We start from the raw sequence: 144179 nt of genomic DNA, 5'->3' as shown, positions 1-144179 counted from the left end.
GTATAAGTGTGGATTCTTAACCCCTGGACTCCTAGGGAAGTACCCAGTTAATCTTCTTAAGTCACGTTTTTCCTCACCTGTAACCGGGGATAATAGTAATAGTTCTTACAGCAGAAATCTTAGCACAGTGACTGGCACAGAGTAAGTGGCACTCCAAGTTCCTGTCCTTATATATGACTCAGCAGAACTTTTCTAAAACAAAATCTGAAAGACTTTGAGCTCCTTAAGCAACCACCAGAAAGCACCTTACAAAACAAAGACGCCAGTGTATTTATTATTTTTATAAAACACCTAAATGGGAGAAAAGTCTCATAAATCATGAGTTGCTGTTTTCCTCGGCCTCTATACAATAGTCATATTCTTTTATGAAACACTGGACCATATTAAACTGCTCGGGTCTCTGAAATTTGTAAATCTGTACAAATTTCACTTTGGAAACAGCCCTTTATGTGTACTGTCACTTAAATCACAAATTATGGTTGGTAAAAAAGATTTTAATTCACATAAATTCACTGGTAAAATCCTCACACCAAGAGGATTTGCACACCCACAGTGAGGCCACTGGAAGTTATTCCAGGTGGTTACATCTTCTTAGGGTGATGAAGTATTAGGACTGAGTGGAAGGTGAGTGTTAGTTGCTCAGTCGTGTCTGAATCTTTGTGACCCCAAGGACTGTAGCCCATCAAGCTCCTCTGTCCATGGAATTCTCCAGGCAAGAATACTGGAGTGGATTGCCATTCCCTTCTCCAGGGTGGAAGGTAAGAAGAGAAGAGTAGTTCAGTTCAGTTCAGTTCAGTCACTCAGTCATGTCTGACTCTTTGCAACCCCATGGACTGCAGCACACCAGGCTCCTCTGTCCATCACCAATTCCTAGAGTTTACTCAAACTCATGTCCATTGAGTCTGTGATGCCATCCAACCATCTCAGCCTCGTGTCGTCCCCTTCTCCTCCCACCTTCAATCTTTCCCAGCATCAGGGTCTTTTCAAATGAGTCAGTTCTTCACATCAAGTGGCCAAAGTACTGGAGTTTCAGCTTCAGCATCAGCCCTTCCAATGAATATTCAGGATTGATTTCCTCTAGGATGGACCGGTTTGATCTCCTTGCAGTCCAAGGGACTCTCAAGAGTCTTCTCCAATACCACAGTTCAAAAGCATCAATTCCTCGGTGCTCAGCTTTCTTTATAGTCCAGATCTCACATCCAGACATGACTACTCGAAAAACCATAGCCTTGACTAGATGGACCTTTGTTGGCAAAGTAATGTCTCTGCTTTTTAATATGCTGTCTAGGTTGGTCATAACTTTTCTTCCAAGGAGTAAGAATCCTTTAATTTAGTTTAGTTGGGTTTCTTCAAAAGCAGACCCAAGGGATTTCCCTGTGGTCCAGTGATTAGGAATCCACCTTGCAATACAGGGGACACGGGTTTGATCCCTAGTCAGGAACTAAGATCCCACATGCCACAGAGCAACTAAGCCCATGTGCCACAATTAGAGAGTCTCCAAGGTGCAACCAAAGACCCCAAGTAATGCAACAAGGATCCCGCAGGCCAGACCTAAGGCAGTCAAATAAATAAATATTCAAACAAGCAAACAAAGCAGATCCTGGGCAAGGACTTGAGTGCATGTAGTTTATCTGGGAGGTGGTTTACTCAAGGATCTCCAGAGAAATGTATCAATAGGAAATTACGTATAATGAGGAACTGGTTCCCACCATTGTGGAGTCTGAGAATTCCCATGATCCTGTCTCCTTCCTGGAGACCAGGAAGGCCAGTGGTGTGATTCAGGAGACATAGGCAGGAGAGGATGAGACAGTGTCCAAGCTCAACAGTGAGGCAGGAAAAAAAAGGGGGGTGGCACATTTCTTCTGCATTTTGTTCTCTCCAGGCCCTCTCTGGATTGGATGATGCCCACCCACTCTAGGAAAGGCAGCCTACTGAGTCTATCTGTTCAAATGCTAATCCTCTCTGGAACCACCCTCACAGATCACCCAGAAGTAATGTTTAATCTGGGTACCACATGGCCAGTCAAGCTGACATATAAAATTAACCATCACGGGAGATGACCACAGGAAACACAAGGAAGGGAGTCAGGAAGTGAGAGAGAGAAGGAGAATAGTATTAATGAGCAGGCTAAGGAAGACCCTCTAAGAAACCTTGGAGAACACATCTTCAGAGAGGGAAGCTGGGGTATTGATTCACCAGCTCCCAGCCTCCTTTTGTTGAGACTTACCCCAGAGTTGTTGAATCCTTGACACTCACAGTTTGCCGTACAAGTGGGTTGACCAAGCTCATGGGGTGCTGAAGAAGGCCTCTGAGAAGAAAAGCAGGGAGATAAAGATGCCTGAGGTGGGAAGTTCACAGTATACACAGGACCTGTCCAATGCGGCTGCAGGTGAACTCATGGATTGAGGGAACATGGGGTCGGATACCCAGAGTTCCTGCTACAAATGCCTTGAAAACCTATCATGACTTCAGGACCCAGAGAAATGTAATATCTCATGAACCCAACTTTTACTCATTATAGGAAGCAAAATATCACTCTAACGTTGTCACTTCTAAAATTTTATTCCATGAAACAATGCTTCAGAAGTATGCTCTAAGAAGGCCATTATGAATAGTCATTTTTCCTCTTGCAAAGAACAATTTCTTAATCCTGTTCTCCTTAGCCACATGACAAAAAAACCATTGTAACTTCAGCAGATAATACACCCCGAGTCAATATCAGATGTGTCATAAATTAATACCAGCACCAGTACAACATTTCGGTCACCATATCTGTTACAGAAAAATCTAAATGTGTTAACATCATCCAATAACTCTGCCCTCAAGTTTTCCAGGCCATTTAATTATTAAATTCCTCTTTGGAAAGGGATCTCTATTGTAAGCAATTCAGACTTTGGTGGATGGCAGGGTTTTTTCTGAGGTCACCAGAGCTTTTAATCGCTGCCTAAAGTGCATCCCGTGTTGATTAAGATACCCCAGATTAACTAGATTTAGCCCAGGCAATCACACTCCATTCAGTAGGGCTCATCTCTGGTGAGTCGTGGACATTAATGACAGTTGCAAGAGCTCAAATATTATATAATCTCTAATTACATTCTGTGCAATTAGTGGCAGCTCATCAGTGTGAATCACTAATGGCTGATCACCCTGTTCTCTGTGGGAAGGGAGAGATGGACTGCCTCGTTTCCTGATTGTATTAGCATAGACACAGACGCTGTTAATGAACGTGGGTGACGGTGAAGAGGCACCACTTCTGCGCTGTGATGGACAAAGGCACGACGAGGGCTTGATGGCCATCGACACTTCATACTGAACCTCAAAGCTGCATGTTTGTGGTTTGTCACTGTGACTCATTCACTCCCCACCTTCCAAATGGAAAAGACACACAACATTCTGGCCAAACAGCTGATAAAACACTTGCAAACAAAGCCAGCTAAAGAAACACACACACACACACACACACACACACACACTTGCGTGTTTATTTTTCTTTTTTTTTTTAAAGACTCTTTTTACATGGACCACTTTTAAAGGCTTTTATTGAATTTGTCACAACACTGCTTCTGTTTTATGTTCTGGTTTTGTGGCCACCCGCAAGGCATGTGAGATCTTAGTTCCCCTACCATGGATCAAACCTGCACCCCTTGCCTTGAAAGGCAAAGTCTTAAGTCTAAACCACTGGACCTCCAGAGATCCAAGCTCCGAGGATCATTCAGGCATGAAGCCTGTGACACAGTGGGAAGAGCACCTCTGAAATGGTGATGCACTGCTCTGATTTTTTTTAACCCTGTCTATGTCAGGCGTTATTAGCTGCTCGAGCCCCCATAACAAAATAGCACAGCCCGGGTTGCTTCAACAGCAGAGTTTTCTTCTCTCATATTTCTGGAATCTGGAAGTCCAAGATCAGTCTGTCTGTAGGGGTAGTTTTTCTGAAGCCCATCTCCCTTGTTAACAGAAAACACCTTCTCACCGAGTCCTCACACGGCCTTTCCTCTGTGTGCATGCTGGTCTCAGGTCTCTCCTTGTGCCCACATTTATTCGCTTATAAGGACACAGGTCATGCTGGATTAGGGCCCACTTTAGTGACCTCACTGTAACATCATTACCTCTTTAAAGGCCCTGCCTCCATGTACAATCAGATGCTGAGTTGCTGCGGAGTAAGGGTTTCAACACAGGAATGCAGGGGCACACAATTCAGCCAATGAAGCCATTATGTGCATGAACTAAGTCTATGCTAACCCAAGGAATTCTTGCTGGAAGATGGGCACCAGGCTCGGATTGCCTGAACCCTACATTGGAAGGCAAGTCTTAACGACTGGACCTCCAGAGATTCAAACTCTGAGGGTCTGTGGGACATTCAAGCATAAAGCCTGTGACAAAGTAGGAAGGGCACCTCTGAAATGGTGATACACTTCTCTGATTTTTTAACCCTCTCTGTGTTGGCCTTAGGTGAGAGGCTAACCCTTAATGAGAGCTGTCCTGTCCAGAACAGCTGCCCATGGTCATGTGATTGCTCAGTGCTTGAAATAGGGCTAATGTCACTGAGGAACTGAATTCTTCATTTCATTTTAAATCATTTGTCTTCAAACTGAAGTGTAAAACATGTTTTCCTGTGAAATGCAATTTTATAGTTTTGATAGATATCCATTTTACTTTAACTATTTTGGGGGAACACAAGAAAATAGGACTTATTGGTGGTCGTGAGTAAGGAGGCTGGCGCCAAGGCTCTTGTGAGCAAAAGACCAACCATCCGTCCAGGGGAACATTATTAGGGATGTATTTGGCCCCACAGCCATCCAGGGTAAGCTGCTTTTCTGCCACCATATCTTCATTTTTTAATTTAATTTTATTTTATTTTTAAACTTTACATAATTGTATTAGTTTTGCCAAATGCCACCATATCTTCAAATTCATCTGCTTTAAACTTAGTAAATACCCACTCCTTGGAGATGTGGGTTTTCTGGAGGCCAGGCCCCCCTATTGAGGGCTTCAATCACATGCTCTTTGTTCTGCAGCTTGGACATTATGACTTGACCAATGTGGACCCTGGCCACTGTGCCCTGGGGCTTTCCAAAAGCACCACACATATCTGTCTGGAGCTAGACTGGGGGCAGCATGCCAGTCATGAATGTCCACTGGAAAGGGCTGTCTCCAAGGTCCCTTAGGGCAACCCATACAGGCAACAGGCTGAATACATTGTCAAGGAGGTTGCTTTCTGTAGCCATCGCACACCAGGCTCCTACGGGGAAGAGAGCACAGTCGGTTTAATTGCCTGCAAATTACTTAAACTATTAAAAATGGTGTGTCTCAATTATGATGCCCAATCAATAAGGAAAATACACTGACATTCAAAAGTTAGAATGAAAAACATGTACACTATCTCATTAATAATTTTTATGTTGATTATGTTTGAAATGAACATTTTCAATATGTTGGATTAAATGAAATACATGATTAAAATTAATTTACCTGTTTCAGAAACAGGTATAGATACAGAGAACAAACAGATCATTGCCAGAGGGGAAAGGTTGGGAGAACAAAGAAATAGGTGAGGGAGATTAAGAGCTACAAACTTTCAGCTGCAAAATAAATGAATCATGGGGGTGACCTGTCCAGTGTGGGGAATACAGTCAATAAATAGGTAATGTCTTTACATTGACATATTGTAACTAGTTTTACCCTGGTGATCATTTTGAAATTTATCAGTTCAGTTCAGTTCAGTCGCTCAGTCGTGTCTGACTCTTTGTGACCCCATGAATCGCAGCACGCCAGGCCTCCCTGTCCATCACCAACTCCCAGAGTTCACCCAGACTCACGTCCATCGAGTCAGTGATGCCATCCAGCCATCTCATCCTCTGTCGTCCCCTTCTCCTCCTGCCCCTAATCCCTCCCAGCATCAGAGTCTTTTCCAATGAGTCAGCTCTTCGCATGAGGTGGCCAAAGTACTGAAGTTTCAACTTTAGTATCATTCCTTCCAAAGAAATCCCAGGGCTGATCTTCAGAATGGACTGGTGGGATCTCCTTGCAGTCCAAGGGACTCTCAGGAGTCTTCTCCAACACCACAGTTCAAAAGCATCAATTCTTCGGCACTCAGCCTTCTTCACAGTCCAACTCTCACATCCATACATGACCACAGGAAAAATCACAGCCTTGACTAGATGAACCTTTGTTAGCAAAGTAATGTCTCTGCTTTTGAATATGCTATCTAGGTTAGTCATAACTTTCCTTCCAAGGAGTAAGCGTCTTTTAATTTCATGGCTGCAGTCACCATCTGCAGTGATTTTGGAGCCCAGAAAAAATAAAGTCTGACATTGTTTCCACTGTTTCCCCATCTATTTGCCATGAAGTGGTGGGACCGGATGCCATGATCTTCATTTTCTGAATGTTGAGCTTTAAGCCAACTTTTTCACTCTCCATTTTCACTTTCATCAAGAGGCTTTTTAGTTCCTCTTCACTTTCTGCCCTAAGGGTGGTGTCATCTGTATATCTGAGGTTATTGATATTTCTCCCGGCAATCTTGATTCCAGCTTGTGCTTCTTCCAGTTCAGCGTTTCTCATGATGTACTCTGCATATAAATTAAATAAGCACTTGAAATGTATAGAAATATCAAATCCCTGTCTTGTGTAATGGGAACTAACAGCGTTGAAGGTCAACTATACTTCAGAAACAAACAGAATAAGAGATCAGATTTGTGGTCAGTGAAGGTGGGTATAGGGTGGCGAATCAGAAGAAAGGGGTCAAAAGTTACAAATTTCCAGTTATAAGATAAATGAGTTTTAGGGATATAATGTACAATATGACACATATAATTAACACTGCTCTATGCCATATATGAAAGTTGTTCAGAGAATAAAACCTGAGAGTTCTCATCACAAGGAAAAGTATTTTTTTCTATTTCCTTAATTTTCTATGCATGTGAGACAATGGATGTTTATTAAACTCATTGCAATAATAATTTCATGATGTATGTAAGTCTAATCATTATGCTATACACCTTAAACTATTCAGATATATGTATATATGTATGTATTTACATATATGTCAGTTATACTTCAATAAAACTGGAAGAAAAAGTTTAAATTAAAACTTTAAAAATTAATTTTACCTGTTTCTTTTCTACTTTTTATAATGTGGGCACAAGAAAATCTTAAATTATGTGTCTGGTTTGCACTATATTTCTATCAGGCAGGTTAAAATTTTCATCCTCCAAAATCTCATTGCTCACCAAAGACAAGACACTGGGTAAACAAAAAGATTAATTCCTTCTTCCAAAATTATTAAAGTTCCAGGTCCCTTGTGTCTTCTTTTACTAAGATTAAGATAAGCAAAACCAATCATTTCTTCCTGTATAATATATTATTAAATCACCCATTACTAGACATATTTGTAAGTTCTTTCAATAGTATTTTCAACATTAAAATCCTATTAAATCGTACCTACATTTAGGAGTCAGGAATACTTTTCTTCATAATGAAAAGATGCTTCCTTGTGAGGTCGTCCTGCTCTCCTGGCGCCTCTGGCTTTTTCCCAGGACATCTTGACCTCATTTGTCCCCCGATTGCTCTCACTCTTTTTTTCTCTCCTCCTCCCTCAGTTACCTGGAAATTCTTGGATAAGACATCTGATATTCTTTCTTTATTTCTGCCTAACATGAGCTGAAAACTTAGTCTCATTTCTTCATCTGAAGTATGGGAGAGACACACTGCATCTCACAGCATTAAAAGTTAAAGAACTACAAGCTAAAAATTCAAACAAAATAAATGTTTGATAGGAGGTCAACATAACTGGGTTGGTTGTCTCTAACCCATTTTAAGCAACATAATTACCAAATGTCAAAAACAACTAAAAAGTTCTAGGCAGAACTTCTGGACATCTGACTCCATGGTTCAATTTCTTCTTACTCCAATCACTGCATGCCTCACACCCAATAAAAACCGTCTAAAATTTGCTAAATGATCACAGAATCCATCCAATGTCACATCCTCATCCTGAAATACAGGACAAGGGGTAATAAAAGAGATGGGTTTTGCTTTATCTTTTTTTTCTTCTTGGCATCAATCTGCCTTTAGAAATAATGAAATCATTTGTTGGAAGGATGTCCACTTTGAAGATCACTTGCTACCGAACTGTCTTGGTCATTTACATAGATCTCAAAGAGGATTTAAAGAGTTTCTCACCCTTGTTACTCAGATAAAAGGAAGAAGCAGGTGCTGAATTTGGTTTTGTGTGTGTGTGTGGTTTAATATTTGATGAAGCTTCCATTTCATGGACACAAGGGTTGCCATGTGAGTTTTATTTTTCGTCTTTTAATTGAAGTGATGCAGATTGAATCAAAGATAAAAATACATTCAGATACAAAAGGGAGAAAATATTTACACCCAGAAAAGTAACATACAAGTGTCTGGCCTCATGTACCTCAAGAAACATTTTTTCACGTATGTAGGAAAAGCAATGCATAGCATAGTGGCTTAAATTAAAAAGCACAAGGGAAAGAAAAATTGGTAAAGACAATCAGCAGAAAAATACAAAAAATCAACCTACCAAAACTGAGGAGGGGAAAATAGGAAAGGATATACATGAATCAAATCCTCATATGACATAGAAGTTCAGTAGAAAATGTAGGAAGATTAAGAAATCAAGAACTCTGGGAGGCCAAGTTAATTAGTTATGAAGGCAATTACTCAGTTCAGTTCAGTTGCTCAGTCATGTCCGACTCTTTGAGACCCCATGAATTGTAGCATACCAGGCCTCCCTTTCCATCACCAACTCCCAGAGTTCACTCAAACTCAGGTCCATCGAGTCGGTAATGCCATCCAGCCATCTCATCCTCTGTCGTCTCCTTGTCCTCCTGCCCCCAATCCCTCCCAGCATCAGAGTCTTTTCCAATGAGTCAACTCTTTGCATGAGGTGGCCAAAGTATTGGAGTTTCAGCTTTAGCATCAGTCCTTCCAAAGAACACCCAGGGCTGATCTCCTTCAGAATGGACTGGTTGGATCTCCTTGCAGTCTAAGGGACTCTCAAGAGTCTTCTCCAACACCACAGTTCAAAAGCAGACGGCAATTACTAGAAGACAGAAAATTGTTTTAAAATCTTTGACCTATTGGTTATTCAAGAGTATGTTGTTTAGTATCCACATATTTGAGAATTTTACAGTTTTCCTCCTGTTCTTGATCTCTAATTTCATGCCATTGTGATCAGAAAAGATACTCGGTATCTTTTTAATCTTAAACTTGCTGAAACTTCTTTTGTAATCTAACATATAATCTATCCTAGAGAATGTCCCATGTGCACATAAAAGGAATATGGGCAAAACTAACAGTCCATGCTGTAGGATACAAGTGTGTTACCTTTGGGAAGGTATTGATTGAAGGGAACAGCAAGAATACTCTATGAGTGACGTGTACGATATCATGGGCTTCCTAGGTGGCTCAGTGGTAAAGAACTGCCTGCTAATGCAGGAGATGTAGGTTCAGTCCTTGGGTTGGGAAGATCCCCTGGAGAAGGGAATGGCAACCCACTCTAGTATTCTTGTCTGAAGAATTCCATGGACAGAGGAGCCTGTTGGGCTACAGTCCATGGGGTTGCAAAGAGTCCGACACAGCTGAGTGACTAAACCACCACCACCGGCACGTACATCATAGCCTATGTCTCATTCTTCAACTTGCTGTTTTCACTTAAGAAATGTTTGATACATCTCCCCTTCTTTCTTTTTAAAAAAATATGTATTTATTTGGCTGTGTCCCAGTCTTAGGTGGGGCACCCAGGATCTTCAGTCTCTGTTGAGGCACATGGGATCTTTTAGCTGTGGCATATGGGAACTAGTTCCCTGACCAAGGATCAATCCTGGGCCCTCTGCATTGGGAGTGTAGGATCTCAGCTGCTGGACCACCAGGGAGGTCCCTCCCCTTCTTTCTTATCAGTGCAGACATATGAATCTTCTTCCTTATAATCTTCTGCATAGCCATCCATGGCACAGATGGTCTACAGTTCAGTTAGACATTCTTCTTTTGACTGTTCAGTTTCTGTTGTATTTTATGTTTGAAGTCTTTTGGTTTGGGGTTTTCTTGGTATTGTTGTTTGGCTATTACAAATAGTGCTTCAGTGACCATTTTCAGACAGATCTCATTACGCATGTGTGAGTGCTAAGTTACTTCAGCCATGTCCGACTCTTTGCGACCCTGTGGACTTTAGCCTGCCAGGCTCCTCTGCCTACAGGATTCTCCAGGCAAGAACACTGGAGGGGGTTGCTGTGCCCTCCTCCAGGGGACCTTCTTGCCCCAGGTATTGAACCCACATCTCTCATATCTCCTGCTTGGGCAGGCAGGGTCTTTACCACTTAGAGCCACCTGCGGAGCCCAGGTTTGGACAGCAAGGAGATCAAACCAGTCAGTCTTAAGGTCTCTTTATACATTTGTGCAAGTATTTCTCTAGCATGCATTCCAAGAAGAAGGATTCTTATTGCCAGATTGCCCTCCAGAAACACGGTCCCAGTTACCTGCTAGGTAGTTTCTGAAGGTGCCAACACCCTCCTGTTGTAGTATTCAGTTGTACTTCCCCAATCACTAGTAAGGTGAGCATGTTTTCACACCTCATTTCCTAGGTCATCATATCTCACATTTTTGTGCTGGGACAGCACCGTATGTGAACCATTTCATTTTAGTCTCACAACCCATTCATGGTGCGCTAATAAGAAAAGTTCACTATTTCTTCCCAAGTGACAAGATGAGGAAACTGAGACTTAAAGAAGTTCAGTAACTAGCTTGAATTCACATGGCTCCTAAGTGTTTGTGGCAACAAAGTCTTCCTTCAGTCATTACATGATCTCTGTTCACTTCTTCCCAAGTAAGAGGACTCCAGCTATGGAGGGAGCAGTGAAATGTCAGCTTCAAAACTGCACCATCCAACCTTCTTTGTAGGTAGAAATAGCCTGGTGAAAGTTCTTACCAAAGAGCTACAAACGCAAGTCGGGGGTGGAACTGCCTCCGTAAAGCTCCTTGGAAGGACATACTGATCCGGCTCTTTGCCTGGCCCTCTTCCTTTCCTCCTCCTTCAGATGAGAGGGCTGCATCTGTGCAGTCATAATGTGAGCATGAGGCATCCTGGAGAAGGAAATGACATTCTAAAATAGGTGATGTAGGAAGACAAAATGAACCTGGGACATTGATAGCATCACTGAGCCCATTTTCTTCCACCCTAGACTACCCACTTCTGCAGTTCCCGTTCCATGAGCAAAAGATGTCCCATTGCTTTTCTGCAGTTACTGAGACCTTGATGGAGCCAGGATTTGAACCAAAGCCAAACCTATGTTCTTGATCCTCGAACAATGTTGAATCACTCCTTATCCACTCGAAAGGGATGCTCTTGCTGTAGTAGCCACCACCAGTGACCAGAAAAGACTGAAAAAATCTTGCCCTTGTTCTTCTTCCTCGGAGCAATCAGAGTTGCCCATCCTGCTTCCAAGTCACAATTTCAGTCTCATAGCACCAACCGAAGATGTGGCGCTTGTGAGGATAGAAGCAGAAATAGCCTAACACTGCATCACCTTCTTTATTGAGAATACCTACACAGGGGAGCACAGATTTCTAGAAAAGAATGAAGCAAGTGTTTGAAATGGAAAGTTCCAATTCTGGCTTCACTAGTGGATTTGCTATGTGACCTTAGAAAAATCACATCATTTCTCTCTTCCCTTTTCTTACATGTTAATAAAATGGACTTTAGTGCCATAGGCTTGTGTTAAGAGTCCAGTGAAGAAGTACACATAAAAGCTTTTCAAAAAAATGCTTCTCTGGACACAGAAATAACTGTATAAATATTGGATTCCCAGCACATGTGTGCACCAAGCACAGACAGCTTTGCAGTTATCATCATTGCATAGTAGTAACCCCAATTTTCTCCCTCTCTTTTAGCCATTATGCCAAGGGAGACCCCATGAGACACAGACATAATGACAGAATGGGGGTGACATTGTCACAATGAGGGGTGGGTGTGCCTGCATGCATGTGCGCATGTGTGTGTCTGTGTGTGTTGAAGATTTATCCTTTTTCTTGTTTCATACATTTCATGCAAAGGATTGCTGAATATTCATTGATCTATCCCGGATCCACAAGTACGCTATTAGAAATGCATTGCTTATCTATATTTTTGAAATGCTGAAGTAATTCAGTGTTGATCCTTTGCAAGATAGGTTTGCTACCTTTAAACTGAAGTGACAATAACACCCCAGCCGCCTTCAGTTTCTCTTGAGCTGTGCTGATATCCTTGATGCTGCTAACAAACCAGGGACTGCTTGCGAGAATCCTGCATGTCACCATTAAATTGAAAAAGGCCCGAAATCGCGAATTCTCACTTCTGGTGGTGGAGAGAAACGAGAAAAGGGCAAAGCGATGGTTATTCATGAATCACTCAGGCCTGCCATGATAAATACCACTGGCCTTGTTCTCCTCTCCTGCAGGCTCGTAATTTTCTCCTGAAGGTGTTTCACCTGCACAGGAAGAATTGGGCTGCGGTGGCAGGGCTGGGGGGAGGCATGTCTAATAAACACAGTTTTTAAAGCATCTTAAACCACAGAAGTCTGTGTGTAGGTTACGAACCCTTCTTCTCACAAACAGCCACAACTACTCAGGGTCCAGATTATCTCAGCAGACTGGGGACGAGGACGCCAGCACAGTATGTCACGTTTGGTCCAAGCCTCTGTGACAATCTAGTCATGTTAAAAGAAGGTGAAACAAACACTGGACGAAAGAACTTCTTTTAAATACTACATATGAGCAGGTCCAGATTTGAGCTTCTGTGGCAACATTAAGTACACAGAATCACTCTCCAAGCAGAGATTCTGCCTTTCAGGTGGGAAATGTTCATGTCATTTCCGCATAAAAGGCTAGCATAGTATGTTATTTGGAAAGAAATACATCAGAGCAGAAATAACCAGGAAAAGTGTGGTTTCTGAGTGTTTTATGGCAGACTTCCGAGCATCCTTTCATTGTTTGAACAGGGAGGTGCCGTTTCGCCAGCGTTGACAGGCGATGTGATGTGACATGTTGGCAAACAATTTGACTGTTTTCCTCTCTCTCCTTATGAATGATATTTATAGACTAAGGCTTGCATTTGGTTCCGCTTTCCGACACAGTTATCTTCCTGGGCGTGGATTAAATGTAGATCTGGGTGTTGAAAGACATTTACATAAGTGCTATTTGTGAACCGGGGAGGCCAGCTCTTCTATTATCGCCAGAACATTTAAATCTTAATGACTGGCATTGTTGTCTAAAAGACGGTGTTTTTCCTGCTGAGAAACTGCATTAGATTCAAGAAACGGAGCTCATTTCCATTCGCTCAGCAGTCTCTCTAGAAATGACATGCAGTGCTTGAAACTGTTTATTTCCAAATTCAGGCCTCCCTCGCATCACTCATCAGCTTCAATTACCAGTTTTCCGGAGCTGAGCCGTCAGGCAGTCTGACACCGGGGTCCGGCCTAATTCCCACCTTCTCCAGAGTCAAGAGCATAATGTGCGGATGAAAAGGTGCAAAATAGCCTGGACGTCATTAGCATGCAGGGCCCGGCTGTTCATTTGCTGGCTGCGAATGGAAGTTCTGACACTCGGAGCCGCTGCAAAATGAGAAAAGTCCTCTTCAGGGGAGCCGAGGTCCTCGGCGGTGAGGAAAGGTCATCAAAAAGACAGCCACTGCCCCTGCTCCCTGCTCTCCAGGACTGCTTATTGATTCCAGGGACACCTCATTACACGCCGGATCAACATATTATTGCCATGTTCTGGGACTGAATTGTTTACAAGTGTCTTTATCAGCGGCAAAGGCCGGCCCGGCGATGCGTGACTACACTCATTTGGCTGTGACCCGCCAATTATGTGTTATCCGATACGCTGGGGGTATCTTGATCTTTGCCCGGGTCTTCTCCTGGCATCAACACAGTCCCATTTACTACTTCTTTCTAACCACTCTTTGGGAAAGTAGCCATTAGCCTGTCAGTGTATAACAGTGAGTGTATGTGTGTGCATGCGCGCTCTGCTATAGGAAACCTGAGCATCATTTCTCCAATGGTTGCTATGCATGAGGTTCATAATCAACTGGGAGAAATTCTCTCTTCCTCTCTCTCTCTTTCTAATACACACACACACACATGCACACACACACCTTTTTCTTACGGAGTGGAGGATAGCCCACACGATTTGCAATCAGTATGCACGACAGAGAGCGATGCGGTTTGTTACTAAGCTCCCTCTGCTTCCATCCAGGCCCTATGAGAGAGCTGTCATATTTTCTTTGGGCACAACCTCTGCACATTGCCACTGTCATCTTTCATTACAGACATTTCTATGGCTCCATAAACGAAAGAGGGGAATAGCAACTCGATTAAAAACTCAGTAAGAAGACCATGCAACCTCCCTCCTCCCCCCAAACTAGAGATGGATTCCTCATTTGGAACAGGGGGATGCAGTGATGCAAACTTAATTTCCATTTTCCTAGATGGCTTATCCCTTATCCTCGATGCTTTGTTGTTGTTTAGTCGCTCAGTTGTGTCTGACTCTCTGTGACCCAGTGGACTGTAGCCCACCAGGCTCTTCTGTCCATGGGATTTCCCAGGCAAGAAAACTGGAGTGGGTTGCCATTTCCTTCTCCAGAGGATTTTCCCGACCCAGGGATTGAACCCACATCTCCTATATTAGCAGGCAGATTCTTTACCACTGAGCCACCTGGGAAACCCGAATATTGCTGAGGGAAGATTTAATGACTGCCACAAACATTTGGACCATCTCAAGCAAATACTAATGTGAGCAGAGAGGCCATTTCGTTTCCATCTCCATCCATTCCATCAGGAATGGCTCCTTAATGAGATTTCCAGTCTGGGGAATATAGTGAAGAAAATGCCAAGAAATGTGCCTTCACATTTCCTGGAAGAAGATATGCTTGTCAAGGGGCACAGATGACAATGAGGGAAATGAAACTCAAGCATCCAAGTGCCTTCAGAAAGGTGACATCTCTAAATTCACTGCTTTCCAGCCTTTTCTCAGATGTGTGTGGTGTTTTTGCTGCTGTCGTTGTTTTGTTTCATTTAATACTTATTTATTTGGCTGTGTCAGGTCTTGGATGAGGCATGCAGGATTTTCGTTGAGTAATACAAGATCGTTCATTGCCAGGTCCAAGTTTAGTTGCTCTGCAGCATGTGGGATCTTAGTTGCCTCACCAGGGATGGAACCCATGTCCCCTGCATTGCAAGGTGGATTCTTCATCACTGGACCACCAGGGAAGTCCAGGGTATTTGTTTTTTTTTAATTTATTTTCTACAGACATGTCCCCCCCTCCCCTTTCAAATCTGTGGACAGGAGTTTGGTAAAGCTACCAAGTTCTCTTTATTCTTTCTGAAACTGCTGGGTCCAGGCTTCCTGACAAATGACTAACTGAAAAGGCTGAACAAAGCCCCTTGTTCAGAGTGCTTTAGTTCAGTTAAAGAGTCAGTGGAGAGATGTTTGCTCCACCAAGTGTTTAAGGACACTGCAAACTCTAGTGACATCAACCAACAAATAGCCTATGGAAGAGAAGATGATGGGAAAGATTATTCTGGATTTATTTTTGGAAACATGATTGTATGTGGAAGAATTTGGTCAAAGTATAAAGACAGAACAAACAGGACTGTTTACCAAGGTTCCCATCTGAAGGGGCTTCCCTAGTGGCTCAGACGGTAAAGCATCTGCCTGGAAGGCAGGAGACCCAGGTTCAATCCCTGGGTCAGGAAGTTCCCCTGGAGAAGGAAATGGCAACCCACTCCAGTACTGTTGCCAGAAAAATCCCATGGACAGAGGAGCCTCGTAGGCTATAGTCCATGGGGTCGCAAAGAGTCAGACACCGCTGAGCAACTTCACTTTCACATTCCCATCTGAAGAGCAAATCTCAATGTGGCTGGGATTCAGAGAATGTCAGAAAAGGATGGCTCTTAATAACCAGGGTTATCCACCAGGAAAGGGTTTCTTTGCTCACTTAGAAGAGGTTGTAACAGTGAAGCAGTGTGAGTGACCAGTCAATGCGCGACTGGGAGTTAAATGTTCTAGACAGGTGGAACAGCTCCATCCAGGGGCTTCTACTAATTTTCATAACCAGCTCATTTCTTATTTCCACCATAAAAATAATTCCTTTCTGTTATGGCTTTAACCCCTCATCCTCTCTGTGAATCCCCCAAATGGGCATCAAAATATTCCCTTCAATTAACAGGATGACCAGAAATCCTAGATCCTTTGAATTTCTCCCCCATCTTTAGGAATCACACATGCCTACACATTAACCATTTTCTGATCGTTAACAGAAAATGCAGACACAGGCTGCCAGCACATGTGGCATGGTGAATGATGAGATGGTAAATAACACAAAAAAAACCTTGCTTTAAAAGTCATTTATTAACTATAGCTTTGAGCCAGGGAAAGTTCTAGAAACTTAACATACACTTACTTATTACTCACAACAACCCTGTGACTTGGGTGTGGCTATTCCCATTTTCCCAGATGAGGAAACCTTTTCCCACATTTCAAGTTTCCAAATGTCCCAAGGTCACCAGGCTAGTGACAGAGGCAGAACTGAAACTTAGGTGTGACCCAAGTCCATGCTGTACTGCTCTGCCTGTCCCAGAGCCAGTGTCCACGACAAAGTCACCAGGCCCATGAAAGTACATTTTCTGCGTGTCCTCCAACATCAACACACAAAAAACTACTAGGCATGATAATGTGCAGACACATCTGATATCCTTAGCCATGAGGTGGGCTGCAGCAAGCCTTCTTTAATTGACAGAACAGAGAAAGTTTTGATCCAAAAAGGCAATTCAGAGCATTTATTAAAAAGTGACTTGGGGTTGCATATAGGAGCAAACATGAGAGTCTCATCAATTTTTAGCCCTGGTGCCCACCCACCCCGGTGGTCTGCTGACCTTCCATTAGTGGTTCTACTAAAGGCCCAACTAACACACAACGTTTATCTCACTTACTGCAGACACCCTGAGTCAGTTTTCCCACAGGCTTCCCCTGCCTTTGGAAACCTAGTGACTAAGGGTCCAGTCACATCGTAGAAGACTGGATCCCAGAAATGGAGGGGCTGTCCACATAGCCAGGTTCACAGGTTCTGGGATCTTCCTCCCACTCATATTCCCATTTTTCTCAGTTGTCCATGAGACCACTAGCCACTTTTGAATGCCCAGAAAGATGAATTATTCAGAATGTCTCCCGCACACCTGGCCTGGCTGATATGAGCAAGGTGACTTGTCTGCAGGAAGCTCCCTCCCTCTTTTCTCCTTTTTTCAGCATCAGTGGCCTCCAATCTTCCAACACATTCATGCTGCTGCCCCAGCTTCTTCTGCAACAGAAAAATAAACACTGATTTTATCAGATATTTTTCACTAAGACATCAGAGATTCAAATTTTCATCCCACTTCCCACTATTTCCCATCCATCTTCAACAGGTCATACTTGTATTTTTACAAGAGGACAATACTTCCCTGGTGGCTCAGTGGTAAAGAATCCGCCTGCAAAGCAGGAGATGCAGGCTCGATTCCTGGATCGAGAAGATCCCCTGGAGAAAGAAATGGCAACACACTCCAATATCTTGCCTGGGAAATCCCACAAACAGAGGAACCTGGCGGGTTACAATCTGTGAGTTAACAAAGAGTTGGACACAACTTAGTAACTAAATGACAACAGCAATGCTTGGGGCTTCCCTGGTGGTCCAGTGGCTCAGACTCCACATTCCCAATGCAGGAGGCCTGGGTTCCCTCCCTGGTCAGGGAACTAGATCCCACGAGCCACAACTGGAAGACCCCTCATGCCTCAGTGAAGATCAAAGATCCTGCGTGCGCCAACTAAGACCCGGTACAGCCCAATAAGGATAATTTTTTTTTTAATGAGTGGGGTGTGGAGGGGTGGGAATCTTGACACAGGAAATATTGCCTCCCAGGGAGGGAAGTCTTCTAGGTACCTTCCACATGATCCCATCCAGTTACAGACCTGGTGATTTCTGCCTGCAGTCTGTGTCACCAAAACCTCCTGTAAGCTGGGAGGAATTCAGAATGATTAGGTTTTCAGAATAAGCAGCTGAAGACTCTAGATTAATCGACTAGAAATGAGCGCTAATGATCAAGTACACATCACTGCCTTCATCCAGCCCCTACTTCTCCGTCCTCCCTTTGTCTTTGTACAAATGCACATTGAAAGCCCATTGTGTGCTTCCAACACTATAAAGTTGGGACTTTATACTGGAACTCTAACCTGATTTCTCTGTCCTCAAAGAGCCCACGATAAATAGTGACAAAGTCTCACAAGACAGTAAACAATTAAGGACAAAATAAAAAGTGTGTCTAACAAGAGGTGCCTTTAGTTGTTCAGAGAGGGCTGGGAGACCCGGGTGGACTAGCGTGATGGGAAAGGCTTCCTCCGTGAGGCAGGACAGGAGTCTGACTTGGGGATCTGAGTAAGTAGAAGAGGGAGCAGGGCAGGGTAGACCATATCCAGTTGCGGCCAGGTCAGTTCCTCCCACTCCCTAGAGGAGAAGCCTATCTCCCACCTTCTTGAATCTGGACATACCATGTGAACTGCTTTAACCAACAGAATGAGACGGGAGTAACATCTGTAGACCTGCAGTGCACAGGTCTTTCAAGGAGCAGCTTGCATCTCCTCCCCTGGGAGCCCAGCTGCCTGCTGTGGGCAAGTCCAGGCAGAGCTACTGAACAATTTGGGACCATATGAAGAGAGTCCTGGAAGATAGAGGACACCTGGGTCATTCCACGGGAATAAGCCCAGCTGGCATTTCATGGAGACGTGCCCAGCAAGCCCTGCCTGAATTCTTGACTCACAAAGTTGTGAAAAAAAAAAAATTGCTGTTGTGTTAAGCCCCTAAGTTTGGGGTGGTTGGTTAAGCAGCAATAAATAATGGATACAGGGACTTCTGTATCCATTCTGTATTTACTATTGGTGGTTCAGTGGTTAAGACTCCTTGCTTTCAATGCAGGAGGCGTGGGTTTGATCCCTGATCAGAGAATGAAGATTCTGCATGCCCGTGCAGTGCGGCCAAGAAAATTATTTTAATAAATAACTAACAGATAAAGTTTGGTAAAAGGGAAGGACACAGTGCTGAGCTGTTTTCCATATATGAAGACAGCACAAATAAAATGAGAATGAATGCACAGTGTTTGGGGGGCACCCTAAATTGAGTAAACCAATCTGGCTAAAGCAGCCATTTCAGATTAGCAATTAGGAGAACGCAGATCCAGAAACTGGGCCTGGGTAACTTTAATGTGGGAGGAGGATCTTCTAGGCCCTTCATCAATGCCCTCTGTAACAGATGCTGTCGATGCCCCATCAGCAGACCCCTGCCCTTATGCTTCATTGTGCTCCAGCTCAACATTCAGCCACCAGTACAGGCATTTCATTACTTGTGTGTCTTTTTGTTGTTTGGCCCCTGAACCCCACCTGCCTGTGCAACAGGCCAGAAATGCTGGGGAAAAGAGACCCTGTGTGATGAATGACTGATGGGAGTTGATACATACATACATCTCAGCTCAGGTGGACTCACTCTAAGGCAGGTATTCTACACTGGGTCCCAGAGTTCCCTTGGTAGAATTAAATCTCAGTTGCCCACAGTGGTAGCTTGGTTTATAATATACTCTAAGGGTTGTCTTTCCTTCCCTGTCATTCAACCCTGCTTCCTACTAGTATTTCCTGAGATCATCTCCCAGTAAACTGCTTGCCTTTGGAGAAACCCAAATGAAGATACTCTCATTTTACAGTTAGGAAAAATAAAGCCAGGATGCAGATTCCTCTGAGTGAGTGCTATAACAAAGTGAACCAAAATATGCAGTTTTTCAAACAAAATAGAAATTTATTTCTTTCCAAGTAATGGTCCAGGGTGAGAGAGCTCACTCTGCTCTACAAAGTCATCTTATAAACCCAGGCCATTGGCGGAGCTTGGTCACTCTCGATATGTAGCTTCCATTAGCATCATTCCCAGCCAGCCGGACAGAACAGGAAGGTGCAAGTATGAGAGGATGACTATGCCCATCACTTCCGCTTGCCTTCCATTGGTGAGAACTTAGTCACATGGGCCAAGTGCAGCTGCAAGGGAGGCTGGGAAATGTAGTCCAGATGAGCAGCCATATGCCCAGCAAGAAAAGAATAAATTTGCGGTTTGTGGCACACAGGAATCTCTGACATGAGGGTATTGGGTGATTGCCCAAGTGCCTGAAGCTAGTTAGTGGACAACTAGAACTACAAGCCTCTGCCCTCCATTTTTTTTTTCCCTTCTGCCCCCACACTGATTCCAGCCCTTACTGTGGCTGGTCTCAAATGTTATGCTTAAGAGTCTGACATGCTGCAGGGTCCACCTCCCCGTGTCACAGAGTCAGTAAAGCAGAATAAGCTTTTGGAACCCCTCTCAAGTTCAGTCCACATTAGATTGAACTTTCAAGACAAGTCAAATGGCATAGGGCCCACAGTCTCTACTGCCTGTGACCCTCTCTTCTAAGCAGAGACAACCAGCCTCACTGTTAGTCCATGCTGGCCCTTAGTACAAGTTTTTTAAAATTAATTTTTATTGGAGTATAGTTGATTTAAATGTTGTGTTAGTTTCAGGTGTGCAGCAAAGTGAATCAGTTATGCATATGCAAATATCTACTCTTCTTTAGATTATTTCCCATAGAGATCATTACAGAGCACTGAGTCGAGTCCCCTGTGCTATACAGTAGATTGCTCTTCATTATCTATTTTATATATAGTAGTGTGTATATGTCAATCCCAATCTCCCAATTTACCCGCCCCAAATTTCTAAAAGTAATAACAATGGTCCTCCCTCTTCCTCAAGGAAATTGACTGCCTGCCATTCAGCATAACAGTGTCTTTAAAATCCATATAAGTCTGAAATGGCAGTGATGTGAAGAGCACCCCTGGAGTTAGGTGAGGTTTTTCAAACTGTCAGTTGTATCACAAGTCCAGGCTAGGGAGAAAAAAGAAAGAACCGTGGGGCTGGCTGACATCTGTGATGATCAGGGACATTTTACAGTCATCACTGAAGAACTCAGACTTGTTCTTGGTTTGCCATTATCCACACACAAGCTAAGTGGTGAAACTCTTTCCTCTTAAGCATAGTATCAGCTCATTGCAGCCCACCCAGCATCAACACCTAGCACTGGTCATTGAAATACTAAAACAAGAAAAATGAGAGCAGACAGGACTAAGTGAATGCTGTTCACATTTTTTACATGCTAACCTGTATATTTTGAAATTCAGTTTTTCACTAGATTTGGATCATATATGTAAAAATTGTCTCTTTTTTTAAGGGCAGTGGAAGCAAATGACTTGAAAGAATTTGTTTGATGGCTCCACACTGTTCTTATCCCTCAAATTTAAAAAGTAATCTTTTTATCCTTGATAGAGATAGCACTGAGTTTTTAAATCAGTAATCTGCCCCTTAGTCATTCTTTAACTTCTCTTAAGAACATATATATATATATATATATATATATATATATATAACAGTTAGGTTGGAAATAACCAGGGTGCATGTTGTTTAAGTTATTGACTGTCACCTGTTACTGTACATCCAATATTTTCAGTACAAGAATACATGGGTGCAGTTACCTTTGCATTGAACTCTACAAAGTCAGGTGGTACTCTGGATTTTTTCCCCCTAAATTTCCCATGATGCTCAGCAAAAGCCCCTCCAAATGCAAACCCCAGTCTCATTTGTGTTGAAAGTATGTGTCTAATCACCAAGAAGCCAAGCATTTATCAGGATAATCCTTCCAAACTCATCAACTTTAATGGTATACAGACGGCTTTTCTGGAGAGGGCTCATTAGTTAAAAAAAAAAAAAAAATTCTCAAAATGTCAGTGTTCTGTGGCTTTACTTAGAGAGTTTAAAACATAATCAGAGTTCCCTGCCTTCCTCTTTAATAGCCAGTTTCTGCCTATATACTGCTTTGAAAAATAGTCAAACAAATGTAAAAAAGATAAATATCAGGCATAAACGAACTACTGCCAAAGGGGATAGGTTGGATGCATAAAAATGAGTAACATCAGAGCTACAGATTAAGAAACTGAATATGTTGGTGTTTAAAATTAGAATGGTTCCCCAAAGAATTGATAATGTTCCATTTAAGAAAAGAAATGTTTTCAAATCACCCCGCTGACTAGAGAAGTCTGAATCAAAGTCAGAAATTAATAAAAAAGATGCAGACAGAGACCCCCTAGTCATAAATAACAGAGCCGATTTGTATGCTTATAAAAAGCCTGCAAGGCCTGGCGGTGTCTATAGTTCTAAGGGGGAAAAAATTAATGAAATGCAAGAAGAAAACGGTAAAAGAAGAAATGAAGGTACTTGGTAGTAATGCTATTGTATTCTTGTGACACAATGACTTGTTTTCTTGGAAAGTAATTCCTTCATTGAGCCCAGGCAAGCACTGTATTCATTGTAAAGTTGTATATTTAGACCTATAATCTGGAGGGCTTGCCTGTGTTTAAAGCTCAGTGCTACCCCAGGGTCATTAGAGTACAAGGACAAAGCTCTATCATATTACTGCTTTGACACCAACTCAGAACTTTAGGGTAGTTTTCAGTGGCTTCAAGTACTTATATGGTCAGCAATGCAGGAAATAGAAAGTAGAATACTGAATGGGTGCGGTGTATACATCAAACGTGTAGGAATGTATAGACAGAGATAAGGACCCTGGCCGAACACCCTGTTACAGTGAAGTCAGCGCAGAACAATTCCAGGATATAGACAGACATGGAGTAAATTGAGCTGCAATGCACAGCTTGCAAAAATTAGAGTTGTCTGGGTCCCATTCAAGATCAAAGGGTTCCTTTCCAGACCCTATATCAGGAACAGGGCTCTGTGATGGGTGGCAGAAAGATAAAGGGACATAATCACAGCCGTGAAATCTTTAGTGTAGAGACAGGGGAAGCGGAGACAATGTGTCAGTTCAGGTCTGTTTCAATAAGATGGCATCATTCTGCAAGTGTTCTTTTTGTTGTTGTTTGTTTTTTAATTATGGGCCAACTCAGTGTTTTGGCTGACATGCTTGTGCTTTGTGGAAGACTGGTTGGTGGGTGGGGTGGGATTGGATGTGGATGAAGGTAGGAAGAAGACAGTGTGGTCAGGAGGAGAAATGGAAAGAAGTCAGGTAAGGACTTTGTCCAGTAGAATCAACTCACTCCTGCTGTGATAACTCAATTTGTGGCTTATGTATTTTATTTTTGGAATAAATAATATGCATAGATAAGGAGACCATTGAAAGGTACAAGAAGCAATATGGTGAAAACTTGTCCCCTTCCCACCCACCTTCCTGGTTCCCCACTATGACTCTCCCCTGCCTTGTAAATATTTCCATGTACAAATCCAATTGCTCAGTTTCAATCCCAATATTAAAGGAAAACAGTCTCCACCACAACAGCCTCCTCTCCCCCCAGTCCAACACTCACATCCTCCCTTCACTCTATCCACCTTCCCAGGACGTCTATCCATCTGAGGGTCTTTAATACACGACCTACGGGCACCCTGACAACCCAGGCGTTTTTATTTATTTTTTTTTTTTAAGGGGCAGGGTTATTACTTAATGATAATGACTTATTTTACACATTGTCCTCTGCTGATGTTTGAAAGATAAGACATTTGTCTGGGCAGACGCCTGAAGCCCTCGGAGAACGCAGGGAGACTCTGCCAAAACGTTTCCAAACAATAGTCACTGGACTGCCAGATAATTCAGAAACTATTTGTATGAGCTGTTTATCAAATTATTAACCGCACAGATGTTGTTTGGCTGAAGACCAGCTGAATCCCCTCTCTGGCAGCCGCGGAGACAAAGGTCTCCAGGAATAATTGGAGATGTGCATGGAATATTAAATTAATTTACTGCTCTTAATTCTTATGCAAATTCTGACCTCCGATGGCGCCTATCAATTACCCTGCGCGCAGTGAAAGCGAAGGCGACAGTTTCTTTTCTTCTCTTTGCTTTTTTTTTTTAAGAACTCGAAAAAAGGAAATATTTGCAATAAGCAGGCGGTAGGAGCACCGCGTAACTGGAATTATTTAATTGAATCTCCAAGTTTTCAGGGTTGTCCGTAGAGAATAAAATCTCAGGACTCGGAGGAGAGGGACGGGAGGGATGCGAAGGGCGCAGGAATTTGTGGGTTTGGCTGCACACCTGCGAATGGCGGGAAACACGGCCATGGGTAGAGACGGGTGCTGGCAGATGAAACACGCGCCTGCAGCCGGACGCAGACCTTAGCGATTCTGCGGTTTCAGCGCTGGTGCGCGATTCCGCGTGACCCCCACGCACTTGGCAAACCCGGGTCAGACATGGAAGCGCCTTTACGTCGGTGGACCGGGGGCTGCAAGGTCTCCATCTGAGCTCCGGCTTCCTTTTACTTATCTTGTAAAGGTTTTAACCTGTGTCTAACCCCCAACCAAAAAATAAACAGACAAGCAAAACCAACCAACTAACCAAAAGCAAACAAAATCAGATTTTATTCTTTGCTTGAAAAACCAAACCACCACGCGAAGCGCGCCCGTCCAACTCCTACTGAAATCCCGGGTGGGCCGAAACGCATTTAATTGTCTCCTGCGTGGAGAAGTGAGCTTACTTTTCTCTCTGAACTAAGCAAACGCCCAGGCTTTGTTTGCGCTTGCGGCTTCAGCTCTGTGCGGCTTCTCCGCCCCAGTGGTGGGTTGTAAACCTGGGGTCTCTGAGTCTTTCATCATCTTTCTAATAAGGAAAAGCAAATCGGGCGCATAATGTCATCGGCCCCGGCTCGACCTCGCCAGGACCTCGGCGGCCCGACGATGTCTCCAGCGGCCCCCGGGCGCAGTCACGACGCGCCGCCTTTCAGCTCCTCGCGGCCCCCACAAAAGCCAGACAACAATATCAATTAATCATGCAGCCGGCAAACAAGGAGATTTATCCCGCGACAAACAGCCCCACCGAGAGCCGCTGAATGGGCGTGATTAGCATGTGAAAAGACGAGCAAAACTCCGCGGTTCAACAGCTAAAGAGCAATTTGATGGGGCTGGGATGGGGAAATTACTTGATTAGCGTCCGTCGGAGGAGAGCACGGTGACAGCCCCTCGGCCCGGAATCCGAAAGGGAACAAAACGCGCTGGTAAACTCGGCGACGTGGAGGGATAGCACGCGAGGGAGGGGAGCGCGGGGCCCCGCACTGCGGCCGTGAACCGGGCCGGGGCGGGTAGGGCTAGCGAGGGGATGACCCGCAAGCCGCGGCCAGCGCCCGAGGCCGGAGCCGAAGCGAGCCACGCGACGACGGGGGTCTCATCAACCTTACCCCGGGCCCCCAAGCCGGCACAGGGTGGACTCCAGTAATCCCCACCCGGGGCTGGATGTCAACCGCGCTGCCTTGCTCGGGTCAGAAAGAGGTGCGCGCGGAGGGAAAGGCCCACCCACGCGGTCCCGGGGTCCCCTGGTCCCGGGAGTACCCTGCGGGGGCCTCAGGGACACAGCCCGCCGGGCAGCAGCCTCCGCCAACTCTAGGGCTCCGGCCCCGGGTCCGAGTGGCGCAGACCGTTCTGCGACCGTTCCCCGCGAGGCTCTGAGGTTCCATTCCCGCGGACAGCGAAGATGGGAGCCAGCCAAGACCTGTTTCCCGGCTGTTATGAATTTCATCACCTTGTTCCTGTTTACTCGAAAAGCTGTCTCGTTTGAGCAATTTCCCCCCCCCCCGCCCCCCGAGAAAAGGGTTCCTTGGCTGCATTCCTTCAGGGAGGAGGTGGGGAGCTGGGGCAGAGTGCCGCCCGCAGTGAGGACGCGAGGGCTCGGGGGAGGGACCTGAATGCAGCAGATCCGGGGGCTCTTCCTGGGCTCGGGTGGGCAGCCCCGTGCCTGCCTTGGATCCGCACATGCAGGGCCAGAGCTGGCGGCGTGGGAAGCAGCTTCTGCGCGGCCTCCTCCCAGGCCCCGAGTGCTGGTCGGGAGGCGCACGGCCCAATCGCGGCCCGGGATCTGGGCTGGGTACACTCGGGGCTTTGGGGAGGCGCTTTTATTTTCTGGGGAGATGGGTGGCTGGGTCACGCGCTAAGGAGCAGGGAGACTCAGGGTTCGCAGGACGAGGACCAGTGCCCGGTGCCGGCACACTCGGGCGCCCACACTTTCCCCTCAACCTCCCAGTCGGTTCCGGACCTAAAGTCTGCACCAATTACAGCGTTTCCACTTACTTTCCACTCTCTGGGCTCCCATAGCCTTCCCTCTAGACGCACGCCCACAACCCACTGCTCCTGGCTCCTCCCTGCGCCAGGGAAGGGAAAGAGTCCGACACCCCACCCCGGTCACCAGTCCCCAAAAGCCCAGACTAACTCCGTCTCCATCTCAGGACACCTTGAAAGGGTCCTTCCAGCTCACGGCCCAGATCTCAGTGTACCGCTGTCTCTGGGCAATCCTATGATGCGGCCTCCAATTTACCTGGGTGCGGGGAAATCTAATTCGGCCTTCGGTGAAGTACATTAACACAAAGGTATAAAGACTTCAATAGATTCTCCAAGGCCCCGGCCGTATTAAATTCACCCTGTCCCTTGGCACAAATGAACCGAGCAACGAGGAGTCAAATCCTGTTGTATATAAAAGGGTGGGGGCAGATCGCCCCCAACAAGCTGAACAATTGCCACCCAGTTGAACAGTGTCAATTAAACCGCAGCTCGTGGCCAACTTCAGAAAGCTCAATTCTTAATGAAACGTCTCCGGCGGCGGTGCGTGGGCAGCCAACTGGATCTCGCCCCCTTCTCCCATTTCCCTTCGTCCTCGCTCTCTCCCTCTCCACGCCGCGCTGAAGCCAAGTGAGGCCCCTTCTTCTTTCTGTCCCCAGTCGGACCCCGAAAATCAAGGCTCCTAACTGAGGACAGAGAGAGGCGCCGCGGCCCGCAGGCCTGGAGGGCGCCCTAGAGGCCAGGGCGCGGCGGCAGCGACACTCCAGCCAGGACCCCTAGACTCGCGAAGCTAAGGGCGCACATCAGCCGCGGAGCCCCAGACCCCCGGCGTTCTCCAAGCACGTCGGGCCGGGCGGACAGAGATCTGGGCGGTGCGCCTTTGCCACCTTTCTCCGCTCGACACTAAAGTGCCGCGTGGCCCGAAGCGCTTTCTGCGCGCCTCTAGGGCTGCGTATTTTAATTCCAAAGCTAAGAGGTTGAACCATCTCTAAGTTGGCGGGCGGAGGGAGCGGAGGCCGGAGACCGTTGGCTATTGAATGCCTTTGCCTGCGAGGTGGCAGAGCTGTTGCCACCAATAGCGATGGCTCTGGGCTGGCTCTATAGTTCTTTCTACGGGTTCTGCCCGGCGCCCAACATACTGCCCTGAAAAGCAAAAGAGGCCGCCGCAATTTATTCCAATGGGCGGCTTTTAAGAAGCTAGCAATTTGAACCGGCTGGGTGTTATTTAGTGCAATATGAAATCAAACGATCCTATTTCTCAAATAACAGTGTCTGTGTGGAGAAGCGAATCCTCTGAAAGGGTAATTGTCTGCTGATAGTGTGTCCCATTATACCCGATCTTGGCCTAAACGGTGGAGAGCCAGGGGTGAAATGAATGCGCAAACTCGGCCCGGAGAGGCCGCGAAGAGACCGCTGGACTCCCGTCCTGGCACGCTGGACCGACAACGGCCACCCGGTGCGCCACCAACTTAGACGTCATTTTGCAGGTGGCCGACATCACTAGACACGAGTGGTCTTGTGGATGAAAGAATAAAAGTAACTTCCTCCTCTCGAACCTTGGGGAGTCGTTTGAAATTGGAGATTGCCCTCGCCCTCACAGTGTCCTGGCGGCCTTTAGTCAGACAACAGATTGACTATAATCTGCGAAGGAGAACCTAGCTTGGCTCTCCTCACCACCACCACCAACCACCCCACGCCCCAGGTTAATATTAATATTGGGGATTCAGAGTCCTTCTTTCCAAGGACACACTTGCATCTAGGATCTTCTGAGTCTGGTTTCTTTAACTCGAATTTAATACCTGGGGAAGATGTGGGTGTCCGGGAAGTGCCCGTTATTCACTCGGCATGTGGCCTCTTTTGGGGGAAAAAGTTGGCCCCTAGCTTTTAAACCGTTCTCTGCGGGTCCAGCCACTGTGTTTGGTGGCAGCCGGATGCAGGGGTTCAGCATGTGTCTGAGAGAAGCACGGACGAGGAATAGATTTAAGGAGTGATTTTATGAAAAGAGACAAGGAGCAGCCCACAACCTCCACTTCTGAGCTTGGAGCAGGTGGGTGCCTGGGGTAGAGTGCCAGTGCTCACGCTCCTGGTACCCGAGGTCACCTCTCTGTGGAATCCATTGCTCACGCTGCTGGTACCCGAGGTCACCTCTCTGTGGAATGACTCCCGTTTTCAGAGGCAGGAGCCTTTTTTTACTCATTAAACCAGCCCTACGAAGGCAGCAGCCTCCTCTGTAGAGCCTGGGGGTCTGAAGAGAGAGGGTGCAAGTCTGGACCAGTCCCACCCCAGAGAAAGGCACCTCCAGTGCCATGCCCGTGACCAAGGAGGAGATAATGCTTCTGGTCTATTCCTCCACCCCACCCCACCCTTTGAAAATTTTTTCTTAAAGAATTTTTTTTTTTTTTTTTGGTGTGTCCCAGATAACCAGGAATTGTAGGTACCCTGTGCTAATAGAGGCGTTTCAAGCTGAGCCTACCAGAACCAATTTGTGGACTGTTTCTGCTCTGTGCTGTGCTGTGCTTAGTCCTACAGTCCTGCCAGACTCTGCAACCCCAAGGACTGTAACCCGCCAGGCTCCTCTGTCCATGGGATTCTCCAAGCAAGAATCCTGGAGCAGGTTGCCACGCCCTCCTCCCGGGGATTTCCAACCCAGGGATCGAACCCAGGTCTCCCGTATTGCAGGCGGATTCTTTACTGTCTGAGCCATCAGGGAAACCCAAGAACGCTGGAGTGGGTAGCCTACCCCTTCTCCAGGGGAATTTCCCGATCCAGGAATGGAGCCGGGGTCTCCTGCCTTGCAGGTGGATTCTTTACTAGCTGAGCTACCCCGGAAGTTTTGTTCTTCTGTTTTTGTGTTTTAATATTCTTTGGGGGTGTTTTGAGACCAAATACGTATTTCCTTTCACCCATCCCGTCCTGTGATCTCTGTTTACAAGTCCATTTGGTTGTTCATCACTCCCTCCCTTTCTTGGCGCTGCCTCCGAGTATCCGAGAAGCTGAGGCCGGATGGAAATTCCGCAAGTCGGAGCAGCCACGCCAAGGAAGCTCCCCCTCTTTATGGGAGGCGGTTCTGCCACCGCACCTGGAGCCCAGGCCACCGGACACCAGACGGTCACTACTGGCGCAATCTCGGGGCTCTCCGGCAGAAGGAAAGCGGGAGCCTGGGTTCAGCCCGCGGCGTCCCCTCCAGGATTCGTCGTCAGGCTGAAAATACAGCCAGCACCGGTCCTCCGGCCAGGCCCCGGGCACGACCTGGACGCCCGGGCCCTTCGGAGCCGGATCGTGGCGCTTCCTCCTCGCTCTCCTGCTCAGCGTCTGTACCGCCCGGGGTGGAGTTTCCGAGGGGCTCCTGGGGACACACATCCCGCCTCTCGAGGGCCTCTCCCGGCTAAGCGTGAAGCCCCCACGACGCGATCGTGAAGTGATAGGCCACGCTTCCAATGCCTGTCAGTGGCCTCTCGGGTCCCCCTCCGAGACCGCGGTCCCCGCGCAGCCTCCGGGCGCTCAGCCCGCCTGCAGCACTAGCAGCGCCTGCCTGGCTCGGGGCAGGACCCTGCCTGGGCGCCGGCGACAGCGCGAGGACAACGGGCCCCTTCCCCGCGCAGGTCAACGCGGGCCTGTCGCCTCCAAATCTGCGCTCCCATTTCCCCTGCAGGAAGGGATGTCCACGCCCGAGCCTGGTCACAGGCCTTTAAGATGAAGGGAGTGACAGCAAGGCCCCTCCCCCCCACCGCCCCCAGTAACCTCGAAGGGGCTTAGATCGCATTTCCTTGCCTCCTCTCTAGTACATGAAGCCAGGAACCCCGAGATGTGCCCTGCGTTTTTTCGTCAGCCTGGAGGGGGTCTCCTGCAGCTGAGGGCTCCTGCGCAGCGTGAAAGCCCGTCTGTTCTCCTGGACGCGCCTGGACCTAGGGGTGCGCACCCCGCCCCGACCGCGCGGGACGGCGCTAGGGGCATCGGCAGGGGGAAGAGGAGGCTTGGATGGCTCAACCCGTCGTCCGCCACTGCCCCGCCGGCACGGAAACCCTCCCCAAACCCAGGAGCCGGGGGCGGGGGCGGGGGGGCAGGAAGAGACCCCGCGGGGTCAGTCCCCACCCCCCATTTTCCCCAGTGGTCGCGGAGTCCCAGGGACTCCCCAGGCCCCTGGGGCCGAGGAGGCCGGGAGGTAAGAAACATCTCCGCTTGCCTGGGGCCATTTTCCGGCCCCTCCGCGCCTTTGCCCGGGGAAGAGCCGGCCGCTTGTCCAGCTCTCCGGCTCAGACCTGGGCAGCCCGGGGCGCACGCTCCCCTCCCCTCTCCGAGCCACCCTCCCCCGAACCCCGCCCCGCCGCGCTCCCCTCCCGAGACCCACTGACCTTGGGAAGGCGCGGACCAGCCTCTCGCCGAGCCTCGCCAGGCGCAGCGCCGAGGATGAGCGCGGCTTTGCGCTCAGCGGAGACCCGCTCACTCGGCGGCGTCGGCCTAGACTCCCCTCCCCCACGCCTTATAATTTAATCACACGCGATATTAAATGATCAAGCCGCTCATTAATCATCCTGCAAGTTATTGGGACCCAACACGCCGCCGCGTGTTTTGCCAGCCTAGAGATCCTTTCGCGGGGTCGGGGTGTGTCTGCGTTTGGGGGACGGGGGAGGGTGTTGAACCACTCGAGAAACACTGCGAGCCCCACGCAGGCTGGTGGGGTCTCTTGCCTGGAAAAAGGTTTGGAAAAGCACCGGCTGGGCTTCCGAGTTTGGTCGAGGGTTTGTTTAGAGCCCAAACGCAACCCTCCCGGGCCCCTTTCCTGACTATTTGGATTTTGATCACGGCGATTAAGACAGCCGATGGCGTTATCAATCAACAGCATCTTAATTTGCAGTTTTTCCGGAGGGTGAATTTGACCTGAATCTGTGCATCTTCATTACCTACTGTGGACGGTCTGAAATTAATGCGTTTGAAATACAGATGAAATCATATCCCTGAAGTCATTTCAAAGAATAACTTTCTCCCCAACTCAAAGGGGGCTCTCTCTTGCCTTTTGCATGATTATAGTTGTGAAAAAAAGAAAATAAAGGTTTTTTTTTCAATTAAATCCTTAATTTGAGGTTTTCTTTTTAAAAATAATCCATGTGTTTCACGCTAAAGTTTTTAGAAACTGGTTTTATTTTCTAGTTTTCCTCCTTCTATTAGATGGATTTTTTTTTTCAAAAAAATAAACCAATTAAATGAGTTCATATGATTTGATTCCATACAATGAAAGAAAAAAAAGGCTCATAAAAAGTTGGCCTAGTGGCACAAAGGAGGGTAATTAGTTCTCAGCATTCAGGATCAAAAACACCGCAGAACAAGAAACAAAAGAGCGCCCCCCTGCCTCTAGAGGTGGTGGTGTAGGTAGGAATCTGTCAACCAGCATTTAAAATTTTTTCAGTTTGAAACTAGTCTTTTAAAGAAAGGAAATTCCCAAATGAAGTCCTTCCCACTGTGTTAGCATCAGCTAAGGCAAGTGTGTATCAAGAGAAGGCCAGCTTCTGTAGGAAAAGGCTGTGAATATAGTTTAGTTGGCAGTTTTCTAAACAAATCTTAGATACATGAAATTATTTCCCTTTTAAAAATATGAAAACAAATATCAAACCCAGGGCATGTTCAAAATCCTTAGCAGGTAAATTGCTTTTCACCTTTTCTACCAGAAATTGTGATCAATTTAGTAAGCAAATATGTACATACATCTTGACCCTGCAGTTATGCTTTACCATAGAATATTATTGATATTATTAAATGTATCCAAGACCTTTCTTGAAATATTTTCTCTCCTGTTAATACGTTGTCTGAACATTTCTACCCTATGAACACAAAGAGATAGGTATCAAAAACTCAACACACACAAACACACACACACACACACACACACTGCTGGGTGAAATTCATAAATCTTAAAAAAACTAGTAAAGAGAAAAATGCACCATAATATGGTGTGAATTTTTTTTTTTTTAAATAAGCCAACAGAGGAAAAAAATTGTCTTGAATATCTTTATCCAGAGAGTTCATGCCTACCTATATATTCTGCTATTGAGACAATTATTGTCCAGAGTGAGAGTTGACCTTCTGTTTCAGGAGCTCTTTCTAGCTACAGTGGGCCATTGGCAACTGCCTGCTGAAAATAAAATCTGAAGACTTGGTTTTAAAACTGGAGACTTCAGTATAACCTGAAATGATCCTGACGGTGTGGACAGGTGGACTGGGCAATTGACTTACTTTTGAAACACAGCAGGAGGACAAAGAGTACATGGAAACTTGTGGGAAAAAAACTGAAACACAAGTATTTTCTTGAATGGATCCACTGGAAATGAGAAAAATGAATTCCTTCCATTCATTTGAGTATTTTTATTCACGAAAGCTAGTAGCTTGTCTGTAAGCAATCTGCCTGCAATGCAGGAGACTTGGGTTTGATTCCTGGGTCAGGAAGATCCCCTGGAGAAGGAAATGGCAACCCACTCCAGTATTCTTGCCTGGAGAATCCCATGGACAGAGGAGCCTGGCAGGCTTCAGTTCGTGGGGTCACAAGAGTTGGACACGACTTAAGGACTAGACCACCATTCACGAAACTGTTCTTGCAGACATGATCTCATTTGAATCCCATGGGAATGCACAGATGAGACTGTATTCCTGCCTAGTCCCACCCACTCTCCAACCTCTGTGCATCCACCAAGTTCTTTCACCCAGACCATGGAAGGACAGTTGAACAGTTTCCTTCTGAGCACAGTCATGGATGATAAGCCCTGTAATAAGTCTTGAAATCAGCCCTACTTCAACTTTCTTCTTTTTAAAGTTATTCTGGCTATTCTAGGTCCTTTGCACTTCCATATGAATTTTAGAATCAGTTTGTCAATTTCTATTTTTTTAAAAAAAGCCCACTGGAATTTTGATTGGGATTCCACCGAATCTATAAATCAATTTGGGGAGAGTTAACATCTTAAAATTGTTGAGCCTCCTGACCCATATTTCTCTTCATTTCTTTAGATCTTCTTTAATGTCTCCTGGAAAAATATATAGTCTTCAGTCTACGGAACTTTCACATCAATTGTCAGATTTATCTCTAAGTATTTTATATTTTTATGCTGTTATAAAATATTTTTTTCAATTTTTTATTTCCTATTATTTGTTGCTGGCATATAAAAATGCAATCATTTTTTGTTTACTGATCTTTTGTTCAACAATTTTAATAAAGCTCACTTGTTAGTTGAGAGGCAGTAGAAACCAGAGATCAGACACAACCTTAGTCTGATGAGAGGGTATTTGTCATGTTAATGACATGTCAATGGGTGGACCTCTATTTCTCTATCAGCTGTAGGACAAGAGGATCAATCTCTCTGAGCTTCAGGATAATAATGCCTACCTTGCTACATTATCTTAGGGTCCACGGATCATGTGTGTTAAAGAGCAAATACTCAGTGCCTGCTGCATATTCTAAGCTCTCTATGGAAATTTGCATTGTGCCTCCAAGTGCTAAGCACTCTTTAGGCCCTAAGTAAGTGCTTGAAAAGTCCTTATTTATTTACCAATCAAGAAGTACTCTCCATTAAGAGCCAAAGGCTAAGTTCTTAGTTAATGTATATGCTGTTTTTAAACATAGAAGAGTCTGTCAGAGTCCATTTCCCCTTGGTCCACCCTGGAATTTACCTTTATGGCTTCTCTCCAGCCAAAGGCATCCTGCATCTCTTTACCTGAGGACATTCTCTGGTTCAGGGGCTGCTTGGAAGAGCTCATGGAAGATTGGAACTAATAGGCAGCTAACATCCCAATGGCAACTCCATATCCCCCCATCAGCATGATTTCGTTCTTTTCTACACAGTCCCTTAGGAGTCCCTGCTAAATTGTGCCCACAGTGGTCACTGGCTCATATAGGCACACAGACCTGGCTTCTTCTCTCCTCTGTGTCACATCCTCTCTTTCTCAATCACTTCAAGGAATCACCTCCTCAATTAGCTATTTGTGCCCTAAAACATCACATGAGATCTGCTTTGGGGAATGGAACCAAGGCAGGTCATTTGACAAATGATGAAGCAAGTTAGAAGCAGAGCTAGAGTTAGAACCCAGGTCTTCTGAATCTAGACTATATCCTCTAGTCCTAGCGGGTATGGAGTGATACACTTGACACAATGATAACACGATGTCAAGAAGCATTTAGCTGGACACCGACAGAGCAGCACTGACTCTGTCTGCCTGCCTCCTAAGCCTGGTTTTACCAAGTATGAGCCTGACTGGATGTGGTTTCAAGCAGCAACATAAAGAGCTAACAACTGAATGAGGGGCTCAGGTTCTGGTCACTAAAGCCGGGGAGGGAAATTTCTCTAAGGTAATGGAATAGTTGTGGTAAGGGGTATTTTTAAAAACTCTGCTAAAGCTGAAACTCCAATACTTTGGCCACCTCATGCGAAGAGTTGACTCATTGGAAAAGACTCTGATGCTGGGAGGGATTGGGGGCAGGAGGAGAAGGGGACGACAGAGAATGAGATGGCTGGATGGCATCACCGACTCGATGGACATGGGTTTGAGTAAACTCTGGAGTTGGTGATGGACAGGGAGGCCTGGCGTGCTTCGATTCATGGGGTCGCAAAGAGTCAGACAAGACTGAGTGACTGAACTGAACTGAATGAAAACTGAGAGAGGAGGCTTAAGGCAGTAGAGCACATCTGGACATTTGACTTAATAATGCAAGTTTTTAAAATCCCAGAAGTAGGTATCAGCAGCATCTCCTGGAGTACATGTTTCCATAAGCAGGGCATGTGTACCCATCTGACCCATTGGTAATGGTGGGTGTGGAGTTTGATGGTGTTCTGGGGTTCCAGAAAGATGCCTATCCCCATAACATTATTAAGTCAATTTTTAGAAAGTAAACAGAAGGTGCTACATTAAATATCACCACTGTCAATAGCATAGTATACTAAAAAAAGCAGGAAAGAAGTGATGGATTTGCTTCTCATGCAGTACCATATGGCTGCATATAGAATGAGGTAGAACTATGGTCCTATGGATATGACACAGAAAGATCTCTAAGACATATATATTAAGCGTAAAAAGAAGATGCAGAAATGTGAAAAGAATATTACCATTTATATATTAAGTGATACAGTAGCTAGAGATATAGAAATGGAGGTGGAGAATAGTATGAAAATTCCTTAAAAATATAAACATAGTTGCCATATGATCCAGCAGTTCAACTCCTGGACATATATCCAGAAAAGACAAAAACTCAAATTGGAAAAGTTTCAGGCCCAATGTTCATAGCAGCACTGTTTACAATACCCAGAACATGGAGGTAATCTAAATGTCCATGGACAGGTGAATATATAAAGAAGATTGTATACACACACACACACACACACACACACACAAATATATACAATGGAATATTACTCAGCCATTAAAAAGAACAAAATACTGCCATTTGCGGCAACATGAATGGACCTAGAGATTATCATACTAAGTGAAGTAAGTCAGACAAAGACAAATATCACATGATATCACTTATATGTGAAATCTAAAAATACATATATAAATGAATTTAATTATAAAATAGAAATAGACTCATATACATAGGAAAACTTATAGTTACCAAAGAGGAGAAAAGGAGACAAGGGGATAAATTAGGAGTTTGAGATTAACAGATACACACAACCATATATAACACACATAATCAATAAGGACCTACTGTATAGCACAGGGGACTCTACTCAATATTCTGCAATAATCCACATGGTAAAAGAATCTAATAAACAATGGATATAGGTATCCATTGTTGAATCACTTTGCTGTATACCTGAAACTAACACAGCATTATAAGTCAACTATACTTCAATTTAGAGAAAGAAATACAGAAACATATGTGAGTTCCTGATGGAAAGGAACATGGAGACTGTTATGGGCTGAATTGTGTCTTCTAAAATTCACATGTCAAAGCCCTAAGCCCTTGTACCTCAGAATGTGACTGTATTTGGGGACAGAGTCTTTAAAGAGGTGATTGAGGGGCCTCCCTCGTGGCTCAGTGGTAAAGAATTCACCTGCCAAGGCAGTAGACCCGGGTTTGACCCCTGGTCCGGGAAGATCCAAAGACTGTGGGGCAACTAAGCAGGTGCACCACGACTACTGAGCCTATGCTTGAGAGTCCAGGAACCACAACTCATGAGCCCGTGTGCAGCGACTGCTGAAGCCCGAGTGCCCTAGAGCTGTGCTTGGGAAGCCACCTCGATGAGAAGCCCACATACACAACTGGAGAGTAGCCCTGCTCACCACAGCTAGAGAAAAGCCCGAGCAGCAATGAAGACCTAGTTCAGCCAAAAATAAATAAATAAAAATTTTAAAAAATTGATTTAGATTAAAAAAAAAAAACCTGATTGAGGTAAAACGAGGTCACTAGAGTGGGTGGGGTTAATCCAAAATGACAGGTGTCCTTATAAGAAAGGAGATTGGAATACACATGTGCACAGATGGAAAATCACATGAAGACACAGGGAGACTATGGCATGTCTGAGCCAAGGAAACAGGTTTCAGAAGAAACCAGCTCTGCCCAAACCTTGATCTCGGACTTCTGGGCTCCAGAACTGTGGGAAAAGAAAGTTCTGTTCTTTAAGCCACCCAGTCTATGGTACTTTGTTATGGGAGCCAGAGCAATTAATACAGGGCCACCAGAGAAGCCAGCTTCCACACTGACCATCTAGTCACACGGAGAAAATAATATCTTCTTCAGATAAAAGGCTCAATTCAGTTCAGTTGTTCAGTCATGTTTGACTCTTTACGACCCCATGGACTGCAGCACACCAGGATTCCCTGTCCATCACCAACTACCGGAGCTTACCCAAACTCATGTCCATCAAGTCAGTGATGCCATTCAACCATCTCATCCTCTGTTGTCCCCTTCTCCTCCCGCCTTCAATCTTTCCCAGCATCAGGGTCTTTTCCAATAAGTCAGTTCTTCTCATCAGATGGCCAAAGTATTGGAGTTTCAGCTTCAGTATCAGTCCTCCCAATGAATATTCAGGGATGATTTCCTTTAGGATTGACTGTTTCGATCTCCTTGCAGTCCAAGGGACTCTCAAGAGTCTTCTCCAACACGACAGTAAGCATCAGTTCTTCAGCGCTCAGCTTTCTTTAGAGTCCAACTCTCACATCCATACATGATTACTGGAAAAACCATAGCTTTGAGTAGATGGACCTTTATTGGCAAAGTAATGTCTCTGCTTTTTAATATGCTGTCTAGGTTGGGCATAGCTTTTCTTCCAAGGAGCAAGCATCTTTTATTTTCATGGCTGCAGTCACCATCTGCAGTGATTTTAGAGTCCCCCAAAATAAGGTCTCTCAGTGTTTTCTATTTGCCATGAGGTGATGGGACCAGATGTCATGATCTTAGTTTTCTGAATGTTGAGCTTCAAGCCAACTTTTTCACATTCCTCTTTCACTTTCATCAAGAGGCTCTTTAGTTCCTCTTTGCTTTCTTCCATGAAAGAGGTAACATCTGTGTATCTGAGGTTACTGATATTATTCCTGGCAATCTTGATTCCAGCCTGTGCTTCATCCAGCCCGGCATTTGGCATGATGTACTCTGCATAGAAGTTAAATAAGCAGGGTGACAACAACATAGTTTAAAAGCATCAATTCTTTGGTGCTCAGCTTTCTTTATAGTCCAACTCTCACATCCGTATATGACTACTGGAGAAACCATAGCCTTGACTAGATGGACCTTTGTTGGCAAAGTAATGTCTCTGCTTTTGAATATGCTATCTAGGTTGGGCATAACTTTCCTTCCAAGGAGTAAGCATCTTTAGGGGGTGATAAATGTTCTAGAATTAGATAGGTGTGATGGTTGCACAACTTGATGCATATGCTAAACACCACTGAACTGTACACTTTCAAATAGTGAATTTTATCTTCTGTAAACTATACTTCAATTTTTGGGAGGTTTTTATTTTTAACTATTTTTTCTTATTGAAGTAGAGTTGATTTGTTAATACAATGTTGTGTCAATCTCTGCTGTACAGCAAGGTGACTCAGTTATACACCTATGCATTATTTTTTTAATATTCTTTTCCATTATGGTTTATCACAGGATACTGAATATAGTTCCCTGTGCTAATATACCTCAGTTTTTTTTAATGGCTACTTTGTCCCATCAGCCAGTATTTTGGGATGGTTCGCTGGGCTGGGTTCTGGTCCCAAAGCTGGGCTGAAGAATTCCAGAGAAATAGATGCCAATCTCTCTTTCTCTGAAGAAGACTTAAAGTTGACTTATGGTAGCGAACCATTGCTTTAAAATACTCACTGTGCATTATTTAACTAGCTGAAGGACTTCGCTACTGTTTGAGTGGTTAAGAATGTACCTTCCAAAGGAGGGGACTCAGCTTCGATCCCTGGTTGAGGAACTAAGATCCCATATGGCACTGGGCAACTAAACCCACATGCTACAGCTAGAGAGTTCACATGCCTCCATGAAGACCTAGCCCAGCCAAAAAAACCAAGATTCGAGTTGAGTCCAACCCCAAAAAGTCCATTCCAAGAAGAAGCAATGCCTCTGTCACACCTCCACACACCCATACCAGCTTCTGCTTCAGGAGCAGCGGCCCATTCCCTCCTATTTCCCTGCACCCACAGACACTTGCCATTGTGAGAAGCTAGGGAAGACGGAGGCTGAGAGCCTGGGCTCTGTGCTGTCTCATGCGGGCTGAAGCACCATACCTCCTCTCTTGAGCTGTGTGGCCTTGGCTGGATGGCTTACCCTTGCTGTGCCTCAGACTCCTCGTCTGGAAAATGGGGATGATGTACGTAAACAGCTAGGAAGAGCCTCTGTTCATCTGAATTGTATGATGCTATTTACCAGTGCACGCACGCGCACACACACACACACACTAAAAAATTGAAGCAGTCGCCATTCCACTTTGGTGACATGGGAAAGTCCTAGGAAAGTAGGAATGCTCTTTGTCCTCCAAGAGATGTGGGGACCATTGCTTAATGAATATCTTCTATGGGCCAAGCCTGTTCTAAGAGTTTCTCAAATGTTACTTCCCTCTTGCCACACATATAAATAAAAGAAATCAATAAAAATTATTTAAGGGAAGCCCTAATAAATAAAACTATGTATTAATTTATTATTTATTAAGCAGAATTTTCTGATAAACAATTTATTACTTACCAAACACATATTTATTAATAACTTATTATTTATTAAGTAAAACTGTTTAATACATAATATATTATTTACTCAATAAAAGTTAAAGTAGAATTTAATTTTTAATTGTCTACTTCTAGGCTATTTTTACATTAGAAATTAGCTTATTATTTATTAAATTATAAAATTTATTAAATAAAAATTCAGTACTCTCAGTTTAAATCAGCAAAGTGAAGTATTTAAGATGTTAAGAAATGTCACAGAGCTGCATAGCTGATAGGAAGCAGTTGGTGTTTAGTTGCTAAGCCGTATCTTTGCATCAGGTGGCCAAATTATTGGAGTTTCAGCCTCAGTATCAGTCTTTCCAATGAATATTCAGGGTTGATTTCCTTTAGTATTGACTGGTTTGATCTTCTTGCAGTCCAAGGGACTCTCAAGAGTCTGTCACTATCACCATTTTGCAAATGAGGAATTTGAAGTACAGCAGGGTTAAGTAAGCTGCCTAAGGTCACACAGCTTGTAAGAGGAGGTTATAGTATACAGCACAGAGGGGAGCCCAAACCCTCAGCCTCTGTATTCTGTGTCTTTTCTAGGACACAATAGCAAGTGTTTATTGCCTCAGGGAGGGTGTTCTGGGTGCCAGTCACCATCCAGATGCCCCAGGAATGAATAAAGCCGACGTTTCTACAGAGACACAAGCCATGGATAATTGCAGACAATATGAAGAGTAGAGCATTCTACACCCAGTGCCCCGTCACCTGGTAAACACGATCACATAGTCATCAAACTCAATGGTATTTATTATGGAGAATCCTTTGGTTTCAACCTGTCTTGAGTTTTAAGAGCAGCGCATCCCTTTGTTTCCAATCCTTGTAGTTAGGAGTATTGTTGAACCTTGGCAAGAAGTGCATCCAAGTGGCATACAATTATGAAATCCACCAAATGAATTTTAAGGAGATTCTCAGGATTCAAAGATAGTTCACATGCACAACCAGGAATACGGATAATCCTCAGCCAGGTGGAACCAAGCCACCATTCAGTCCTATGGTGCAGGGTTTGTCATTCCAAATCTATCGCCTCTGATGACTACTTTGTCAACAATGGGAGGATCCTAGAAACCTCATGGAAGCACAAATTCAGGGATTTCAGGGAAACTCTAGGTTCACAAGGGCTATGGGGCAGAGGGAGCCCAGTTCCTTTAAGCGACAAGTCTCTAGTACAGCCATTCAGTCACTCTGTTATTCTATTTTTCAGTTGTTATTTAGCTTCCATAGAATTTACATAATTTAGAGACTTACACATTAATTGTTGTTTGACATGATATAAAGTCAAATGAGATCTATGTTTTCTTTACTGGAATTTGAACACAATTCTTATTGTTTTCAAATTAGCTACTACTAATGCCTTAGAACCAAATGCTCTTCCTAAGTTCATATATTGCTGTGTTAATTAGTCAGGCTTTTCCAGAGAGACAGACCCAGTATGATAGATAGATAGGTAGATAGATACACAGACATGCCTCATTGTTCTGTGCTTCACTTTATTGTACTTTGCAGATACTGGGTTTTTCACAAATCAAAGATTTGTGGCACCCGGCACCAAGCAAGTCTATGGATGCTATTTTTCTAGTAGTACTTGCTTATTTTATGTCTCTGTGTTAAATTTCAGTAATTTTCTCAATATTTCAAAATTTTAAATTATTATATTTTTGATGGTGATCTGCAGTCAGTGTTCTTTCACGTTACTATTGAAAAAAATTATGACTCACTGAAGGCTCAGATGATGGCAAGCATTTTTTTTAGCAATAAGATATTTTTAATTAAGGTATGTACATTTTTTTAAGATATAATACTGCTGCACACTTAATAGACCAGTAAAGTGTAAACATATGTACTGGGAAACCAAAACACTTGTTTGACTTGCTTTATTGCAATACTTGCTTTATTGAGGTTGTCTGGAAATGAACTTGCAATGTCTCCAAGGTGCACTTAAATCTGTACCTAGACAGAGTGAGAGAGAGATTAATATATTTTAAGGAATTGGCCTATGCAGTTATTGGGACCAGAAAGAGCTAAGTCCATTGGGCAGGCCTGCAGACTGGACATAACAACAGAAGATAATGTTGCAGTCTTGAGTCTGAACACAAGTAGTCTGGAAGCAGAATTCCTTTTTATTCTGGGGACTTCAATCTTTTCTCTGAAGACCTTCAACTGATTTAGATGAGGCCCACCCACATTATTGGAGAAGGAAATGGCAACCCACTCTAGTATTCTTCCCTGGAAAACTCCATGGACAGCGGAGCCTGGCAGGCTACAGTGCATGGGGTCGCAAAGAATCAGGCACGACTGAGCAACCAACACTTTCACCTGCATTATGAAGAGCAGTCTGTTTTACTCAAAATCCTCAGATTGAAATCTAAAAAATACATGCACAGCAACATCTAGACTGGTATGTGACTAAATAAGGAGCATTATGGCCTAACCATATGCAGATATGCAGATGACACCACCCTTATGGCAGAAAGTGAAGAGGAACTAAAAAGCCTCTTGATGAAAGTGAAAGTGGAGAGTGAAAAAGTTGGCTTAAAGCTCAACATTCAGAAAACGAAGATCATGACATCTGGTTCCATCACTTCATGGCAAATAGATGGGGAAACAGTGGAAACAGTGTCAGACTTTATTTTTTGGGGCTCCAAAATCACTGCAGATGGTGACTGCAGCCATGAAATTAAAAGACGCTTACTCCTTGGAAGGAAAGTTATGACCAACCTAGATCGCATATTAAAAAGCAGAGACATTACTTTGCCAACAAAGGTCCGTCTAGTCAAGGCTATGTATGGTCATGTATGGATGTGAGAGTTGGACTGTGAAGAAAGCTGAGCACCGAAGAATTGATGCTTTTGAACTGTGGTGTTGGAGAAGACTCTTGAGAGCCCCTTGGACTGCAAGGAGACCCAACTAGTCCATCCTAAAGGAGATCAGTCCTGGGTGTTCATTGAAAGGACTGATGCTGAAGCTGAAACTCCAATACTTTGGCCACCTCATTCGAAGAGTTGACTCAGTGGAAAAGACCCTGATGCTGGGAGGGATTGGGGGCAGAAGGAGAAGGGGATGACAGAGGATGAGATGTTTGGATGGCATTACCAACTCAATGGACATGAGTTTGGGTAAACTCCAGGAGTTGGTGATGGACAGGGAGGCCTGGCGTGCTGCGATTCATGGGGTCACAAAGAGTCGGACACGACTGAGCAACTGAACTGAACTGATGGCCTAACCAAGTTGACGCATAAAATTAATGACCACACTTCCCCTCTTGATCACTATTACCTACCACCAAGGATGGCATCTCTCCTTCTACTTCCTACTTCCTGATGAGTTATGACCTCCACCTCTCCCCCACCATGCTTGACCATCTTTCTACTTTATTTCTAGATCTTCATTGCTCTGTGTAGAAGCCATCAGATACACGGTCCTAAAATATTAATTTTAACAAATTAAAATAAAATGAGATTCAAATTTCAGTCCCAGGCTTGCACTAGCTACATTCAAGTGCTCAATAATCACATGTGGCTGGTGGCTACCATACTGGACAGTACAGAGTAGAACATTTCCATCATTGCCAAAGGTCCCAATAGGCAGAGCTGCTCTAAATGTTTATTCACTCTAGCTTTGCCTTTGCTATCTAAGCCTCTCTCCTCAGACATTGACTCTCACTGAATCTCAGAGTTCTACTTTTGCCATCTCCTTTTCCTTCTGGAGAGTCCTTTGAGTGCCCTGCAAGTTTAAGCAACTGGCCTAACATCACACTGCCACTCAATTCCCAAGTCTATCCTTTCTTAGCCTCCATTCTATACGGCCTTGAAACTCACCTTAGTTACTTATCTTTTTTTATTTTTCTTGAAAGAGATGTGTAAAGAATATACTATGTGACCCAGAAGGGTTTTCATATATACATAGTTTACTGTTTGGGAAAGCAGTATTCTATATGGCCTTGAAACTCATCTTAGTTACTGATCTTTTTTTATTTTTTGACACTACCACAAGTTTATAATTTCGACACTACCAACAACTGGCCAAGAACATGGTGGTAGTGTGATGTTAGGCCAGTTGCTTAAACTTGCAGAGCACTCAAAGGTCTCTCAATAAATTCTCATTGAGGATGTTGCAGAAAGATAGTTTGATGCATCTGTGTAATTCTTGCATATGGAATGTTTGTGTATGGGTTAGGATGAGTAATGCTAGCTGCTGAAACAAACAACCCCAAAAGATCAGTGACTCAACACAATAAAGGTTTACTTCTTGCCTAAGTTATAGTCCTATGCTCTTTATAGCCATTCACTCTTCTTCCAGGGCCTCTGATCTCTTTTTTGCATCCAACTGGTCACCTAGTTAAAAGTGGGAAAGATAGTACAGGATCTTCAGGTCTGGAAGTGGCTGCATCTCTTTTGCTCAGTTTTATTGCCCAGATTGGGTCAAATAGACCCAAAGCACTGCTAGAAAGAATGAGAAATGTAGTCTTTCTGAAGGCTAAGGAGGAAAATTAACACAATGGCAACCACACAGTGATCTATCACAGTATGTAGAAGAAAGCATTCTATGTCAAGGAATACTGCTTTCCCAAAGAATAAACTATGTATATATAAAAACTCTTCTTGGTCACATAGTATATTCTTTACACATCTCTTTCAAGAAAAATAAAAAAAGATCAGTAACTAATGTGAGTTTCAAGGCCATATAGAATGGAGGCTAAGAAAGGATAGACTTGGGAATTGAAAGAGTCTGTGTTTGAATTTCGACACTACCACTAACTGGCCAAGAACATGGTGGCAGTGTGATATTAGGCCAGTTGCTTAAACTTGCAGGGCACTCAAAGGACTCTCATGGGGTTTAAATGAGGACTTTCATGGGTTTGCACTGGTGTATGCACTCAGTGGCAGGGGTGGCTAAAGACATAAATATATATATAGTGGCTAAAGACACACACATACACACACACACATATATGTGATGCTGCGGACTTTCTCCCACTTTCTATTTTTTGAGTCATCTCTACTTACAGACTGTGCAGTGATTGCAAAATGATACTTTCTTGTGTTCATGTCTGTTATGGGTTGAATCATTTATTGTCTAACCATGCCCCCAATTTATATGTTGAAGTCACAACTCCCAGTATCTAAGAATGTGACTTTCTTTCAAAGTAGAGTCATTGCAGGTATAATTAGTGAAGATGAGGTTATACTGGAGGAAGGTGAGCCCCTAATCCAACATGACTGGTATCCTTATAAAAGGGGAAATTTGGAAACACACATACACACAGGGGGAATGCCATGTGAAAATAAAGGCAGGGATTCAGTGATGCATCCACAAGCCAAGGAATGCAGAAGATGGCTAGCAAGCCATGGAAGCTAGAGGAGTGGCATGGGATAGATTCTCCCTCAGTGCTCTCAGAAGGAATCATTCCTGCCAACACCCTGATCTCAGACTTCTGACTTCCAGAACTATGACACAATGAATTTCTGCTATTTAAGCCACCCAGTGTGTGGTACTCTATCATGGTAGCCCTGGGAAACTAATATAATGTCCAAGCAGTTATTGACTCAAATACAGAGAATTTAATTTTAAAATGTTTGCATGGTGTTCACATTTTAAAATGTATAATGTTAATTTCAGCATATTTCTGAAATCAATTTTCCATCCATTGATTCAACTGTTTCAGAGCTACAAAAACGGCAACTTCCTAAGAGTCACTCTAAGATCCATATGACTAGCAGGATTAGAGAGTGGCTTTTTTTGCTGTTTGCTTAATGGGACTATTAGGGAACCATCTTTGGAACTAGCTCATTAATATTACATAAGTGACTGATTGCATCACCTTTGCCAAGTCCCTTATCTAACCCATACCTTTCTCCTCCTCTGAAAAACAAGAACCTGAGGCTACATTCCTCAACTAATTTCCAACTAACAAATTCTGTGGCTTTCCAACAAGCCGTTCTGTGGCTTGTAAGAAACCTTGCCCATCAAGGAAGACATGATGGCCTGTCATCCACATAAGCTAAGAGCAGAGCTGCTTACAGAAATCAGCTCTCCTAATATAAGGGGACTTAAGAGCAATAGTAAAGGAGAGTGCTCCAGAAAATTAAATATTCAAAGTGAAGAACGGTATATTAAAGGTCTGTCACCATTGAGAATGCGTAATTTTAGCATAAATACTCTAAAAATATTCATTTAATTTGCTAGGTGTTATTGTTAATAAACAGATCCCGCACCTAGGTTTGTCATATGTCATTAATAAATCAGCCCAAGAATGCAAATTACAATGATTTTGAATTATCTATTAACTGTTTAATTGTATTTAATTTTAGACTCCTAAAATGGCCTAATAAAAATCTGGGATGCTAAAAGACTGCTTAATCTGCTTACTCTGTGTATTTGCTGAAAGGAATTAATTATATTGTTTGGGGATTTTTTTTTTCCTTGAAAAACTAATACTGGTAGGGATGGACCTACATAGAGTATTGTCAAACATGCATTTGTTTTTTGCCAGGGTTGTAGTAGAATATTGTTTGCAGTAAAATTTGTAAGGTAAACCTTTGCTCACTACCATGGGATCAACTTGGTATAATGATTTGCTCTAACAACTAAATAAAAGTAACTTCAGTACTACCCTTAGATTCAGGCAGAAGGCCCCTGCTCTGGCTTCTATATGTTACAGAGCCTGCTCTGGCCTTTGTCTGTTCATGCCACTCCATCCAAGGTGAGGAAGCCCCAGGGCCAGGGGACATGCTTTCCTGGAGGTCTCATAAACACATACACACACCCTTCTAGGACATATTCCAGGTGTCCACCACCCTGACATCTCCTGGTCAAAGGGGCCTAAGCTCCTTTCCAAGGATTAAAAGACCCTGCAGGAATTCTCCCTTTTATGAAGCCACCTTGGACAAGGTAGGAGAACATATTTTATCTACAATTTGTCATCTTGATTTATAATTGGTTAATATTTGGACAGATGGCATGAAGGTCTCCATGCATCCTCTTGCTCTGGACCTAACATATGTGAAAAGGAGGCTGAGTAACACCATCATTTTATTTTTAAAATTTTATTGGAGTATAATTGCTTTACAATGTTGTGCTAGTTTCTACTGCACAGAAAAGTGAATCAGCTATATGTATACATATATCCCCTCTTTTATGGGTTTCCTTGCAGACCTTTGAATGGTCCATCTCTTCTGTTGATGATTTATTTCCTAGTTTAAGTCACACCTGTCACACAAGTAAGTGAAATTAATGGCTGAGAAAAAAAACACAAAAGAAGTGAAGAATAAGAGACGAAAGAAATTCTACAGCTTCTTTTTTCCTGTGGGTTTTAGAGAACGGTTATTGTTCTTCAGGAAGTTTTCCCCCAAATGAGTGATGATGATAATGATAAAAATGGATTCTTCTTCCTATGTCCTGGGCCCCCTTCTAAACACTCATACACACTAATGAATCTTATCATTATAGAAACAACACCGGCAGATCCTGCAGTAACGGCCTCCCAGTTTTACACATGAGGAACCCTGAACGTGAAGAGGTGATTTGTGCGTGGTCACACAACGGGACAGTGGAAGAAGCAGCAGGCTCCAGAGTCCCAGATGAAGTATTGTCCACCCAGCTCTGTGCAGAAATGTCAACTTTGCAAGCAACTTGCTAGCAAGTTCCCCCTCTTTACCAAACATTAATGTAACCTGCAGCCTTAGCCACAGCCTGAGGGGCAGCACAGACTTTCAAGTAACAGGATTCTACTGTCAGGGTTGAACACTGTTGCTAAGGACTGAGCATTTTGTCTTTTTCATATTTTGTTCTGCATTTAAGTGCTGGTATGGGAACAAACCCTTTCGTGGATCACAGCCGTGTCATGGCAAAGGGGCTTGTGTAACTCAGTGAAGCTATGAGCCATGCCATGCAGGGCCACTCAAGGCAGAGGGGTCATAGTGAAGAGTTCTGACAAAACATGGTCCACTGGAGGAGGAAATGACAACCCACTCCAGTATTCTTGCTGCAAGAACCACGTAAACAGTATGAAAAGGCAAAAAGCTATGACAATTACTAATAGCCCCAGGAAGAATGAAGTGACTAGGCCAAGGCAGAAACGACGCTCAGTTATGGATGTGTCTGGTGGTGATAAGCAAAGCCCAATGCTGTAAAGAACAATATTGCATAGGAACCTAGAATGTTAGGTTCATGAATCAAGGTAAATTGGGTGTGGTCAGCAGGAGATGGCAAGAGTGAACATTGACATCTTAGGAATCAGCACAATAAAAAGGACAGAAATTTATTTCAGATGACTACTGTGAGCAAGAATTCCTCAGAAGACATGGAGTAGTCAACAAGTCCATAGTCAACAACAGTTGACCCTCGTAGTCAACAACAGTTGGAAACGCAGTACTTGGATGCAACTTCAAAAATGACAGAATGGTCTCAGTTCATTTCCAAGGCAAACCATTCAACAACACAATAATCCAAGTCTATGCCCCAACCACTGATGCCAAAGAAGCTAAAGTTGACCACTTCTATGAAGACCTACAACACCTTCCAGAACCAACACCAAAAAAAGATTTCCTTTTCATCACAGAATATCGGAATGCAAAAGTACGAAGTCAAGAGATATCTAGAATAACAGGCAAGTTTGGCTTTGGGGTGGCAAAATGAAGCAGGCAAAGGCTTACAGGGTTTTGTCAAAAGAACATTCTGATCATAGCAAACACCCTTTTCCGACAAGAGATGACTCTATACATGGATATCAGATTATGTTTGCAGCTGACAATGGCACCCCACTCCAGTACTTTTGCCTAGAAAATCCCATGGAAGGAGGAGCCTGGTAGGCTGCAGTCCATGGGGTCGCTGAGGGTGGGACACGACTGAGCGACTTCACTTTCACTTTTCACTTTCATGCATTGGAGAAGAAATGGCAACCCACTCCAGTGTTCTTGCCTGGAGAATTCCAGAGACGGGGGAGCCTGGTGGGCTACCGTCTATGGGGTCGCACAGAGTCGGACACGACTGAAGCGACTTAGCAGCAGCAGCAGCAGCAGCAGTGGCTCAGAAAATGAGCTCTTTACTGCAAAATTCAGGCTTAAATTGAAAAAAGTAGGGAAAGCCATTAGGCCATTCAGTGAAAAAAGAGTATTAGTTACTCAGTCCCATCTGACCCTTTGCTACCCCATGGACTATACAGCCTGCTAGGCTCCTCTGTCCATGCGATTTCCCAGGAAAGGAAAGTGGGAAGGGGTAGCCATTCCCTTCTCCAGGGGATTTTCCTTACCCAGGGATCGAATCTGGATCCCTGCAAGGCTGGCGGATTCTTTACCCGCTGCGCCCTTAGGGATGCCAACACTTAGCAAATTCTGGTAAGAAGGGAGGGAAGGAGTGTATGCACCTAGTCAAATTAAAGCAGTTTGATGCCCACCCCCGCAAAACACACCCATCACGGGATTACTCTAGCCCAGCCTCCATCCTCTTTACCGTGGAGGGGCGAGGATCAGGGGTCATCTTCAGACCTGGCCTTCAGAGAAGGGCCCCGTCCGAAGGAGGGCCAGGGTCTCTCCCTCAAGAACTCCGAACGGTTAGAGGAGAGGAAAGCCCCAGTCTCGCGGCAGGGGTTGGGTGGGGGTGGTACAGTGAGGCCTTGGATACCAAGTTACAAGCCCGCCTCTCCACCATCCGTACGCAGACTCGGCCCGCCCTCTTCCCGGGCGCCCCGCCCCTCTTGGCCGTCTGTCACGCCCCTGCAGGGCGTCCCGACACCGAGGCGTGTGCCCCGGCCTCCACAGCTCCTCGCCCGGGCCCTCTTGGCCGTCTGCCCCGCCTCTGAACGGCGTCCCGCCCCCGAGGCCGTCTGCCCCGCCCCTCCACGGTCCGAGCCCCGCCCCCCGCGCGGCGTCCGGGCGCCGTGTCGGCTCGCGGTGCATGTTGGGGCTGTCGCCTGGGACAACCAGGACCTCAACCGTCCCATGACGGAGCGGAGCGGCCGCGGCGGTGGGACGCGCGGGGCTTCCGCGCTTCCGAGCCCCGACTACTATGAGCAGGTGGCCCACCTCCAGCAAGGGCTGCGGAACAGGTACGGCCTAGCTGGGGCGGGGGCGGGGAGTCGGCCGGCCCGAGGGTCCACGGGAGCCCCGCCCCCGACCACGGTTCCCCTGGGCTGGAGTCCAGACCAGCCCTGTCCCCCAAACTCCCGGAGGACGGAGTTTACCGGAGACACTGCCCTCCACCCCGCCGTGGGAGGTCCCCGGCGGGAATGTCCCTGGATGCGCCCAGGAGTGAAAGCCGGAGTCTCCTGCCTGTCACTCTCAATCAAAGCGTGTGAGTTTCTCTGGTCCCCTTCCACACTCCCCTCCCCGGCCCTTCAGGTTGTCATCACGCCCTGACAGCCGCGCTCCCTCGGTGATGACAGGCCCAGGAACGCAGGCGGGAGAGTGTGTGTGTGTGTGTGTGCGTGTGTTTGTCAAACATGCGCCCTGTTTAAATGCACGAGACTTTTACAGGGCCAGATTTCCAGCGGGAGAAGTCCCAACTTTAAGATGGTTCGTGATACGTTGATTAAGACATGAAAAGATGAGAATCACTGAAAACCGCTTGATCACTGTAAAGAGAGAAAATTACAAAGCAATTTACTACAAATATCTACATAAAAGATTGGTTGTTGAAGCTATTATTTAGCTGCTAAGTTAATTGGAGTTGGAAATCTCATTAGTCGACAAGAAAGGAAATAGAATTTTGGATCTTTTGATAAATAGCACTTTTAATGAGTGTTTAAAAGTTACAGAGTCATTTTACTGAAGAGGGGTGCTGCACGCAGTGATGATTCTGAAATGACAATAGTTACATGTAAGGTAAAGGCAGAAGTTACTGGTTTTGAAAAGGAATTGTATTCATCCTATGCTAAATTTAATTCCTATCAGATTATTTATAGAGCATCTGCAACAGGCTTCCTTAATCTTCCTCACCTTTTAATTTATTATTTATTTTGTTTAACTCTTAATCTTTCTACGTCTTGTTTTCTTTCTGACATACCACTGCACACCCACCCACCCACTCACCTCTCCTCCAACTTAAAAAAAATTCAGTTCTTGTAGTGCCTTCCCTGTGCCAAGTATGAATCAACCAATTCCTGACTTATGTGCATTCTTCAAGACTTCTAGGTAGTGCATCAAGTGACTTGAATCCTGCCTACACTGAGAATTCCAAGAGGACAGGAGCCATATAGAGCTGGACCTTCGGCTCATGTTAGAGTACCTGAAATGGCAGAGGGACTGGATACATGTTTATTGAATGAGTAGAAGTGTCAGCCAGCTAGTGTCCCCCAGCTGGTGTCCAAAGTCAACCAGCTAGTGTCCAGGAGTTGGGAATGTGTTATGTAGAACTGAGTAGCCACTCATTTACCACTAAATAGTGACCATTTTCTGGTCAATCAGGAAAACTGGCATCATGATATTTCAAAAATGGTATTAAATGCACACACCTGATAATTAAGGGACAAAACATTGCTCTGTGCATCATACACTTAAAGGGCTCGTTGACTCTATTCTGTTAAAAGAGTGGCTTCCTTACCACAGGCCTTGAGTTATTTGTATCTCTTAACCCATGTTCTAATTTTATTTTTATTTTAATTTTTTGGTCTTACCATGTGGCATGTGGGATCTTAGTTCCTGGACCAGGGATCAAACCCGCAACCCCTGCATTAGAAGTGCAGAGTCTTAACCATTGGACCACCAGGGAAGTTCCCCTTAACCCACGTTCTAATTTTAAAATGTTACTAGTTTGAATGATAGCATTAAAAAAACAAAAACGAAGTTAATTGTGAGTTATCATTTTTGTTTCCTGTGCTCAGAACACCTGGCCGTTTATAGTCCTTATGGTATGATAACTGTGTAATGATTATTACTCACTTTATGTTTAATACTTAATGGTTGCACTGTTAAGCAAGGTGAGGCTGTTGAAATTATATAAGGAATCTGAGTCATGCTTTATAGCCTATTCATGGTTCTGCCTTGGGAGATTTTTTTTCATTTTTGAGTCAGTACAAATCTGTTACTGTGTGTATTCATTTTTCATTTTAAAAAGTCCCTAACTAACTCTAATGCATAGGTAATAAACACAGAGGCAAATAACTTTGGATGCAGAGAAAACTGCAAGAGAAATGTAGAAACCAAGCTTCTAGTCCATGAACAGTTATGTGACCTTGAGCTGGTCATTCAGCTTCTCTGACATGTTCATCACCAGAGATAGGGGCTTTGAGGTAAAGTAAGGCCAGAGATTTTTTTTTCTGTCTAGTAGAGCAGTGAGATTCTGTTTTGTCTAACAGAAGCAAAAGATATTAAGAAGAGGTGGCAAGAATACACAGAAGAACTATACAAAAAAGATCTTCACCACCCAGATAACCACAATGGTGTGATCACCAACCTAGAGCCAGACATACTGGAATTCGAAGTTAAGTGGGCCTTAGGAAGTATCACTACGAGCAAAGTGAGTAGAGGTGATGGAATTCCAGTTGAGCTATTTCAAATCCTAAAAGATGATGCTGTAGAAGTGCTGCGCTCAATATGCCAGCAAATTTGGAAAACTCAGCAGTTGACACAGGACTGGAAAAGGTTGATTTTCATTCTAGTCCCAAAGAAAGGCAATACCAAAGAATGCTCAAACTACCGCACAATTGCACTCATCTCACGTGCTAGTAAAGTAATGCTCAAAATTCTGCAAGCCAGGTTTCAACAGTACATGAACTGTGAACTTCCAGATGTTCAAGCTGGATTTAGAAAAGGCAGAGGAACCAGAGATCAAATTGCCAATATCTATCAGATCATCGAAAAAGCGAGTTCCAGAAAAACATCTGCTTTATTGACCATGCCAAAGCCTTTGACTGTGTGGACCACAACAAACTGGAAAATTCTTCAAGAGATGGGAATACCAAACCACCTGACCTGCCTCCTGAGAAATCTGTATGCACGTCAGGAAGCAACAGTTAGAACTGGATATGGAACAACAGACTGGTCCCAAACTGGTAAAGGAGTATGTCAAGGCTGTATATTGTCAGCCTGCTTATTTAACTTATATGCAGAGTACATCATGAGAGACACTGGGCTGGAAGAAGCACAAGCTGGAATCAAGATTGCTGGTAGAAATATCAATAACTCACATATGCAGATGACACCACCCTTATGGCAGAAAGTGAAGAAGAACTAAAGAGCCTCTTGATGAAAGTGAAAGAGGAGAATGAAAAAGTTGGCTTAAAGCTCAACATTAAGAAAACTAAGATCATGGCATCTGGTCCCATCACTTCATGGCAAATAGAAGGGGAAACAGTGGAAACAGTGTCAGACTTTATTTTTTTGGGCTCCAAGATCACTGCAGATGGTGACTGCAGCCATGAAATTAAAAGATGCTTGCTCCTTGGAAGGAAAGTTATGACCAACCTAGACAGTATATTAAAAAGCAGAGACATTACTTTGCCAACAAAGGTCCGTCTAGTCAAAGGTATGGTTTTTCCAGTAGTCATGTATGGATGTGAGAGTTGGTCTATAAAGAAAGCTGAACACTGAAAAATTGATGCTTTTGAACTGTGGTGTTGGAGAAGACTCTTGAGAGTCCCTTGGACTGCAAGGAGATCCAACCAGTCAATCCTAAAGGAGATCAGTCCTGAATATTCATTGGAAGGACCGATGCTGAAGCTGAAACCCCAATACTTTGGCCACCTGATGCGAAGAACTGACTGATTTGAAAAGACCTGATGCTGGGAAAGATTGAAGGTGGGAGAAGGGGACGACAGAGATTGAGATGTTTGGATGGCATCACTGACTCAGTGGACATGAGTTTGAGTAAACTCTGGGAGTTGGCGATGGACAGGGAGGCCTGGCATATTGCAGTCCATGGGATCGCAAAGAGTGAGACACGACTGAGCAGCTGAACTGAACTGAGAGCAGTGAGCCTTAAAGTAAAAGAAAGTTGAAAGCTGTTAGTTTTGCAAAGCAATGAGCAATGAATATTATTGTCTATATCCTATTTCAGTGTTTGGATGTACCTGTTTGTTTGATCAATCCCAGTGACCGTAAGGACCTTTGTCTCCTAAAACTGGAGCTGTTTTGATGTCTGCAACCGCAGGTAGTCACAGCTGGTTTGTCAGTCTGGAAATGTCCTGGGAATGAAAGAGAAAAACAACTTGTCTTTTCTCAGTTCTCTTAAGAGGTGGGCCATCGCAGTGTTTAGTTCAGGTCAGTTGCTTAGTCGTGTCCGACTCTTTGCGACTCCGTGGACTGTAGCATGCCAGGCCTCCCTGTCCATCACCAACTCCTGGCAGTCCACTTCGTAAGTGGTATATTTTTAACCCACGTTGTCTTAGCTGTTGTCACATATAGATGTAATTTTATATTCTGAATTTTTTCCTTTTTGTTTAAGGTGTTTTCTGGTGTTTTCTCCTCATTGTGATGAAGGCCAGTCACTGAATCTAAAAGAGCTTGATGCAGTGATTTGTTACAATGTATCTAGTGCCACAAGCATGGTAGCAACATGAATGTGGAATCGACTCTTAAAATCATATAAAAACATCCCTTTGAAAGGCTATTAACCAACCCCAGTTTTTTCAGTGCCGGTATTGATTCAGAGTGAGATACCATAATAGTCCAGAAATTGATGCTGCGATATTTGTTGAGTAAAGCTGAAGATGGTATTGAGACAAAAACAGAGTAACAAGTGGCTTATAAGGAGAAAACTAAAGCTGGTGGCTATGCTTTGAGGACCACCCAGGTGTGTAAAACTTCAAAAGGTCAGGTCTAGGATGAGGTGATGCAAACTTGGACCTGTGAATATACATCCCAGGGCTGGGTATTTAAAGATTTTGAAATAGAGATTTAAGGTGCAGAAATTGCAAGATGATCCTCCCAATAAGCCTTTCTCTGGCTTTTTTGTTGGGGTAAATATCTTAAGTCTTAGATTGAGAAGAACAGATAGGAAAGTCAGTGTTGGAGTGCTGCCGTGTGGATGTGTTCAGAAAAATGAGCCTGTGAGGAAGAGGTAATGAGATCAGCATCATTTTGTCTGGAATTAGAAGGCCAAGAGGTGTTTGACTGTGATTTTTCAGTTTTTGAAGTGTTAGAGTAGAGAAGTGTGACCAGTGGATGTCTGTGTGTAGTGAAGATAGAGTAGGAATGAGGAAGTTTTACATTCTTTATTGAAAAGAACTGGTTGTTTGAGAGCTGATGGATTTCCATAAAGACTGTGGTCCTTTTCCATGTGAGGGGTGAATTTTTAAAATTATTTTAAAACAAGGCCAAGCTTACAGAAAAGTTGCAGGTAAATAGGACAAAGACTTCTAGTATTCCCCTCACCCAGATCTCTCAACTCTTAACTTTTTATTTCATTTTCTTTCCCCCTTTCTATTTGTCTGTCTGCCTGTCTAAGAGCACGAGACTTGTCCAAACCATTTGAAAAGGGCAGGTATGTGATGCCCCTGACACGGTTACCAAATAACCCTTCTTGTCAGGAAACTAACATCCATATACCAGTCCACAAACTCCAATCAAATTTCAGCAGCTGTCTTAACACCTTTTTTTTCCTGGTCCAGGATTCCACCTGTGAACCTGTGTTAACGTGTCTCTCCAGCCTCTCCCAGTCTGGACACATTCCCCTGTCTTGACCTGTCTTTCGTGTTCCTCGCAGTTTCATAGGCTACACCTCTCATCCCAGAGGATAACCCTCCAGCTGGGTCCATCTGATGGTTCCTTGCAAACAGACAATGATCATGCTTTACTGGCAGGAGCACAATAGGCCTGAAGAAGGACATCAGGGACAAAAGTCATAGCCATGTTTAAGGACCCTCTGCCCTCGTCATTTAGTGTTAAATTGCTTACACTGTCCAGTCAGCCACTCCTTGTTATCATACTGATTGTGAAATCTTAGACAGGGAATAAAAATCTCTAACATGGAAGCCGTTATGCCATATTTACTTCAAGTTCACTCTTAGTAATGAGAAAGTAAAGATCTGTTTGAAGCTACTAGTTTAAAACTGGTGATTCTACAAGTTTTTTTTCTTTTTTAAACATAGGCACTTCCCAGCTAAGGAATGGGTTGTGTTCCACAAGCAGAGATTAGGTGTTTGGGTTTTGGACACCATTTTCCCTTTAAAAGAATTTTGGCTAAACAGTGGTTTTCATTCTAGATTACACTGAGCAGAGAAATTTACTTATAATAAAGCTAACAGTATAACCTTTGGGGGTTTTAAGGGAAAAAAATGACTGAAGGAAAATAGAAACTAACAATCAAGGGCTCCCAAGTGACCATGCCTCAGCCCTTTCCCACAGGGAGCCACTGAACCCTTCCTTTGCCGGAATCCTTGTCTTTGATTCACAGTCTTTTTTTTTTTTTTTTTAAAGACATTATACGATTTCTTTTTCACCCTTAGTTAATGTTAGCTTAAATTAGCAGCATGGCTTCAGTTGAAGCTGTTACTCTGGTGATCACGGAGCAGAGTCTGCGGCTGAACCTCCCCAGGGCTCTTTTTGAGGCTGGAATGGCCTCCTGTCCAGTGGTTTTCCTCTCCAGCCCCTGGGTTTTGGCCACTGCCACCGTTTCTGCTGCCCAGTTTCCCCTGCTTCTCACCAGACCAGGTGTGCAGGTGGGCATGCCCGCTCTGTCCTCCAGCTTCCTGCCAGCACTCATCAGAAAGCTCAGAAGCCTGCGTGGCGTAGTTCCTGGGAATGGCAGTCAGTGACCGATCATGATGGTGTTTACAGGTTATACAGGGAAACGCCCCCAGATCACAGTCATGGTGTCAGGGACCTGGTCTCCCCTAAACGTGAGTGAGGCCAGGTCTGCTTCTCAGAAACCCCTTCCTGACTCAGCCATGAGGTCCTGCCCAGGATCATCTGGTGGAAAACAGAATGAGCCCCCAACCTGCAGTCCAGGATGGTTTTAGGGTAGCCTCGTGTCTAGACCTGGCGGAATCCTGTAGCTCTCAGAGATGCTGGCCATGTTGTATTTTACATGTTTATCTTGTGTATTGTCTGTCCTTACCTCTTGAATGTCACTGGTTTAGGGTAGGAGCCTTAGTTGGCTCATTCACCAAGTCAATCTCCAGGACTAGAGCAGAGCCTGGCTCATGAAGGCACTCAAGAAATAACACTTGCAGAGTGAATGAACCTGCTTTCCAGGCTTTTCTCACTGCATTTCCACATTTATTTCGAAAAGCTTGTTCTTTTTGCTTCATACTGGTGTCCTTTCTGCTTTTTGACTTGCCTAGTGACTGCTAAGTTCTTTTGTGTCTTGAGTTTCACATGCAGCTGGCATTTTCTGCTTCTTAAACCAGAGAGGGTTTCCCTAGTAGCTCAGCTGGTCAGGAAGATCCCCTGGAGAGGGGATAGGCTCCAGTATTCTTGGGCTTCCTTGGTGGCTCAAACAATAAAGAATCCGCCTGCAATGCGGGATACCTGGGTTCGACCCCTGGGTTGGGAGGATCCCCTGGAGAAGGGAACGGCTATCCATTCGAATATTCTTGCCTGGAGAATTCCATAGACAGAGGCACCTGGGAGGCTATAGTCCATGGGGTCGCAAAGAGTCAGACATGACTGAGCGACTTTCACTTTCTTTTCACTTCAGACCAGAGAAGCATTTTCAAAAAGGAGATCATGTTCTAAATTTGACTGCCTGTTACTGACCAGTGTAATTTATTCATGAAATACTTCTTTATTATAGCGAAAAGAAGAGATTGGACCTGGAAAGGAAACTTTATGAATATCATCAGTCTGATGTATGCAGGTAAGACATGACAGCAGAAAATTTTAAGACCAGTTTGCCTGGCTCAGATGGTAAAGAATCTGCCTGCAGTGCAGGAGACCTGGGTTTGATCCCTGGATCGGGAAGATACCATGGAGAAAGAAATGGCAACCCACTCCAGGATTCTTGACTGGAAAATCCTATGGACAGAGGAGCCTGGCAGACTACAGTCCATGGGGTTGCAAAGAGTCGGACATGACTTAGTGACTAAATAACAATCAAAATTTAACCCTAATATATGTTACAAATACCATAGTTGTAGTCCTGTTATTATTCCTTATTTTTGATGTGTAAATGTTTCAAGTAAACACTGTAATTTCATATAATCACTATCAAGTATAAGAATAAATTTGATTAAAATAGATTTTAAAAATTATTATATTTTCATTATTTGGTATCTGTATAATTTCAGGAATCTATTTTGCTTAAATATCTTAAAAATAAGATACATTGTAGTCTTATCTTTTGGGTCACAATTTAAACATGGTGCATCTGTGAGTGATTAAGGCATAATTATTATAGCTGACCTTTCAACAAAATATTAGGCAGGGTTATGTGGTATTTCATTTTGGAGTTTCCAAACATTTCTTTATTTTGGGGAGCTCCAAAATCACTGCAGATGGTGACTGCAGCCATGAAATTAAAAGACGCTTGCTCCTTGGAAGAAAAGCTACGACCAACCTAGACAGTATATTAAAAAGCAGAAACACTACTTTGCCAACAAAGGTCCATCTAGTCAAAACTATGGTTTTTCCAGTAGTCATAGGTATGGATGTGAGAGTTGGACTGTTAAGAAAGTTGAATGCTGAAGAATTGATGCTTTTGAATTGTGGTGTTGGAGAAGACTCTTGAGAGTCCCTTGGACTGCATGGAGATCCAACCAGTCCATCAGGAAATCAGTCCTGAATATTTACTAGAAGGACTGATTCTGAAGCTGAGACTCCAGTACTTTGGCCACCTGATGCAAAGAACTGACTCATTGGAAAAGACCCTGATGCTGAGAAAGATCAAAGGCAGGAGGAGAAGGGGACAACAGAGGATGAGATGGTTGGGTGGATTTGATGAACATGAGTTTGAGTAGGCTCTGGGAGTTGGTGTTGGACAGGGAGGCCTAGTGTGTTGCAGTCCATGGGGTCGCAAAGAGTCGGACACAACTGAGTAACTGAACTGAACTGAAACGTTTCTTCACAATTTGAGCAGAGTTACAATCCATTTGCTATTATAAAATATTTTCATAATACAGTGCATTATTTCAGTTTCTAACAAAAATTTAAAATATCTAAATGAGACCTTTTGGAGCACTTTAAATTTCTAAATTTTTTAAAATGTTTATGGGTTATAGTGTATAGTTTGATTCTGTTTCTATATGAGCAGGTAGGAGAAGGCAATGGCAACCCACTCCAGTACTCTTGCCTGGAAAATCCCATGGATGGAGGAGCCTGGTGGGCTGCAGTCCATGGGGTCGTGAAGAGTCGGACACGACTGAGAGACTTCACTTTCCCTTTTCACTTTCATGCATTGGAGAAGGAAATGGCAACCCACTCCAGTGTTCTTGCCTGGAGAACCCCAGGGATGGCGGAGCCTGGTGGGCTGCTGTCTATGGGGTCGCACAGAGTCGGACACGACTGAAGTAACTTAGCAGCAGCAGCATGAACAGGCAGTTTTGAAGCTGTCACATAAAAGAATGTAATGGGCTGTTTACCTGCACAGGGCCACATAGACCCTGCTCTTGACACCACACTTAATTTTGAGAAAGAAATCCATGTAAATATGTGTGAATGGTGTAATGTGGTCTTGTGTCCATTTCTCAGGAGAGTTATGCCTAGAGGTGATACCTCAGTGATGTTGCATTAATTTCCTCTCTAAAGATGCATATACATTCTGTCCTTTGGGCTGCAGCATTTGGGTAAAATATCTTAGAATACACTGTCTCATTAACAGTTTTGTTAAAGCAAATCCTTAGATTTGTCCAAGTCTAACTCCATTGTTTAAAAATCTGCTTTTACTCTTCTAGAGCTAAGCTGAAGTATATAAAACTAAAGAAGTACCTGAAGGAAATATGTGAATCAGAAAAGAATGCTCGTATTCGAAACCAAGAATATTTAAAGCAGTTCGAGCGGATCCAAGCTAACATTACTGCAAGTTTAGAGAAGCTGCAAGAACTGAAGGTGGTGTTTTGTACTGTTTTTTGTTTATGTTTTTGTTTTCTTGTCTTTTTTTGCTAAGATTGGGACTGGCGAGAATAAGTTTCAGATCTGTGACAGTCACTAACGTTAGGTTGTTTATCCAGAAGATTAACTGTCAGTTTTTTCCAGGAATTTATTACCATATGGCCACATTTTGATCAGACAGGTTGAAATTGCATGTTCTCAGATTTCTGCTTTAGTTGACTTACTGGAATGTCTGTGCTTTGTTATACTATATAAGTGGTTAACTTAAACAGGCATGGCCACCAGCCATACCTGGCCCCTCACCCGGTACCTGGTATCTCTTGGCATCATCAGGATATCTTGCAGAGACTGGCTCCTTCTTCAGAGGGTTCTTTTTCTCTGGTGTGGGCCCCTCTGTTCTGGGCAGGCCAGGTGTCAGGAGGAAACTGAGGGGGAGAACTGGTCCAAGGAGTTGGTCCTCATGCCCATCGACTCTGAGAGTCAGAATAGCTTCCCCTTCCCTGCCATCTCTCACCCTGGCTCCCCACTCCCTTAGGCTGCTTGACAAACTGTGCCAAACGTGGAGGGCGAGGCTTCATTTCTATTTGTGCTGCTCAGGGCTTTTACCTGACTTAACCCACCTGCTCACCGGTTACAGGAGAAGTTGGCTTCAGCATTCCTTTTTTTCCCTCTTGAACTTTCCCTCTGCTACTGCTGCTAAGTCACTTCAGTCGTGTCCGACTCTGTGCAACCCCATAGACGGCAGCCCACCAGGCTCCCCCGTCCCTGGGATTCTCCAGGCAAGAACACTGGAGTGGGTTGCCATTTCCTTCTCCAATGCATGAAAGTGAAAAGTGAAAGTGAAGTTGCTCAGTCATGTCTGACCCTCAGCAACCCCATGGACTGCAGCCTACCAGGCTCCTCTGTCCATGGGATTTTCCAGGCAAGAGTACTGGAGTGGGGTGCCATTGCCTTCTCCGGAACTTTCCCCCTAGCCTTGTATTATAGAAGTTTTAAATATACATGAAAATAATTATTATAATAAACATTCGTGCTATGGTCTGAACGTTTGTGTAAGCCTGCCCAAATTCATATGTTGAAATCCTAACCCCACAAAAGTGTATTATTAGTGGGTGGGGCCTTTGAGAGGTGCTTAAGTCACAAGGGTGCGGCTCTCATGAATGGGATTAGTGCCTCGTAACAGAGGCTCCAGGGCACTCCTGGCCCCTTCCACCTGAGGACACAGTGAGAAGATGGTAGCTCTGAACCAGGATGGGGGCTCTCTCCAGAAGGCCACCTTGATCTTGGCTTCCAGCCTCCACAACTCATCAACAATTCCAGTTGTTTATGAGCTGCCCAACCAGTACTGTTTTATTATAGCAACCTAAATGGACTGACATCTTGTGATCTATCCAGATATAAATATAAATATTTATAACAGTTATAAATATTTTGCTATATTTGCTTGGCCTGTGTCTCTGTATGTGTATTTATTTTAAGCTGCAGAAACCATGACATTTCTCCCCTAAATACTTAAGTGTGGATTCTCTAAAAACAAGGACAGTCTTCTCCATAATCATACCATTATCACATCTAAGAAGATTACTAATGATTCCATAATATTTAATATTCAGTTGATATTTTAGTTTCTGCAGTTCTCTTCAAAAGTCTGTTTTTCCAGACCAAGAGCCAACCAGGGCTCACATGTTATATTTGTTATTGTGTTCTATTTTAATCTGTTAATCTGATTTGGTCTCCTACCCCTCTTCCTTTTTTTTTTTTTCCCCCAAATGATACTGACTTTTTGAAGAAGGCAGGCCAGTTGTTTCTAGGATGACTTACATTCTGAATTTGACTTGTTATTTCTTTGTGGTGTCATTTAACTTGTGTAGTGTTCCCTGTATTTCTTGTGAACTAGAAATTCAGCCTAGACTAGCACCTCCCAGTAGAGCTTTGTGGCGATGGGAACCTTCTCCCTATAGATGCTGTCTGATACAGTTGCCACTAGCCATACGCGGTTGTTGAGCACTTAAAATGTAGCTTGGGACACTGAGGACTGAGTTTTGGTGTTAGTTAAATTTAAATAGTCATGGCTGAAGTTATATACACCCTGATGTATCCAGTCAGAAGGTATATGAGCTATGATGTCGGGTGGTCCTGCTTGAGCGAGGCTGAGTTTGATGTCTTGGTTAATACGGCAGTCTCTAGGTCTCTCTATCGTAAGGTACCTTTCTCTGCTTTGAAAATTAGTAAATAATCTGCAGAGTGGTGGCTTGGCATCTTGGGAATACCTTGTTTCTCAGCAGCCTTTTGCCTAGTGGTTTTAGGATCCATTAATGGTGCCTGAATCAGTTGTAGTGGAAGTTGTGAAATGTTTCTGATTTGATCTTATCTTCTATCAATACCTTTGTTAGCTGGCATTTCATGAAGAAGACCTTCCTTTCCTCCTCCTTCTCCCTCCCACAATTCACTGTGGGCTTGTGAATTTTTATTTCATCATTACATTACCAGTTACTGTAATTATTCTTTTGCTCTTCACATTTTCCTGTACTTTTGACAGGATGTTCCAGGTTTACCTTCTGCTTCCCTGCCTCAGACCTGGAATTAGGCTCTTATGTGAGGAGCTGTGAGTATAGTTCACAGTGCAGCTCTGTACCCCTTTGAGTGCAGAGGGGTACTTAGAAATCAAGGTTTGGAGGTTGGCTGTGCTCAACTAATAGTCTTGACTACAGCCCTTCAGGTTGTCCCCTCTCAGCATTCAGGTAGAGTGCTTAAGCCTCCGTTCATGAATGTAAACCAGAGAATCAGCGGTGCTGTGAAGACATGCCCCACCCCTCCTGCCCACTTCATCCTCTCCCCCAACCCCCACTCCCCACCGTGGCAGCTTGTCATTAGCATTTTCCTCAGGTGTCCTTTGGTCTTGTCTGTTTGGCTTTTCTCTGAAGCTGATCCTGAGACAGGGTCTGGCTGTAAGTGGCTTTCATGGGAAGTGCAAGGATGCTGCAGGTGGGTAGCTGAGACAAGGAAGAACAGGTGACCGAAACGGGGTGTTGAGTCAGCTCCAGTCGGCACATGGAGATTAATCCCACAGGGACGCTCCACCGAGTGGTTCAGAGCATTTGGGAGATGCAGCTCCCGGCTGCCAAGCATCACTGGTTGAGGGCTGATGGAGGAGGGGTACAGAGGGTGAGGTTTCATTACCCATGTGCTGTTGTGGGCAGAGCAGCCTCCCCAAGGGCTGAGGAGCCTTCAGCACAGAGACAGGGTCGCTGGAACCTAGGAGCACCCAGAAAGCTTCCAGGGTCGTATGAGGAGCATTGCCAGCCTCCACTTTAGCCTCCTTCATTCAAGTGCCAGGCACGGGGCTGGCATTACAGGGCTCAGGGAAGGTCCCCAGGGTGGGGGAGCAAGTCCCCATCTGGTCCTGTGTCTCCTCCCCTTGAAATCCTTGAGCATAAGAAAACATTTGTAAGCCATAGGAAGAAAGAGTTTTTGCTTAAGACTTATTATTTAATAAACCTCTTTATTTTTGGTGTTTATTTTGTAAACCGCCTCTCATCTCTTTTTAAAGATATTTTCTCTTGGCATTTGTAGAGGATGCCTGCTTAAAGCTCTTGGGCTTAAAAATTAAATATCTGTTGAGTTCAAAAGAGTAGATATAGAACAGAAAGAAGTAAACTGGATTTTCTTAATTGCCTTATTTCTTTATCTTTTCTTGGCTTATTTTGTCATTTTTACTGGCCTTATGAAACTTTGATTTAATTAGGTATCTCTTTATAACATTACTGCCATCTATTGTGTTAATAGCACTGTGATAGAGAAAAAAGAAGTCCCTGCTTAACTTTACTAAAAATGGGGCATCATGTAATACGTTTTAAGATATTTTGAGGGAGACAAGTCAATTTTGGTTATTATTGTCTGTTCACTTTTTGAGTGTCAAAACAAAAACTTGGACCCATTTTGTATTTAGACTGAGAACTGAGAAAACAGTTTTCTAATTTTATTATCTTATAGGTGTGTTTCTAATTGCAGAGCATCACTGCCTCGTTTGGAAAGTGTTCTGTGATGGAAAATTATCTGTGATGACCATAGTCAAGGGCTTTTTAAAGCTTTAATTACTAACATATGAATCAAAGTTTTATTATACTTTGAACAAAGCTTTTTATGCCTTGCTTTTAAGGAAAAGTCACTTCATAATGGAGTCATTTTCATCAGTTGGAGCATGACAGTGACCCTGACATCTCTACGTTATTAGGGCCAGAATAAACCTGATGGCTGCGGTGCTGATCACAGAGGTCCACAGTGCATGTGTATCCCTGAGAAATGGCATGTGTTTCCAGTTGATGGTCTAGCAAATAATACCTTCAGTGGCTGTGATGAATAGGACCAGGATACTGTGTAGATATCATTCAGATAAGAAATCAGTAGGATTGCTTTCTTTTCCCTTTTTAAGGACAGAACTTTTCAGAGAACATCATCTAATGTGTTACTTTCAAGATAAAATAACTGGATTTTCATGTAGCTTAATATCATCAAGGTTTTATTTCCTGAATTGATGAAAGGCTAAGTAAAACTTCCATCAATGCTATTTTATTTAAAATATATAACATTTTACAGAATTCAGCTCTTGATATGTGTTGTTTGTGAAATTGTGTGGTTTCTAAGATAAGCTAAATTTCTGAGCTGTATCAGCTTCTACTGTCTCTTCACTGTTCCTTTTATGTTGTAAAGACTGAAAAATATGGACAGGTGTTGGTTGTAATAATATCCTCCACAAAATCAAACTTTGTTTATTTTTAGATTGAATTTGAGACTCAAATTAAGAAGATGCAGCTACTCTCAAAAGATAGCCTGGGGAAAAAAGGTGAACTGAAAGATGAAGACAAAGAAAAGGCAGTAAGTTAAAATGATAAACTTTCTGTTAACAGAGGATTTTTGGAGTGTTCATCTTTTAAGATATTGTTTTAAATAAGATCATCTTGTTACAAAGATCTTTTTGATTACACTCTAAGTGATTGTTTAAAGACATTTGCTTATAGAGTATGGCTTTAGTGTATAATTCAATTAAACTTGCCGAAAGGCAGTCACTGTGGCTGCAAAAGAGATAGAGCCCAAAGAAAACCTCAGTGTTGTTAGCAGATGAAATTGTGTTTATATAATGCTTTGTAGCTGCTTTTTTCTTCATTCCAGAAATGTTTTAAATGAGCGGTAAACAAAATGGGCATTTTGCTGCTTTTCTTTGTATACATAATTTTGTACATTTTAACCTTTTCATAGATAAAGTGGAAAGAAAGGATTGCATATCTCAGCAGCAGACAAAAAAGAACGGCAAGGAATACTTAAATAAATTCTGCTATGTATCTGCCGTAATGCAGGCTTCTAATCCTCCTCCCTATCTCCATATAAATGATTCTGTTCAAGACCATAGATGTTTTCTTCACTAAAAGCAGTAAAGCTCTTTTAGATGAAATGTCTAAAAACATCTTGTAATAACTTGGAGCATGCTGGCAAGAGTAGTCACTTGTGACTATGTGTGAAACCCCCTCAGCAAGTCGATATTGTAATAAGCAAAACCGGGAGCATCACTCCATTATTCAGAGAAGCCAACAGCGTGCTTGCTCCTTAGGCTGCAGCATTCATTAAGAAAAGCTTCCTGGGCTGAAAGCTGGAAACAGATGATAACGGGATATGATTTTCATATTTAATGCTTTCCTTGGAAGAGTATGTGTGCTACAGATTGATAGAAGAATCAACTGCTACTTTACTAAAAGACTTTCAGGTTTGCCCTATAGCTACCGATGGAATCATTCAGCCAAGAAATTAACTTTTTCTCCTTTTACCTGCTTTATATATCTGCTAAGCAGGCTGCCTGGCTGCCAGTAAATGTTATTATGCAGTTAACTGTTTGGTATTTAAGACTCTTATCAGAAAAGAAACAGAGGCCACACTATTTTGTTTTTATAGTAGGAGCAAGGTTTTAGTTTTTCTTTTTTTTCTGTGCATTAGCAGGCATTAATCTGAGTTTATAGAAAGTTTTAGTTTTCTTTCCTAAAGATTAAAAAGTTAAAAAACCTAGAATTTAGAGCATTCTTTAAACTGTAGGATACAAAACACCAAGCCCCAGCAACCTTGACCTATATGAAAAGGCCTTTAATGATAAATGACTTCTTTGCCATTAGATGTACACCAAATGTGGTGTGATGTGATAGACTTCTGAGCCATTCAGGCAGTCTTTCTGTTTGACATTTGGTCGCGAAATAATTGACATGTTTTTAAATCTATGATCCAGTTTGTTCTTTCTGTGCTGTTCCTGATAGTCACGTTGTTAGTATGGCAGTGTCAATGGTACTTAAGTAAAACGGGAGATTTTTTTTTTTCTATTGGTACAACTGATTCCTTACCTTATGTATAGTTATACAGTTTCCTTTTCAGTCATATTTAACATTAGGGCAAGAGACATATAGCGGCCAACCCCCTAACATGTTACACAGAATAATTAGAAGTGTTTGCTTTTTACTGAAAAGTGTTACCACCTTAAAAGCTTTGTCTGTTTGCATATGTAAGAATCAATTAGGTAACACTTTGAGACATATATAAGTTTCCTTTTTTCAATTTCCCATTGATGTTCCATCAATTAAAAGGTAAAGCATTACAGCAAAATCCCAAAGTAGTTCAGTCAGTTCAGTTCAGTTCAGTCGCTCAGTCATGTCTGACTCTTTGCGATGCCATGGACTGCAGCATGCCAGGCTTCACTGTCCATCACCAACTCCTGGAGCCTACTCAAACTCATGTCCATTGAGTTGGTGATGCCATCCAAACATCTCATCCTCTGTCGTCCCCTTCCCCTTCTGTCGTCAGTCTTTCCCACCATCAGGGTCTTTTCCAATGAGTCAGTTCTTCGTATCAGGTAGCCAAAGTATTAGAATTTCAGCTTCAGCTTCAGTTCTTCATATGAACATTCAGGGATGATTTCCTTTAGGATGGACTGGTTGGATCTCCTTGCAGTCCAAGGAACTCTCAAGAGTCTTCTCCAACACCACAGTTCAAAAGCATCAATTCTTCAGTGTTCTACTTTCTTCATAGTCCCACTCTCACATCCATACATGACTACTGGGAAAACCGTATCTTTGACTAGACAGACCTTTGTTGGCAAAGTAATATCTCTGCCTTTTAATATGCTGTCTAGGTTGGTCATAACTTTTCTTCCAAGGAGCAAGCATCTTTTAATTTCATGGCTGCAGTCACCATCTGCAGTGATTTTGGAGTCCAAAAAAATAAAGTCTGTCATTGTTTCCAAAGTAGTTAATACTTACTAAATACTAAACTAGAACAATTCCTTATCATTTGGGGGTATGTTTTATCTTTCATTGGAAACCTGTGCACCTCTTCTTTCAGCATCATATGAGTTAGTCTCTGTGCCTGGAGCACTGGTCTCCAGGGACTGGCCTTAGCCCCGTGGTTGAATTCAGTGGATCATTGTTGAGCGAGTGCTCTGTTTGAGAAGCAGAGGTCCCTCTAGGAATGCCATGATGCTTGCCTCCAGGTGTTCTCCACAAAGTGCTATTCTTTCCCAGGCCCAGGATAGTGTGTGCTGAGGGCCAGCTCCATGGAGAAAGAGGGTTCACTTCCTCTGCAGTGCATCCTCTGCGGCCTGGGGAGGAGGTACCGTGTGAGCTGACATGAAGGGTGAGGCAGGTGCCAGTCCCTGGGGATGTGATAGATATTCTCCAGTTTGGAAATGTTGTGAATGAGGGAGTGGAAGCTGGAAGCCTGGTGGGCAGCCGTCAGCCTGGCTAAGGGCCAATGTTCTTACAGGAAGTGGGAGAAGATGAGCTTGGAAAGGACCATCGTGGAACTCCGTCCCATGCTCAGTGATTGACATTCCCCCCCTCCCGCCCTGCCCTGAATCATTGTGCGTGCACGTGCACAGTGGGGCAGGTGGAGGAAGCGCTGGGGCGCAGAGCAGTTCCATCAGAGGTGGGGGAAGGCAGGCCTGGTAGTGTGGTGTGGGTGCCCTGGGGGAAGGAGCTCATGGAGCGAGGAAACCAGGCTTTGTTCAGACGCAAGGAATGAACCAGAGACCCTGAGTTGGGGTGGCCATTGAGATGGAAAACACCAATGAAGGGGAGAGGAGCTTTCAAATTCATGATAATTCTGAGTTACAGAAGGATATCTTTAAAAAGTGATTGTGCACCTTTCAACCAAAAGCAGTAACTTGGATGCTCTACTAAGAATGATCAGATAGTAGTTGTCTATTTTTTCAGGGTGGAACTTTGGCTCGGTTTTATAAAAGGGCACCCAGTGTGTCCATGCATCCGGTGGCTGCTCTTCAGAGTCATGTGTTCTCTTCAGTAATCATTGGTCTGTTCATCCCCCACACTTGTTTCTAGTATTAATCCACTTAGTAAACTCTCATTGTTGTTAATTAGCAGGAAAGACAAAGTTCAGGTCTCAGTTTGAATCCTCACAAATTTTACTATCATATAGTCATCCTGCTCTATTATACATTGTCATTTTTCACTTTGGGGTAGACTCTAATACCATTGGTCTCTAGGCATGTTCTTCTCCTTGCCCAGTTTTATTATGTATCAACAGTGACTAGGACATGTACCTAAAAACACATCAAAACATATGTTCCCAAAACATATGTACCATATGGAGATGGCATTTGTGAATGAGAGCATAAACTTTGAGGTGGGGTTTCTGAAGTTTCCAAACTGTTATACTGTAAAATATATGCCCCTAAAAGCAGAAGTGAACTGGATACTTCACAGAAAAATTATACCCTACCAGGGCTGGAGAATGGAAAGGACGAGAGAATTTCATCACAGGGCTGGTTGAGGAGTTCCACTTCCACTGCTGGAAACTTCCCTGCCAGGGTCACATGGAAAATGGCTGTGCAGGTTGTTACTTCTGCTTCTAATCCTAACAGTAAGAACAGGGAACAGTCACTGCACATCTGTTTTGCCAAGGCCTTCAGTAAGTACTTTATATTCATCAACTCATTTAATCCTGTCGACAGTTCTGGAAGTAGATACTGTTGTTACCCTCATTATAGAGGAAGGCTCAGAGAAGTTGGTTGACTTGCCAAAGGCTGCACTGCTTGCAGGAGCCCAAGTTCAAACTCAGACCGTGTCCATCTTATTAGCTATCTTGCTGCCACTGCCTTCTAAGGTAGTCTGGGTGAAAGCTCTTCAAAAGTTAGGAGAAATCCCTGGTCGAATAAAAGCAGCCTTGTCTCGTGGTGCAAAATATTTCAGGTATCCATTTAGATGCATTTTCAGCTAAGCATAGGAGAGACTGAAATGGTCTCCCTTGCTGCTGGACTAGTCCAGTTGGATCAGGTGAGATGGGATTCTGTACTGGTTGAAGTGGAGTGAGAAATTAGACATACACTTCAGATTTCATTATGAGGAATTCTTGTGTTATTGTGTAACCCAGTTTGAGTTTAACTCAGTTTCGAGTGCTGTGGCGTAACGGATGGGCAATGGAGTCCTTGTATCTGGGTTTGAATCCTGTGACCAAGAGCAAATTGTCTGCCCTTGCTAAGTCTTCCTGGAGTGGGTATAACAAAAATGGTCATTTCAAGGGTTTAAAAAGTAACCCATGGAAGTTGGCTTGACACCTGGTAAGTGCTTGGCACATGTCCACTGATCCTTCTGTCGCTGTAGTCAGCCATCTTCCTGTTCCCCTGGGGTGGCCGTGCTGAGGAGTCCTGACGTCACACCACTTACTGTGGTACTGAGGCCAGAGGTACCTACCAATTAGGAAAAGGAAAGGAAAGCCACCTGGTGGTAACAACATGTATTAGATGATTTTAGCATGATGTCAGTACCAAAAAACTTACAAGATGTACCTTTAAAGCCTGAATTTAATGGACCCATTTTGAAATTTTGGTAGTTCCAACTTCTATTGGATTTATTGGCCAGAAATGTCTCCTTTTGGCTACAGTTGTGAAAATTTGGTTGAGTCTCTCATCTACCCCAGTGGCAAAATGAAAAGTTAAAAATCACATTGTCATGGAGTCTCAGTCTGCCTGGACTGCCATAACAAAACAGCCCAGACTGCGTAGCTAGAAAAACAAATCTATTTTGTCACGGGCTGGACATCTGAGATCTAGGTGCCAGCTGGGGTGGTTTCTGGTGCGAGCTCTGAGTTGCAGACTATCCTCTCTCTCTGTTCTTGTGTGTCCTTTTCTCTGTGCATGTGTGTGGAGAGAGAGAGATCTCTGGTCTGTTCCTAAGCACAGCAGTCTACTTGATTGATAGACCTCATTTAACCTTTATTACCTCCTTCTAAGTTCTATCTCCACATACAGTCATACTGGAGGTTAGGACTTGAACATAAGAATTTAGGGAAGGACACAATGCAGTCTGACATATAATAAAGTGAAAGAATTCCTTCAGGATTGTTATATGTAAATTTTTATTAAGGGATTTGGGGAAGTCTCACTGGGACTTAAGGACTTGTTTACATAGAAACTAAGAGCAGTAATAGTACTGTGTGAAAAGATGGAAATTAGGTCTGACAGCTCCATTTTTCTATTCTGCATTCATCATGATACTAATTTCCTTATCTGTGGGGAAAAATAATAAGAAAAATAAAGATTACTGCCACATTCTGCAAAACATGCAGAATAACATAAATATATTTTTCAAAGTGCAATATCGGTCAGGGTCCACCTGCTTTAAAAACTGTAGTTGGTGATTATTAGCTGAGACATTGTTACAGTAGTTCTAAATTTGCTGCTGTCTCCAGCAGTGTGGCCTTTCCCCCTTCCCTCAGTAAAGACGAACCCCTGGTTTTAAAAGTTACCTTCTGTTCACTAATAAGTCTTTTCAGTTATATTCATTTGCTTTGCTATAACTTTCTCCATATGCTTTCAGTTTATTTAAACTAAAAAAAAAAAATTTCACCCATTTCTTCTGTTCCCCACTCTTCCACCTCTGGCAACCATCAGTCTGTTCTGTGTATCTGTGAACTTGGTTTGTATTTGTTTTTGTTTTTGTTTTTTTAATCCAAATGTAAGAGAGATTGGGCTTCCCAGGTGGCTCAGTGGTAAAATTTAAAAAAAAAAAAAATCTTCCTGTCACGCAGGAGATGCAGGTTTGATCCCTGGGTCGGGAAGATCCCCTGGAGGAAGGCATGGCAACCCACTCCAGTATTCTTGTCTGGAGAATCCCATGGACAGAGGAGCCTGTCGGACTACAGTCCATAGGGTTGCAAAGAGCATGCACACATATAAGAGAGATTATACAGTATTTGTATGACTTATTTCGCTTAGCTTAATGCCTCAGATTTTTTTCACATTGTTACAAGTAGCAGGATTTCCTTCTTTTTTACAGCTCAATAATATGCCATTGTGTATTTGTACCACTTCTTTACCCGTTCAGCCGTTATTGGACTCTTAGATTGCTTCTGTATCTTGGCTATTGTGAATAATGTTGCAGTGTACATGGGGGTGCAGATATCTTTTCAAGATAGTGCCTTTGTTTTATTGGAATTGCTAGATCAACTTTTGAGGTATCTCCATACTGTTTTCCTAGTAGCTGCACCAGTTACATTCCCAGCAACAGTACACAGGGGTTTCCTTTTCTCCACATCCTCACCAATACTTGCTATTTCTTGTTTTTAGTAATAGCCATTTTAACATGTGTGAGGTGATATCTAACTGTGGTTTTCATTTCCTTTTCCCTGATTATTAGTGAAGTTGAACATGTTTTCCTATGCTTTTTGGCCCTTTGTATGTCTTCTTTGGAAAAATGTCTATTCAGACTTTTCTGCCCATTTTTTTTGCTCTTGAGTTGTATGAGTTCTTTATACATTTTGGATATTGGCCCTTTATCAATATATCAAGACTTCCTGTTGTTTCAGCTGGTAAAAAATCCAGCTGCAATGCAAGAGACCTGGGTTCTATCCCTGGGTTAGGAAAATCCTCTAGAGAAGGCAACGGCTACCCACTCCAGTATTCTGGCCTAGAGAATTCCATGGACTGTATAGTCCAAGGGGTCACAAAGCATCAGACACGATTGAGTGACTTTCACTTTCATCAATATATCATTTGCAAATATTCCCTCCCATTCGATAGTTTTCCTTTTTGGTGATGGTTTTCCTTGCTGTTCAGAAGCTTTTTAGTTTGAAGTAGTCTCTCTTGTTTGTTTCTGCTTTTGTTACGTTTGCTTTTGGTGTCAGATTCAAAAATCATTGCCATGGACTTAAAGAGCTTACCATCTGTGTTTTCTTCTAAGAGTTTCATGGTTTTGTAAAACATTCAAGTCTTTAATTCATTTTGAGTTAATTTTTGTGTGTGGTATTAGCTAATGATCTAGGTTCATTTTTTTTTCATGTGGCTGTCTAGTTTTCTCAACACCTTTGTTGACGAGACTGTCCTCTTTCCATTGTATATTCTTGGCTCCTTTGTTGTAAATGACCACATGTATGGGTTTGTTTCTGTGGTCTCTGTTCTGTTCCATTGATCTATGTGTCTGTTTTGTTTTTTTTTTTATGGCAGTACCATACTGTTTTCATTACTGTAGCTTTGTAATATATTTCAAAATAAAACAGCATGATGCTGCTAGCTTTGCTCTTATTTCTCAAGATTGCTTTGGCTATTTGGGTCATTTGTGTTTTCACAGAAATTTTAAGATTGCTCTGATTCTGTGAAAAATTCCGCTGGAGTTTTGATAAGGATCACATTGAATCTGTAGATTGCTTTGGCGATTACGGCCCTTTTAACAATATTAATTCTTCCAATCCATGAGCACAGACTATTTTTCCACTAATTTGTGTCTTTTCCAGTGTTTTTCACTAATGTTTTATAGTTTTCAACATGAAATCTTTCACTTCCTTGGTTATATTTATTCCTAGGTATTTTTATGTAGTTATGAATGAGACAGTTAATTTCCTTTTCTGATATTTCATTATTAATGTATAGAAACCTTCTTTACAGTCCAACTCCCACATCCATATATAACTACTGGGAGAACCATAGCTTTGACTATAGTGACTGAACAACAACAAAACACAATGAGTTTTATAAAACATGGTAGGTGTTGATTTCATTGGTCATGCTTCCTTACCTCATTTTGTTCCTGAAAACAACCTAAATAACCTCACTGTTCACAGACAGCATGTTTAACTCTTATTCATGTCGTTTGGGGCTGCAGGTTGTAATGCCGGCAGAAATTAACTCAGGGACAGCCATGTCAAGAGGATTGTATCAACCAGCAACCATCTTTATGGGCCGCCAAATGTCAGCTGTCTCAGGCATTGGAGATTTCACTACAGAGCGGAAATCTTCCCAACCCACAAAGAACTTTTCAATTCCTGACCCACATTCACACCAGCAGACAGCCCAGAGCAGTGATGTGACAGGCAGCCGTGTAGTACAAACTCCTGGTGACACACAGTGCTTAAATAAGTCTGACAAAATAGATGGAAAGACATCTCTTCAGATTGGTGAGAAAACGCCAGTCACAGCCAGCGCATTGTCTGAGGAGGAACAAACTCATTGCTTCGAGATAGGAAGCAACGCATGTCAGAGCAAGAGTAATTTATCTGAAGGCAAAAAGTCGGCCGAACTCCATTCCCCGTTATGGGAGAGATTAAGTCCAGAGAACAGAACCACTGATTTAAAGTGTGACAGTTCCAGGAGATCAGAGGGATCAGAGGGAGAAATACTGACACGGGAGCATATTGAAGTCGAGGAAGAAAGAGCCAGACCGCCAGTCTCTCCGCTGTCAGGCTCAGAATCCTATGCATCTGAAAACGAGTGTCCTCAAGAGAAGCCCCCTGCCAGGAAAGCTTCCTCAGGTGGGGTGAGAGGCTAAGACAGTTTGCTGATTTTTGTCAGTATTTAGTTTTTCTGGGTGGTGATGTGTGTTAAAAATACAAAATACCGTCTTGTCGTATCTGTCCCAAAGCAAAGTAGTGACTGTGCCAATGAATTCCGTTCTAATGCATTCTTAAATATGTCCATAGAAGTACCTTTGCAAACAAATTCTCTGATTTTTAAACCCACTGTGATATTTTAAAAATATTTTTAATGTGCTTTAAAAAAACACCACAGTTACTTGTGGATTGTTTCTGCATGTTCCTAGCTGATGAGTAGTTCTGCTCTGAGAGGTAGAGCATCTTACCTCTCCCAGCTCCCTGAAGTCAGTGATTGGCCATCTGTTCATATTCCCTGTTACAGATCACCTTCCTTGTGAGGACTCACAGTCACAGGAGCCCTTCAGAAAAAAGCAGGAAGAGCAGGAGGAGGAGAGTTTGAGCAGTAGCAGTGACCTCACAGTTTCTGTAAGTGAAGACGATCTGATTTTAAAGAGTCCAGAACTACAGACAAATCTGGGAGACACAATGGAGCAAGAAGATGGAACAGAGACCTTAAATGTAATCCACTCTGAGCAAGAAAGAGATGCCCCATCCACCGGAAAACCTAACTGTATTTTGCAAGCCCCAAGCACTCCTGATTCACCAAATGAGTCCTTCACTAACTTGCCAGCAAAGGAGTAAGTCATTCATTTTTTTTCACTGTTCAGTTTTAATTATAGATATTTTTAGAGACCATTCCACTGGGAGTATATTATTGAACACTCAGCTGTAAGTGTGTAAGTCCCTTAATTCTCATAAATAGTCTTTTGGATAAGGACTAGTTTCTTTTTTTTTTTAATGAAATAGCTTTAAAACTCTGAGTATCATTGAAGTCATGGTGACTGGCAGTTTATAATGATATCTAAAGAATCCCTGGTTAATTCATAAGTAATTCCCTCCACTTCTTACCCACCATTCTTTTAGAAAACCAGTCATTTTGGACTTGTAGTAACACAGGTGACAAACACTTAAACTTTTGGGAATTTAATTTTTGAGACTGAGAACTTTGTATCTAATTAATTAATTTGCTTAATCCTTCTATCCCTTTCCCTTGTGTCATTTTTGTGATACAATTAAATATGCATTAATAAGTTTTAATAAGTGTATATGTAAGGCAGCTTTCCTTTTCTCAGTGTAAATGTGAGGACATTGGAGACTTTAAGGTTCAAGAGGAGTGTCAATGTTATATATTTTGAGCACTTATAAAATCCAAGTCATAAAAGTTCAAGTCAAAAAAATTCATTTTTTTTTTCCACGAGCTCCCCTGGTGGCTCAGACGGTAAAGAAATCCACCTGCAATGCAAGAAACCCAGGTTTGCTGTTGATTGGAGGTAGTGGAGTTGTAGGAAACATAGAAACAACATGTTGAGAATCAGTTCTGCAATAAGGGTAGCACTAATAGCATCAAATATCTTACGGGTACAAGGAACCTCAGTAAACAACGCAGAGTAGAGCTCATCATCTAAGATGGGACACTAGGGCTTCCCTGACAGTGCAGTGGCTAAGACTCCATGCTCCCAAGGCAGGGGGCTTGAGTTCCCAGGGCTTGAGCTCAGTTGCTGGTCAGGGAACCAAGATCCCCATGCCACACAGAGCGGCCTAAAAAATAAAATGAGGACACCAAGGCCAGGGGTGTAAGATTGACACCTAGGCGGGGGGCCAACCCTCCATACAGCCTCCCTGCCCCCATCCCACCTTGGAACATGTGACACTGTGATGCCATCACTCGCTCTCCAGCATTCCCAGTAACAGTGAAAAGCCAAGTGGATTTCTTGCACATGAGGGTGTTATGTTTTCTTTAAACTACCAGTGTAGCTTTTAATATACTGCCTCTTACCACTCATTACCAATTTAGAATGAAAAGTTTATAGTCTAATGGACTTCAAACTGACGTTTAAGAAATATTTATTAAGAGCACTTAAGTATAAAGTACTTGTGCTGTAGATGGAAGAACCATTGTGGTGCCCATCCTTGGGAGATTCGCTTTATAGCAGAGGCAAGCCCAATGGGGTTTTTCTAGTAATGGTACTTGCCTCTCATTGAGGAGGTATGGGTTATTATGTACTACATCATTAGAAACTTTATTACTAAGAAGAGAATGTTTCTATTTCAGGTGGTATTTGCCTTCTTTTTATAGCAGTTCTTGCACAAGTTGGTATTTTGGTAGGAGGAGTAGTGGACTTACTCAGGACTCAGTCCTTTTTTGAAATGAATAGGTTGAGTATGACTGTAGAATTAAGGATGTTCTATCTCCTATTCTATATGAATGACTGTTTCTTGTGACCCTAAAACCATCTTCATGAAATTTTGGAGTATATTTTACCAAAAATTGTTGGAAACTAAGCATTTGAGTTGGAGAAGGCAATGGCAACCCACTCCAGTACTCTTGCCTGGAAAATCCCATGGACAGAGGAGCCTGGTAGGCTGCAGTCCATGGGGTCGCTAAGAGTCGGACACGACTGAGCGACTTCCCTTTTCATTTTCATGCATTGGAGAAGGAAATGGCAACCCACTCTAGTGTTCTTGCCTGGAGAATCCCAGGGCTGGGGGAGCCTGGTGGGCTGCCGTCTGTGGGGTCGCGCAGAGTCAGACACAACTGAAGCGACATAGCAGCAGCAGCAGCAAGCATTTGAGGAATTTTTGAAGGTTTATCTTAATAGAATGCCCCCAGAATGAAAGATCAGTTGGTGATGCTGGTTTTCTGTGTCCATGTTACTAAATCTGAGTCTGTTGATCTGTGGTGAAAGTCCTCCCCAAGCATAGATTGACAGTGGTTTTACTTTTTTCCTTACAGTGGTTTTAAGTAGTTCTTGTTAACTCGTAGACTTCCCACATCTCTCGAGACCCTGCATTCTCTTCCTTTCTCTCCAGCCTTTGCTCTTCTCCTTTGCTCAGAGGGTTATTTATTAATCTGAGCCTGTGGCTTCATATTTACAGAATACCGCCCTAATGCCAGAGCTTCTCAGTTTACTTTAGTATCTTTTGGGGGCCTGAGAAAAGTTACTAGAATGAATTTTAGTTAACAAAGGTGAAGAGGTGGAACAAAGGAAGACAGCAAGAATTGAACAGGAAACTGGACCCTCCCATTTGCTGAGATTGATGATGATGACTTCAGGCATGTCTCGGAGATACTGTAGAGACACAATGAAATGAGTCTCGCAAGAAAGCAAGTCACACAAGTTTTTTGGTTTCCCCGTGGGTCCACGCTGCAGCATGTCTCAGAACTTTCTTTTATTCTTATGGCTGAATTGTATTCCAGTGTATGGATAAACCACATTCTGTTTATCTACTCACCTGTTGATGGACCCTGGGTTTGCTTCCACCTTTAGGAGCTTCTCTGCCTTCTCTTACGGACACCTCCAGACCCAGACGTAGAGCCCCATGCTGTGATTCCTGCACCTGAGCTGTAATTACAAGCTGTAATTAACCTTTCTCACAAGCGCACTTACTAGAATGAAGCTGGGTAAAAGAAATGTTAAAAAGGAGGACCTTGAATCTTGTATTTTCTTAAGGAGTGAGCAGTTCGCTACAAAGTTTGGCCCAAAGCTCTAGGACTTTGAACACTAGATATTCGTTATTTGTCATGTGACAGGTGGTTGACCCTGTGTCATTTGGGGCTACAGGGATAACTTGGCCACTTGTCCCTCATTTTGGGGAATTAGTTCAGCCTCAGTCACCCTGGGAGAGGTAGTGGGGTTCTCAAGACAGCAGGAGAGAAGTCCAGTGCACAGATGCTCTTTAAGTATCTGCTTGCATCCTGTTTGCTAACGTCCCATTGTCTAAAGACACCCACAGGGTCCAGCGCAGAGTCAAGAGGTAGATAAAGACAGCCCATCTCTTGTTGAGATGAGTGGCAGAGTTGCATTGCAAAGGGTGTGTACCCTGCAATGAGAAGTTTATGGTCAATTTTTGTAACCCACCACAGTACTTTAAGACAAATTCAAATAGAGATAAGCTCGGTGTGAGTCCAAAGGGTCGGGACAGGTTTTATACAGGTGTTGATACAGCATCTTGAAGGATGTCCAGGCTTTGAGTACAGAGGAGGAGGGTAAGGGGTGGAATGGGTCTGAAGAAAGAGTGCAGGTACAGAGAACACAAGGGGTGGGGCTGGGGGGCAGGCAGAGGGCCTGGCTGAAGGCTTGTCTGGGAGCAGCTGTCAGAGTGAAGGTTTGGAATGTCACCATGGTTGAGAAAGGCCTTCAGTGCGCAGTTAATGTACATATAGTTCATCTCTATGTTCTGCAGAGCAGTTGAAGGCTATTTTGAGAGAAGGGTAATATGGTGAATCACTTGATTTAGGAGAAACAGTGTCTTCAGGATGACTTACCCACGAGCTAGCCAGAATTCTGAGATGGCCCCTGATATTCCTGCCCACTGGTGTGCCTCTGTGTGATCCCCGTACCTGCAGTGTGGACAGGACAGTGAGGGTGGTGGAGCGCCCTCCTGTGATCAGGCTGGCATACGATGGAGAGGAAGAGTCTTGCAGATAAAGTAGCTAGAGGTGTATCCAATTTTTTTAAGGACCAGCTTTTTGTTTTGTTGATTTTCTTTCTTGTTTTCAATTTCATTGATTTCTCCTCTAAATTTTGTGATTTCTCCTGCTTGCTTTGGATTTAATTTGTTCTTTTTTTCTCGTTCCCTAGGGTGGAAGCTTAGCTTATTTATTTTAGATCGTCCCTCTTTTCTAAAACATCTATTCAGTGTTATAAATTTCTCCATAGGCACTGATTTCACTCCATCTCATAAATTTTGGTAAGTTGTATTTTCATTCAAGATATTTTAAAATTTCTTTTAAGACTTCTTTGATTCATTTGTTATCTAGAAATGTGCTATTTAATCTCCAAACACTTTTAGATTTCCTATAATCTTTGTTATTTTCTTTTGATCTGAGAGCATACTTTTTATGATTTTTGTTCTTTAAACTTTGTTGAGGTATGTTTTATGACCCACAATGTGGTTTGTCTTGGCAAATGTTCCATGCGAGCTTGAGAAGAATGTGTATCTTACTGTTACTGGATGAAGTATCCTGTACATGTAAGTTAGATCAGGTTAATTAATGGTGCTCTCCACTTCAGCTATATCCTTGCTGACTCTTTACCTGCTGGATGTATCAGTTACTGATGGAGGTGTGTTAAAATACATAACTGTAATAGTGGGCTTATCTATTCTTCCTTGCAGTTCTACCAGTTTCTGCTTATGTATTTTGATGCTCTGTTGTTGCACGCATACACATTAAGGATTTTTATGATGTTCCTTGGTGTGCTGTTTTGGGTGTTTGTCCTGCTTGGTGTTCTCTGAGCTTCCAGGATCTGTGGTTTGGTTTATTTGGAAAATTCTCAGCCGTTATTTCTTCAGATATTTCTTCTGCTCCGTTCTCTGTTTCTTCTAGTATTCCCATTACTTTTGTAAGTTTTTTTAAGAGACTTCCAAACTGTCTACCAGAATGGCTGTAGCATTTTGCATTGAGTGGCAGTTCCTGCCACTGCCCGTCGTCACTAGCATTTGGTGTCATCAGTGTTCTGAATCTGGGGCATTCTCGTAGGTGTGCAGTGGCGTCTTATTGTTGTGTCACTTTTGTTTATTGTTTGTTTATTGGCCATGCTACGCATCATGTGGGATCTTAGTTCCTGGACTAGGAATGGTACCAGTGCCTCCTGCGATGGAAGCTCAGAGGCGTAACCACTGTATCGTCAGGGAATCCCCATCATTATTGTCTTAATTTGCATTTCCCTGGTGACATATGATGTGGGACATCTTTCCATATACTTATTTGCTGTACGTACATCATCTTTGGCGAGATCTCTCTTAAAGTCTTTGGCTCACTTTTAATTGAGTTGCTGTATTTTCTTACTGTTGAATTTTGAGAGTTCTCTGTATATTTTGGATAACAGTCCTTTATCAAATATTTCTTTTCCTGCAAATATTTTTTCTTGGTGTATAAGTTGTCTTCTCATTCTCTTGACATTATCTTTTGCAGAATATAAATTTTTCATTTTAATAAAGTCCAGCTTGTCAATTACTTCTTTCATGGATCCATATCTTTGGGTATGGAAAAGGCCTTTCCATACCCAAGGTCATCTAGGTTTTCTCTTATATTATCTCTTAGGAGTTTTATAGTTTGGTGTTTTACATTTAGAACTATGAACCATTTTGAGTAAATTTTTGTGAAGGGTATAATGTCTGTGTTTAAGTTATTTTTTCTTTTTTTGTACTGGATATCCACTTGTTCCAGCATATTGATGAAAAGTTAACTTTTGGGAGGCTCATTTTCCTTCATTTGAAGATATTTCTATGTTTTTTAATTGAGATACAATTGACACATAGCCTTCCATTAGTTTCAGGTGTACAGAGTAGTGATTTGACATTTCTATGCATTGGAAATGATCATCGCAGTAAGGCTAGTAAGATCCATCACCACACATAGTTAAAATTTTTTTCTTATTGTGAGAATTGTAAGGATTTACTCTCTCAGCAACTTTCATATATACAGTATTCCTAACTGTTGTCATCATGCTCTACATTACACCCCCAGAACTTGTTTTGTAACTAGAAGTTTGTGCATTTTACTGCCTCCATCCATTTGGCCTCCTCCCACCCTTTGCCCGCCTCTGGCAACCACTAGACTCCCAGTCTGTTCTCTGTATCTATAAAATTCAGGGGGTTTTTTTTAGATTCTATATGTAAGTAAGATCATACAACATTTGTCTTTCCCTGACTGACTTATTTTATTTAGCATAATGCCCTCAAAGTTCATCCATGTTGTCACAAATTGCAGGATTTCCTTTTTGTTGTTGAATAATATTCCATTGTAAATATATACCACAATTTCTTTATCCATTCATTCATCAGTGGACACTTAAGTTTCTTCTGTATTTTGGCTGTTGTAAATAATGCTTCAGTGTACATGGGGGTGTATATATCTTTTTAAGTTAGTGTTTTCATTTCCTTCAGATAAATACTCAGAATTGAAATTCCTGGGTCATATGGTAGTTCTATTTTTAATTTTTTGAGGAACTCCCATACTCTTTTCCATAGCAGCTGCACCAGTTTGTATTCAAACCAACAGTGCACAGAGGATTCCCTTTCCTTTATATCCTTGCTGGCACTTATTATTTCTTGTCTTTTTAATGATAGCAGTTCTTACAGGTGTAAGAAGATACCTGATTGTGGTTTTGATTTGCATTTCCCTAATGATCAGTGGTGTTGAGCACCTTTTCACGTACTTGTTGGCTGTACTTATTTTCTTTGGAAGGATGCCTATTCAGATCTTCCACCCATTTTTTTAATCAGAAGCTTGGATTTTTTGCTATTAAGTTGTATGGGTTCTTTATATGTTTTGGATATTGACCCCAGTCAGCCATATGATTTGCAATTATTTTCTCCCATTCACTAGGTTGCCTTTTTATTTTGTTGCTGGTTTCCTTTGCTGTATAGAATATTTTCAGTTTGAAATAGTCCTGCTTGTCTGGTTTTGTTTTCATTGCCTGTGGTTTTGGTGTCATAACCAAGAAATCTTCGCTAAGACCAGTGTCAAGCTGCTTTCCCCCTGTGTTTTCTTCTAGGAGTTCTGTAGTTTCAGGTCTTACATTTAAGTCTCTAATCCATTTTGAGTTCATATTTGGTATAATATAAGGATCCAGGTTTTTTTTTTTTTGTCTATAGCTATCCAGTTTTCCAGCACCACTTGAAGAAGAGATTGACTTTTCCCCATTGTGTATTTTCCCTATCTTGACACTTTTGTCCAGATAAGAGTGGCTATATATGCATTGATTTATTCTGTTCCATTTGTCTATATGTCTGTATTTATGCCAGTACCATGCTGTTTTGATTTCTGTAGCTTTATAGTATGTTTTAAAATGAGAACATGTGTTCTCCTGCTTTGTTCTTTTTTCTCAATGTTATTTTGGTTACTCAGAGTCCTTTGTGGGTCCATATGAATTTTAGGATTGTTTGCTTTTTTTGTAAAAAAAAAAAAATGATGCTGGGAGGTTGAGGAATTACATTGGATCTGTCAATCATACGGGGTAGCATATACATTATAACAATATTAGTCTTCTAATCCGTGAACATGAGTTGTCTTTCCATTTATTGGTGTTTAATTTCTTTCAATAGTGTTTTATAGTTTTCAATGTACAAGTCTTTAGCTTCGTTGGTTAAGTTTATTTGTAAGTGTTTTGTCCTTTTTGATGCTATTGTAAATGGGATTATTTTCTTAATTTCCCTTTTAGATTGTTCATTATATAGAAATGCAACCAGTTTTTGCCTGTAGACTTTATATCCTGCAACTCTACTAAAGCATCATAGTGTAAATGCATTTTAAAGCCCCATGGGCCCCAAGAGGAACATTAGGAAATAAACATGCATAGGAAAGCAGCTCAAGGACTAGCTCCACATTCAGTGTCAGGAAGCTCAGAAGGAACCAGAAAAGGTGTCTGGGGAGAGTCTGCAGTGAAGAGTGTGGAGAACTGAGGGCCAAGCTTGTGCTGCAGATGCCAAATAGAGTTTTTCACATAGGGTTTAGAGAGATTAACAACCTTCCCAGGTCACACAGCTGGCTGGAGGTGCAGCTTACGTCCGGACTGACTAGCAGATGCCAGACTCATGCTCCCAGTTTCTGTGCTCGAACATATAAACCACAACCAGTATGATGATGTTCCCTTTAGTAGCATCAACTCTGTGCCAGGCACTGTTGTGAGAGCTTTATTTATAACAGTATATTTATTCCTGTTGTCATCACCATCTTACAGAGGTGGAAACGGAGACACAGTGAGGTTATGTTCAGGGTCAGCATGCTTTGAACTCAGCTGTCTGGGTCCAGAGTCTGCACTCATAACTGTCTGCTGATAACTCTCTCCACTGCCTGCATAACTGGAGTGTCATCAGGCATAATATTTCTTCAGGTTGAATGAGGACGCTCAAGAAGCAAATAGATTCTTTAATTAGAAAAAGAAAACCAAGCATCAGCGTTTTGACCTTTGGCTCTGTCCATATTGATTTTGGTGCTTCCCAGCCTCGTATAAGCTGGAGCAGTGCTATATGCCTTTCTTCCAGCTTGAACGAAGTACTTGTAAAGTTGCTTTGTTCTTTCTCCCCATGGAGCATGCCTGAAAGCAAAATGTAATGCTGCCTTTTACGCTAAGTCAAATGAAAGCCTCGGTTTCTCAGGGTCAGAAAAATGCAGTCATATAGGTGGAGTCTCATCCAATGATTTTAATTTTGCCCCTCTCAAAAGTTAAGTGTAAGAAGGAAGTTCTTACATCTGAGAAAAGACTTGCTGCTGGAGTCATGTTGCCTGGAGTAATGGTTTACAACTGTTACAACTTTCACATTGGCCCAGAGTTTACTTAAGAGGCACTGGAAGCATGTTGTTCCTTCCAGCATGATAAGACCTTCAGATGTCTGCTCTCTGTTGCTCGTTTGTCTTCATTATGCCTTGTTTTTCCTGGACATGACCTCTGCCCCTCAATTCAGGTGCTCCCCTGAGCTTTTTTCTCGCCACTCCACGTATTCTGGCATTTTTCCTCAAAGAAAGGTCCTGCGTTACACTTATGGAAAAAATAGCCCAGTGCCAGGGTGGGGTGGGGTGGGCAGTGCGTCCCCTTCAAGTTCTACCTGGCATTTCATTCTCCAGTCTTGCCTGTGCCTCTCCTGTTAGCTCACCTGTTTTGATCTGACATAGCTGAGGCTTTTCTTATCTTTATTTTGGTTTAAATTTTTAAAAGTTCATAACCAGGTTTTCAAGAGGACAGGAATCCCGAGACCCGATTGTCAGCAAAGTAGGCCGTAATTACAGCCACTGTCACCTGGCGTGTGAACAGACATTGAAAAAACTGTCCATTGGCCAGCCTCAACCCAGTGTCCCACCGCTGCCAGCCATCTCATCATAGGCTGCTGGCCTCAGTCAGAAGAGGTGGGGACCTGGAGTGGAGCCAGGGTAGGGGAGACAGAGGGGCACTTGAAAGGCTACAGCGGGAGAGCTGCTTTCACCAGCAGAACAGGTCTGCTGATGAAAGTTCTCTCCATTTTTGTTTGATTATTTATTCTGATTCTTAAATGCTCATCTGTATGTTCAGGTTTTCATATATTTTTGAGTCAATTTTGAAAATATGTAGTATACTAGAAAGAGATCCATTTTTCTAAGTTTTCAAATTTGTGGGCATAAATTTGTATTTTAGAAATCCTGCTTATGTCAATAATTATGTCCCCTTTTTTCTCTGCTCTTTTTTGGAATGACTTTTATATATATAAAATACATGAGTTTCAGGAAGAAACCTAAAGAGGATTTACATTTGCTCCTGGCAGCACCTCGGGCAGAAGGAGTCCTGGGTCACATTCACCCAGGTCTGAGGAGTGAGATGGGTTGAAGCCAGGCTTTGGTCCCTCTGAGGGCCAGACTATGTCTGTTTCACCCTTATCTGTAGGAAGTAGCCCCGAGTGTCCAGTTCCAAGTATGAATCATTTATTAGGGTTCCCCTTCCTTGGTGGACCTGGACTTCTGTTTTTATTCTCTTGCTCTCTAGGGTTATCCAAAGATGACCCCACTACATCAGCTACCTTTTCAGACATTGGCACATGCCCTTCAAAGAAAAGGTGCTCCAAACATTAGGGTCATCTCTCTGAATTTCCTTTTTCTCCAAATTTTGATCCTGTAGTTCTTTCCTAGAATTTCCTTTTTCTCTAAAGTTTGATCCTGTAGTTCCTTCCTACTTTGTCTCTCTAATGCTATCAAAGACATACTTTATACACACACACACACACACACACACATATATATATGTATTTTTCTTAATGCAAGGATTAGCCTGCATTACCTTGATGGCACTAAATGAGGCTGAAGTCCTTCTTGTATATACTTTTTAAAGATAAGTGTTATTCTTGAAGTATAGCATGCATGCAGAAAAGCAAACAAATCTTGAGCATGCTGCCGCTGCTGCTGCTAAGTTGCTTCAGTCGTGTCCGACTCTGTGCGACCCCATAGATGGCAGCCCTCTAGGCTCCCCCATCCCTGGGATTCTCCAGGCAAGAACACTGGAGTGGGTTGCCATTTCCTTCTCCAGTGCATGAAAGTGAAAAGTGAAAGTGAAGTCACTCAGTTGTGTCCCACTCTGAGCAACCCCATGGACTGCAGCCTACCAGGCTCCTCTGCCCATGGGATTTTCCAGGCAAGAGTACTGGAGTGGGGTGCCATTGCCTTCTCTGAATCTTGAGCATACTGCTCAGTTAATTATCACAGGTGACTACCTGGTCCCCCACCCAGTCAATAAACAATGTCAGCACCCAAGCCTGCCCCTCCCTTCTTCACTGTGTCCCCTGCTCCCGTCTCCCTCATAATCACTTCTGCTTGGCCGCTTCTTCCTTCCTGAAAACCTAAGAAACCGGATCTCTTTTGGTCCCTTTCCTTTGTCATGATGAAGTGCATAGTTTTGTCCCAGTCCTTTCTCATTTGGTTTGCTCTTTACCTTTTCAATCTATTCCTGGGACGGCTTTCTCCCTTGTATATCATGTTTCTCCCCTTGTGACAAGCCTGCTCAAGCCTGTTAACAATTCGTCCCTTTAGATTGTACACAATACTTTGCTGTTTTCCTGAGTGTGATTTCTAGAAAGCCTTCCAAGCTCATGATTGTCTGCTGACACGTAGAATATGTGATTTCAGGCTGTGATTGTGTTTTGTAAACATTTCAGGCTGGACAGTTACCCAGAATACAAACCTGTTGCCTTATTTCTCGGGCTAGCCCTGCCCGTCACAGGAAACAAATCAGGAATTGTTTGGTTTGAAATGTTCTCTTGATCTCACCTTGCTCAAAATGTGCTGTGAAATTGCAGGAAGAATTGCAGAGCAGTGACATTTTGCAGCTGTCATCTGGCAGGTATGACTATTGACTTACCGAGCTTGACTTCTCAGTTCTCATTTATCACCCTCATCAGATTCACATTTTGGCACAAGCACCTGGCACAGTGGCTGGCATATGTTGGCATCTGATAACTAATTAGCTTGTGGTAATCTGATACGAGGGATTCAGAAGTCAAGAATCCGGGACGTCCATGAGGTGAGACAGAAATGGCCAGCCTTTTTCTCTTCCTTCCAGCTTTTTTGAAATATACTTGATATACACCACTGTATAAATATAAGGTGTGCAACATAGTGATTTGACTTATACACATCACAAAATAATTACCACAGTAAGTTTAAAGAACATCCATCAGAATTAAGAAATAGAAAAAAATTCTCCTTGTAATGAGACTGCTTCGGATTTACCCTCTTAACATAGACTTTCATATAACATGCAGCAGTGGGCCAGCCTTTTTTTTTTTCTTAAGTTAGAAATGAACTTGGCTTCTGTCTCTCCCACTTCTGATTCTTGGCCATTTGTTAGATTTAATTTCTAGCATCAAAGAATCCGCATCCTGATAAAATGGGCGTTTTATTTTTCCTGGTCCTTTTCATTGAGAAGTGGTGGGTATGGTGCAGAGTAAGCATAGCTTGTGCTTTGCATCAGCACATAAGATCACAGTGAACCCCCAGAACTCAGGGTTCAGCCAGAAGATAATCATCCAAATGGATGTGATAAGTTTTCCCCCCAAAATGGGATCCCTTCCAGAACCAAGAGAATTAGAGTAGAAAATGTATCATAAAGGAAAACCCTCATCTGAAACCTTGTGGGGTTCATTGAAGCCAGGGTGTGTGAGCAGCTGGACCAAGGTTCACCTGCAGCGGGGGAAGGCAGAGGAGAACTGAGGAGTCACATTTCAGCCCTGTTCTGGGGGGACAGGATTGAGCCCCAGCCTGGGCAGCTCCAAGGGTGTCGTCTGGGGTGGGACAGTGGTGTCTCACCACCCTGCACCTTCAGTTCAGTTCAGTCACTCAGTCGTGTCCGACTCTTTGCGACCCCATGGACTGCAGCACGCCAGGCCTCCCTGTCCATCACTAACTCCTGGAGGTTTCTCAGACTCGTGTCCATTGAGTTGGTGATGCCATCCAGCCATCTCATCCTCTCGTCCTGCTTTCAATCTTTCCCAGCATCAGGGTGTTTTCCAGTGAGTCAGCTCTTTGTATCAGGTGGCCAAAGTAATAGTTTCAGCTTTAGCGTCAGTCTTTCCAATGAATATTCAGCACTGATTTCCTTTAGGATGGACTGATTGGATCTCCCTGCAGTCCAAGGGACTCTCAAGAGTCTTCTCCAACACCACAGTTCAAAAGCAGTAGTTCTTCAGTGCTCAGCTTCCTTTATAGTCCAACTCTCACATCTCACGCTGCAGCTTGGCTTACCTGGAATCTTTAATGTCTCGTTAGGGATCAGCTTGCTGCTGCTGCTAAGTCGCTTCACTCATGTCCGACTCTGTGCAACCCCATAGATGGCAGCCCGCTAGGCTCCCCCATCCCTGGGATTCTCCAGGCAAGAACACTGGAGTGGGTTGCCATTTCCCTCTCCAATGCATGAAAGTAAAAAGTGAAAGTGAAGTCGCTTAGTCGTGTCCCACTCTGAGCGACCCCATGGACTGCAGCCCACCATGCTCCTCCATCCATGGGATTTTCCAGGCAAGAGTACTGGAGTGGGGTGCCATTGCCTACTCCGAGGGATCAGCTTAGGCTGTTCTGTAAACTTGACATGCTAATACGTACCACAGTGATGAACATCTCTGTCTTCTTGGAGTAGGGCAGGGGGCGCCTGCCTTGTTTAGTGGCCCCAGAGCTCCCCCTCCTGTTGCTCTCCCATCATCTTGACAGGTGGCCTCTTACTGTCTCTGGTCACTTCCTTCTTCCCCCTCCACACTCCAAGTGGAAAGATCCCTTTTGCTGCCCTGATCCTCTCAGTTCAGCTCCACTCAGAGCTCACGCCCAGAGTGTCCTCAGGGCAGATGGCCCCACACCCACTGCAGTCCCTTCTCCTCACCCTGAAGTGAACCAGGAACCCCCTTTCAGGTGGGCTGCCCAGCTCGGGCAGTGCCCCCCAGTGACTTGGAGGTGCTCACACCTGGGCCCAGCAGTGGGGCTTCTGCCTCCTTGGCTCTGACCACACTGTGTAGCCACACCCTGAGTGTCCCTGGGCCAAGGCAATGCCCACTGGCTCCCACCAAACCCTGCGCTTCACTGTGAGCCCCTCTCAAGGTGGGTGGGTGATGGTGGGGAAGGGTCCTTGGGGCAAAACTGGGACCTGTCTCCAGTCGTCGGGTGGAACGCGTCAACACTTGGCTCCTCTCCATCTTGCCGCTGTTTTTTTCCTCCTCTTCAGCTCCTCCCGGCTTGGCTCCCCTTTTACAGTCCCCCTAACTGATATTTCTCACCTCTGAAGAATAGTCTTTGAGCCACGGTGACAGGCTTCTGAAAGAAAACAAATCACTTTGAAGGTGGGATTAGAGAAGGGACATTGGAGCTGAGGACCTGAATGAGAGGCTTTCCCTTGGGGGGTGGGGGGCATCATGGGGAGTGCATGCATGTAAGACAGCCGAAAACCCAAAATGAAGCAGGAAGTGAGCTTTTAAAACATCCAAGATATGTGTTCTTGTACTTTCACACTTGATCTCACCGTTTGAGTCCTTGTTGGGCGACTCACTCTGTTAACTTAACCTCCAGGAGAATCTGAACCCAGTGGGGAGGAGTCCTGAACCCTGTCCTCCATGGTGTCCAACTGACTCTCACTTTTTCTCACTGCTCTCCCTCATCAATGTAAATCTGTTTTAATTTGCTTCTCATTTTGATGGACTGAATGTGTCTGAATCTGCTGCTTCAAGCAATTCTAGACTCATTTCCTCCATCACAGTGATGCTCAGATGTGTTCTACTAGAATTACCCTGCAGTGAGTAAAAAAAAAAAAAAAAAAAAAAACTCTTCTCCAGGTCTGTAGGAAAATGAATCTTTGTGATTTTGAGAACTTGCTTTTTTCTAAAACTTCGGTCCCTGCTGTGGCTTGCCTACTAGAGCATGAAAAAATGTGTGAGAACATCGAGTGAGTAAGGACAAATCTGTAGGAAGCCGCTGATCTTGTTAGCTTTGATGGGTTGGGTTTTTATCATGGATGTGTGATTGTTATATTGTACATGTATATTCATCGTCCACTCATAAAACTTCTTCTGATTTGTGTGATGAAACGAAGTACATCAGCACGTTGGTGTTCTGCACAAAGTTCTGAGAACTCCAGGTGTCCTGCCACCTTAAACACTGAAAGTGAAAGGAAAGTGAGGTCGCTCAGCCGTGTCCGACTCTTTGCGACCCCATGGACTGTAGCCCACCAGGCTCCTCCATCCATGGAATTTTCTAGGCAAGAGTACTGGAGTGGGCTGCCATTTCCTTCTCCAGGGGATCTTTCCAACCCAGGGATTGAACCCAGGTCTCCTGCATTGCGGGCAGATGCTTTACGGTCTGAGTCACCAGGGAATCCCCAAACAGTGAAAAACACTGCTTTCTAGACTCTAAACAAATTTCTTATGGTACTGGCTCATGGCACTGACAGTCCTTACTGTTCAGCTGAAGTACGGATCATGAGAACACGTGCTGACCGTGCTTGTTGGAGCATAATTACATCTGTCATCATGAGCATGGGCTTCCCTGGTGGCTCACCATTAAAGAACCCGCCTGCAGTGCAGGAGACGCGGGTTCAATCCCTGGTTTGGGAGGATCCCCTAGAGAAGGGAGTGGCACCCACTCCAGTATTCTTGCCTGGACAATCTCATGGACAGGGGAGCCTGGTGGGCTACAGTCCATGGGGTTGCAAAAGAGTTGGATACAACTCAGTATACGACTAAAACAGTAACAGTCATGAGCATACTTGAAATTGGTTTCCACTGTTTTGAAAGATGCAGTTACTCCGAATTAGGGATGTGCTTGTCTGACATCCTCCGAAGCCCAGCACTGACAGGAGATGCTGTTTCACCTAATTCCCAGCATCTACCCAAGAGGGCCAGTTAGCATGGACTGTTTCCTTGCTCACATCCTGCCGGCCTTTCTTCCACAGTTAATTCATTTGTTCATTCACAATGATAATTTGGTATCATCTCCTTTCCTGTTTCTTCTTTTTGTCTTTGGGATTATTTTAGAAGCTTCTTGGATGATTGAGTATTTGAATAGTAAAGTGATTTGATTTTTTCATTGCAATACAGTATTTCAAGGGCAGGTAGCAAGCAGGCACAGTCTTTCCCATGGTGCTCTGCTCAATTTTTACTGGACTCCTGCAGGAGGGGGCAAGCATCAACAGCCAAGGGTTCAGTCCCTTCATGCTGGTCCCTCCCTGGGTGCTGCTTCTCCCATTTCAGTGTCATCACTGAGGTGGACCTGGATCACTGACTGCCCTGGATGGGACTTCCATTCATCAAACATAATTGGCATCGTAAGAACATCACCTGTCCTGGAGAAGTGACTTATATACTAAGTTATTTCAGGGTCTGACCACTGCCTGAGCCTCAGTGAGCTCGTCCACCACCCATCATGCCTTCTGGTCTTCCTCATGTGCTGGAACTGTGCCAGCCCAACCTGAGCCTCCTAGTCTCTTCTACAGATACACACAAACATGCATGCACACACACACCCCAGTGCATGCAAACATATGGAGACAGATGTGTAATAGCACAGCGAAAGTCTGATGTTTGGTTTAGGGTCCTCCATCAGTCATTATGCTGCAGCAAAGTTGGTTCTACCCTGACAGTAAGATGCCCCTTTACCAAAAGCACCCACTCAGTTCAGTTCAGTTGTTCAGTCGTGTCTGACTCTTTGCGACCCCATGGACTGCAGCATACCAGGCTTCCCTGTCCATCACCAACTCCCAGAGCTTACTCAAACTCATGTTCATCACGTTGGTGACTCCATCCAACCATCTCATCCTCTGTCGTCCCCTTCTCCTCCCACTTTCAATCTTTCCCAGCATCAGGGTCTTTTCAAATGAGTCAGTTCTTTGCATCAGGTAAGCAAAGTATTATAGTTTAAGCTTCAGCATCAGTCCTTCCAATGAATATTCAGGGGTGATGTCCTTTAGGATTGACTGGTTTAATCTCCTTGCAGTCCAAGGGACTCTCAAGAGTCTTCTCTAACACCACAGTTCAAAAGCATCAATTCTTCAGCACTCAGCCTTCTTCACAATCCAACTCTCACATCCATATATATGACTACTGGAAAAACCACAGCTTTGAGTAGATGGACCTTTGTTGGCAAAGTAATGTCTCTGCTTTTTAATATGCTGTCTAGGTTGGGCATAGCTTTTCTTCCAAGGAGCAAGCGTCTTTTAATTTCATGGCTGCATTCACCATCTGCAGTGATTTTGGAGCCCCCCAAAGTAAAGTCTGTCACTGTTTGCATTGTTTCCCCATCTATTCGCCATGAAGTTGTCAGGCGAGTGTATGCTCTTTGGTTCTGTCTTGTCACAACAAAGATTTGGGGTGATGGACATTAAAGCCCCCTTGGCGTGTCACAGCTCTCGGGTCTTGGACAGACTGTGTTATAGCTCTCAGGTCTCGAATGGACCGTGTTATAGCTCTTAGACAAATCAGTGTTACCCCTCTATTTTAGTTAGAAGACAGCAGGAAAATCCATCTTCGAGGTGTGAGGGCATGTCGATCCAAAGACATGAAGAGGAGAGCACCCCAGCACGTGGGAGAGAGAGAGCGAGAGCCCTTTGGCTCCTCTTTTTATGTTTTTTCCTTCCCCCTGGGCCTGCTCTATGCAAATTGGGCTTAGTCAGGAGTGCTGTTCTACCTGAAGTCCTCACTCAGGTCCTCGGACCTTCCTTTGACTGTCCTGTTCTATTTTTGCAGGCTTTTCCCTTCCTTGTCTTTTAGCCACCGCCATTTTGGACTCCTTTTCCCTATTCTAACTACCTAACAAAGTTATGGGGCCGAATGCCATGATCTTAGTTTTCTGAATGTTGAGTTTTAAGCCAGCTGTTTCACTCGCCTCTTTCACTTTCATCAAGAGGCTCTAGCGTTTAATTATAGAACCAGTAATGATTATGTCTAATAAAAATTCTTTACTGTGTTCATAGTATTATATTTTTTAAAAATTTTCCAAAATATGTGGCCTGATGGTATTAAGTTTTGCAAATGCATCAAGTAGTCTGATAAGTCATTCACCCTGCATGTTCATCGGAGAAGGCAATGGCAACCCACTCCAGTACTCTTGCCTGGAGAATCCCAGGGACAGGAGAGCCTGGTGGGCTGCCGTCTATGGAGTCGCACGGAGTTGGACATGACTTAAGTGACTTAGCAGCAGCAGCAGCAGCTGCTGCATGTTCATTTTTGCAGCAGGGATTTCAAGCCAGGCTCTGCAGACCTGTTGCATGCACCTCTGATTGGAGAGCGCAGCCAGCACCCTAAGGGAGACACCCCCCTGGTGACATGTCAGGGATGTAACAGACACCCTGGGAGCAAACGTTTTCAGCTTTCACTGCCCACCCCCATCAGGCAGGGCTGATTTTTATCCACCTGGCTGTGAAATTTGGGACCCACAAAAATTCTTGGCTACTAAGAACTGGGTTCTCGGTTCAGACTGGTTCTTTCTGTTGAAGGGTGAAAGGAGAACACCTATTATAAATCAAGCCTTCCAGAACCTCATTAAGGAACTTAAGAAAACAGGTAGTCTTGGAGAGGCAGTAGTTCTGAAAACTGAAGTGGGGCCAAATAAGAATGTCTGTTTGGAGGCCAGTGAGAGAGAAAGGCAAAGGTTTTGCTTGTCAGGCCTCTGCTGCTTTAAAGAAAGAGCCGCCTCACAGGCGCGGGTGCCGGGGTCCCAGCTGTCAGCACCATCACCCGGCCTCCAGGTGAAGACAAGGAGCCTTGTTTCCCGGGTGAAGAGAGGAGCCTTGTTCGTGACCCCTGGCCCGCAGCACCGCAGACCCCTGCCCCCCACCCCGGCCCTGGCCTTTGTGCTGCGGCTCCTCCTCCCTCCCTCCAGACTTTGTGCGCCTTTAAGTGGCCCCCAGGAAGGGACCACCCAGGGGGCTGCACAATGGGGGCTGAAGTAGCCCCTGAAACATAGGTTTCTTGAGACAGGCCGTGAAAAGAAAAGTACTGTTTAACTATGTACATGTTTGTCCTTTCTACCACCGTTTTGTGTGGCTAACAAACCCCCGCACCCCCGCACCGCCCCCTCGCGTCCAGACTCCTCCAGGGCCGTACCCCCAGCTGTTCCGGCTGCTCCTCGTTCCTGCTCCCAAGGCGCTGCTGCCTCAGTCTGCTTACATGCACGCCTTTGGATGGATGGTCAGGAAATTGGTATCAGAGCAAACAAATGATGCTTGCCTGATGAAACTGTTTTATCAGTCATCCTCAGAGTCAGTGGCTTGGCACTGCTGCTGCGTGAGATGTGTCTGTAGGACCACTCAACAAAAGCTGGCAGCCGGAATTCAGTTCTCAATAGCCATTCACACCTCTGTAAAAGGATTAGCTCCGGCCGATTGTTAGCCTGTTTAAATCTTAATTTGCATCTTTATGGAGGTAGGGCTTCTCCGGGCCTCTCTGCTGCTCAGTGGGGGGTGTGTGTGTGTGTGTGTGTGTGTGTGTGTGTATACACCTGTGGGTGGGCATCACGGGAGGTTTTCTCTTACTGGCGAAGGTGCTAAATTGCTTCAGGAGGATGTGTAAGCGACACAGATTGAATTAGCTACTTCGGTTTTGACTAACCTTGACTGGGCTTTGGTTCATTAGTTACATTGGGTTTGGCCAAAAAGTCCATTTTGGTTTTTCCTTACAGATTGCAGCAAAACCGACCAAACTTTTTGGCCAACCCGATCAGATCAGATCAGTCGCTCAGTCAGTTGTGGGTTCAGAACATGAGGTGCGTGAATGCATTCTGTTACTTCTGTTTAAACTCAGGAACCTCATGGGTCTTAGGATTTTTCAGTGTTGTTCATTGTAATCGATAAATTTCCTTGGGCATTAAATGGAGAAAAACAGACCTAGGATCTGATGGAATGATGGTTTTAAAATAATCTATTCTATCCAGACCATGTGTTCTTAGTGAAAAGATCAAAGTCACCTTATGTTTCAAAAGGAAAGTATGACCTACCAAAGCTGTGAGTTTCCAGGCAAGGATTCTGCAAGCTCTGGAATCCGATGGAGACTAGCAGGCCGTGTTGCCTTCTTCCCACCCTCACGTGTGTGGGTTATTTCTCCATGACATACTCACGTCTCACCGCCGCCTCTGTGTGTGATGCCTTCGTGTTGTTGCTCTTTCTGAAATAGTTTCCTCCCTAAAACTTCGTTCTGGATAGAACCAACTGCCTTCTGATTCTTCCATTTCCTTAAAGAGACAGTAAACATCATCCATAAAACTTTCAACAAGTAACACTGTGTTGTGTAAATTGTGTAAGCAGACTTGTCCCTGTCTGTAGTCTGGGCCCACACTATGCAAAGACTGTGTCTCCTGGAGAAAATGAAACCCCAAAGTCAGGCTCCCATCACTGCAGCTGAAGCACGTGCTCACCAAGTGCCCCGAAGATGACAACCAGGGCAGATGGGAAAGTCATGTGCTAGAGTCAAGGAGAAATTTATTTTCTGTTTGCCAGGAAGTAATTCTCAGTTTGTGATACTGAAAGAAAAAGCATCTTTTCTCCCTTTATTTCTTTAAAAAAAAAAAACTCTACCTTGACTGCTCACATTAGCCTGGCATGAAGTTGCTTTCTTGTAAATAATGTCCTGAATTCTGTGTGACTGAAAATGAAGCTTTCTCAGAAAGTAGTTTAAATTTAGCCAAAACATAATTTATTGCGTGCTTAAGTATTACTGGATAAAATAAAATTATGTTAAAGCAGCCATTTGTGTTACTAGCAGTTGCTTGTCCTCAAGCAGGTTTGTCCTCTTGCTGGACCTCACAGAAAGCAAACGGATGGTAGGGGCCCAGTGCCTTGGTGCCCGGACACCCTCTCCCCAGGAGAGAGACGGGCTGTCAGGCCAATGCTCTTCTAGCTGAAGTGTTCTGGTAGGAATGCAAATAGAAGACAGGGAAGAAATTGAGCTCTTGAATTTGAAAATGGTATTTTCATCACACATCGTCTTTTAACTCTGTACATTGTGTGAATTATTTAAGTTGTTTGCAGGCAAGTGTTGATGGATATTTTGCAAATTAAAGTCTGTCACATGGGGAGATAAGTATTAGAAATCCTCAACTCAGAGCCACTCATCTTTCAGCACATAAGGTTAGGAGTTAATCTAGGGTGGGCCATGGCTCCGTGGGGACAGTGCTGGTGGCTCTCACTGACCATCTTGTAGATCATTCCTTGCTGAGCCCTGGAAGCCCTGGGCCGGTGTGACACCACCGTGTAAAAACAGACTGTAACAGCACACATGTCATGAATTATCTCATGTGGGTTTAAATCTTGTCCTGTCATTCAGCACACAGTGTCCTTAAGAGTGTCGTCAGCATCCTGTGAAATCCCAAGTACCCTTGCTGTTCTCAACAGGCCTCTTAGTCATGTGGGGAAGACTTGTCAGATGGGGCGTAGCTGGAGGGACAGCACAGGGTGGGGTGCTATCTGCTTCATGCTGGAGGAACTCAGGGATGAGAAAGATCCCTGTGAAGGAGGCAGTTGGAGACACTGCCAGACAAATGTGGGGGCAGTTGGTCTGAGCAGGCCTGACATCTGGACTCAGCAGACTGCTAAAGAGGGAAGGCATTTGGCGTATGATTGCTCACTGGCCCTGCCATGGTGGTACTTGGGATGGAGATGGGGGGAGGATGCTGGAGTCGGGGAGCATTGTCCGTAAGGAGTTTATAACAGTAACTAGACCCCACTGATCGGCTTTCTCTTCTCATCATTCCTAAAAGTGGCAGAGGTAAGATACTTGTCCCTGGGGGGCACTGCCACATTCCACCTTGGCACAGCAGCATGAGCCGTCTGCCAAGCTCCCCTGCTGTACTTGGGTTTGCAAGGATACAGAAGCCACATCCCTTGCTCGGGGCTCAGCCCTGGTCCCCCTGGTCGGAAAGTGAGTCTAGAGGCCATCTAAGCTGGATCAAGCACAGTTTTTAACATTCTTCTGAATAGTTGTACCATGTTAAAATCTGAGAGATGTCCTATAAAAATAAAACTAGCAATGGTGAATTTCCAGCTTCTCTTAAAAACTGGAAAGATCTAGCCTCACTGAGACACTCTGCCATGGGAGCCTGGGGTGACCAGCCCTTTAAGGTTGACACGTGCCCCAGCCTTTAGCATCCTCACCCCACCAGCGGTGGGTGTGTGGGTCCTCCCTGTCTGCCGCCCACCACCACACTCACATCTGCGAGCTCGTCCCTGCCACCCAGAGCAGAGGGTCGGTCCCCTGGCCCGTCTCGCCCTCACCAACCCCGTCCACAGCTACAGCTGCCAGGAAACCAGCCATGACTCAAAAACCCACGACGTTTATCGCTGTTTCTTTGCCATAGTTTTATATTGAATCTTATTTCCTGTTACTGTCTAGTCACCACCCCAGCCAGCTTATCTCCTTGCTGGGTCCCACCCCCTCTTAGCCTGGCTTTCCCTCGCCTTTGCCTTGCTGCCACCTGGCTTCAGCTATGGTCTCCCTCTGTCTGCATCCTGCCTGGCACAGGGCCCTGCCCCACCTTCCTGACCATCCTTCCCTCTACGTATCATTACTGCTCTGAAATTGGCTTATCTTCATCTTCTTAAGGGCAGGTCTCACTCTGTGAATTGGTTGATGACAAGATACAGCCTTCTAGGGAGAATCGGGACCCAGAGTTTGCCTTCGAAAAAGCTGGTAGACATAGGTACTGCATGCACATCCCACGGGCAAGGAGGTTTGGGGCAGCCGAGGGCAGGCAGGGGGGACCCAACATGACATGGGCCACAGGCTCAGGGTTTAGACAAGAGCTGGGACTTGGCCTGGAGCTGGGGGTGCCAGCAGAGGGGCCCAGAGTCCAGAACAAGGCTTGAATCTGGGGACCTGTTTCTATTTCCTGCCCAGGGTAAAGGCCTGCTTAGGGTGGGGCGGGGGGTGGGGGGAGCCTCCAGTGTACAGGTGGAGCAGGTCTTTTTCATCCTTGTATCATCAGGCACATGGCCATCGAATGGATCGAGTAACTTAGCCCAACCATTAGATCTCTCCCAACCTTTAGACTGATTACAAATTAGTAATACTTTGCTATGAACATTGCTTTATAAGTTGCTTCGTTTTCCTCTTGGGGAATGTGTTGTATATTGCCAGCTACATATATGATCAGTTTCTCTAAAGGAGTATTTTGTCTTTGATATCTTCTCCCATGACTTTTTAGAATCATGCAGTGTTTTGTTTGTTTTTTTTTTTTTTTAAGGAATTTACTAACCAAGCTCTTTGGAGACTGTTGTGACCCTGACAGACCTAACCTAGAACAATTAACACTCCACCAGTGTCCCTGTGGACTGCAAATAGATGACAAGGGCTAAATCCCTCTTTCCACTCCCTCCTGTTCTTTCTAAAAATAAAGAAAATTTCATAGCAGTGGGATCTGAATGGAGAAATAATAGTCATTTTTTTCTGCATTCAGAAATAGAGGACGTAACCTCTACTTCAGCCAGCAGTTTTCAATTTCTTAGCAGTGACAATTTAAGTAAATTTCATGTGAGTGGAGATCTAACTTTGTTATGATTGACAATGTGAAATTAGTCTTTTCAGCTGTTCCGATTATCTGGCATTCTTATCAGTGAGGTGGGATGTGCAGTGAGATTGCACAGCTGTGGATGTGAACCTCACTGAAGTCTGCAAAGGGTTAAAAGCCACTTCCTCTGATGGATTTAAAACAGCCACCTTCTCACAGACAAGTTTTTCAAACCACCCCATTTTATATCTTTGTCAAGAGACAGTGTAGTTGCTGCATCTTTATGTTTAGATTATATTACAGATATATTTCAATAAACCACGAAGAGCCACCATAGATTCTAGAAGCTGACCGTCTGGGCTCAAATAAACATCTCCTGCGGCACCTGTTTTATTTTATAGGCTCTGTAACCACAGTGACATCCTACGAGAAGGCCCTGATGCCTACAGAACCGCTGTCCTTCACCAGCTCCCGCAACTGTGCCCCAGGGGTGGCAGTGACAAAGAGCAAGTCAGGTATGACAGTCCTCAAGTTGCTGCTGTGGTGGATAGGCCCTTCTCGTTCCCAGATAAGGGTGGAAAAACACTGCTGTACACAGTCAGCTCTGTGCTGGGCACCCGGAGCATCGATTTAACTGTGGCCTCACCATCTACTTCTTTGTGAATGTATTTGTTTCTAATTGTTAATTGGATACATCTGCTCAATTCCTGCTCTTATATCTTGCTCAGTCCCTGTGCATGTATCTGCTGAACCCCTGCCCATAGCAACATTTTAAGTGGGGAGGGAACACGGGTAAGCTCAGTCTCGCATGTTCACATAACTTGGTGAACACCCAGGTGGTAGTCCAGCAGAACCTCCTGCTGGACAGGTGTCCTTGCCAAATCCAAACCCCAGATGGGTCCCTGCGTTTCCAAGGTCATGCTGGTGATGCAGGCCTCTGATGAATATGGTTCCTATACCAACAGCATCAACAAATCCTGGAAGCTTGTTAGAAACGCATGTTCTTGGGTCCCACCCCAGATCCACTGAACCAGGGGTCTAGAGGTGGGGCCCTGCCATCTGGGCTTGAACGGATGCTTACCTCTGCTCCCTCAAGTGTGAGAGCGCTGCTCCAACCATGTGTCTTCAGTGGCTCAAAAGTGGGCGTGAGCAAGCGGGGTTAATTGTTTGCAGGGTGGTTGGCACACATGAGTCATGGTTCTTTCTGAATCAGTCAGAAATCTATCCATGCACCTTCTCGGCACTTTGGGTGGCTTGTCAGGGCCAGCATTACATATAGATAATATGTGTAGTGGTTTCTCCAGTGCTGCCCCTGGTAGGTGCCTAATTCATGGGTGCATGAATGTTACCAGTGTCCTTACCCTGATTTTTATTTGGGGGACTGACTGAAGTGAAGTCCCCTCACTGAAGTCTGTCCCCACCGTTTTCCAGCTGAGAACAAACGGCTGCTCAGGTGTGGTCAGCCCACCTGAAAGGGCCTTGTCTGGCCGGGAGAGTGAGATGGCTTTCAGGTCTGGTTGTCTTACATCTGGCGTCTACTGTCTTTTCTGTGTGTCATGCAGACTCTTTTGTATAAGTATATAAACAGGCAGGATAACGTGGTTTTCAGAGTGGAATTCGGCATAAATCCATTGTGTATCGGGTCCCATCAGGGCGTGAGGAGCCGTCCGGGTAATGGTCTCTAAAAAGACCTTGTCCCAAGAAAATGTGGCTGATCACAGGACTACATCCCACAGACCGCAGAGTGAGGGTCACCAGTGCTGAACGGAACGTGTTTACATCCACTTCTGAATCTTGCTGTGATCTCCACACTACAGAGAATGTGGGACCTGCCCATCCTGGTCAGTAGCTTTTCAGCTTACAGCAGTGAAGGGCAATGCATGGAAATCCTCTTTCATGTTTTTATCATGCAAGTGAAGATAAAGGCAGTCTTAAAATGCCCTTTACAAGGGTGGGAGAAGCTGGCTAGAGAGGAGTCTCTCTGGCCATTTGGTGATTGTGTGCAGCAAGGCTCTTCAGCTGGACCCGCCACTTCTTTCTCACCGTCTTCTGTGTGTGTTGATATACTGTTTGGCATAAACCACAGTGGTGGTATGTCGCATGAAGGCACATATGCATTTATAATTCTCTCTGTGGACTGAGTTGTTAGACTAGGTGATTCATCATGTGACTCTCTTAACCTGGGCTGCCAGACTGTGGCGTGGTGATAAGATATGCCATCTCCATCGACTCGGCCCGCGTTTGTTACAGTTTCTCAACATGCATAAATAGAGCGTCCTTTCCCATTATGAGAGGTTGCATTTTCCATGACTATTGATCTACAGTTATGTATAAATCAGCTTTCCAAGAAGAAATGATCTTTCTTTATGACCAACACAAATTTTAAAATTAATATCTGGAGCCTTCGGAACTGTGTCTCTGCCACAGTCATTTTTTAAAGCCAGATAAAGAAGTCAGGAATGGTTCCTGAAGTCACTGTTGTGGTCTGTTATAATCAGAATTACCCCATGTCATGACTGAGGATGCTGTTCCTTGCACACTGATTGCCACTGGCTCCCTTGCTAGCCTCAGAAAAAGTCCCAGGTGTCTATCTGACCTCTGAGAGACAGGCAGTCAGGTCTTAGCTGCCAGTTCTTCCTAACAGGTCTTAATCCTGGCATCATGCTCCCCTGCCCTCTCCATGTTCACCACCTCCTGTGCCCTCAGCGCTCAGGAGGTATTCCTAGTGCTGTGCTGTGCTTAGTCACTCAGTCATGTCCAGCTCTTTGCAACCCCATGGACTGTAGCCCACCAGGCTCCTCTGTCCATGGAATTCTCCAGGCAGGAATACTGGAGTGGGTTGCCATGCTCTCCTCCAGATATTTGCAACCCAGGGATTGAACCCAGGTCTCCTGCATTACAGGCAAGGTATTGCTAGGTATGTCCCTAAATGGGGTATTACTGTCTGCCAGGGACAGCCCTTAGACCGAAGCTGCCAGCTGGTCCTTCCAGAAACACAAATTTGAAGAGAATCATCTACTTCTGTTTCTCAATTGTTAGTGACATTGATGTCAGCTGGGCAGAATGGGAAGGCTCTAACATCGTATGGACTCCTGAAAGCCTGTAAACAGAGCCATGTTTTGTGTGGCCATGGCCCTGCTTGTGCCCCTGACCAAACCTTGGCAAGCAACATCCGTCTCTTTGCTTCCATTCAATCCAGAAAATGGGACACCTGGTCCACAGCATAGATTGGAAAGATAGATTTCTGAATTCTCTATCACAAAATGAAGCCTCTTCAAAGAAAAAGGACAAAACCATTCCTATCATCATTATTATTGTTATTACTGATTTTTGTTATACCTGGGATTAAATGTTGTAAGACCTTCATGTGAAAGGCTTACTGTTACTAGTAAGTTGTCATTTTAGACAGTTATGAGTTTTTAAAATATGATGCATGTCATTTGAGGCAGTCTATTTTTAAAAAATTGTTCTTTATTGCCTCCTGGAAAATGTATTTTAACATAAAAGTGATTAATCACTTTGTCTTCTATAGAAACCGTAATGAGACTACCCATGAGTTTATGTCTTTTCCAGGTGCAATTAATTGTCTCTGACCATTGCTCCTTTCAGATACATTCACCCCACTGTGCTCTCAAACTAATGCTGAAGAATTGTCAGGTTTATAGGATTTGGAGTATATGTAGAATCTATTTTATTCTGCTTATATTCAGAATAAAATTCAAGATATTTATTATTTTGTCTGCATTTAAGATTTTGGTCAGATTACCCATCTGTTGTAAATCAGTTGTAGTTAGGAAATGCTGATACCTTTGCTTAAATTGCAGTTTTCTCATTGGAAACCATTATAAGTGTATGAAATTCATTATAGACTTTAAAATCTATTTTTAATTAGAGGAGTATATAATTGAGCTGACATCATGCTTTTTTTTTTTTTTCCTATGTGACATTGATACTAGAAACTTTGCAAAGTGAAGTGGACAAGAGAGGAAAAAACTCCTTTAAGTCCTCTGAACTGCTCCGTAGGTGTTCTAATTCTGTCTGTTTGTGTAGAACCAGGGGCAGGACTCCACGCAGGGTCCACCATGGCCCAAACCTTCCTGGTTGCCAGGTGTTGGCTTAGCCACTCAGAAGTCACAGATTCTGATGCTGTTTCTCCTCCAGAAGTTCATTTGCTTTTTGAGCCTGTGGGTTTTCTCCTTTTATGAAGCAAGTGTAATAATTACAGGAAACCTCAGCTAGTGCTTTCATGCCAGGACACAAAGGATGGTTACAGTTGGAATAGGTGTTAGTGACCAGAGTCTTGCCCTTGGCTTTGCTTCTGCAGAAACCATGTGTCTCAGTCCCGAGAGAGGCTGGTGTCTGATAAGTCAGTGCATCCCAACTAACTCATCCTCCTTAAACTTGTTTTCAAGTTGAATTCAACCTAACTAAACATGCTTTCTAGATAGAAACAATTGATTTTACTCATTATGAGAAATATACTTGATGACTGGACTAGAATTTGACCTTGGCCCATGTGTGCGTTTTCCTAGGAGGGAAATCACTGTAAACCCAGATGCAGATGCAAAGGGTAACTCATTGACATAGAACAGAACAGAGGACTTGGAAGCTTTGTGACGTTGGTGAGGTCTCGATGTCACCAGGAGAGACAAGTTGCTCAAGGGCCTTCCTACCAGACTGGCCAGGAACCTTGGAATCATCTGGGGAAGTTTTTAAATAAGTTCAAGGATTCCAGTGGTGCATCCCACTTTATTCAAGTCTTGGGGAAAAGCAGGGGTTAGATCAGGCCAAATCTTATAACAATTAAGATTTATTTTCAAAGGTTCTGAATTACACCTAGACTTTTTCCCCATTTTATTATGAAAATTTTGAAACATACAGAAAAGTGAGAAAAACTGTAATGCCAACATACCTACCACCCAGTTTCTACCACTGACATTTTATTACACTCCCAAATCTGTTTTCCATCCATCCATCCATCAATTCCAATCTGTTATTTTTATGCATTTCCAAGTAAGTTGCACATATTAGTACACAGATTTTTAGTATATACTTTGGCATGTTTTGGAGAAGGAAATGGCAACCCACTCTGGTACTCTTACCTGGAAAATCCCATGGACGGAGAAGCCTGATAGGCTACAGTCCATGGGGTAGAAAAGGGGGGTTGGACACGACTGAGCAACTTGACTTTCACTTTGACATGTTTAAACATCTACAGAAGTAGGCGTGAATATAATGAAGTCCCACGTACCCTCTCCCAGACCCACAGTTGTCAACATTTTGCTAGTTTTTTTTTTTATCTTTCCCTCACCCACACTTTTTCTTCAGTAGTTTAAGACAGACAACATTTTTTCCTCTTACAAATACATCTCTAACGTACAAATATTTAATACTTGACCACTTAAGAAAATTCTTTGTTACCTAGTCCTTGTCAGTTTGCTTTGGTTTTCTCAAAAGCAGTCTGTCTACATTTGCAGTCTTTGAATCAGGATACAAATGTAAACTGTAAACTGCTGGTTGGATCAGGATCCAGAATTATATTCCAGGCAGGTAATTCTGGCAGAACGCCATCACAGGCAGTGCTGGGCCTTCTCTCTTCACCGCCTCAGGCAGCACGTGACTGTGTCCCTTCGCGTGTGCTCCCAGGACTGGGCTGAGGACTTGGGCACTGGCAGACGGGTGCCTCTGATTCAAAGCTTCCATCATGCCGTTTCCTCAACATTCTGATCATTTCCTAGGTGCATTCATTAATGTGGACTTAGAGAACAGTGACTTTTCTAATGCAGCCCTTTCTTTGCATCTATTAATTGAAAAAACTTTTCCCATCAACTACTTGGTAACTCTGAATTTTTTTTTTTTTAATTTGTGTTTTTTGTTGTTGACCACAAAGGCAGGACAAATGCTTGACTCCATCCCTTTCTTTAACCAGTTTCCGGAGTAACAGGTTGTTTCTCTAGCAGTATCCAAAGGTTGGTTTGTTGATACTTTAGTGGTAAAAACACACATAAACATAAAATTTACCACCTTAACCATTTTAAGTGTACAGTAGCATTAAGTACATTCACATTTTTGTGCATCAGATCTCTAGAGCTTTGTCGTCTTACAGAACTGGAGCTCTGTCCCCATTAAACAAGTCGCCAATCCTCCTTCCCCTAGCCCCTGGCAGCCACCACTCTACTCTGCCTCTGCATTTGACTGTTCTCGGCATCTTATGTAAGTGGAATCACACTGTTTTTTTGTGACTGGCTTATATAATGGAGTAGAATGTCATGTTGTAGTACATCTGTGTTGTAGTATGTGACAAAGATTTCCTTCCTTTTCAAGGCTGAATCCAAAGGTTTTTTATTATTTATCTTTTAAATGAACTCATGTATTTTTATACATGCACCGCGTTCCAGTCCATGTTAGTCATCGTTCTTTTGGCTCTCACACTGTCTCGTCTTTGGCCAGTGGGTGCCTCTTTGGCAGAACCCCTGAGGCCTGTTCACACAACTCAGGGTCCGAGAGCTTCCTCCCTTCCTGGGACAAGGTGCTCCAAGCTCATCTGATGTGTTTCCTGTCCCCGGCCTGAAATATAGCACATTTTTCTTCCATTTAATATCTAAATACTATATTATAGGCAGCAATATAGGCTTATGTTGGACTTTTTCCTAATAGTAACTTATTAAAAAAAATAATGAAAGCACTGCACGAGTATAATAAGAATAAACTAATTGAAGTGGAGATATGAACTGTTGTTTGCTTTACATTTAAGAGGAGCCTGACCACCTCTGCACTAGTTAGAAACAGTGGCCACACGTCAGAATCGCTCTGAGAGTCTTAAAGAAAGTCTCAATTTGCTGGGTTCCCCACCAGCAGACTAGTTTTCCTGAACTCTGAAGCAGTGGCATGAAGTACCTAGATGATGCAAAACCCCCCGGGCGGTCCCAGGGTGCAGACAGAGTTGAGAATTCTCATCTATCAATGATATTGTAACTAAAATAAAATCAAAGTTACCCCCCAAAAAGAAACCTGAACTCTGGAAATCCCCTTATCCCAGATTATATTAGGTTCCAGACTTTTCTGTGTAATCTGTCTTCTGCTATCATGATTGTGGGGACCTTTAACAATATAGGACTCATAAGTCACCCAGCATTGCACATGTCTAATGGACTCCTAATTGTGTTTCATAGGTTTGAACAAACACCAGCCTCAGGCTTATTAAGGACACGATCGGGTCAACATATTGCCGCCCTGAAAGGACATGATACTTTTGTCCAAGAAGAGGAAGTAGCGAAGCTGTCTGAAGTTTTCCTGGTCAGCAAACTGGACCAGAGGACAAAGGTTAATACTTTTTATTCTTTAAAATAAGTTTCAAATTGTACAAGTTAGTCATTTGAGAAAATAGTTAACATCCTTAACAATGATTAACATATTTGAAAAATGTAAATTGTAAGTGAGCTTTTGTGGTTGGTTGGATGAACTTTGATCTCAAACCTTTTGCATAGTGTTTTGTGTATACATTTCAGGTCCTTTCTTACAGAAGGTTAGTTAACTCAGGGCCTGTAGGTAACCTATTTAAACATACCTACTGCAACATTTGTCCAGGGAGCTCAGGAGCCTCTTGGAGAATTCTGGTTTTCTTTCTCTACACCATCCTTTAAACATACTGTGTGGTCATTTTTGTCAACTCAGCAAATATGTATTTGTCCACTTCTGTGGATTAGGCAGCAGCCCAGATCTATGAGGGGGAGAGAGAGAAATCCCATGCAGCCCCTTCTCTGGGGGATGGCAGAGTGGGTGTCTGCAGTGGGAACATGGCAGAGGGCTTAGACCCTCCAGAAGGGGAGCCAGGCATCTGGAGAAGCAAGGAGGGCAGACCTGATGTCTGAGGGAGCCAAGGGGCATGCGAAGGTGACCCTGAAAAGCCAGGCAGGATTTCAGCAGGCTCTGAGGGGGTGGGTGACGGACTTAGGGGCCAAAGAACAGGTCAAGAAAGTGCACACTTTCCCAGGAAACAGAGCCATTGTTGTGGCTGAGGAGCAGACTACACCTGGGGACAGGGAACAGAAGTTGTACAGGGTCTGGCCCGGCTCAGGAGAGGTGTTCATGGGTTCAGCAGAGTTTGAGAGCCACAGAGTCCCTTGAGCTGAGCTGCAGGAGGGGCCTCAGGGAATTTAGTCCCTGTGGACTGGGAGGGGGACAGCCAAGGATGCACCCAGCCGTGGTTCAGCGGGACAGTCGGGAGTGGACTGAGCACTTGCACAGGTAGAGCAGGTCATGCTGGAGCGGAGTCATGGAGCCAGTTCCCAGGGAGGTGCAGTGGGTGGGGCTGGAGGGCAGAAACTCAGGTCCAGAGCAGCCCATCTGGCTAGTGGATCTGATCCCTAACCAGGGATCCAGCTCAGGCCCAAGGCAGTGAGAGAATGGAGTCCCAAACACTGGGCCACCAGGGAATTCCCTCCAAGTATGTTTTCACCCTTACACATGCTTAACTCTCTATATAACATAGAGTTTTCTGGCTTTAATACTTCTTTATTTTGATTATGCACAAAGTTCAGGATTCCATAGGAGCCCCCTCTGGAGGCAGTCCTTGCCCCTCTGTCCCAAAGCCACAGCCTGTTTTGCAGCCCTGTCCAGAGCCTCTGTGTTGCCCTCCAGCCTTTCAGAGCACCTTCAGCCCTGCCCAACACCCCCTCCCCCAGTCCTCTAATTAGAAAAGAGTAGAAGGACTTTTTAAAAAGCATTTCACACATACACACATGGAGCGGCACAGTGAAGCCACCGACCCACGTCTGCATGTGTGTTACCCCTGCACTCTGCAGTTCCCCACCCCTTTGCCCTCCCCTCTCTCCTCTGCTCCTGCCTCTGCTCCTACCCTTGCTCTTCTCTCTCTCCTCGTCTCCTTTCTCCCCATTCTCCTTCTGGAGTGGATTATTGCAGGTAGAGATACAGCCCCTGGGTGCCCCTCACAGATCCTGCCCTTTTCAAAGGTAACCTTGTGCACATCCTTCCTGAGCACATTTTCATTTTACTGCGCTGCATGTGACTCAGTAACCCTCAGTTTTGTCTTGTTTGTGGTATGGCATTGTCCGTGTAAATGTTCTTGAAGAAAGAACTGTGTTCTTTAGGAAGAACAGAACCATTGCTTTTTAGATTCTTTTTCATATCTGTTGATAAATGTAGATCCTAATAAGGATTTTGGTTTCAGGTTTTATTATCCATTGTATTTAGTTCTGTTTTGTAACAGCATTGTTCTCCATTCATACTCACTGCAGATACATCATATCTCAGTCACATCAAGGGCAAAATAAGCATTGGTCTACAGTATTGCCATTTACCATCTCCTTGTCTTTTTTTTTTAAGGTGATGTTTATATTAGAAAACATATTCCAAGTTCCAGACAACCAGTTCACTCATAATTTTTCAAATAATAACTCCATAATTAATAGGAAGAGGGGTGCCCAATTGATAGCTCATTAGTCAAATAACCTTCTACCTCCCCTAGTAGGTATTTTGTTCCTTTTTAAATCACCATCTAGTGACAACCATAAAAATTACCAATAAATAAATGACAAAACCCATCCTTATAAATAGAAGCAAGCAGGCAGTTTCTAAATAGGTTGTGACTGAAAAAAAGCACAGCCCTAAAGACTCAGCCACCTGAGTGACATGGGCAGGACAAGCCTGGCAGATGTGAGGACAGAATGCTTTTCTGGGCTGTAGGACCATGACAGTCACAAATCAGCACAGTCAAGTGTCTTTGAGTTGTTGTCCTGTATAGACCATATATATATTTAGTAAATAATACGGTTAAATATTTCTCTGTAGATAAAAATTTTTAAAGTAAGAGATTTTCAAAATTTAAGAAAGCTCTAGTAGAAATCATTTGATTAAGAGTCTAATGAAGCTGAGAAATATTTACTTTGATCTCTTGGGTAAATGGCTAATTAAACAGCCACATGTAAATGATGTTTACCTGTGGGTCCCTCGCCGTCAGCTGGAGTCAATCCCGTCTCTTGAGTAAATACATCATTAAAGCTGCCGAAACTCGGATTATGTCCCCCTGAGACTAGATAAGATCCACAGCACCCGCATAACCTATTAGGCAATTACATAATTGAGCTGCATGCTTTTAAATCAGGAAAATCTGTAATTACTCTATGTGGAAAAAAAAAAAAATGAGTTGGGTGCTTCATTAAAATACCAAGTACATTAATACTGCTTTTCTCCTAAGTGGTGCCTACTTCCACCCAGGGAAGCGTCCACAGGCAAAGCAGCCCAGCCCACCGGTGTCGTTCACAGAGCATGTGGAATCAGCCTTGGGAGTCCCCACCCCCTCCCTAAATGGTGACCTGGGGTGCCATCCTCCTCTCTTGACTACTCGTTCACTGGCTCGTGTGAATACGTCCCCTTTCTTCTCATTGCTACTTTGATACCGTCTCCTTCCTCTCCTATAACCCACATACAGCTTCAGTGATGACACTTGTACTTCCGTTTGGACACTGAACAATTACTTCTGGTCTGCAAGGTTCTTGAGGAAGGGTCAGTTAAATCTGTGTATGAGGGGAATAGCCATGCTGTCAACATCCCTGGTTTTTCATTCTCTTGCTCTTCTGTATCTGCATTAATAACATTGATTTCCATATGAAGGTTTTTTATTTTATTAAGTGTTTTCACATTCATTTTCTCTCTGTACCACCCATTGCAGAAACCGTATTCTTGTAGAGCTAACATATGTTTTCTTTTTCTGAAAAACATAGCAGGAAAAAAACAAACTTGAAATATTAAGGTAAACAGAAAGAAGACAAGACAACTGCCTGTTACCCAGCTCTCTGTATAGAACTTTGTTGACACTGAGATGTGTGGTCTTTAGTATATTGACCAACATGGGTTGTGCTGTGTGTGGATGGCCTCCGTGACCTGCCCCCACACCATGTCACAGGGAAACCTCCTTTCACACCATCACATGCTCTCCATCCTTTCTGACCGTTGCGCAGAGAGAGACCCCTGTGTGGCCCTTCCACTGTCTCTTTAACCAGGCTCCTGGTGTTGAACATTTTAAGTTGTTTTAAATTTCTTCTCTAGTGAAAAAGTTTCAAAGAATATTTGAGAGCTCAATTTTTTTACAGATTCTCATGCTGTTTCCTGAGAATGAGTTCCTAGATGTAGATCTCTTAGGTCAGAGATCTTAGGTCTGTGCATCTCCCAGGCTTCTGCTCTGCACTGCCAGAACTCACCCTGACAGGGTCATCGCTTACCAGGAATGGATGAAAATATCAGTTCTCTGCACTGTTTATGAAACCGGATACCATCAACCTTTTTTGAACACCAAATTTAGAAGTGCAGATGACAGCCAATTTTTTTGTGTGTTCATTTGACACAAATGCAGTGACAAATAGATTCAAGGGATTAGATCTTATAGGCAGAGTGCCTAAAGAACTATGGATGGAGGTTCATGACGTTGTACAGGAGGCAGTGATCAATACCATCCCCAAGAAAAAGAAATGCAAAAAGGCAAAATGGTTGTCTGAGGAGGCCTTACAAATAGCTATGAAAATAAGAGAAGCAAAATGCAAAGGAGAAAAGGAAAGATATACCCATTTGAATGCAGAGTTCCAAAGAATAGCAAGGAGAGGTAAGAAAGCCTTCCTCAGCAATCAATGCAAAGAAATAGAGGAAAACAATAGATTGGGAAAGACTAGAGATCTCTTCAAGAAAATTAGAGATACCAAGGGAACTTTTCATGCAGAGATGAGCACAATAAAGGACAGAAATGGTATGAACCTAATAGAAGCAGAAGATACTAAGAAGAGGTGGCAAGAATACATAAAAGAACTATAAAAAAAAATCTTCACGACCCAGATAATCACAATGGTGTGATCACCAACCTAGAGCCAGACATCCTGGAATGTGAAGTCAAGTGGGCCTTAGGAAGCATAACTATGAACAAAGCTAGTGGAGGTGATGGAATTCCAGTTGAGCTATTTCAAATCCTGAAAGATGATGCTATGAAAGTGCTGCACTCAATATGCCAGCAAATTTGGAAAACTCAGCAGTGGCCACAGGACTGGAAAAGGTTAGTTTTCATCCCAATCCCAAAGAAAGGCAATGCCAAAGAATGCTCAAACTACTATACAATTGCACTCATCTCACACGCTAGCAAAGTAATGCTCAAAATTCTCCAAGTCAGGCTTCAACAGTACTTAAACCATGAACTTCCAGATGTTCAAGCTGGATTTAGAAAAGGAAGAGGAATCAGAGATCCAATTGCTAACATCCGTTGGATCATTGAAAAAGCAAGAGAGTTCCAAAAAAACATCTATTTCTGCTTTATTGACTATGTCAAAGCCTTTGTGTGGATCACAACAAACTGTGGGAAATTCTTCAAGAGATTGGTATACCAGACCACCCTACCTGCCTCCTGAGAAACCTGTATGCAGGTCAAGAAGCAACAATTAGAACTGGACATGGAACAACAGACTGGTTCCAAAGTGGGAAAGGAGTACGTCAAGGCTGTATATTGTCACCCTGCTTATTTAACTTATATGCAGAGTACATCATGAGAAATGCTGGGATGGATAAAGCACAAGCTGGCATCAAGATTGCCGGGAGAAATATCAATAACCTCAGATATGCAGATGACACCACCCATAGGGCAGAAACCAAAGAGAAACTAAAGAGCTCATCACTCTTTAGTGATCTTTCATCATTTTGTTGATGAAAGTGAAAGAGGAGAGTGGAAAAGTTGGCTTAAAACTCAACATTCAGAAAACTAAGATCATGGCATCTGGTCCTATCTCTTCATAGCAAATAGATGGGGAAACAGTGGAAACAGTGACAAACTTTATTTTGGGGGGCTCCAAAATCACTGCAGATGGTGACTGCAGCCATGAAATTAAAAGACACTTGCTCCTTGGAAGAAAAGCTATGCACAACCTAGACAGCATATTAAAAAGCAGACACATTACTTTGCCAACACAGGTCTATCTAGTCAAAGCTATGGTTTTTCCCGTAGTCATGTATGGATGTGAGAGTTGGACTCTAAAGGAAGCTCAGCACTGAAGAATTGATGCTTTTGAACTGTGGTGTTGGAGAAGAGTCTTGAGAGTCCCTTGGACAGCTAGGAGATCCAACCAGTCCATCCTAAAGGATATTTATCAGTCCTAGGTGTTCATTGGAAGGACTGATGTTGAAGCTGAAACTCCAATACTTTGGCTACCTGATGCGAAGAGCTGACTCATTTGAAAAGACCCTGATGCTAGCAAAGATTGATAGTGGGAGGAGATGGGGATGACAGAGGATGAGATGGTTGGATGGCATCACTGACTCAATGGACATGAGTTTGAGTAAACTCTGGGAGTTGGTGATAGACAGGGAGGCCTGGCGTGCTATAGTCCATGCGGTCGCAAAGAGTTGGACACAACTGAGCGACTGAACTGAACTGACCTTTATATTACAACTGAGATCAAACTCTTTCCTCTCCCTGTTTGTTAGCCTTTTGTATTTTTTCTTTTATAAAATTTGCCAGTTCACGTTCTTTGTTCATTTTTCTATCAGGTTAGTCATGTTTTTTCTTACTGACTTTTGAGAACTCTCTATATAAATTTTTTCTGTTTGCTATAATAGTTTGAGCAGTTTGATTTTCATGCCTCACTTTTCTTAATGGTGTTTGGATACAAGCCTCTTCCATTAATATCTTCATTTATCAATTTCTGCATTTGAATATCACAATTGCTAAGTTTGGGGATATAAATTTAGAGTTAGCCTAGGTGACTTTTAGGGTTCTAGACTTAGAAAGATCTGCATTTAAACTGAACTTTAAGAAAATCCTAGAGAAATCGAGGCAGTTAACTCTAGGTGTCCTGCTGAATGTAATTCATAGGATGGTTTATGTTCCATGAGATCTGAAATATGGAGATGTCTTCCTCACTCATCCTGCAGATAGTGTATACTTTGGCATTGAATTTCTAAGTGCTTTCTCCTGGCTCCTGGGAAGGTTAGAACAGTGAGGAACTAGTTTGTTGATATTGACTTAGGCTGCAGACTGCTGAAAACCATGAAACAGTATCCAGCCCCCCACCCCACCCCTCCTCACTGTACCAGACTGGCTCCAAATGTATGAGAGGAGAAAAAGCCTTTATTGCCTAACGGATCAGATGGAACCCAAGCATGGGCCATTCATAAACACCATCAGAAGGTCCATCTTTGGTGAATTTTTCAGATAGAAGGTCCCACTTTGCAGAGCCCTTCAGTCCCAGGTGGCACATGCATGGCAGCTTGCTCTGGGATTTGGTTCCTTTGCAGGTATGGGTTCATGTTGTCAGCGTCACTCTGCAAACTCCTTCCGTCTGGGGCCTTCTTAGAAATGCACCCTTTCAAAGATCTGCACACATCTTGAGTAGGTATCACAGGTGTTCTTTATGATTCTGCATAAGTTGTTTTTGACTGATCCTTTGAATGGACCTTCTGACCCATCCTTAGCTGAGGCTGACTTTTGTTTCTATCCCAACTTGTCATGATTCCTTCCCTGTGAGGGACTTATCTTGTGAATTCCTCTGCAGATGACCCACTGGGCAGATTTGCTGCCCTCTCTGTTGGCCTCATGGTCCAGCAGAATCAGATCAACCATTCTCATGCTGTGATTTGACCATCCATCAAAACCCGTATAGATATAAAGTACTTATCTCTGAGGAGTTACCTCTAGAATTATCTTTAATGTTCCTATCAAAAAGCTAAGAGAAATCCCAGAGATATGAGTATTAAGTAGTAACGATAAATGGGATAAAATATACAAAATAAATGAAACCTGTAGAATGCCCAACACTTACCATGGTAAAAATTTTAAAAAAGGGCTCCAGGTAGAGATGATGGCATTGGTGGTACTCTCACCAAGCTTACAAGGGGTTGTTAGAAAGACGTTTGTAGCTATAATACTTTAGTCTGTGTTCTTTTGAAGCCCAGGTGGAACCCAGTTGAAACAAAAGAAGTTCTTGTAGGAAAGGGACGTGTAAAACAGATAGCTTATGTGTCATCACCAGGGACTAGTGAGAAGTTGTCTGAGTCACTGACCATCCAGGACAGTCTCCTCTGTTTGCACATTGCACAGTAGAAAGTGTAGAAACCCTCAACAGGCTTTTAACAACTTTATTCTTAAACCATGGGTTCAGACAGTGGCTATTGTGAAGTCATGCTAAGAAATTATCACTTACAGCTATTGTATGAGATAATACAAAGGTGCTTTAGGTGAAGTCGCTCAGTCGTGTCTGACTCTTTGCGACCCCATGCACTGTAACCTACCGGGCTCCTCTGTCCATGGGATCTTCCAGTCAAGAGTACTGGAGTGGGTTTCCATTTCCTTCTCCATGGCATCTTCCCGACCCAGGGGTTGAACCCAGGTCTCCTGCATTGTAGGCAGACGCTTTACCATCTGAGCCACCAGGTAAGTCTCATGATAATACAAATAAGAAATACATATTTGAGGCCCTGTCATAATGTTTGGATTATTTTAAATATCAGGAAAAGGAAATTACAGCTTTAACTGCAGAGACTAGGCCAATTCTTTTTGTTCATCTTCGGAAATGCTTTCCAAATAGCCAGGATTATTGGGTGCACAGAGGAGGCTCCCGCTCTCTACAGGAACAGATTCGATTAGATCAGGATGGGTGGAGATCTCGAAATGAGGGGAAAGCCAAAGGCAAGCACCTTGCTGGGATGTCCAGGCCAATAACAGTGGCCTTGGCCAAACTCACCAGGCTGAGTCGTTGAGCTTCCGCCTCAATGATTCTCCCTGTCAAAGCATCATGTCCTTTCACGATGACAAGCAAAGAGTAGAATCTTCCCCTTTGTTCACTTGACACTAACCTTGTTACCACTTCACGCTTGGATAGAAGATGGCCGGAGAGGCTGTGCCCAGCTCCCCTTCACATTCACTTGCAGGGTCTCAGGTCCATTCCCCACACGGTAGGTTTACTGCTGCCATCATGTCCCAGGGAGAGGTCGGCACCACTAAGCAGTCTTCCACTCCAAATGGGGGAGAGAGAGACATGTGCCTTGGCAGCCAGACGGTGACATTGTGTTGATTGTTCAGCTGTGGTCACCAGTGTATTTTTAATTCTTAAGAGAAGAATGCTGACCCAGATGTGAAGTGTCACAGCTATGAACCTATCCTGTTAATTGCCACATTTTCTCTATGTCTCACATTGGCTGTGATCAGATCTCCACCCACCTCCCTGCCCAGGACACTTGGAGTGGCACAGGTAAGACCGTTCTGTGCCTGGAGGAAGCAGACAGGCTGTGTGGCCACTGAGTTTCCTGAGCTCCCTGGCCGACTTGGTGGCAAAGTGCAGAGTGTCCGTATCCTTGACTGAAGGTTATGGTTTCCAGCGAGGTCAGGTCTCTCTTTGCTTCAGTGTACCCTCCTCAGCCCCTAAGTCCTTCCATCGTCCTCCTTTTGGAGAAAGTTCAGGGGTCATTTGAAGAATGAGGATACTGTAAGGTCACATTTTTCCAAATCTCCTCAAGCCAAACCAATTCTGTCTCACATGCCTGAAAGACAGAATTCAGGCCATGAGAGAATGGATCTGGGATGTACCACCTGGGTTAACAGAGTTAGTCATGGCTCACACACATCCTTCCCAAGTAAAAAGATACCACACTACAGTCCACAGAAAACATCTCCTTGTGAGTGTAAATTATCGTGAAGAATTAAATTATGCTGGAAAATAGCCTAGTGTTACTTTATCTTGAAGACATTTTCTTTTTTTAAATTTTATTTTATTTTTAAACTTTACATAATTGTATTAGTTTTGCCAAATATCAAAATGAATCCATCACAGGTATACATGTGCTCCCCATCCTGAACCCTCCTCCCTCCTCCCTCCCCATACCATCCCTCTGGGTCGTCCCAGTGCACTAGCCCCAAGCATCCAGTATCGTGCATTGAACCTGGACTGGCATCTCGTTTCATACATGATATTTTACATGTTTCAATGCCATTCTCCCAAATCTTCCCACCCTCTCCCTCTCCCACAGAGTCCATAAGACTGTTCCATACATCAGCATCACTTTTGCTGTCTCGTACACAGGGTTATTGTTATCATCTTTCTAAATTCCATCTATATGCGTTAGTATACTGTATTGGTGTTTTTCCTTCTGGCTTACTTCACTCTGTATAATAGGCTCCAGTTTCATCCACCTCATTAGAACTGATTCAAATGTATTCTTTTTAATGGCTGAGTAATACTCCAGCTTTCTTATCCATTCATCTGCTGATGGACATCTAGGTTGCTTCCATGTCCTGGCTATTATAAACAGTGCTGCGATGAACATTGGGGTACACGTGTCTCTTTCCCTTCTGGTTTCCTCAGTGTGTATGCCCAGCAGTGGGATTGCTGGATCATAAGGCAGTTCTATTTCCAGTTTTTTAAGGAATCTCCACACTGTTCTCCATAGTGGCTGTACTAGTTTGCATTCCCACCAACAGTGTGAGAGGGTTCCCTTTCCTCCACACCCTCTCCAACATTTATTATTTGTAGACTTTTGGATCGCAGCCATTCTGACTGGTGTGAAATGGTACCTCATAGTGGTCTTGATTTGCATTTCTCTGATAATGAGTGATGTTGAGCATCCTTTCATGTGTTTGTTAGCCATCTGTATGTCTTCTTTGGAGAAATGTCTATTTAGTTCTTTGGCCCATTTTTTGATTGGGTCATTTATTTTTCTGGAGTTGAGCTGGAGGAGTTGACATTTTCATGTAGTTTAAATGTCAGGAGACAAATCTCAAGTAAAGCTTGACGTAAAATAACATTTGAAGGCTGATCTCTGAGACCAAGGGGAGTGTGACCACAGTTTGTTAATTTTTTGTGCGTGCTTTTAAACCCTATAGGCAACTGCGTTATTGAAAAAAGATCTCGCAGAAGAGCATGACAACAGGTTGGCTGTTCACAGCAGCAAGTCATCTTGTAGTTTGCCATCTACTCCTAGTGATGAAAGTGGAATAAGGAATGGAAAACCCACTCTGTGGCCCAAAGGTGTTACTACAAGGGAACAAGGTAGCTATTGTTAAGGGTTCATCCACAGCAGAACTGCACTCAGAATCAGCGTGCCACCCTCTTTCTCAAAGTGTGCCCATAAAATAAAGCTGCTAAGCAATGCCTGTGATTCAGTATGTGTGATACATTACTCGTTTTATACCACCTTCCACTTCAGGAAAATACCTGAAATCCGAGAAGAATGGGAAACCTAATTGTAGGTCTTCAGTTCTGCTAAATTTCCAATGGAACTAGTTTTTATAAAGCTATGAAATATTAACAGAATTAACACCTGACATTAGGTACTTTTTTGATCATCCCGTAAAGATGGAGATGATTCCATTAAAATGAATTCCATGAAGTACTTTGAAGTTTTTTATATCACTTAATAGAATTTACTCATAATCAATAAATATTCTTTTAAATTATAATACAGCCTTATAAAAGTCTAAACAAATGATTAGGAATCCATGAATTTATGACCCCCCCCCCAATTTTATTACCAATTTTTAGTCTCTAGAAATGGTGATTATTTTAGTGTTACTGGTAAGATGTGTCAGGAAACCACTGTCAGCTGTCCGGGACGTGAGCTGCCTGGGATGAGGTCAGAAGTTGATGACATGTGCTATACCTGAGGCCCACGTATGTTAAGCCCCACCCAAATATGATCAATGTCAGGCTAAACTATTTTGCATGAAAGCAGCATAGAGATATCTTAGCTTTTGAATAGGCTTTCTTCTAGGCACAGTGTATTTCAGACAAGAAACAAACTAACCAAAAAGAAAAGGTAGGGAGCAGTGCAGTTAAAAGGAATGGCAACAAAAACCAAACAAAGGCCGGTTCCATCAGTATAACCTTGAAATACATTGTTATTATCACTTGTTCCATTTTTAGAAGACGAGAGCAGAGAAGAGAGCACAGAAGAAAGCATGGCAGCGAGGATGCCCATCACAGGTAAGTTGACGGCTGCCTGAGGACCTGGGATTTTACTTTCTTCTGTAAGCAGAACAGTTTAGGTTTGTGTTCGTGGACTCCGCCAAGAGCAGGCAGATTCAGTGACCATGTGCTGGAGCAGGAGCTCCAACCTGAGAGTGTGGTGACCTTCAGATGAGATCAGATCAGTCGCTTAGTTGTGTCCGACTCTTTGCGACCCCATGAATTGCAGCACGCCAGGCCTCCCTGTCCATCACCAACTCCCGGAGTGGTGACCTTAGGTTAACACAAACAGAGGTGGAAAATACTCAGGTCTGCTGAGTCCTTCAGAATTGTTGCACATTTGTGCTTGAGCGTGTCCCACCCCCATGAGCCTTTCAGCGCCTGCCTCTGTGTGTAAAGGCAAGTCCCCATGGGGACACCAGTCATTATATGGCCAACTACAGATGTGTCTGATTTCCTCTATTCTTTCTTATAATAATTGACTATATCATTATTAAAAAAAAAAAAAGAGCAGGAAAAAATGTGCCAGACAGGAAGCTTGCTTGTGTCTCAGTTACAAAGCCCATCTGATCAATTACAAATTTTAGCAATAAGGTTTCGTTAAGATATGTTAAGGTTTCTGCTCATGTATTCGGCTTGTTTAGATGAAATCTGAATGTCATTACTTTTTTTAGTTTTAGAATATCAACAGCAGCAATTAGTATTCTGATCAGAATTCTATTTGTCATACATCTAAATTTACTAGTACCTTATTTTGTAAAGTGGTGTGCTACTTCATTATAAATTCAAAGGTCTGACTTTAAATATTTATACAAGTAAATACACCATTGCACTGAGATACTGAGGCATGCATCTGCATATGAGTTAGTTTTGTTGTTTATCAGCAAAGAGAACAGTTTCTTTTATGGCAGTACGATTCATGGCCTGATGATGAATTCTGAACCCATGTGTCTGCAATGAACTCCGATTTTGAAAAAGGAGTTTATAGTGGAGCAATTATTGTATATGTTCTGCATCAGATAATATTTCACTCCAAAATACAGAGGTTTTCTTTTCCTTGAAATATTTTCCCAGTGGTATGTTTATTGGATTTTTATTCTTCATTTTGAGAAAACTCTGATAGAGTCCCCTGTTTGTTTTTTTATTAGTAAAATTAATAAAAGTGTAGATGTTCCCAAACTACAGACATCCAGAAGGTCATTTGGGTGCTTTTCTTTTGTATCTGCCTTTGAGTGCAGGATATCTAACGACCTCTGAATTTGCTTCAGTTCGAATCACAAGGGCTTGTTGGGGAACCCTGGGGAACCAGGAAGTCCCCTTGTCTCCTATCGATCCCTGTCTGCTCAGCACTCTTTCCAGACGCCCCTGTGGTGAGTCGGTATTCCCGCATTAGTACAGGTGTGATTTTCCCAGAGGACTTTTTAACTTAGGGCGAGCTGGCATGGGACATTATACCGTGTCAGGTGGCAGCATGATGAGTCACTGTGCGTAGACACTGCAGGATGTTGGGCACAGTCAGCCTCGCTAGTGTCCGTCACCACATGTAGTTACAGGTTTTCTTTCTTTTACTGAGAACTTTTAAGGTTTCCTATCTCATCAGTGTTTAGGTACACAGTCCTGCGGTGTTAGCTCTAGTCACCTCGCTGTGCATTCGGTCCCCGGGACTTACTGATTTTATAGGCAGAAGTCTGCGCCCTTTCACCCCATCACCCGTGTCACTTAGCCCCACCCCCGTAACTTCCAGTGTGTCCTCTGTATATCTCAGAATTTCCTAGTAAGAGAGGAGATAGTTAAGTATCAGTGTTTCAAATCTTTCTTCTCTTCACGCAAGAAGAGGTATGATGTGCCTCAAAGTAATACAGGTTATTTTCCGTGAAGATTTTTTTTAATTAAATTATAATTCCAACAATCTGTCATTGATCTGTCACTGCTGCTGCTGCTAAATCACTTCAGTCGTGTCCGACTGTGCCACCCCATGGACTGCAGCCCACCAGGCTCCCCCGTCCCTGGGATTCTCCAGGCAAGAACACTGGAGTGGGTTGCCATTTCCTTCTCCAATGCATGAAAGTGAAAAGTGAAAGTGAAGTTGCTCAGTCGTGTCCAACTCTTTGCGACCCCATGGACTGGACTGCAGCCTACCAGGTTCCTCCGTCCATGGGATTTTCCAGGCAAGAGTACTGGAGTGGGTTGCCATTGCCTTCTCCAGATCTGTCACTAGTTGGCAGCTAAAAAAAAAAAAAAAAATTCTTTGTGCCTATTATAGGCCAAAGAAATAGACATAACATAACCAGGAAAATGTGAAAAAGCTGTCCAAAGCATCTTCTTAGTGGGAACATCATGGTTCTGCCCCAGCCACCACCACCCCCTCCTTGGCAGCTCCCAGCACGTGCCCGCCAGAGGCCTTGGGTTCCTCAGCTCTGCTCTGCTGTGGTTGTATCTATCGTTACAGCTGCTTTGATCTCTGAGTTCTTGATCTTGATCTCTTCATTAATGTTTGTGTCTTGCCATGATTATTTGGAGATTTGGCCTTTGGTAAAGTAAGGCATTGGAAGGACTGATAGTGAAGCTGAAGCTCCCGTACTTTGGCCACCTGATGCGAAGAGCCAACTCACTGAAAAAAACCCTAGTGCTTGGAAAGATTAAAGGCAAAAGAAGAAGGGGTGACAGAGGTTAAGATGGTTAGATAACATCGCTGGCACAATGGACATGAACTTGAGCAAACTGCGGGAGATAGTGAGGGACAGGGAGGCCTGGCATGCTGCAGTCCACAGAGTCACAAAGAGTCAGACTGAGCAGCAACAAAGTAAGGCAGGTGTATGAATTAAGACAGAATCCTCCCCCTTTGTAATAGTTCTGTTGAGGCTTCCCCATCTGTACAGGCTGCAGTCCTTCTAGAATATTCCAAAGAAAAGGAACATTTTCAAGGCTGCCCTCGGAGGGTTAAGAAAATGTGGTAGTCTTTGGCATCAGCCATTGCTGTCACCAGCTCTTTGCTTCCTGTTCTGTTTCTTCACCCACTGAGCCTCTGACCTGGGAAAGCAGACCTCCTGCCCAGCCAGATGGTGTGTGAGGTGAGGTCGGGAGTGTAAAGGCACTAAGCCTGTACTGGACACGCAGCCCACGTCAGCTGTGGTTTACGTCGATCTTTGTGTGCATCTTATGTTGGTCTTCTGCACCGGCCCCACTGGCCGTACCATTTTCATCCCTGTGCATCTAGTTAAAAGGAACCTCACATGTGAAACCCAGAGGGGAGAAGTGGGAGGGCTTGCATGGTGCCACAGAGGGAGTAACCATGAGATGGTCCCAGAGGGGCGCCTGGGCACCTCCAGCCTGGGATCCTGACAGCAGCTCACTTTCCTGGAGATACAATAGCTATTCGCAACTGCCCAGCCCTGCGCTGACACGGGTCCTCATGGACAGCATCTCCCACTGAATCCATTTCTGCCAGAAGTTTCCACATCAGAAGGCAAATGAAGATTTGAATCCAAAGGACATTACCTCATCAGAGAGGAATCTTGAAGAGAGCTTCACGGACTTTGGGAACTTCTCATTATATTCATGAAGAAACCCTCCAAGAAGAGGCCCAAACGGCAGCTGCAAGGGCTCCTGGCGACCTCGCTGGTGAGGGCCCCATGTCCCTGTATGGTGTGTGGTGGGTGCCTCGTGGTGGGGGCCAGGCAGCTCCCCTGGGGAGCTAGGAGCTGGTGCAGAGCTGCACCCAGAGAACACAGACCCTTGGCTGCTCACATAGCACAGGCACCTGCTGAGGACTTGGAAGAGACATCCATCCGTGAACCACGGATGAACAAGAGCGAACCTTTGATCTGCTTGCTAACACAGTCCACCCCTTTCATTAGTGTAGTTGTTCACCTTAAAGATTCCAGGTCGAAATCAAAGGTTAAGGGGATTATCTATGAGTGTGTGGGTTTCTTTATACCAGAATAGTATATAATCTGCACATATGTCACACCTCTACTTCGGCTGAATCCAGGGATGGCCAGAGACAGCCAGAGACTGGGTCCTCACCCTCCTAAGCCTCTAACATCTCTAACCGTCATAGCAACCCTGGAGGAACACAGACAGTTCTCCAGATGGCCCAGCAAACTTGGAAAGATTGAGAGTCCTTTTCAGGGCCATCAGATCAGATCAGATCAGTTGCTCAGTCGTGTCCGACTCTTTTCGACCCCATGAATCACAGCATGCCAGGCCTCCCTGTCCATCACCAACTCCCGGAGTTCACTCAGACTCACGTCCATCGAGTCAGTGATGCCATCCAGCCATCTCATCCTCTGTCGTCCCCTTCTTCTCCTGCCCCCAATCCCTCCCAGCATCAGAGTCTTTTCCAATGAGTCAACTCTTCGCATGAGGTGGCCAAAGTACTGGAGTTTCAGCTTTAGTATCATTCCTTCCAAAGAAATCCCAGGGCTGATCTCCTTCAGAATGGACTGGTTGGATCTCCTTGCAGTCCAAGGTACTCTCAGGAGTCTTCTCCAACACCACAGTTCAAAAGCATCAATTCTTCGGCACTCAGCCTTCTTCACAATCCAACTCTCACATCCATACATGACCACAGGAAAAACCATAGCCTTGACTAGACGAACCTTTGTTGGCACAGTAATGTCTCTGCCTTTGAATATTCTATCTAGGTTGGTCATAACTTTCCTTCCAAGGAGTAAGCATCTTTTAATTTCATGGCTGCAGTCACCATCTGTAGTGATTTTGGAGCCCAGGGCCATATAGCCACTCAGACTTAAGTATTTAAGCCCAAAAGTCCATCCATCTCACCAGCCAGCCTCTCTTGTTGTATAAGAGAGGCACCTGCCTCAGGGCATCTGGATCAGTTAAAATACCAGCTTGTAACTTAACAAAAGATGAGCCCTGAAAGGATGCTCTTGAGAGCGATGAAGAACAAAGCCTGGAGAGGTGGGCAACTTGCGAGGATTTCTGAGTGCAGACAGTCCCGGGGTGGCCCTTGTAAAGCAGGGTTAGCCTGTACCCCTAGGTGAGCCTGAGACCACAAGAGGTACAGGACCATCACGGCAGTATCTCCCTGGAGCACTTAGGCCAGGAATGAAGCCATGCTTGTCTAGATGAAGAAAGTCTTCCTCTGAACCACTCGCACCCCCAAAGGGAAGTTTCCCCCATTGGTAATTTTATTGGTATTTATACTCAATTTACCTTGAGAATTTGGTGACTTTTAATTTAGTAAATGATGCAGCTTATGCTAAGTGTCAGAGAAAACAGAGCCCCTGACACAATATCTGGCACACAGTAGGCACTCATTTTGTCAAATGAATGAAAATGAGAATGTAAAGGAGTTCCTTTAAGTGCTTGTTGATTCAGGCCATCACACCGTCTCTTTCCATCAGTCACTCCACCAGTACTTTTCCCACCCACGTGCCCATCCTGGCAAAACTCATCTCCTTAAGCTCCATGTGAAAAGGGCTCTCAGCTTTTATCTCAAGAGGATTAAGCCTCTAAGAATGTCCATTCAGCCTCTCATTCTTTTGACACCAATTCTCTTGGTCAAGCTGTGTTGAAAGTGGTTGCCTGACTGTGCCATTTCTCACTGATATTCTTTGGCAAGCTGAAATATTCCAGGTCAGTCTGTGGTCCGTCCCTTTAGAAGCTCTGTGGGAGGTCAGCCTAGGTTTGAAGGGTGCTGTCAGACTCTGGGCAGGGCTTCCCCAAGCATCATTGCTCGAGCTTTACCACAGAATGGGAGAAGGCTGGAAATGGACGATGGCCACATCGTCACAGGAGACTGGATCTATCCTGGGATATCCTGGGAGAGAAAACTGCAGTGACGACAGGACTGTGAAGGCGAATGGCAAAGCGCTTGCACTCCGGAGCCTGTCTTGAGTCTGCACCGCACCTGTTCTGTCCTGGAGATGCCTAGTCAGGTCCAGATGCCATGCCTGGGGCAGCCAGGAAAGCACTGTCTGTTGCTGGGTTGGCCCTGGCCCTGCCCAGGTGGCCCTGTGTCTGTGGTAGGAGTCAGGCTGCCATGGCTTCACCGTGGGGCCTGCTGCTCATGAAAGCAGAGAACTCCTCACTTCATATGCTGCAGGCTGGCAGCACCCATTTACTGTGGCTGTGGAGGAATGGAGGGCACCTTCTGGAAGAGCTCCTAAGCGGATACATTCCCAAGAATGAACTCAGAAGTGCCTGAGAAATTCTGCTCAGAGGCTGCCAGCAGAATCCCACGTGGACCTTTAAAACCAACCCATGCACCAGCCACATCCTGAACTGGGTACCCCAGGACCTCCAGGTGTGAGCCCAGGCATCAGTCTGTATATAACACACCAGGCAACTCCCTAAGCCTGAGAACCATGGAGCAGGGAGCCTCAGAGCTGAACCCTCCTTGTAGGTTATCCTGTGAACCACACTTCTTTTATGCAAGAGACCCCAGTGGAAAGGGGGGGAGGTCAGGCTCTAGATGCTTCGATGCAGTCAGGGCTCAGGGAGGGTGTGACTTTCCAAAGGCTGCTGTGACAAAGCATCACAGACTGAGAACCACAGACCTGTTTGCTCTCACAGCTGTGGGTGCTAGAAGTCCAAAATCAAAGTGGCAGCAGTGCCCTGTGAAGGCGCCGGGAGCATCCTTCCAGGCCTGCTGCAGCCTCAGGTCTGTGATGGCACAACCCCGGTCTCTGCCTCCAGCCTCGTGTCACTGCCGTCTCTGTGTCTGGGCTTCTGTGTCCTCTTCCCAGTGGGAAGTGCCCTCCCAGTCAGCAGAGTCAGTGTCCAGAGTGAATCCAGGATGAGTTCATCCTGAGATACTTCACCGAGTGCATCGGCACAGATGCTGTTCACAGAGCAGGTCCCCTTCTGAGGTACTGGGTGGATGTGAATTTGGGAGAAGCACTGTTCAACCTGGCAGGGGAGGGACTTCATCCTAGTTTACATTGTCGCCTCTGGGTCATCACCTACATGATCGCTCCTGGCCCAACTCTAGATGATGATAATGCTGATATTATAACATCATGATATTAGGATAATAAAGAGTCTTCATTCCAACTCTTCTCATCTTATAAATCACTGAGTGCAAATGACTAAAAATATTGTTTTTAAGGACTATTAATTATGCCAGTAAGATATAACTTCCTGATCAAAATGACTCAAAAGTTAAATATTCCATGACCTCAAGAGTTGAAAATTCACCTCCCGTGACTGAGCAGTGTTACATGGCTGGCACTGTGATTATGAATTATTGTGTGAAGTAGCATCAGCAAAACGGCTTCAGTTCGGTTTTTAAACATTCACTAAAGGTCAGTTACCAGCCTGGCACTTATTTTCAGGTGTAACCATTGAATTGTCCCATAGAAATTCAGGATGTGATGGAAACACCTCTTTTCTGAAGCATCTGTAGGCAACTGGTTGGAAGGAGGAGCTTTTCCCTTCTCTGAGCATCAGCCATCTCGTGCGAGAACAGAGAAGAAGCCCGGGTTGAGAGGTCCCCTGGCCCAGGACTGCTGGCGGCGTGGCAGTCTACATAGGACAAGTGATTTTGGTTATGGAGCCAACCTGTGTACCTTACGTTCACATAGACAGGTAGTGTTCTGTTGTTGTTTTTTTTAATCCTTAAATATAGATGAGTTTTCTGTATTTTCAGAATTGTGAAAGCACCCTTATCCTAATATTTTCTTGTTTTAATTTGAGATTACTAGACATGTGATTTCTGGGTTTTCAGTAATAATGTTTACCTTTAGAATTAATTTTAGTATTCCATCCCACAATTTTTGTCTTATTTAGCAAAAACAGCTGGGTTTGCTGCATCTAGCGCTATGTGAATGAAAAGTCAGCCTGGATGCAGAAACACACGAAAAGCAACAGCACTGGGAAACCCAGGGACATAAAATATTTTTTGAATTTAAGTTTAGAATTTCTGCATGCTTCCTGCAGGAATCGCAATTATCCTCCCTGGCTCAGAGATGCCCGGTTCTTTCTCGGTTCAAGGTCGCTCTTCTCGCTGCGCTAATAGCATTGTTCGCATCTCCTTTTGTTATTCCCTCTCTGGACCCAGCTCTTTCTTCACCAGGGATTTCCTGGAAAGCCAGGCCGACCCTCTGCCTTGGAGACACCCCTCAGAGGCTGGGGACCAAGTGTTTATCTGGCTCTTGTAATGGGTTGTTAAAAGCACTTGTTCATCAGATATTTTCCTTTTCTTTTTATTTGTAGATTTAAAAGTATTTTAGCAGGTGTACATTTGCATATAAAAGAGAACGAAAGATAAGAAGTTGGGGCTTTTTCTCTCTTCCTCGGCGCCATCTCTCTCCTGCCTCCCTTTATTCAGCACATTTTCATTTTCTTTCTTGGTTCCCATTTTCTAGACACAAAATGAATATCAAAAAGGAAAAAGAAAACAATCTCAGGGATCCTTCACCACTTTGCAAGAAGATAGATGATTGGGTTCAGCCAGCTTGTGTGACCAAGTAGGGAAAAATAATTTTATCTTGTTGTGTCATCAGCCTGGAATTGATAGCCAGGGATAGATATTAACCCCCTGGACCCCTTGCCTTATTTTGTATTTTAAGCTGCAATATTTTCTACTTTTGAAACTCCCCATCTCAACACAACTTTGAGTATATGAGAGAAGCCTGACTGAGCAACTCACAGCTGCACGCTTGTGCTTGCATGTATGCTATTTCTGTGTGTATCCGAGCATATTGTATTTTTAGAAATAGTTGTTTTATATAACTGTTTGCACTACTCAATATTTTTTGAGAGTTTGATATTACTGACGGGAAGAAGTATCTCTGTGGAGTTGGGAGTCACAGGCTACAAAGTGAAGCCTTAAGGGGCCACCCAGTCCTCAAATTTGTAGGCTTACAGGGTCCGTGCAGTGGTGAAGACTCAGGTCTCAGGTCTTTGCACCTTGAAAAGGTGCAAAGGACCCTTGTCGCAACCTTATTCATAACAGGCCAGCTGGAACCTCCAGCTTTATTCCCTTTCCTGCATCTGCTCACTCATTCATTTAATAACTGAATATGCACGGCTGCAGTGTGCAGCCTTCAACTGATTGATTCTTCACGGCCTTCTTCCAGAAAAACCTGGACTTGGATTGCCACAAATTCAAGTCTGTAGCTTTGCCTTATTATGTTTAAATCCTGGCCAGGTCTTCTAGGCTCTTCCAGAAGAGGGTCTGAATTGTTTGAGCACCACTAGCAAAAATTGTCCTCTTGCTTCCAAGGATTCTGAAATCTGGTTTGTTTGATATGGGCAGCTCCTTCGAAATCCCCAGGGGACTGCTGCAGCCTCCCTGCTGCTGTGTTGTGGGCTCTGCTGGGTCCTTCAGCGGGGAAAGCTGGCCCTGACATCCAGCTTGTGTCCCATGGCTGAGGTTTGTCTCTAGGGGTGCTTGTGCCTCATTCAGTGAACAAAGAAACTCTCCCTGCCCTCTGGTTTCAGGGTTGCAGGTATGTTCTAAGTGGCCTGGGCAGTGTTTTAATTTTCTTAAGGCAGAAATCTGGCAAGACTAGGCCCATTTTCTCACCTGGAAGCTGTCGTCTGTGGCCACAAGACAGCTGTCCGCCCCCCCAAGACAGGACGCAAATCCCCTCCTGTCCCCTTGCTGCCCTGCAGCCACAGGACCCAACCTCCCTCCCCCGTTGTCTGGCCAGAGTCACATGTGTGGTCCTGCCCGGCCCCCAAGAATCTGCACGTATACCCTGCCCCGTCCTTGCTGTCTGTGGCAGAATCTGTGATCCAGGTGCTGAAACTTCTCGGCCTTTATTTCTACAGGCTGCATAGCCTTCAGCCTCTCCTGGTCATTTTTTTTAAAACCAAACCTTGATTCTGTTTTTCCTTTCTGGGTCATCTCTCAGTGCTTGGGCTGCTGTTTTATGCAGCTCTTCTGACTAAAGAGTGAGGGGAGAAGGACTGGCGTCCTGAGCGCTGCTCCAGCCCCTCCAGCTGCTTTGGGGGCGCTGGTCCTGCCTCAGTTAGTGTCTGTTCCTCCAGTGAGTGCAGCTAATCCTTTCACCTTTAAATCTCCCTCTGCCCTGAAACCATTTACAGAAGCTTTCACCAGAAGTAAGGGCAGGCAGTGCCCCCGGAGGCCCTCAGCTAGCTTTGCCAACCCTGTATTACTCAGGTCCAGGCTGCCACATCCCAGATAAAAACTGTCCAGGGGCCACCAGTGACTCTGCTCGGAGAAGGACCCCAGGAGGTCTAAGGATCAAATGCCAAGGAGGAGCTGGGTTAGGAAGGAGGCAGGCTCAGGCTGAATGGGTGGGAAACGTTAGCTTTCTCCCTTCAAACCACTGTATGTGGACAGTGGACACAGCTCAGGGAGAGATTCTGGAGTCCTCCCCGTAGGACAGGCAGCAAGCACCCGAGGGAGATGTGGGGCATGTGACCATGGCCCCTGATTTCCAGGCGCTAGGATGGTCCCTGCACCGAGGCTGCTCACTGCCCAGCCCTCCCTCCCAGGCTCAGGCGAGCAAGGAGATCCATTCTGTCTCATATTTGGACAGAATGCTTAATCCCCACCCCACCCGCCAGTCTGAAATCACCTCGCAACAAGTAACATGAAGTTTTGCACAAAAATTCTCTCTGGAAGATAAATAACATGTGTTCTTGATTTCTGAGAAACCTGAGAGCCGGCTCGCTGGAGTGAAACGATTCCCTTCAGACGGTAGACAGACGAGCCCAGCTTCCAGCTCCAGCCACCAGGGGCCTTTGTTCACCCAGAGGCTGCTCTCTTCTCTTTCTTCCTTCTTCTTTCTTTCTCTTTAAAAAAAATTCTTTCCATCTTTGCTCTCTTTGCCATGCCCAAATAAGTTTAAATGAATGCAGAAATAGCACATGGTCATTAAAGTCTGGACTTGTATCATAAAAGCTGAAAAACTTTTTGGTTGATCTTCACAACTGCATGTTCATCTCATTTACAGTGATTCTTTACCTGTTCAGAAATCAGACACCCCACCTTTGACTTCGTTAACACCTTACCCGTGCCCCAGGTTGCCTTACAGGGACTCTGAAGTGACAAGAACGTTAGAATCAATCAGAGTATTACGATGCACTCCTGTCCAAGTTGCCCTGGGACAATGGGCCAGGTCACTTCTATACACACACACACACACACACACACACACACACACTTACTTTCCCCTTCTGCATGTGCTGCGTCTGCTGTTTTCTCTAGTAAAGTTTTCAGAATACACGTTCCAGTGTGCACTGATTTCACAACCCAGCAATGTTTTTATTTTTTAAAAAGTTTCCTTAGAATTTATTATTTTCAAAATAGAATCCCTGATCTGTACTTTTTTAAATTAGATAGCATTTACTACTCCAAAATAGGATGCTCATTTTAAATGCTTGTTTTTTATCTCGAGTGATTCTGAGTAGGTAAGTTATGTTTTTTCTCCTTTCGGTAATTTTTAACCAGTAACAAGGGCCTCGTGGTTCAGTTCTTAAACAACCAGCAGGAGCAGGAATGCAGCCCATGGCAACCCCCGTAGTTTGTGGCCCTGTGGGGAGCATGGGGGCCGTTTTGCTGTGTCACTGCTGAAACTCAAGTCTCCTTTCTCCACTTCACCCACGAGGCCTTGAGACCTGAGGCAGCGGGAAAGCCTGCATCACTCAGGTCCTTCACGGGACCTCTCTATAGTGCTTTTCCCAGCAGTCTTCCCCACTTAGAGAAGGACCAAAGGGTCTGTGGGTTGTTTCCTGTTTGTCTGTATTTTGTTGACTGTGCTTTTGGTGCTGTATCCAAGAAATCACTGCCAAATTCTGGAGCTCTTCTCCTACCCTCTCGGAGCTGAATAGTTTTAGGTCTTACATTCAAGTCTTTAATCCTTTCTGAGTTGATTTCTGTGTGTGATGTAAGGTAAGGGTCCAACTTCATTCTCATGCCTGTGGGTGTCCTGTTATCTGTGCCTTTTTCTCACCTGTAGAAACGAAAGCCTACCAGAGGCTGAAGCAGTCCGCCCTCCAGGGCAGCACGCACCAGGCCAGAGATGGATTCCAAGAGGCCACAGCCCCCACGTCACAGCCGCCAGGTGAGCAAAGCGACACTGGGAGCCCGAAGCCACCACTCGGGCTTGTGCAGGGAGGGGTGTGCTCTCTGGAGTTTGCTTTGTAACAGGCTGTCACCACCTTAGGATAAGCCAGGGCTCCGTCCTGAATAGCAGGCGTTTGGAAGTGGCTTCCTTCCAGGATGTGTGCTGCCAACAGCCTACGGACCCTTGGAGTCTGCCTGGCGTGTCATGACAGTGCCATCAGAGACACCCCAAACTCCCTCTCTTCTCACACCTTCCAGTTTGTTAACCAGTGGTGGGGTGTGTCATCCAGGCTGTCTCCCTTGTTTGAATGTTGGGGGATTTGAGCTCCTTTAAGTAAAAAGACTGAACCCCAATAAAAGCTCAATTTTTAAGCTTAAATGTAGTTCCTTCAATCCAGGATTTTTGTTTTAATTGTAGTCTTCCTTAGTTTTCTTGAAGGGAAAGGCTACCCACTTCAGTATCCTGGCCTGGAGAATTCCATGGACTGTATAGTTCATGGGGTCGCAAAAAGTCGGACACAACTGAGCAACTTTCACTTAATTTTCTTACATGTTTTATTGTATTTTTATTATTTTTCAGTGGTTTCTACTTTATTACATTTTATTTTTTAATATAAGTTACTCCAGCTCCTATTGTGAAGGTAATGGATTAATAGCAGAAGGAAGTGTACTTTAACGACTTTATAATTTTGGGGGCTAGGGGTGGGTACGAGCTGCATGGCTCATGGGATGTTAGTTTCCTGACCAGGGATCAAACTCGGGCCCTTGGTAGTGAAAGCACGGGGTCCTAACCACTGGACTGTCAGGGAATTCCCTCTAATTTTTATATAAACCAGCCTACTGGAACTTCACCTGTAAGAATGATTTCTTAGCATCACATAATTCCCAGTCCATGTTCAAATTTCCCGGTTGTCCCAAGGATGTCTTTATCAAACAGACATTTCGGGGGGAATGTCAGACATGGTCCCAGGCAGTGCTGGGCATGCACGCCGATCTCAGAGCCACCACAGATTGAATCATGGACGTGTCACGTGTCGGTCAGTACACCCGTCTCTACAAGAAGCCACTTTGTTCTCCTGTCTGAAAAGACCCGGTTCATTTAAGCAGGTGCAGACCGTCTAGGGGCTGAACGTGGGCACTTTGTTAAGAGACCTGCTTTGCCTCAGAGGTTACGAGCAGACACACAGGTTACAGGTTAGGAAAACAACACACGCCTTTTGAGGAGGTGCTCATGCACCCTATAGCCACAATCTTAGGTGACTGCCAGGCTCAAACTGGTAGTAGAAGCATCCAAGGCTGAGGGCACCCAGGAGGCAGAGGTCAGGGATCACCCCGGCCAGCTCCAGGGAAAGGGCTGGACGGTGTGGGTTCCCCATTAGCCTTTTCAGGATAGTTAAGGAGTGGCCTCAGTGGTTCTCAGTTCATTTCAGTTCAGTCGCTCAGTCATGTCCGACTCTTTGCGACCCCATGGCACACCAGGCCTCCCTGTCCATCACCAACTCCCGGAGTTCACCCAGAGTCACGTCCATCGAGTCAGTGATGCCATCCAGCCATCTCGTGTTCTCAGTAGAGGTTTATTCTCCTCTGCAAGAAGGAAAAGTGCAGGATCTGGCAGAAGGGCTTAAAGGTGGGTGGGCAGGCACTGTCATCTAGAATACCAGTTAACGCACGAGACTGGTTCCCAGCTCTCGCTGTCTCAGTGATCTGTCGCTGCCCAAGTGTTACAACAACACGAATCATCCAGAGCTTAGGGCCACTGTGGAGACTCTGCTCACACATGCCTCGTGGTCATTTCAAATGGTGCTGTTTGAGTGGCTTCGCTTTCTACTCTGTGTCAGTATCACAGGAAACCACCTGTGATAGCAGGTTATCAGGGGAACTCCTTCCCTGTCATTCCCCGCCTTGCATTCTGTGAACAGCTCTTTCTCTGTTGACATTTGTTTAACATGTTAGGGCTTCTTCATCCACCGCAGCGGCCACACTCACTCTCCACGTTTGTGCTTGCTCCTCTCAGGTTTGAAAACCGGCAGCAGGACATTCAAGACAAAGACAACTCACAAAATCGCTTCGGAAGCGAGTTTTTCATCCAGCGAAGGGAGTCCTTTGTCAAGGTAAAGTCGTGGAGCCTTTCTGAATCGTGCCAGCAAGACAAGAAATGTCAGTCCACCCAGGGTGAAACTCTTGCTGCAAGTGATTTTGTTGGGTGACTTGATGGAACATTATGGTTTGGGTTTTGTTTATCTGAAGTGACAGTTGAAACTTTAGTCTACCTTTGAAAATATTTGCCCCAGAGCCAAGTATTGTTTTGCAGCTGTTGTTTCCTTGGTTTAAGACTCCATTGACACCTCAGTGAACCACAAATTAGCGTCTACAGCTGCTCGCAGTAGGGCTGCTTAGAAACCACACAATGGAGGGCGTCAGGAGAGGGCAGAGAGAGAACGCAGGGCCTTAAAAGAAATAAAGTGGCCTGTTTCTTCTTTCGGAGACAGCGGGTATATATACAAGCAATTGTTGGATATTTGTTTTTGTATTCCTCTTTTTTTACCAAGTATTTGGGCTGGACTATTATTTCCCTTTCTGATGTTTTCTTGCTTATTTTCAAACGTAAGAATTTATCTTTTCACATTTTTTAAACTGTAGTTTAAAACTGTAGTTTTTGGAGCAGTGATAAGCCAGTTGTGTGCTAGATTTGCAATCAACATAAAATACTGATTGTGCAGTGGCATTGAGTCACTGAGGAAGAGTTTATGGGTAGGAGTAGAAGCAGTTGTCTGATGACATACCTACTTTTTCGCTTTGAGCTAAATATCTTTTAAAACGACATACAATTGCCTTTGCAACATTTTAAGGGGTTAAAAGATGTCCTATAGATGATTACGTTACATTTGAAAAATTACTTGCCCTAGTGAAATTTTAAAACAGAAACTTTACATTTCTGACATTCCATAAGATTAACTTTACTTGTTTAGAAATGTAGTATTTTTACAGTGAAAAAAAAATCATTTTCATTTATGTTTTGAAAACTCTACAGTATTTTTAGGACCTGGAATATATTTAAATGAGGTTGATCTTCTGAAATTAAGTTCTTGATTTTAGAAACTTGATATGTTCAATTTTAGGGAATCACTCTTAATTTTTAGAAACTTATTTTTAATACCTGTGTTTTTATCTATGTTTTTGAAGGAAGTGAGAGATAATGAATTATGGGATAAGAAGAGTTTTAAAGTATATTTTTATGATTTTACTATAAATTCAAGTTCTAGGTCTCCTGAAAGAAATTTTAAAAGATAATAAATTCTACAGGCAGTTTTTAGGGATTAATGTCACCATTTGGCTTAATAATACATCCCTTTAGTTTTTAAAGATTGTTAGAAGTGTTTGTTTTAGAGGTCCTAAAAAAAAACAATTCTTCTTAAATTTTTCTTATATATTCCCTACTTTGGGCAATGTTTAAACACATTCAGAAAGCAGTCAGATTCTGTAGAACATTTTCTCAGTCTGATCGTTTGACATTTCACAGCTCGCATCAGTATTTCATTATAAAATCAAACTTCTTTTCCCTTCAGTTTGAGGCAGGGGCCTTTTGTTATTACTGTCATTTCTGCATGGAATTTATTTCCTAAGTTACAAGTAATCACATCATCCTCTTTAAGGAGGGAAAAAAAAAAAAGAGCCCTTCAAGAACCCTTGGTTCTCCACACTTGATAATAATCCAGTGATGAAAGTTCTGGGCTTGAAGTGTGTGGGTTTGGCTCACGGTTGGTCACGGTTGGTTCTTGTGCTGGGTTTGGTGTTCATATGCCTCCCCAGGCTCGCTCTTTGTGCCTGGACTCACTGAAATTTCTTAGAGGCTTACATTTAAGGACCCCACTTACTGCAGTCATTCCTCGTGCTTTATTGCTTTTACAAGTGGTCTCGAAACCCAGTACTCGAGAATAAACATAACAGCGCAGTGCTGCTGTAGCACTTTTAAAAATTCTTCTTTGCTCTATTTTGTCAGTGAGCTGATGAGCAACCTCAAAAAAAAAAAAAAAAAAAAAGACCTTGCTGGACCTTTAAAAAAAAAAATGGCTTCCTCTGATGTCCTAGAGACAATAATTATGATGTGCTAGTTAAGCCCAAACTACAGCTGAGGGATTTTACTTTAAAGCAGCGGCTTGGGCGCAAAAATGCATTTATAGCTCTTTGTCTGCACCTCATTATGTGTGGGCCTGATTCATTAAGTAATTGGTTTGCAGTTGTTTACATGAGTATTAAGGCCTTCCTTTCAGCCGCCTTTGAGAGATACATTGTGCAAATGTTGCCTGTGATGAATGCAGAATGAGGGCCAGAGGGTCCGTCCTATTGGCTAAACAGTGCGCTCTGTTGAAAAGCCAGAGAAAGGGATTGGGCGCTGCTTTGCATAGCAATGACTTTCTTAATAAGCGTTACAGATTAATACACACCAGCTATAAAAGATGCAAAGAGATACTCTTAGCACATTTATCCCTGCTCATTTCATTGTGATGGTGGTGGGGTCCCAGTGCTTTCATATTCCGTTTTCCCGAGCCTCGGCTTCAGTGCCTGAGCCGTAATAGAATCCGATGTTTATTGTATTATAAATCACGGGCAAGTAGGCAGATCGGCAACAGTTTATTATTAAAGATTCTTTCAGTGTAAATCTTTTCTCCCATTGTATTTGCTTGAGCAAAATCATTTTGTGGTTGAGTGGGGATGAAAGGCATAATGTACGAAGGAGTGAGTCCTAATAGGAAGCTGTTCTCCGAGTAAAGACCACTCGTCCCCTTTTGTTCAGGGGTGCATGCCGGAGCTTCCTCTCCTCCGCAAACATTGTCTCTCCCCACCTTCCCCAGGAAGCCGTTTCCACTCTCCCGGATCCATGTATTCAACCGAAGAGAGTATTTTAACCGCCTACCACGTTAACTGCAGTTTACTGCCTGGATCAAGATAACCTTTACCGAAAGAAAAGGAAGTGTGCTTGTAACATAATTGCCTGGGGAAAAGGTAGCAGAAGTCACCCGGCCGCCCCACCCTGGCAGGGCCCGCTGTGGGTGGCTTTCAGGGCCAGCCTTGCGGCCCCGGAAGCGGCCGGTGGAGGGCGCCAGGCAGCAGCCGTGCTCCAGTGGGGCCGTCCTGGCTCTGCTTGCCTGGCCCTGGGGCCACTTCCCCTGGGATGATCTGAAGATCACAAGGAACCCGTAGTCCAGAATAATAAACACGAGGTTTTCCTGGATGGCCTTGAGGTTCTAGGGTAAAAGCCCCGTGTCTCTGGCTTAGCAAATCTACATTCTTCTTAAATTCTACCAAAGTAGCAGCTTCCTAAAGATTCCACATGTTTTTTGTCATAAGCCCGCCTACTTTACCCCCACCCCCACCCCGCCATGGCCTGAAAGAACAGTCTTTGCTTGATTGGCTGAAGGGAAGGAGTAAAGAAATTGACCCCTAAAAATGGCATCTGCTGCAGGGCCCCTGGTTGACCATCAGGGGGCGCTCAGACTTTGTCTAATTAAAGCTTTCCGCCTTCAGTAGACCTCGAAAATTTAAAATCAAGGATTCACAGTGGTTTGTTGGCATGCTGATTGCAAAATTTTTTTTGGTTCTGAATTGTCTTTTTGCCTTATATTTTTCCAGAAATATGTCTGGAGGAAAATTCTAGATGAAGACGCTATGTGAGACATTTTAATAACTGATTTTAGCCAGTGGTCAAGATCATTAGAAGTTACAGAATTCAGAGTCTAGAGACCACGTCTTCTCATAAGTCAGTTATTCTTTGCTGGCTTTTGATCAGACCCTAGAACTGCAAGGACTCTTCCCACGGGGGGCCCTTCCTCATCGTCCCCAGCACCAGAGGCCAAGTTCTTGGCAGGACCCTCGGAGTCTCACTGCCACACTTGATGGACGTGGCCTCAAAGCCACAGTAACTTGGGTATGTTTGTTAATGGGCTATACATACATTTTTCTTTCAAAAATATGATACTGACCATGAGGTTGAGAGTCAGTGTGTTACTAATATTAGAACCCCCCCAGCTCTGAGGAGCTCCTGGGGTCTGCACCATCCCCGCCCCACCCCGCCAAGCCTGGGCCTGCCTCCCAGGACCCTGTGCTCACCTGACAGCCCTGACACTCCTTCATAAGCACAGCACGTCGCTGCTGTGACTTAATGAGCCATAGAACTTCCCCGATGGCTCAGATGGTAAAGAATCTGCCTGCATCGTGGGAGACCCAGGTTTGATCCCTGGGGTGGGAAGATCCCTTGGAGAAGGAAATGGCAACCCACTCCAGTACTCTTGCCTGGAGAATCCTGTGGACAAATCCATGGGGTCGCAAAGAGTCGGACATGACTGAGCAACTAACACACTGTAGGAACCCATGAGTTTTTCAGGTCTCCCTTCGTCTCTATTTGCTGGCCCCACAAACCTGAATCCTTACAGATGTCCTTGCCACCTCATTTTGTACCTATATTGACTCTGGTGACTCAGCTGGTAAAGAATCTGCCTGCAATGTGGGAGACGTAGGTTCGATCCCTGGGTTGGGAAGATCCCCTGAGAAGGGAAAGTCTGCCCACTCCAGTATTCTGACCTGGAGAATTCCATGGACTGTATAGTCCACAGGGTCGCAGAGTCAGACAGGACTGAGCGACTTTCACTTTCATGTTAACTATGTAGACTATTTCTAGCAATATTATTAGCTTTTGTTCATATTAACGTGAACAGTCGACACTGTCAATTTCAGCTGTTTTCTCTAGTTACCCGTGTCAGCAGGATCACATCCTAGGTGCTCACGAGATGCTGTGCTTAGAATAAGACCTGCTGTTTAAGACCCTGGCCAACCTTAACTTCTTACATGTAGCAGGGCTGAGAACAAAAGTGATTTTGATGAGAGTTGTCCCAATCGTGTGTCCTAATCCCTTATCAACAGCAAGGGAATGTATAAATAACATGGGAAACTGAGATGGCTTGATGGACAGACAGAGGGAAGACGTGCGATGAAGCCTGAGTGGTGGAATGTTGACAGGTGGGCACACGGTGCTCCCTGTGCGGAAGGGGAGGTTCCACCCTGCCGGGACACTGTCCTGTTGGAATGCGACCGGTGGGGCGCGGCCACACCTTAGTTTAATCAGCTATCCTGGTGTTTGACCTGAAAGAGCTCTGTTTGGAAATAGGACCTCCAGTCCAATGGTGAACTTCTAGGGGAAAAAGAAGAACCCACAAACCCTGCCCTCTTGGACTGCAGGAGTCACCCATGGGGCTGGGGAGGGCGGACTCCCTGGTTTACTGCCTAGGCGTGAGGTGATGGCCCTGCTTCATGAAGGCCTCAGTGGACCCAGCCCTGGGCCTCTGTCTGGTTCTGGGTGCAGCCTGCAGGCTGAGAGAGCTTTTACATTTTTTAACAGTTGGGAAAAAATCCAGAGAAGAATAATGCTGCCTGACACCTGAAAATTATATGAAATTCAAGTTTCAGCGTCTCTACATCAAGTTTGATCAGAACACAGCCACATCCACTAGTTCACACACTGCCCGTGGCTGTCTTCGTGCTGTAGCCAGAGTTGAGTAGTTGACAGAGACCACACACCTGCGCTGTTTACCCTCCACAGCTCACCTTTGCTGCCTCTGCCGCACAAACCGGAGGTGTGACATCCACACCATCGGGGAAGTTCAGGCCATCGGGGTCCAGATGCGTTACATCTGATGGAACACAGGGACCTAGCCCATGGCCTGTAACCTGAACTCTTGTATTCTTATGCTTTCAGAAGTGTATTTGGTTTGGGTTTTTCTCTTACGGTACCTTACGGTAATAGGTGCGCAAGATGGCTCTGTCTACACCCAGGAGATTTCTCACACCATCCCCACTGGCCTTGACTTAGCTTTAGATGTTAGATGTGACCTAGAGAAAGAAATATTGACCCTGCAAATCACATGTAATGAAAACCAACCTTGCATTGCAGTGTCACATCGACTTGCAGGGATGGCTTCCCAAAGGGAAAAATACTTGCTCCTAAGGGGTGAGATGGAGAAGGCAATGGCACCCCACTCCAGTACTCTTGCCTGGAAAATCCCATGGACAGAGGAGCCTGGTGGACTGCAGTCCGTGGGGTCACACAGAGTCGGTCACGACTAAGCAGCAGCAGCAGCAGGGGTGAGAATGGTGTCGGAAACACCCAGGAGCATCTTCCACCTTCCTTGGTGAACACGGATGTTTAGTTTTGAAATATGTTTCTGGGTAGACACTTGAACAACCTGATCTGAACTCAGATAAAAATAGAAACATGCAGATTAAATAATCTAACATCAAATGTTGATCAAGTAAGTGCCTTTAAGCAAGGCCCTGTGATTACTGAGGCTCACCTGTTCCTTCTGCATGTATTGCTGAGCACCTGCTAAGGGCGGGACACTGGGTACCAGGCACCGAAACAGGTACAGTGGATGTTCTCATGGAGCTGACAGCCTAAGGGCAGTCACATGTCAGTGTGTAACAGAAATGGCTGTGAAAGAGCAAATTTGATGAAGACTTGGGGATGGAGGATGGGGTGGAGGGGATGGGGAGGCTATAGCAGGAAGCCCAATGAAGTCTAGACATCAACCTTGGAGGTGCTGTTCAGGCTTCTTTTGCCAAAAGCAGTGGGAAGGCATTGAAGAATTTTCATTTTCAGCAGGGAGGCAGAGTAATCAGAGTTGTGTTTCAAAAGCTCACTCTTACTGCCAAGTGGAAAGTGGGCTGGAGGGAACAAGGTGGATGTGGTGTCACCAGTTAGGGGGCTATTAAAAGGCAGGTAGAGATGCTACTTTGGCCGACCAGGTTGTAGCGGTGCCAGCAGATAGGGGACTAGTGAGGATTTGGGAAGTGCAGGGAGGTAAGCTTGGTAGGACCTAATGACTGATTGGGTGTGGGAGAACAGAGGAGTTGCGAAGGGTTGGGAGGGAATCAAGGCTTGGGGTGCCGTTGGCCAAGACAGGAAAAGGGCCCAGGTTTGGTGAAGAAGCATGAGTTTGGTTGTGGGTGGACATGCTGGCTGGCATGCTGGCCATGAGATGCTTCAGAGGCAGCCAAGTTGAGCCAGCCAGTGAGCTCTGGACATGCGTGTGGAGCTCAGAGCAGGGGCCACGTGGTAAGGACCTGGCGTGTGCTTACCTGCCTCTGTGCCCTTGTCTTGCCCTGGCCTGGAAATCCCTTCCAGCTGCCACAGTAGATAGAGTCCAGGGGGTGCCTTGCTTCCCTGGGATCTTGTAGCCACACTACCACCTACCCCATCATCCACCTGTTCTCTCAGTCCTCCCTGTAGCGCTCCTGCCAGCCCCCTGCCAGCCAGGTGGCTCTAATTATTTGAATATCAACTGGCAAATTAGTCTCTCTCTGCATCTTTATAGCATTGTTATATCTGCTGACCCCTGCCCCAGAGTGAGCCCCGTGTCCTCGTGAAGTGGGAGCTAGATAAATAGTAGACACAACCCGCAACAATATTTTTTTTGGATCTGTCTTCTAAAGGAAATAAAAGCAAAAATAAATGGAACCTAAAAAAAAAATTAATGGGACCTAATTAGACTTAAAAACTTTTGCACAGAAGAGGAAACCATTGACAAACCAAAAGACAGCCTACATACAGACCAGGTGGAAATATTTGCTAATGATATGACTGATAAGGGGTTAATATCGAAAATAAAGAGCTCATACAACTAAATAAAAAAAAAAAACCCCTATTAAAAAATGGGCAGAAGACCCAAATAGACATTTTTTTTTTTCAGGGACATGGAGATGACCAACAAGAACACAGAAAGATGCTTCAAATTGCTAATTATTAGAGAAATGCAGATCAAAACCACAATGAGGTCAGAATGGCCATCCTTATAAAAGACCACAAATAACAAATATTTGTGAGACTGTAGAAAAGAAGTAACACTTCATACATTGGTGGGAATGTAAATTGGTGCAGCCACCGTAGAAAACAGTATGGAAGGAGGTTTCTCAAAAAAACTAAAAATAGAGCTATCATGCTGCTGCTGCTAAGTCACTTCAGTCGTGTCCGACTCTGTGTGACCCCATAGATGGCAGCCCACCAGGCTCCCCCGTCCCTGGGATTCTCCAGGCAAGAACACTAGAGTGGGTTGCCATTTCCTTCTCCAATGCATGAAAGTAAAAAGTGAAAGTGAAGTCACTCAGTTATGTCCGACCCTCAGCGACCCCATGGACTGCAGCCTACCAGGCTCCTCCGTCCATGGGATTCTCCAGGCAAGAACACTATCATATAACCATATGATAACTATCATATATAATATAAAGAGCTATCATATAACTCAGCAATTCCACTCTTGGGTATATATCTGAAAGAAATGAAAATACTATTTGAAATGATACATGCACCCTGATGTTGCCAAGATACGGAAGCAACCTGGGGGCCCGCCAGCAGATGAGTGGGTAAAGAAGATGTGGTCCGTGTGTACAGCGAAACCTGCTCAGCCACAAAAGGATGAAATTTTGTCATTTACATCACCACGGGTGGACTTGAAGGATTTTACACTAAGAGAAGTAAGTCAAAGAAAGAAAGACAAATATTGTATGATATCCCTTAATGTAGAATCTAAAAGAAAATACAATAAACCAGTGCTTGTAATAAAAAAACAGGCTCATAGACACAGAGAACCCTATCAAGGACGTCCTGTGTAGCACAGGGAGCTCTACTCGATAATCTGCTAACGACCTACGTGGGAAAAGAATCTAGAAGAGGGTGGTTAGGAACTTCCCTGGTGGTCCAGTAGGTGAGACTTTGTGCTTCCAGTGCCAGGGGCCCAGGTTTAATCCCTGGCCAGGGAACTAGATCCCACCTACCTCAACTAAGAGTCCACGTGCCGCAACTAAGAACTCGCATACCACAGCGAAGATTGGAGATCTCACGTGCTGCCAGTAAGACCCAGCACAGCCAAAAAATAAATATTTTTAAATAAATAAAAAGAGTAGAGGTATGTGTATAACTGATTCACTTTGCTATACAACAGAAACTGGTACAACATTCTAAATCAACTATACTCCAATAAAAAATTTTCAAGATACAATGAACAAACTAGTGATTACCAGTAGGGTGTGCTAGGGGAGGAGATTAAGAGGTACGGGTTTTATTGTACAACACAGGGAATATAGCCAACATTTTATAATAACTATAAATGAATATAACTTTTCAAAATTGTGAATCACTGTGTTGTATACATGTAACATATAATACTATACATCGGCTATATCTCAAAACAAAGAAACAGGTACCAAGTTTAAAGGGAACATTCACAGATGTTGAGCCTAGAAAATTATGCCTTCATGGAGCTTCTTTTCTGGAAAAAAAAAATGTAAATTATGGCAGCTGTGGCAGAAGGCAGATTTTCAAGTCCTAGGTTAGCCCAAAGGAACAGAGGTGAGTCCCCAGGGTTTCTGGAGTCACTGCTGCACAATGGTCCTCGCCCTTTCTCAGCCCTCTTCCCAGCTAAAGGCCAGAATCTGCCTTCATGGAATAATCTCCAAATGTAAACTCGAGTGAAAACTTCAACAGAAACATGAGAAAAACATCGGAATGTCAAGCCATACACAAGCAACTATTTCTTTTTTAATATCCCCTTGACCGTTTACTAGACAGAGTGCCTGATGAACTATGGACTGAGGTTCGTGACATTGTACAGGAGACAAGGATCAAGACCATCCCCATGGAAAAGAAATGCAAAAAAGCAAAATGGCTGTCTGGGGAGGCTTTACAAATAGCTGTGAAAAGAAGAGAAGCAAAAAGCAAAGGAGAAAAGGAAAGATATAAACATCTGAATGCAGAGTTCCAAAGAATAGCAAGAAGAGATAAGAAAGCCTTCTTCAGCGATCAATGCAATGAAATAGAGGAAAACAACAGAATGGGAAAGACTAGGGATCTCTTCAAGAAAATCAGAGATACCAAGGGAATATTTCATGCAAAGATGGGCTCGATAAAGGACAGAAATGGTATGGACCTAACAGAAGCAGAAGATATTAAGAAGAGGTGGCAAGAATACACAGAAGAACTGTACAAAAAAGATCTACACAACGCAGATAATCATGATGGTGTGATCATTCACCTAGAGCCAGACATCCTGGAATGTGAAGTCAAGTGGGCCTTAGAAAGCATCACTATGAACAAAGCTAGTGGAGGTGATAGAATTCCAGTTGAGCTATTTCAAATCCTAAAAGATGATGCTGTGAAAGTGCTGCATTCAATATGCCAGCAAATTTGGAAAACTCAGCAGTGGCCACAGGACTGGAAAAGGTCAGTTTTCCTCCCAATCCCAAAGAAAGGCAATGCCAAAGAATGTTCAAACTACTGCACAATTGCATTCATCTCACACGCTAGTAAAGTAATGCTCAAAATTCTCCAAGCCAGGCTTCAGCCGTACGTGAACCGTGAACTTCCAGATGTTCAAGCTGGTTTTAGAAAAGGCAGAGGAACCAGAGATCAAATTACCAACATCCGCTGGAGCACCAAAAAAGCAAGAGAGTTCCAGAAAAACATCTATTTCTGCTTTATTGACTATGCCAAAGCCTTTGACTGTGTGGATCACAATAAACTGTGGAAAATTCTGAAAGAGATGGGAATACCAGACCATCTGACCTGCCTCTTGAGAAACCTATATGCAGGTCAGGAAGCAACAGTTAGAACTAGACATGGAACAACAGACTGGTTCCAAATAGGAAAAGGAGTACATCAGGGCTGTATATTGTCACCCTGCTTATTTAACTTCTATGCAGAGTACATCATGTGAAACGCTGGGCTGGAAGAAGCACAAGCTGGAATCAAGATTGCCGGGAGAAATATCAATAACCTCAGATATGCAGATGACACCACCCTTATGGCAGAAAGTGAAGAGGAATTAAAAAGCCTCTTGATGAAGGTGAAAGAGGAGAGTGAAAAAGTTGGCTTAAAACAACATTCAGAAAACGAAGATCATGGCATCTGGTCCCATCACTTCATGGGAAATAGATGGGGAAACAGTGGAAACAGTGTGAGACTTTATTTTTTGGGGCTCCAAAATCACTGCAGATGGTGACTGCAGCCATGAAATTAAAAGACGCTTACTCCTTGGAAGAAAAGTTATGCCCAACCTAGATAGCATATTCAAAAGCAGAGACATTACTTTGCCAACAAAGGTTCGTCTAGTCAAGGCTATGGTTTTTCCAGTGGTCATGTATGGATGTGAGAGTTGGACTGTGAAGAAGGCTGAGTGCCGAAGAATCGATGCTTTTGAACTGTGGTGTTGGAAAAGACTCTTGAGGGTCCCTTGGACTGCAAGGAGATCCAACCAGTCCATTCTGAAGGAGATCAGCCCTGGGATTTCTTTGGAAGGAATGATGCTAAAGCTGAAACTCCAGTACTTTGGCCACCTCACGCAAAGAGTTGACTCATTGGAAAAGACTCTGATGCTGGGAGGGATTGGGGGCAGGAGAAAAAGGGGAAGACAGAGGATGAGATGGCTGGATGGGATCACTGACTCGGTGAACATGAGTCTGAGTGAACTCCGGGAGTTGGTGATGGACAGGGAGGCCTGGCATGCTGTGATTTTGGGGGTCGCAAAGAGTTTGACACGACTGAGCGACTGAACTGAACTGACCATTTACTACAAACCTTAAAGAATTTAAGTGTAATTAAAAGCTTGGATGGTGCTCCCAGAGATGACTCTCACATGCATGACAATTGGGATGGAGAAGGTGATGGAGGTGGGCACCACCTCTTACAGAGCCACCTGCTCGGGCCAACGGCTTCAGTAAGCATGTCAGCCAGCATCAGATGCATCCTTGGACCCTCACATTTTCGTGTATGTGACACACGGAAACCTGAACACAGGTGACAGGACACTTGAGTTTTCTCCACCCAGAGTCAGTGTCCTTAATTAAGCACACAGAGTTTATTGTGAACTCCTTGTTAAACGGTTGAGTGTTGGTATCACGGGCTTGATGGAGGTAAGTTTTGTAACCTCTTGGCTTACTTCTCGCTGCTCCTGGGTCATCTACTTCCAGCTGGGCTGGCAGTGATGAGTTGTGCCTGCTTGTGTGCCCCTGGGCCTGCCTCCTGCCTTCCCAGAGAGCGGGAGACCAAGGCTCCTGGGACCCTTCCACCAGAGAGCATCAATCAGTAGGTGCCTCTGGGCCAAGGGGACCCTGACATTTGCTTTCTGCTTTTAAAACTTGGGGAGTAAACATAAACTTCTTGGCCTCTCAGTGAGTAACAAGTGCCTCTTTTCTCTTACCCATGTAAAACTATTAGTCTTTTTTTCAAAATTTAGGTTCTATTTCTTTATTTTACAGGCATGAAAATGAAGGGAAGCTAACTACCAATTTAAAGTCTAAAGGTAAGAGAAACAGTTGGAGACCAGACTGTCATTTTGTGTTTTAACAAAAAGGGTGGTTTGTGATGTGTGGTGTCATCTGCACCTTTAAGGGAGATATGAGGGGGTGGAGAGCCTGCCTGTGCTCACGGCCCGAAAGTCTCCCTGGAAGGACCCGTGGCCTCTACAGAGAACAGGAGGCTTCTCCCTGGGAAGGACCCGGAGGCTTCTCCCGTGGCCAGGGACCACACCGTTTTAACTTGCAGGTGTGAGTTTGCCAGGGATCCTGGCCTGTGTTCTAGGCACGTCTGCTCACGTGCACCACATGGGGTCCCCAGGAAGCCCTTTGTGGGCTGGGTTGGTGAAGTCGAGCTAATCAGACTGTAGAGATGCTGAGCTGCTCTTTGGTTTTCTCTTCCAGCCTTCTGGAGCGAGTCTGATGAGAGTAACTCAGAAATCGAAGCTGCTCTACGTCCCAGGACACCATAACACATCCACCAATGATTTTGGTGATTTTTATGACTTATAAGCTGCAATATCTGTTAGAAATAAAGTTTCCAAACAAGCTAAGTCCCTGTGTTCAGATGTAATGTCCAAAATCATTGTGCCCTTTTAAGTTTTCTAGTTGTTTAACATGAGAAGTTGGTCCCTAACAATCTTAGGGACCATATTGTTATTCCAGTGGAATTTCATGATGTAAATATAAAGTGGCATATTTGTTTTGAAGCGTTATCAAAAAGCACAGTGATGAATACAGTGCCCATCAAAACCCAGTTGGTTTCTTTGTAGAAGTTGACAGGCTAATTCTAAAATTCATAACAAAATTCAGGGGACCCAAAATAACCAAGTCAGTCTTGAAAAAGTTGGAGGACTCGCACTTTGCAGTTTTGAAACTTACTTAAATGCTGCAGTAAGTGAAGATAGGGTAAGTAAAGATGGTGTAGTAGCTCAGATGGTAAAGCATCTGCCTGCAATGCAGGAGATCTGGGATGGATCCCTTGGTCAGGGAAATCCCCTGGAGAAGGGAATGGCAACCCACTCCAGTATTCTTGCCTGGAGAATTCCATGGACAGAGGAGCCTAGTGGGCTACAGTCCTTGGGGGCAGGCTACAGTCCCAGAGTCAGACATGACTGAGCAACTTAACACGCAGACAGTTAAGACCGTGTGGTACTGCGAGAAATACTGATTCACATATAATCCGGAATTGATGATCCAGTCATAAACTGTCAAATTTATGATCAGTTGATTTTCAGTAATGTTGCCAAGACCATTCAGTGGGGAACGAACTGGTATTTTCAACAAATGATGCTGAGACAACTGGACAGTCTAATGCGAAGAGATGAAGTTGGATCTCTACCTCACACTGTGTACAAACAGTAACCCAAAATGGGTCAAAGACCCAATGTAAGAGCTGAACTATCAAATTCTGAAGAGGAAACATGGGTAAAAACCCTTGTGACTTGAATTAGTCAAGATAACAAAAGCACTAACAACAGAAAAACACAGTCAAGATCATAAAGACGAACATAGAAACGGTCACAGGCCAGAGGAGACAAAGGAGATATGACATCTCAGTGAAATGTGGGACCCTGGATTGGATCCTTGAACAAAAAGAGTGGACATTAATGGAAAATTTGGTGAAATCCAAATCAAGTCTGGAGTTTAGTTGATAAAATAGGGATTCCCTGGTGGCTCAATCAGTAAAGAGTCTGCCTGCAATGCAGGAGACCCAGGTTTGATCTCTGGGTTGGGAAGATCCCCTGGAGAAGGATATGGCAACCCACTCCAGTATTTTTGCCTGGAAAATCCCATGGAAGGAGAAGTCTGGCAGGCTACAGTCCATGGTGTCGCAGAGTCGGACACGACTGAGCAACTTCACAGCACAGCTTAGCTGATAGTGATGCCTGGTGTTGGTTTCTTAGTTCTGACAAACGCACCACAGAAATGTGAAATTAGGGGCTTCCAGGGTGGTCCAGTGGCTAGGAATCCAAGCCCCCCAAACGGAGTCCAGGTTCCATCCATGGTCGGAAAACTAGCCCACATGCCACAACTAAGACCCAGGGCAGCCAAATAAATAAATAATGAATATTTTTTAAAATGTGGGATTAGAGGAATGTACCACTAGAGGAAACTGAACCTGAGTGAAAGGTACATAAGAACTCTGTGATCTTTGCAGCTTCTCTAAAAATCTAAACTTAGTCCACACACACACAAGTCCAGTGGTCAACATTATTGACGTTTGGGTAATTGCTTCTAGAGTTTCTCTATGCAT

At 44.1% G+C, this 144179-nt stretch overlaps 1 protein-coding gene, 1 long non-coding RNA gene and 1 other non-coding gene across 6 annotated transcripts; 1 reads left to right on the top strand and 2 right to left on the bottom strand.

Annotated features, from left to right (window-relative positions):
* Nucleotides 1-5143: 5143 nt before the first annotated feature.
* Nucleotides 5144-5278, bottom strand: LOC147360869 (small nucleolar RNA SNORA70). Its single transcript, XR_015140122.1, has one exon. It is a non-coding gene; the product is annotated as a small nucleolar RNA SNORA70 (small nucleolar RNA).
* Nucleotides 5279-41229: 35951 nt separating this feature from the next.
* Nucleotides 41230-49037, bottom strand: LOC147360868 (uncharacterized). Its single transcript, XR_015139447.1, has 2 exons — nucleotides 48821-49037; nucleotides 41230-41320 (listed from the first exon to the last, which is right to left on the bottom strand). It is a non-coding gene; the product is annotated as an uncharacterized LOC147360868 (long non-coding RNA).
* Nucleotides 49038-49282: 245 nt separating this feature from the next.
* On the top strand, nucleotides 49283-142476 carry KIZ (kizuna centrosomal protein). Of its 4 annotated transcripts, XR_015139444.1 has the most exons (15): nucleotides 49283-49415; nucleotides 57041-57103; nucleotides 59136-59289; nucleotides 64072-64167; nucleotides 72438-73083; nucleotides 73466-73781; nucleotides 97036-97149; nucleotides 103807-103957; nucleotides 114501-114666; nucleotides 115540-115599; nucleotides 122945-123135; nucleotides 127482-127586; nucleotides 129603-129699; nucleotides 141887-141930; nucleotides 142328-142476. XR_015139444.1 is itself a non-coding variant. In XM_086333687.1 (14 exons), the coding sequence occupies exons 1-14, from the start codon at nucleotides 49309-49311 to the stop codon at nucleotides 142393-142395; spliced, it is 2184 nt and encodes a 727-aa protein (XP_086189813.1). In that variant the 5' UTR covers nucleotides 49283-49308; the 3' UTR covers nucleotides 142396-142476. The 4 variants fall into 4 exon arrangements, 2 of the variants coding, with proteins under 2 accessions (XP_086189813.1, XP_086189815.1); XR_015139446.1 differs by lacking the exon at nucleotides 97036-97149; XM_086333687.1 differs by lacking the exon at nucleotides 122945-123135 and having other exon boundaries at nucleotides 64072-64164.
* The last annotated feature ends 1703 nt before the right edge of the window (nucleotides 142477-144179 follow it).

The sequence above is a fragment of the Bos grunniens genome, chromosome 13, assembly GCF_055505025.1.
Source record: "Bos grunniens cultivar Pamir isolate PY7600 chromosome 13, Bosgru_T2T1.0, whole genome shotgun sequence".
NCBI classification, from domain to species: domain Eukaryota; kingdom Metazoa; phylum Chordata; class Mammalia; order Artiodactyla; family Bovidae; genus Bos; species Bos grunniens.
This window is presented reverse-complemented; position numbering and strand designations above follow the sequence as displayed.

Excerpts from the sequence above, each read along its gene's own strand:
- KIZ (XM_086333687.1), top strand. The coding sequence starts at position 49,309 with ATGACGGAGCGGAGCGGCCGCGGCGGTGGGACGCGCGGGGCTTCCGCG. Across the intron at positions 57,104-59,135 it reads CATCAGTCTGATGTATGCAG|AGCTAAGCTGAAGTATATAA; the intron begins GTAAGACATGAC and ends TTACTCTTCTAG. Across the intron at positions 64,165-72,437 it reads AAGATGAAGACAAAGAAAAG|GTTGTAATGCCGGCAGAAAT; the intron begins GCAGTAAGTTAA and ends TTGGGGCTGCAG.